This window comes from Meles meles, chromosome 4 (assembly GCF_922984935.1).
Source record: "Meles meles chromosome 4, mMelMel3.1 paternal haplotype, whole genome shotgun sequence".
NCBI classification, from domain to species: Eukaryota; Metazoa; Chordata; class Mammalia; order Carnivora; family Mustelidae; genus Meles; species Meles meles.
In genome coordinates, this window is record NC_060069.1 from 31,117,654 (window position 1) to 31,239,549 (window position 121,896).

General features: G+C 43.1%; 1 protein-coding gene across 1 annotated transcript; it reads left to right on the plus strand.

Moving 5' to 3' along the window:
* The first annotated feature begins 10,236 nt into the window (after nucleotides 1-10,236).
* Nucleotides 10,237-121,577, plus strand: SCN10A (sodium voltage-gated channel alpha subunit 10). Its single transcript, XM_046003843.1, has 29 exons — nucleotides 10,237-10,311; nucleotides 10,457-10,540; nucleotides 27,852-28,133; nucleotides 29,768-29,895; nucleotides 32,918-32,998; nucleotides 52,949-53,077; nucleotides 53,623-53,714; nucleotides 56,016-56,237; nucleotides 56,626-56,689; nucleotides 60,390-60,531; nucleotides 60,671-60,868; nucleotides 61,584-61,754; nucleotides 64,932-65,225; nucleotides 67,522-67,633; nucleotides 77,164-77,402; nucleotides 79,570-79,743; nucleotides 91,358-91,717; nucleotides 93,234-93,680; nucleotides 95,020-95,160; nucleotides 96,844-96,967; nucleotides 98,467-98,621; nucleotides 101,739-101,912; nucleotides 106,095-106,217; nucleotides 107,470-107,754; nucleotides 108,469-108,522; nucleotides 109,355-109,492; nucleotides 111,823-111,927; nucleotides 116,824-117,094; nucleotides 119,866-121,577. Exons 3-29 carry the CDS (start codon nucleotides 27,864-27,866, stop codon nucleotides 121,077-121,079), a joined length of 5,907 nt encoding a protein of 1,968 aa, XP_045859799.1. The 5' UTR covers nucleotides 10,237-10,311; nucleotides 10,457-10,540; nucleotides 27,852-27,863; the 3' UTR covers nucleotides 121,080-121,577.
* The last annotated feature ends 319 nt before the right edge of the window (nucleotides 121,578-121,896 follow it).

The window sequence follows — 121,896 nt, forward strand, 5'->3', positions numbered from 1 at the left end:
CCCACAAATTCATAGTCTGAAACTCTTCCCATGTGACTGTGTTTAGAGATAGAAGGTAATTAAGAAGTTAATTAAAGTTAAATGAGGTCATAAGGATGGGGCCCTCACCTGATAGGACTGGATCTTTATAAGAAGAGCATAGGGCACCAGAGGTTGTGTGTAGAGCGGAAAGGCCGTGTGCAGACACGGTGACAAGGTGGCTGTGGACAAGCTGGGAAGAGAGGTCTCACCAGCAGCTCAACCCTGCCAGACTTAATCTGGGACCTACCGGCCTCCAGAACTACAAGAAAATGCATTCCTGTTGTTTAAGCCACCTGGTCTGTGGTATTTTATGACAGCCCACACTAATACAGTACCCGAGATGTAATGTCCACATCCTGCTCCAGAATCACCCAGAGTACTTGGGGAAAATGCAGATTCTTGGAATCTACTCCAAACCTACAAAAGGAAAGAAAGAAAAAGGGAGAAAGGGAGGAAAGAGTAAAGAGAAAAGAAAAGAAAAGAGAAAGGGAAAAACCTACAAAGAAAAGAAAAGAAAGAGAGAAAGGGAGAAAGGGAGAAAAAAGGAAAAAGAAAGGAAAAGAAAATATCTCTAGAATGGGGCTCTGGACTATGCATTTAGGATCACCCAATGTAATTCCTAAGGTTGACAGGGGCTTCTGGACAGGATACTCCTGCCACTGCCGCTTGGCCACCCTCTGCCCGAACATTGTTGGGTCTCCCTCTGCTCTGCTCCCATTCTATCTCTCCACCCTCTCTGTATGGAGGAGCCCTGCCCCTTCCAGGTAGGCTCCAGCCACCCTGACCCTTCACCACCTCCAGTGAAATGCTCAGATGAAGTTTCTGCTCTGAGTGCCAGGAAGCGTAGCCTTGGGAGATCTAAAATGGTTTACCATGTTGTAGTCTTTTCTGACCAGAGAAAGAAGTCATAGGCCAGGATGCACACTTCTCCTTTGCATTAATAGTAGTTTCTGAGTACACACAGTCTCTACCCACCTGCTAGGCATCCTTCTTCAGCTTCAGATGGCACTGCCATCTTTAGTGGCCCAGGCACAGATTGTCCTAGAATTACATGTGCCCAGTGCATGAACCTCCACAGCCCGAACCGTGGGCTTACTGAGGCACAAGCCATCTGAGTGTCCTCCCCTGAAATGCCAACTCTGCGTATAACTCCTGACACACAGAGATTCGGGCCCAGCTGGTTCACTGCCCCAGTCTTGCTGCCCAGTGTCTGCGTTCGTCTTTCACCCCGTGTTGGTTCATGGGCGAGGAGGGCCTGTGAGGGCAGACATCCCCCCAACTCCCTCAGGAAACTCTTACCTGAGAGAACAGGCTCTTGACCAGCCTCCCATCCCCCATTCTAACCTTATTCTAATGATCAAGCTAATATCTTTTCACCATAGAAAGCTTGGAAAGCACAGGAAATTAACTGCATTATTAAAGATCATTTTCAAGAACCTCCGACGATTTCAACTTCATTCATTCATTTAATCAATCCTTCATTCAGCCCATACTTGAGCTGAGCGTTCTCTCCCAAGATAAGCATTCAAGAGGGAGAAAATAAAGGTCGCAGAGCAATTCCCATTCTGCGTGGAATTGCTAACATCATTTTGATTTAAGATATGTAGTTCATTTCAATTAAATATATATTATATTGAAATGCTCCTTGGACTCCTATTTCATCTTGGATTGAGATCTCCATTAACAGCCATTCCATATTTCCTGTGTCCATTTAGATGAGGTTGTATTCCAAGCTCCCAATTCTCCTGGGCATGGCATAGCTCTTAGAGTGCACCTTGCTCCTTCTAGCCCATCTCTGAATTTTTCCTCCAGTCAAGAGAGCTAAGATAGTTGAGATCCCACATGTTTTCTCTTCTTCTAAATATCTCTTTGGCCAACTTCTCCTGAACCCACACCAGGCAATGCATTTCCCTTTGAATGACGCTCTGTCCGAAGCGATGCTATCGTCTCACCATGGCACCTTCGGGTCTCTCTGCCACTGCTGATTTAGGCAACTTTTCTTCCATCTTTTTTTTTTCTCTCACTTTGAAGTTATGAAAACAGGTATCAATTATGACTCTAAAACAATTGTCATTTAAACAAATGTGAATCTATTTCAAAGATAATGTGAGTAATAGTGCCTCTCTCCTGCACCACCCCCATTCAGTCCTATTGTAACAAGGAGCTTGAGGTAGAAAATAAAAATCACATCTCTTTTAATATTCAAGTTCATATAACTCCGCAAGCCCCATTCTGTTTCCTGTAAGAATGTCTTTCTGCCCTAGTGCTGCCTGTTCATGCACAGTTCCATGATGTTTATTATACTTGGTCCATTCGTGTTCTGGAACTGTAAGGACCTATTTAGAAACTGTCCCTGGTCCCCTTACCCCAGGGGATTTACTTGGAGACAAGTCCCAGAAACCAGCCTCGGGTAACAAAGCTCAAATACAGGGGTGGGTCAGGCCAGGTGGAGAATCCGATCAGTGGGGGGATGCATACTGTCTCCCTGGTTACCAAGGAGTATGGGCCCCGCCCTTTGGGAGCCTTTTGGGTGCCAATCCTAATCAAGGTGTAATAGGCTGATTCAAATGTCTACTAGGGTAAATTGTAATTCAGTTGGTCACCTAGCATCACTGTGGAGTTTCCTCTGTGTGTTACAATCTCATTGGCCACCTGTGCGTGGCCAGGCCCGACTGCATGGCCTTTGCCCTTAAAAGCTAGTCTGTGGGGCAGAGAAGGGTTGCCCTCTCTTGGAAGAGGTGCGGCCCCGAATGTTCGGTTAGATTCTTGATGCTTGGCGCGAAATAAAGCTTTGCTTGACCTTTGCTTTTTATCAGTCTTGCTCTTTTAATCACGGACCCGTTATTGGGGCATAACAGGAACCACAGGAGGAAAAGCCATGGTATCACTCCATCTCCTTCCGGATGACCCCTTGACCACTGTGCAGAGTTCCTTTTTCCCTCTAGTGACCTTCCTGTCTCAGGAGTTTGGGGTGGGAGGTGGTTCAATCAATCTCATGCCTACAGAGCCCCAGGCCTCTCAAACAAATGTCTTTTTATATCCTTCCTGAGTGTAATGGGCTTTCTAGGTCATGGTAGGTCTCGGATGAGTCCCTGTAGTGTCTATGCCTCATGTCCTCAGGTCTCAGCTAAGCTCCAGGATTTAATATTGGCCCCAACCCTTGCAGGCCATGTAAACTCTGGGATCACCTCTCTGAACTCCAGGGTTACTACCTGTAAGTTGGCATCAAAAGCATCTACTCAATAGCAGCCGCTCTCAATCATGACTCCTGAAGCAACAGGGGCCCCTTCTCCCCTACCTGAGGCAGAAGCGGCCATCCTTAGGGAGAGGGAAGCTGCTGGGGAAGCTTATCGCAGAGTTTTAGGAAGCTGGGAGGGCAGAGTTAGCAGCACCCCACAGAGGCCCTCACACACCTGTGTTCCCCACAGTAGAGTCAGGATCTGCAGCATCAGCATCTGCTGCACTTGTTAGGAATGGGGACCCTCACCCAGCGCCCCCCACCCCATGTCTGGAGACAGGATCTCTGTGTGGGTCCAGGAATCTGTTTTAACAAGCTCTCCAGGTGATGCTAATGCACACTGAAGTCTGAGCACCACGGGTCTAAACCATTCTATCTCATCTTTCCCCACCCTCCCTAGCCTTCTGGTATTTTTGCATCAAGGAACCCAGAGACCCAGATGCGAGAGACCAGACAGTCTGCTTTCCTGTGTGGAATGACTCCTCTTTCACCACAGGACACAACCCAAGCTCTGCAGCCTTCCGCAGGGGAGGCCCGCTCACCCCGCCAGCGCCACTCCACCTTCCCCTCGTTCCACAGCACGCAAATGTTGCTATCCCACAGAGCACATTCTTTCTGCGCGCGGAATGCCCACTGCTTCTCCTCTGAAACTTCCCCAGAGTTCATCAGTCCCTCCTGTCTTTTGTTCCTACTTCCACTGTTGCCAGGCCGAGATGCATTGTACTCACCAGCCCCCTGGGCCATTGTCCTTCCTTCCTAAGGGTGGGGACTATGCTACTGCCGTCTTGGTGCCCCCAGGTCCTGGCATGGGGGAAGGTCCCATGCATGGCAGAGAAAACCCCATTGTGCCATCGTCTTAAGTCTACCTACCTATGGTTGGGGGACAAGGGCACCTGTAACTCAGTCTTTCTTCCAAAGGCTCTGAGCAGGAGCTGCTTGAACTGCAGGGCAGTTTTGATCTTGGGATCTGACCACTGGCAGCATGTGCCCACAGCCGTCCCCATGGGAACCATGTCAGGCAAAGCTCCAGCTCAGAATGAACAGCCTGCCTGGGGCCTGAACCCAGTGGGGGCTGATGTGGGCACAGGGCTTGCCTGGGCCACCCACAGCCCCCGCCTCAAGGGCTGGAGAGGGGCTGCAGCTGCAGGGACCGGGTGGGCAGGTTGCCATGGAAACCAAGCCGATCGCCTTTCCTGGTGCCTGGAGTTCTGACAAGAAGGCCAGACTCCACAGAGCACCCTCACCGCAGGCTCCCCCTCGCCCACACAACCTGTGTCCTGGGCACATCACAGGCACAGAGATGATAGGAGCTCAGAGGAGCAGGGAAAGCAGAGGAACCAAGAGCCTGGCAATGATTCTCTCCCTTCCACTCATCTGACCACTGCCATGATTCCAGGGGACAGTTACTGCCTGAAAAGAGTTGGCTTGCCCCAGGAGCAATAATCAAAGGAGGCAAGAGTCACATCTGGGATATCTGTGTTGCCAAGAGCCTTGGAGCAGGAGACTTTGGGTTCTCCTCCTTGTCTTCATACTGCCTGGCTGGGTGCTGCTCCTGAAGCTTCTCAACCACTCTCAGCCCGGTGTCCCCACATAATATAAAATGAGGACCATTTGCCCCACCAGACACTATCAGGTATTGTTATGCAAAAGTGAAGTGTAAGCTTTAAAGCCCTTTTACAGATAAGGGATTATTGCTACAGCAGGCTAAGACCGTAACCTGTATTCAAGAGAATGAGATAAATGCATTCATGGCAAATAGTTGATGGACTAAAAAGAACAATTCCTTTTAAGTGTTGGCTTGGTGCCTCTCTAGACAAGCATGGTGCCAGGTGCTGGTGACCCAGGTAAGTCATGGGTCCTTCCTGGGAGGGAGTCCCAGCAGCACAGGTTTCCTTCTGGTGCACTGTGGACCTAGAACTGTGAGGTGTGCCGGAATAGGCATGGACACGCTTTTCTTAAGAAGCACGAAAAGAACTTCTAAGGGAGATGAACACAAGACATATACTTACAAGACACAGAGGGCGATTGTAACTTACTGGGGAGAAGACTTTCAGGGGTGTCTTTACTAGGGACAGGAAAGTCCCTAGGCTGAAGCACAGGTAGAGAAGTTTGGGTAAAAGGAAGTAAAATGGGTCTGCACCACCAAATAATTCTTTGTTGTCTGGGGCAGAAGAAATCTTCTCAAAATATGTTGCTTTCTGGAAAATTATTCTCTTCCTTTAATATGCTAAGAGTGTCCTGAGCCCCTGATTCCAACAACTGGGTGTGGGTATGTTGGGGGGCTCCCTCACGTCCAAAAGGCAAGCCTCCAACACTAGCTGGGTGTCCCACAGTTCAGCTCAGTTCGACAGTAGCTGGGGTTGGCAGCAGATTCCACGGCTCAGGGGTCAGACTCCCAAGACTGATTTTAAAGGACAAATGTTCAACTGAGTCAATGTAAAGATCTAATTGGCTTTATTCAACAGTTCATGAATAGGGCAGCGGCATCCCATCTCACAAACGGAAAGGATCTCCACTGCCCTATCCTGCCACCACCCCACTCCCTCCACCAGAAAGGTTTTTAAAGGCAACAAGGGGCACAGGAAATGGAACTTATTAGCAAAGAATGCACTGCTTCAGGCAAGGTCAATTTCCTAAGGGGAACAGAAAGGTTCTACTTGGCAAATTCCTCACTAGTGCTGACCAGGTAACTCCATGTTGACTGGCTAAAGGTTGCATTCCCGAGGGGTTGAAGCTGCAGCGAGTTCAGGTGTTAAGGCTCGGCTTGCTGATATGGGGTTTAACAAAAATGATTCCATTGTGGACCTCCCTTCTCCTTGATAACACTGTCCTCTGCTTCCGATGCCAATCGTGAGCCCAGGTTGTCATCTGTCCTTCTAATGGACCAGTTATAAATCAAAGGTTCCCACAAACCCCTTCTTTTTAGAGTGGCTCACAGAACTCCGGAAAACTGTTTACTTTTTAGATTACCAGCTTATTATAAAAGGCTATTACTCAGGAACAGCCAGAAGGAAGAGGTGCACGGGGCAGAGTACATGGAAGCAGAAAAAAGCATGGAGCTCCCATACGCTCTCCTAGCACACCACTCCCCCCACATCTCTACATGTTCGCCAATCCAAAAGCCTTCCAACCTCACCCTTTGGGTTTTATGGAGACTTCATTACACAGGCATGACTGATCAAACCACTGGCCATTAAATCACTGGCAACTGGTTCCACCTCCAGATCCACCACCCCCTCCCCAGAGGTCAGGGACAGAAATTGCCACCCTCCACTCATTGGCAGGTTCTCCAAGCAATGGGCTCCCTCCCTTGGGGAGTTCCAAAAGATACGGTAACAGCTCATCACTGGAAACTCCAAGCCTTTCAGGAGCTCTGTGCCAGAAACAGGGGAAGGCCATGTATGTATTTCTTCTAAACCACATCACGCATGTGTTCATTAATTTTTTTCTGAATACAATTTTTAAATTTTTTGAGCCTCCTGTGAACATAACCTTTTACATTAGGTTGTTTAATGATTGAAATAACTGTGGGAGTTGTCTGACACAAACACGATAGTGTTTCGACTCCGCAGTCATTAATTTTTTAATTGCTTATTTTCTACTTCCCTTTCTAGAATGTAAGCTGCATGAGAGGGGAACTTCATTCTTTCCTTTTGGTATCCTCAGCACTCAGCATAGACATGGAGTAGGTTCTCCTAAGCCCTGGCTAAGTAAGTAAATAGTAGGGAAGATAGACATTAAACAAATGGCTTGAAGAAGTGTTTTATAACCTCAGTCATATAAGCAGCTCATTCCCTCGGCTTTTTCCTATTACAACTGGTTGCACAGTAGAATCCCGCCATAACGACTTAAGTGAGGCCCCAAAAGTCCATTCGGGTCAGATGTGTGATGCATTATCATGAGGCTCATGAGCCAGCTGCTAAGGAGAGCCAACCCCCCATTGCTGTCTGAATTTGCATTATTATGGATATGTCATCACAGGACGCATTGTTGGTCATTATCAGAACAATTTGTTCAATATCTCTCTCCCACACTGGACTGTGGGCTCTTGGCACACATAGATGGCTCTCAAGAAAAATGTGTTGAATGACTGAAAGAATGAATTCATGTGAAGATATGAGTATCTACTTTGGAGGATCAGGCAATGTATCCTCCAGAGACGGATGTCTAGTCCGAGGACCGAAGGATAACCAGATATTGGAAGGTGAAGGAAAGGGGAGGAAATAAAATGCAAGGAAACAAGAGAGAACAACATCAGCAGGGACTCCTGAGTTCAAAGGCAGTGTTGTGTGTTCAAGCATCTGAAGGCAACCAGCATCCCTGGGGCACGGAGATGCGGTGGGTGGGCCGTTGTTGCCACGAAACTAAGAGAATGCAGAGAACTCACAAGCTATGTCTGGGATCTGCGACTTCATTGTAACAGCAGTGGCCTGCCTTCAGGGGTTTCCTGCGGAGGTGATTTCTGATCAGATGTCTATTACAGAGAACATTCTAGCTGCTGTGTGGAGAGTGTACTGGAGGGTGGGAAGAAGTAGTGGAGAAAATGAGGCCTAGAGAAATCAGGTGACTTGTCTAAGGACACAAAACATCTCTGACATCAACCCCAGGGCTGTTCCCCTTAAAGATGCCACCCTTGAGAGCACTGAAGATGGTCTCCCATAGTGATGACAGGGTTTAACAAACACCCTGGGGTGGTCAGGGAACAACCCCTAAGTGCAAGGACCTCCTTCCAGCCAGCGTTCCCAGTTCCCAGCAGCCCCTCCCTCCTACCCGCCAGACCAGGACTTGCAGAACAGAGACCCTGGGAGACGGAACCCTAACCATGTTCTTTAAATATTGTCTTTAATTACCATATTTATTGTGGAAAAATTATACAAAGAGAGGTTTAAAAAAAAAAGGAAAAACTTAAATCACTCCTAATTCCACTATGTGTGTGTGTGTGTGTGTGTGTGTGTATACATATGTCCAAATAAATAAACTCTTGGTGTCTTTCCTTCCAGACAATATTTTCTGTGGATAGCTAGAATATTTGTTCATAAAGTTTAGGATCACTATAGTGTCATAATCCACTTTTCATGTAGGAGCTTAGAATTAATACCTTTGCATGAGCATTGGCTTTAAAAACCTTTTTTTTTTTTTTTTGTAGGGGTGCCTGGGTGGCTCAGTGGGTTAAGCCTCAGCCTTTGGCACAGGTTATGGTCTCAGGGTCCTGGGATCCGGTCCCGCATTGGGCTCTCTGCTGTGGGGGGAGCCTGCGTCCCCCCCTTTCTCTGCCTGCCTCTCTGCCTACTTGTGATCTCTGTCTGTCAAATAAATAAATAAAATCTTTAACAAAACAAAACAAAACTTTTTTTGTAGAAACTCAAACACTTACCAAACTGGTGAGAATAGTGTGGTAAATCCCTATCTACTCCATTTCCCAATTATTTACTCATGGCCAATCTTGTTTCCTTTTCACTCCACCGTACCCACTCCCCTTAGATAATTTTGCAGCAAATCCCAGATAGCATTTCATTCCTTCCATAAATACAGCTGACGCTTGATCAACACAGGTTTGAACTGCGTGTGTCCACTTATACACAGAATTTTTAAAAAAAGAAATACAATAGAGTACTATGAATGTATTTTTCTTTTCCTTATGATTTTCTTAATAAAATTTGCTTTTCTCTAGATTACTTTATTGTAAGAATATAGTATAGGACACGTATAACTACGAAATACATGTTAATGATCTGTTTATGCTATTGGGAAGGCTTCAAGTCAGGCTATTAATAGTTAAGTTTTGGGGGAGTCAAAATTTGTACCTAGCTTTCCGACTTCAAGAGGGGGTCTCAAGCACCTTTAACACTTTGCGTTGTTCAAGGATAACTGTATTTCAGAAGCATCCTCTTTGGGGGCACTGCAGATTCCATTGCTTGGGTGGACCACATGAAGAGGCGTCTTGAGGTTATTGCAGGGAGCAGGTGGCAAGAAAGCACCATCGTCCTTCCTCTCCCTCCCATGATGTTGTCCCAGTGCCCAAACCCTCCAGCCTCCACCCTTTCTACCGAGCTCTGCCTTGGAGCAGGCATGCTGGCCCTCCTTGGCCTGACCCTTTGAAAGTTGTGGTCCCTGCAGAGAGAGGTCAACATTTCATATGATCTGAATCCCGAACTGAAGAAGCTGCTTTTGGTTTGATTTGGGAGATTTTGAATAAATAGAGTTGTAATACAATAAAGCATCCAGCCAGTTAGCATTCTGTGATATAAACTGGTATTGAGGGACATTTCCTGTGCCAGCCCACATTGCCTCACGCAGACACAGAGGGTCAGGACGGGCTGTGACCCTTTGCATATCTCCCCTCCCTCTTGGTCCCACGGCCATGTGCACAGGTCTTTTTCCTCTGCTCTTTTCTTCTATCAGATCTGGGGTTTGAGACCTTTTCTATAATTTCATTTCAAACTATTGTTTCATATGACCTGGTCTATTACTGAGTATGCATGAAGAATATGAAAATTACTCAAATATCTTTTTAAATTAAATTTTTCCAAAATGCAAAAAAAAATGTATTTTTTCAGGTTTCTGTTGGGTAAGGGGAAAAACAGTTTTAACAGACATGAGTGTTTGGAATAAGGACCCAGAGACAAGGAAGGCACTGTATGAATGGGTGCCGCTCTGCGCTCTCTCCGCTCAATGGTGGGAAACAGCCCATCCAGCTCTCTTAGGCAGCTCTGCTCTGGGCTGGGAGTCTATTGTGCATGCTGGAGGCATCCTTATCTAAGTGCAGCCTCTTTGCTTCCTCGGGTTTCAGCGTTTCCCACGAGACCATTTAAAATCACATTTGTTACTTTACCATCTAATCACACATAAGCTTCTCCCCACACCCCCTCCCCCACCCCCGCCCTGCTTCCGTCCAAGGAGTGCACTTTTCTGGAGCACCAGCAGCCAGGGTGGGACTCGTGACGGGAAATGGGAATGGCACCCACGAAAGCATGAGTCTTTGCAGTTCCCTGAACACCAGGGAGGTTCCTATCAGACAGGCCGGAGCGTGTTCACTGAAGGCACAAACAAGTGTAAGTCTTTGCGGAGCTTGGGCGGGAGGGTGTCTCCGATTCACCTCCCCTAGCCAGAGCTACTCACTAGCCTCTCCGGCAGAAGAGGGGACAGACGGAGTTTCTTCTTGCTCTGCCTGAATGTTAAGCTGAATGTGTGTTCCAGGAGCTCATGGATTCCAGTGGAGGAGAGCTGGGATAGAAGAGAGGATCTCCTACCTAGAAGACAATCAAGATTGAGCCAGCAAAGGTTTGGCTGAGGGACTTGGGGGCCAATCTATGGCTAATGGTATAAAGATATATGCTTGGGGTTATGTGGGAAGAATTAGAGGTTTTACCTGTGAGCCAAAACAAAGCACGGTTGTGGGCTGTTTTGAATATATGACCTTCCCAAAACACCCACAGTTCTTAGAAAACTAGTATTGTTAATCTATTTTTATAGAAGACTCCCATTATTTCCCATCCTCTGAAAGATAAGGGGGAAAATTATAGCCAAATCCAAAAACTAGCAATCTCTACAATCAATGTCAAGTTTATGTTCTTCAAAGAGTCATATTGATACAAAGAAATGTTTTATTAGCAGTTGCTATTTCAGGTAGTTTACCAAAGCTGTGGTAACAGAGGCCAAATATCCTAAAAGTATTGACGAAAATGTTACATCTAAGTGAAAATGGACATAGAGACCACAGGTATAGTCTGTGGCTGTCTGCATAGTCTGCAGGTAGGAGCTGATACACTCCCTCAGAGATACGTTTTGCTTCAAACTCAAGGCAAAAGTACTCTTGTTAGAAAAGTGTGGATAAGATTGAGCGCAGTGGTTCCCACTCTGGATTACACATTAGAATATACTGGAGAAGCTTTTAGAGACACAGACTCCTGGACCCTACTCTAGGTCTCGACCTAAATCTAAATGTCCAGAGCTGACAGCCAAGAACTTAGGTTTCTTCAATGGTTTCCCAAAAACTCCAATGGGCAACAAGCTTGAGGGACACCTGTTTAAAGATATTGTGATGAAACAAGAGAAATCCAGGTGACCAAGGGTATCTTCATCCTGCAGGGAGCATTTATACATGTCCAGAAAGGTGACAACAGATAGGGCCAAAGTCATCTATCCTTTGTTTTTAGCCTAACTCTGAAATCCAAAAGAATGATTGGTTGAGAGATGAGATTTCTGTGGTTCTGGCTTTTCCCCCATAGCTCAAGTGCACTTAGTATAAATTGATTCCTGATCGTGATTTTGCTCTTTGAGATTACCTGACTGGATTAGTGCCAGAAAAAGAAAAGTCTGCTATGATTTCTTAAATGTAGATTTAGTCACCTTCCCTGGACTTGCAAAATGAAGCAGGAAGAGTCAACTGCACTTGGGTATTTTTGCGCAGTAGATGCCAAAAGTTGGGCTTTCTAGCCACATGGTGTGGAAAGAAGGTGGAAATGACGCAGAGAAATGAATTGCTTTTAGTCTGATGGAAAAATTTGTTTTGAAATGGCATACTCTTGGTTTGAAATGTTAGGAAGATTTTAGAGTGGTCTTAAAAAGCAATTTCCTAGTTTCCTGTTCACTCACTTAGCAGTCAGCTAATGTTGATAATAATAATAATAAAAATAATGAATGGGCACTGAAAGTAAGCACCGTCACATGAAAGAACATACATGCGAACAGATGGTTTTGAGAAAATCTTCATCAGAAGGAAATGGAAAAAGACCCTGAGGATACTCTGTAATCATACATGGTGGATAAAGAGTCTTTCATAATTAAATATTGCCAAGGTAATGCTGTTCCGGGAGGAGGAAAACCAGTGACCACTGACTCTAGGCAGGTGTCTGGCCATGCATTCCCTTACACAAGAAGCCTATCAGGTCCAAAAGATTCCTGGGACCACAGCTCCTTCAAGGGCAGCAGCCCCATGCTTCCGATTCTCTCCTTCCCTCCCAGAGTCCCTGAGCCCAGGGTCCCATATACAAACAAATACCATGAGCTTAGAGTCCATGCCTCTTGAACCCATGAAAGACACACTTTCCTGTCACCCTCCAGGGTTGCTGTATCCTTTTTCATACATCCTTCATCCATTGGGCTCAACTTTTCTGCATAGTCATTTCCTGCCCAGACCTTACCTGTCCTTCAAAGTCCTGGAGAGACCTCATTCTCCCGCAAGACCTCATGGCCCCTCTCCCTTCTTTGCCCCGGCATCACCTTTTCATCTATGTTTGTGTGTATGTGCACGTCTCCAATTAGAGTGGTGCTTCTGCTGGTGTCTGTCCCCACCAAACTGAATTTATGAGTGACAGAGTCTCAGCCTCCTTGAGTTTTATACCTCCATCAAAACTTCATACATATTAGCAGTTCACTAAGTGCTTCCTAAGTAAAAATCATGGCTTTTGTCCTGGATCATATGGGAAGGAGTTTCAGATATGACACACAACACCTTCTTTCACCTCCCCCTTCAAGAAAATGTGGTCTCTCCCTTCCTCACTGGCAACAATTCTGGGAGGCTCAGAACTCTGTCCTGAGTCAAGATGTCACTCTGGTCCATCTTGTTCATTAGAGCCCATGGTCACTCTTTTTACCTTGCTCCTAGCTGTTGTGCTTTCCCTGGCTCTCCAAAGACAACTAGAGCCATGATTTACGAACTGGTTCACAAGAGCAGGAAGAAGTGGCAGTGACCACCACCAGGTATAAAGCGTGGTGACAACACAAACCTGTAGGCTGGACCGGTTCTTAGTTAACATGCCAGCTTTACTATTTATTGACCTGTTAGGCCACTCTCCCCCAATCCTTTTGTTTCCTCAACTGCAAAATGGCCATAATAATACTTGCTTCACAAGACAATTGTAAAATTTAAACCAGGGGATGTATGAATGGCTTAGCCCAGCCAATTAATTTCTATTCCCATTATTCTTTAGTCTGATGCCCTCATTTTATACATAAAGAAACTTTGAGAGCCTAGAGTTTCAGTTCCAGTGAGTTAGTCAAGGTCAAGCTGGTTCCGGGCACAAGGAGCAGGAACTTGGGTCCATTGCCCGCGGTGGGAGGCATTCTCCCCTGACCCAGGCCCACCCTGCACACTACGTGGCTCTGACTGACTCCCAGGTGACAAGAGGAAGGCCTGCTGGAGATGCCTTGTTCTCCACATTCTGTAGGGAGGGGACCAAGGCACAGAAGCCCTGCATGAATGTGTCAGCTATGAACTTAACCTTGCATTAGACACAGCCCTAGGTGAAAGCGGGTGGAGTGAATTGTGATATTAGGATTATTATTAATTATTATGATTACTTTGAGGTCGTTTCAGAGATGACCAATAGGACAAATCAGAGGATCCTTCAGGGAAGACTTGAGCATGGACTTTAGAGAGCTGGAGAAGAGAGGGGAGGTTGCTGTGCCCTGGGTGTGGTGACATGGGCAAAGGCTCAGAGACACCTAGAAAGTGCTGACTCTGACGGCAGCAGTCACGATACTGATCATCTCAGGCAAGGCCAGAGCAGCTGGAAAGGCATCAAACTCTAAATTTAAGATTAGTGCACCTCATTTCTTTTGTAGACATATATTCTCCCCCTATTTAAAAAAATCAGCAATAATTCTACTCCCCAAGAGTAATCTGTGTTCATATTTTTATTCCTTACCTTCTGGACAAAAGAGATAAGAATAATGACTTAGGATATGACCTTGGCTAAACCAGCCTCAAGGCTTTAGTGCTTAGTCTGTGGAAATGGGTTAATAATAGGGTAGACCACCTATGATCCTGTGAGGATTAAATGACACGATGTATGTGAAATACCCAGCACTGAGCCCCACATATACAAAGTAAACAAGAAAACATGTTTATTAATAAGACCATCATTTTTTTGTTCAATTTTTGAACAAATGAAGTTGTGATTAAATTTTTTTTTAAGTACTGTCTGGCTCAGTGGGTGATCACAGGTCAAGTGTGGGTCAGCGTCATTCAAAGGCTACATTCAGAGTGCCTCAGAGCGTGTTGGCAGGCAGGCATGCACAGATCAGGGCGCTCAGAAAATATTAGCTGATTTTTGGCTCAGTGCCCAGCTGTAACCAAGTGAGGGGAGAGGAGGGACTCACCATGTCCTGCTTGGCCCACTGGTTCAGTGCTCATCCAGACACTGCACTGTCTGTCCTGCTCCAATGGATTCTGATCCCAGCTTTGTGGGAAATCAGGATGAGGACAGGAAAAAGGGAATCCTGAGACAACTGATAACATTGATACCGGAATATGGAAAGCACTAGGAAATCTGGGTTGTTGTCCCAATTCCGCCTTTTTCTAGCTGAAGTCCTTGAATAAGATCCATTATCCACCTGGGTTGTAGACTCTTCATTGGTGGACTGGAGATAGTTGTAGTCCAGGAAGACTGCATGATGTGAAATCAGCCTGATTGTGTGACACCTCTGGGTCAGCTTCTTAAAATTATCACATTCCCATGGGGAAAAATAACATTAGCAGCAAAATTAATATAATGTTTCTAAAGTTGTAGGCATTGTTCAAAGCACTCATTTCTTTCTGATGACCACCTCATAGTACTAATATTATGCCTGTTTTATGGATGAGAAGATCGAGGACAGAGACTTCCCAATGTCCCACAGCTAGTAATGTGCACAGTGGTGATTTAAGCCCAGATCCAGAATCCAAGAACTTAACCATTACACTCGGTTGCCACTATACATTTTGATTTCTTAACCAGTGGAAAGTAGTTTGTTGTATTGGGTTAGAGATATGATAAGTGTAAAAATGTGTAAAGAAATGTAGAGGACGCAAATATTAGATGCAATCACACAATGCATTTTGAAAGGTCTGAAACACAAGCATAGGCTACATGATCTGAAACATTTCACTGAGACCCCAATTTTACCTAAAGACAACATTTCATGCCAAACACTGGGGACACAGATTTATGGGCACAAGAAAGTTGTTTTTGCCCTCACAGGACTGACAGTCTGGTGATGCAACACACATATTAAATAAACACACAAATAAATATAATTATAAACTGTGACAAGGGTCAGGAAAGACCAGGATTCTTTGGGAGATCATCTTAAAGGCTCCTAATTGAGAAAGGCAAGATCAAGGAAGGCCTCTCTGAGGAAGTGACATTTACATGGCGGCCTAAAACGAGCTACACTATTTTTGTCAGAATTTGACATTTGGAAGCAGCAATTGAGGACCAAATCACAATGTGATTTGTGGACAAAAGATGAATTCCTTCAATGTCAGGAGCTGGGCAGCAGCAACGGATTTTCTGAGTACCCTTTGCTTCCCTGGAATAAACTGATGGGCTGCATTATATTGGTTGGCATTTACATAATATTCACAGTGCTCTTGCCTTAGGACCTTGTCCAAAATCCATTTCTACCTGTCAGAATTTGCATATTTTTTCTTTAGAAACTTAGCAAAGAAAAAGGAGGATTATTGTTCATGAGAAACATATTTGGCTCTAAAATAATTAATGTTTAAGAAGATTAACAGCCATAGAATTTCCTCATGAAAAGAAGTCTCATATAGGTGCCTCTGCTTTTAAAAGGTGTTTAGCCAAGGCCAGAAAGTGCCCCAGAGGGAGCATTAAGCATACCCAGTGGGTATGCATTTGCATATTCTTCAGGATTCCAGACCTAGAGTATACTTAATGCCTCTCAAACTAGAACATGGAGATTCATATTGTGAAACATATGAGCAACATAAAGATGCTCTACAAATAACTTCCTCCAGGAAGCCTTCCCTGAGCTTCTCTTACCTATTTTGGCCCCTCCCTTCTTTAAAACTTTGAGGCATTTGTCTATCTTTTTAAAACTCTATGGCCAGAACCACCCATTGGAGCCCTTATTTATTTTTCTAATTATTTCCTTTTCTTTTTTTGGAGGGAGAGAGAGCACACATAGGCATGCATGGGCATGGTGGAGAGGCAACGAGAGCAGGAGAGAGAATCTCAAGCAGGCTTCATGCCCAGCACAGAGCCCAACACGGGGCTCAATCTCATGACCCTGAGATGATGATCTGAGCTGAAATCAAGAGTTGGATGTTTAACCGACTGCCTCTCTCATAAAGGTTTCTTTTCTCCCTGAGAAGACTCAAAGGCCTCCAAAACAAGAGATTCGGTTTCTTGTCAAAATGAAAGGACCTCAATATACTGCTAGACCAATCCCTTCATTGTACAAATGAACAAACTGAAGTCCAGAGACGGAAAATACCCAAAGACTAAACACAGTTTATTACAGGCTGGTGGCTAGGACTCCAGTCTTGTGACTTCTGCCCACTGCTCTTCTTTCTTCACCACACCATCTTCCCCAACATCTAGTAGTGCTCAATTCACAGTAAGCCCTCAACAATTACTGAGAATGAAAGAATCTCTGACTCTTTGACAGAATGAGGGAGACTTAAGTGTTCCTGACTCATCCCGCAACCTCTGGCATCTCCACTGGACACTTCTAGGCTGTGGCGTTTGAAAAGAGAAGCCTCTGAAACTTATAGGCATATATTTGAATGTAGCTAAGAGAACACAGTTCTGTTGCTTCTCCTTCCCTAGGGAGTCAAGAATCAAAATAAAGATGAAGGACAATTCTCTTATCCCTCCAGGAGTTGCAATGAGAAGGCAACTGAAGGGACCAATCCTGTGAGGGAGAAATACCTGTGCCAGGTCATGATCAAACCCAGTCCTGCTGCCAGGAAGTTAATCTGTCTTCTTGAAAACTACCTAGTCCTTCATTAAACAAAATCTTAGTTTCCTCACAAGATCAGAATCAGAACAAGTCAAAGTCACAGCATTACTTCCAGGTTCATAAGGTACCAGATCTCACAAAGGAAGCGTCCGAGCACTTCCTCATCTTCCTGTATGGTAACTGCTTCTCAAATACAAACAAACAAAACATATTCAACATGAGAAAGCAAATCAATAGAAGGACCAAGGGTGAGCCCAGGTCTCCTTGTTCCCCAGTCATAGTTCTTTCCGTTGCATCGCAAGGACTCCCTCTTAGTACATTCACTGAATCCTCCTTCAGTCATCTTCTCCCCCATTTCAGTTTTCTTGCATCCATGGACAGCTCCAGGATTTTTTTCCTATACCAGAGAAGCTCAGTCACTAGAGGACAATGAGAAAAATCTATTTACTCTAAGGTCAAATCAAGTACACTGACCACAGAAACATTAGACTGAACAATCATAGATCATATTCATGATGCTCCTCTAACATAGTTTGTCTCTGAGAGCCACCACCATTCATTTACCTATTCCTTTACTCTACAAATATTTATCAAAGACTTACATGTGTCATAAAGGAAAGTAAAGGCTTCTGTGCAAATGAATAACAAATCAAACTAGTCTAGTCCAGAGGGACAGGAAAGACTGCTCTGAGAAAGTGATATTTAAAATAAACTGAAGGAAAAATAGAAGATAATCAGGAGAAAGGGATAGAAGAGGCATTAATGAGAGAAAAAAAATGCATGTGTGAGGCTACCAAAGCAGAAAGTAATATGGTGAATTTGAGAAACTGAAAGAAAACCAGGGAAACTACTGGGGAAAAAGCCAGGGAAAGGAAGATATAGATGGAGGAGATGGGCATGGACCAGATCCTGCCAAGACTTATGTGCCATGGGAATGAATTTAGACATTGTCTGAAGGACTTGGGAAGCCATTGAAAAGTATAAGCAGAGGAATGATATGATATTTGCATTTTAAAAAGATTGTGTTGGTTGGTATGTGTATAGAGAAAACAGAATGTACAGAGAGACCTGTTAATGAACAAGCACAGAAGCCAGATAAGAGATGGCTGAGGCTTGGTGTTTGAGGCACATGTAAACAGTAAGAGAGAGAGAGAGTCTATGGGTTCTGATGTCAGTAGCCATAATGGTGCTTGATGGTGCCATTTAACAAAAGAGGGAACTGGAAAGAAGCTAGTTTAGATGAAGGAAATTTAAACAAACAAACAAACAAACAGGCTGATAGTCAAGTCTGATGAAGAAGAGAGGTTTGAGTGGAAGTTAAAACCACGGGAGAGGATTAGATTGCCATGAGAGGGAATGTAGAAGAGAGTTAGGACAGAACCCAAAGAAGCTCAGCATTTAGCAGCCATATAGAAAAGAAGACTTCGATGAGGCTTCGATGATGTCTCAGATGTGACTAAGAGAGAGGATTTCAAGAAAAATGGAATGGTCAACTGTGTCAAATCCTGCTAAGAAGTCAGTAAGCAGAAATCTAAAAGTTTGTATGGGTTTGGCACCCCAGAGGTCATTTACAACTTAGTAAAAGCTTTTATGAAAGGGGCTGGAAGAGACATATTAGAGTGTGTTGAGGTATAATGACATGTAGTAAAGAATTCATCTGTCATGCATGTCCTTTGTGATATTATGTCATCTAGCTAAATCTAATGCTAGGAATTTCCAGAATCCCTAAAAATATTAAACAATTATAAAATTGACTGTCCAAATTCTACTGTCCACCAGGATTTTGCAATGGCAAAAAATTGTCTATATGGTAATTTCCATATTCTTGTTAAATCAAGCTTGCACTTTATCCTTACAATATCATTGGATTACTTAAATATGCTTGGGCACAGTTAAGCCACAGTTTTAAAAATTATAAGAAACTCACTTGCCAGACACTCTTCTTAAAAAAAAAAGATTTTATTTATTTACTTGACAGAGAGAGAGATCACAAGTAGGCAGAGAGGCAGGCAAAGAGAGAGGGGGAGGCAGCCTCCCTGCTGAGCAGAGAGCCTGATACAGGGCTCAATCCCAAGACCCTGAGATCATGACCTGAGCTGAAGGCAGAGGTTTTAACCCACTGAGCCACCCAGGTGCCCCGCCAGACACCCTTCTGCAAGAATTCTGAAGGTTTGTTAGTGATATATTCTGATAGGGTCCTTTTGAATAGGACAGGAATTCTGTCAGGGAAGAAAATTAAGAATGGGGAAAAGAAGTAGATTTTATATGTTTTACATAAAAAATTATATCCACATTATAAATCCCCTTCAAATTCTTGAGTCTATTGTAATTTGTATTACCCATTAAATAAACACTTTTATTTAGGGTAGCAGAACTATATTCAAAATATTCACACATTAAAGTTGGGAGATAGAGAAATAAAGTGGCAACATTATGAGTTCTTTATACCACTTAATTGTAAATGACCCAACATGTTTATTTCATTTATATGCTGAGAGCTAGTGGTGTCAAACTGAAAGAGGCTAAGTGGCTATTGGCCATTAAATAGCATGTGTAATGGGAAATATTAAAGTCTATATTGTGCATTTGTACAGCACTTAGCCTACAAAATGCTTTCACATACATTATTTGATTCTCCCAACAACAGTGTCAAATTAGCAGGGCAGATGTCATCATCACCAGTTTACAAATCATAGAAATGAGAGAGATAATTCAGAAGACCTACTCAGTATCAGACAAGTTTTCTGTTTCCAAGCCCAGTGCTGTTGTGAAAAACCACACCACCTCTCTGGGTTTCTTGAATAATTATAGCTCGAAGTCTCTAAAGCTGACTCAACCCATCATCCTGAGTTTCTAAGTCCACAACACTCCCAGGAACTTGTGATGTGATAAGAAACTTGTTTTCTTCCTTAGTGATGAAAATATTTTTCCTCCTTCCAATCTCATCTTCAGTGTGTTGGGGGAAATGGTAGGGAGGCAAAGACCATTCACAAAACAATATTTTCCTCCTCTCAAACTTAATTTGGATATCAATTTTTTTGAGAAGAGATGTTTTTACTTAAATGCCCTTAGGGCACTTTCTTCCTGAAACTCCCAGCTTTCTTTCTTCCTTTAATCATTCCTCTCTTCTATTTTAGCCCCCACAGAAACTCACTTATTCTCAGCACTTCAGCCTGGCACACTGATTCAGTGTTACAAACATACCAGTTATTCACCACACCTCACAGAAAACCATTCCCACTCAGCACTCACCCATCCCCAGAGTTCTTGTTCAGAACCACGGACAGCTCAAGACCACAATAGACAGGCTTGCTCTTTCAGAACCATGGATAGTGCATGTACTTTCTCCGCCGGCCCCCCTCCCCCAATATACTCCATCCCTGGACAACAGATTAGCTAGCTTATATCTCTGAATTATTTGGAGGTAAATTACATTCAGCAAGGATTTCCAGAAGTCCATTCTTTTAGCACTAGGGGCAACTCAGGACTATTCAACTTCAAAGAGGTCTTAGTGATATTTTCCTGGGCCACAGATAGCTGAGGCTCAATATTTGACTACTGGGCAGGATCATGGATAATGTGGTCTCACTTTCTTCACTGAAAACAGCTTATTACATGTTCCCAGTGGCATAGCTACTTCAAATTTTATCTCTTCCCTGGCCAACTTGCTCCCCTGTCCAGTACCCTGTTGCTCCAATCAGGTGCCTAATAAATACAATTTTCAGGGAAATGGGTAGCTTAGATAGGCACATGTCAGCATCACTGATGATCAAAAATTCTGACATCTCAGGGACATTTCTAAGTCTTGGCTACTCTGGCCACATCTCCCCAAAAAGAGATATTTAATTCCATGCTCCCATTAGCTTAGAGAGTCCAGTGATAGCACCAATACCAAAGCTAAGTTGTTTGCTCATTCCATGAGATAGAGAGCCTAATCACACTCTGAGCACTATGTGTGACACCATGTAAAACACAGTTTCACTCAAATGTGTCAGTAAAGTGGTTACTATTTCTCACCACTAATTCATCATTCTCTCAATCTAGTGGTATGAAAGGTCCAACTATATTCTCAGTCTTAGTGACATACTGACAACAAGCTTGCTGTTCCATCAGGCAGCCAAATCATGGCATCAGAACATGGAGCATTTCATTTTCATGTTCCTGTTCTTTGGGTAATGTAATTAGTTTATTCAACTTTGCAGTTACTCCCATATCCCAATCTGTCTCTTTCAACAACTCAAACGATCTAGTAACATCCTCTCCACTCCATGGTACTTACTCACACTCTCCCTGACTAAAAACCATTCCCACTATTAGAACAAAGCTCAGCAGTTTTTAAAACTTGTCTTCCTACTATTTCTGTGACACCAAGATTTCCCTGTTTTTCTTCCTTTTTGGGTACAACATCTCTATAATGTTCAGTGTTTTTCTGTCCCCACAGCCCTCCAGGTTCCCAGCTTAATTTTTCTCCTCTCACCTTAGAGATCAAATTTTATTCAAATAAGGGTGGGTTTTAGGAATCTTAAACCTTAAGTTGTTATTGAACAGAAAACCTTTTATCTTTTTTCCCTGCAACAGTGGAGATGGTTAGTTCTACCCACTCTGGTCTCACAGTTTAAGTACTTGTGTTTGTTTTCCCCAAACCCAATTCTGCTTGCAGTGTTCTGAGTGTTCTGAGTGTTAAGGACTCAACAGTTAAACAAACAGAAAAATCCAAACTTTCATGAAAGGAAAAGTGCCAGTTTAAGGAGATAGTAAATAAATACATGTTAATTAGTTAAAAGTGCTTTGAGGAAAAGTGAAGGGAGGTAAAAGGGTAGAGATTGGCCAAAGGCTTTCATTTGGAATGGTCAGGGGAGGCTTCCTTAACAGGTGATATTCAAATGAGCACTGTGGTTATAAATGGGAAGAGAATAGTATGCAGAAAGAATAACAAGTTCAAACACCTTGAGGCAAGAGTGTGCTTGTTGTATCCAATAAACATCTAGGTGGTCTATGGACCTGGCTTTCAGTGAGTAAGGAAGAGAATGACGTGAGTTGAGCTCAGAGATGAAGTTTACAGCAATGCACTTTAAGAATCATTCCTATTTCTTCCAGAAGTGTAGGCTGCAAAGACTTGAAACAATCCTAGCAGTGAGACATTTTGAAAAGACAGATTAGTGACCCAAGCAGGACGTGACAATGGTTTGGTCTATGGAGGCAGCAGCAGTTCAGTGACAGTAGTTTAGACCATGACAGGAGCAGTAAAGGAGGATGGCAGTGATTTGGGTCATAGATGTAGCAGTGGATAAGGGTGCCAGTGGTTGGACCAGGGGAGTAGCAGTGGAGGTAGGTGGTAGTGGTTTGAACTATGGAGGTGGTGGCAGATGATAGTGATTTGGGCTATAGAAGTAGCATTGAAAGTGGATCACAGTGGTTGGACCATGGCAGTAGCCAGGGAGGTAAATGATAGTGGTTTGAGCTAGCAGGTAGCAGTGGCTGTGATAAGAAGTAGACAGTGATAGGAAGTAGACAACTTCCAAAGCAAGGTAATTAGAGTTTTCTGGTCATCTAAATGTGAGATTTGGGAGCGAGAAAGTGAAGTAATGGATAATTCCAAAGTTTCAAGACTCAGGGTTTGAGCCCTTGGAAGGATGAAGTCTCAATTTATTGAAATGATCATGACAAAGGGAAGAGCATATTTAGGGTAAGGATATCAGTAGTTAGGCTTTATACATCTATCAGGTATCTTTGTGAAGGATAATCAATGGTTAGCTAAATATAACAATTTGGAATGTAGGTGAAAGATCTTGGCTAGAGATATAAATTTAGATTTATGTTTCAAATGTGACTCCAGACTTCCCATGATGTCATCATAATTTCAATCTTTTCTGGAAAGTCTCTCTCTAGGAAGCTGGCCTAAGTTGGCTGAGACCCAGAGCTACATTTAAGCTCCAAAAGTCTATAGTTTTTTTCATTGCTGTATCTGAGGAGCTGAAAACATAAGGGAGGAAGACTTGTGGGAGAAAGAGGCACAAAGAGGAGCCCCTAAGCCTACATTTTCAAAAATGGTTATGTAATTTACTGAGATAGGGAACAAGGAGGCAGAAAAGTTGGGGTGGAGAGAGGATGGAGAGATCATGGAAGACAATGACTTTGAGGTGTCTATGGAGCATTCAAAGAGCTATGTGTCAAAGACATTGGATTAGTGGGTCCAAAGAACAGAAGAAAGGTCCAGATTTAGGACTCACATGCAAGAAAATGATCATTTTTGTTGTATGTAAATGGATGAGAACAACCATAAGATGCATGAGAAGACGCAATCCTACATGGGATGGGAGCTGATATATTCACCTACTAATCAGGTCCTGGAAAAATTATAATTACCTGTTTGCTTACATCATAACTGCCTTACAGAGGAAAAAAGCTACATTAGTGGGAAAAATCATCCATTGATTTCTTAACAGCATCAATGAACAATATAACACAAAGAGGCTGTTCTTTGAGACCCCTTGAAACTTCATCAAATCTGAATGCATTCAGATCAATCCATACCTTTCAAGTCCCAGAGCCCTTCGATGATACCCCAGTCAGTAGGATTTCAGAACTGCTCCAGCAAGTGGGACCCATCCTAGAAATAAGAGAGCACTGGGTATGGAGTCAAAAAACTCAAAGATGATCTTGTTTTCTTCAATAATATCTTTATAACCTATAGTAATTACTGATTATTAATTCTCTTATATGTAAGAAAATGCCTTCTACCTACTCTATAGGATTTCTGTGGGGATTAAAAGAGATAATTGTGGGTGTGACTGGGTGGCTCAGTCAGTTAAGCATCTGACTCCTGATTTCAGCTCAGGTCATGATCTTGGGGTCATGAGATGCAGCCCCATGTTGCTTAAGATTCTTTCTCTCCCTCTCCTTCTGCCTCTCCCCTCACCATGCATGTGCTCACACTCTCTCTTTCTCTCCCTAAAAAGGGAGAGAGATAATTGTGCCTATCCTTGTTGTCACTGTGGATTGATAATTTAAGTAAGTCTTCTCATGATGCTCAGCCATTTTTGTGAGCAACTCAGACTTGCTGCAAGACCATAGAAACATGTTCCACTAATAACAACAGAGGCTGGAAGAAAGAACCCTTTGTCCTGCTAAAATGTTCTAATTACCAATTCTAATGTGTGGGGGTGGGGGTTTTCCACTCCACTAAGGTGCAATTTTCCAGACACAAGCTGGGTGTTCAATAGTTCAATTAGCATCAGGTCCCACAGGTTAAGGGCTCAGTTTTACAAGACTGACCCTTGCCCACATATACAAAACTTCAGACGCCAATTGAAGCCCAGATTTTTCCCTGTGCTTCTGAACAACTGGCTATAAACTAGAGGTTTCCGTGACCTCCTCCTTGGGTTTGATTAATTTGCTAGGATGGCTCACAAAACTCAGAGAAACATTTTACTTACTAGATTACAGGTCTTTTATACAAAGATATAACTCAGGGACAGTGAGATGGAAGAGATGCATAGGGCAGAATATGGGGAAAGGAGTGCAGAATTTTCATATCCTCTCTGATGTGATCTCCCTCCCCAATTTCTATGTATTCAACAACCCAGAAGCTCTCCAAATTCTGTCCTTTTGGATTCTTATGAAGGCTTTATAACATAGACATGATTGATTAAACCATTGACCATTGGTTATTGAATTCAACTTCCAGCCTCTTTCCTCTCCCTGGAGGTCAGAGGTGAGATGGGGAACCTAAAGTTTCAATCTTCTAGTGGTTGGTTCTGCTGGCAATCAGTCCCCATCCTTAGGTGACTTTCAAAATGTACCTCAATAACATACAAAACACATCACTCAGGAAATTCCAAGGGTTTTAAGAGCTCTGTGCCAGAAATGGAGACAAAGACCAAACATGTATTTCTTATTATAAATCACAATATCACACCTGCCCTGTCCACTGTCATCTCAAGGAAACCTTCATTTGTACCCTTATTTAAATCCACCTCCATTTAGCAGCCCTGAGTCAGCTGGCCTGCCGAGATTATAAATCTTGATTAAAGACCAACCAGTTATGTTTATAAAAAAATTAAAAAAAAAAGACCAGCCAGTTATTTCCATCACAAGTGAAATGACAAATGTGAAACTCCTGTTATCTATTCAATCATGTTTGATCCTTCTTAGAAACTGCCTACTACCAGAGCTCAGAAATCTAAGTTAAGACGCCTTTATGGTCCATCCAGAGGAGATCCAGTAGGTCCTTTTGTAGCCCAGAAATCCCAGATACAGGGCAAATACCTACAGAAACTTAATCCTCAGAAACAACCAAATTTCACTCTTTGTTCCAATCCCCTGAGTATAAACTCCCTGAGGTTTCTGGCCAGAAGTTGCCCTAATTCTGATTGCAGAAGGGAAGAGGTCCCAAAGTATACCCCACCAAAACCTCTGAGGAGTAGGTTTCTTAGGATGGTCGCTCAATAAGAGTGACCATTTGATGCCAGGTCTCTTCTCTAATCCAACCAACACTGGCTTCTGACTTCCCTTTAGAATCCAGGAAGACTTTCCTCCAGATTCGAGAGCTGTGGGAGCAGGCCGCCAGATCCTACTTTGATCTTGTAACCCTAATCTTCATTCCATTTCACATCCACAGTTGCAGTAGCTTCTGCTGCCTCTCAAAGATAGAACACTTCAACAGTTCAGCTATGAGCCTATAAAATGCAGCTTCCTAGATCTCACCTAGACCTATTGAGTGAGAATCTTTGTGGGTAGAGGCCCAGCAATCTGTATCTTAACTCACGCCCCCCAGTGAAAATGATGCAGTTGGTGTAGCACCACACTGTGCACTGGCATTTGAGGATCTCTGCACTAGAGTGTGTGGGAAAATGACATTATCCACAGATCCAGTGTCGGCTGGAGAACTAAGAGGATGGATGCCTATTGCAGGACTTCAAATGTAGCTTCTCTGGAGTCAGGAGAATGCCACATAGATACTGCTCTATCTATCTGTGATAGCAAGCCATCCTATTTGCTTCTAGGCTAAGGCTAGGGGTGATAAACTTCCTGAGAATATTGTAGCTCATAGAAAACCTAGTCATAAACCATAAGAGACTCTTAATCTCAGGAAACATACTGAGGGTTGCTGGGGGTAGGGGATAAGGATAGGGTGGCTGGGTGATGGACATTGGGGAGGGTATGTGCTATGAGGAGTGCTGTGGATTGTGTGAGACTGATGATTCACAGACCTGTACCTCTGGGGTAAATAATACATTATATGTTAATTAAAAAAAAAAAAAGAAAGAAAATCTAGTCATTGGAGTGCATTCCAGGCTTTTTATGGACCATGATGGATCAGAGTCCCAAAGACCCAGTCTGGCAGTATTAGAGACCATGAATTAGATCAAGATTTTATAAGCTTGTGAACAATTTTTAAATCATCATGGCATGTTAAGTCATTGACACACTGTCAGGAAATGTAGATGCACTTAGATTAAAATAAACAGCAAAAATGGGCTCATGAATCAATCATTTAAAGAAAGAATCAAAATCTTATTCAGGGGCGCCTGGGTGGCTCAGTGCGTTAAGCCTCTGCCTTTGGCTCAGGTCATGATCCCAGGGTCCTGGGATAGAGCCCCACATCAGGCTCTCTGCTCAGCAGGGAGTCTGCTTCCTCTCCTCTCTCTCTTTGCCTACTTGTGATATATGTCTGTCAAATAAATAAAATAAAATATATATTTTTAAAGATTTTATTTATTTATTTGACAGACAAAGATCACAAGTAGGCAGAGAGGCAGGCAGAGAGAGAGAGGAAGAAGCAGGCTCCCTGGCAAGCAGAGAGCCCAATGCTGGGCTCGATCCCAGGATGCTGAGATCATGACCTGAGCCGAAGGCAGAGGCTTTAACCCACTGAGCCACCCAGGTGCTCCTAAAATAAAATATTTTTTAAAAAATCTTATTCATATGATTTTTTAAAGAAAAACTTTACATTAGAAGAAAAAACAACTAAATAGGAAAATTAAATAATGCACTTTATTAAGAATAAAAAAATACAAATATGCTGCCAAGCTTAGAGCATTAGGCACACAGCACACTCTCAGCTGGCAAGTGCAGCCATGTGCTCAAGGTACTGGGCCTCCTCCTCTCTCTTGTCATGTCCAGGAATGGCTGTCACTTCTTAAAAGCATATCATTGCATAATAAAAGAACAACAAAAAATGTTAATGCCTTCCTAATGTTTTTTTTTTGTTTTTTTTTTAAAGATTTTATTTATTTATTTGACAGACAGAAATCACAAGTAGGCAGAGAGGCAGACGGAGAGAGAGGAAGGGAAGCAGGCTCCCTGCTGAGCAGAGAGCCCGATGTGGGGCTCGATCCCAGGACCCTGAGATCATGACCCGAGCCGAAAGCAGAGGCTTTAACCCACTGAGCCACCCAGGCGCCCCTTCCTAATGTTTTTTAACAAATGCTTTTCAATGGGGAAAATTTTACTAGCATTGTTTTTTGTCACAGACCACACGAAACAGTATTTGATGAATGCAGGTGAGAACCTGTTGCTCAGTGGTCATGGAATTGAGAAGAGAGGGCAGTGTGGCAAAATCTGGTGGTGGTGGTGGTGGTGGGGGTGGTGGGGGTGGTGAAGGAGCAATGGATAATGGATAAAGGAGCCATGTCTTAGAAGCTCATGGAGAACATAGCTCAACCCTGAGGTGCCTGGAGGAGGTTTGAATAAACAGCCTCCTCAGAGAGTGCCACAGGGACAGTGAGACTCTGGGGAGAGCTCAGTGTGAGTTCAGGAAGGAACTGAGTTGGGGCGGAGGGTTGCTGTTCCAGCAAGGAAGTGTGAGTTAAGGAAAGAAATGGAGGGAGAGGGCCAATGGGCAAGCTGTTACCTCTCTGTTGTGATGTCCACTCTCACAAGAGTATAATTCTTCCTGAAGAAGAATGAGAAGATGGCATTCCCCTTTGGGTCCCTGGAAACTACCAACTTCCGTCGATTCACTCCGGAGTCCCTGGTGGAGATTGAAAAGCGAATTGCTGCCACACGGGCAGCAAAGAAAGCCAAAGATAAGCACAGGGAGCAGAAGGACCAAGAAGAGAAGCCTCGGCCCCAGCTAGACTTGAAAGCTTGCAACCAGCTGCCCAAGTTCTATGGTGAGCTCCCAGCAGAGCTGATTGGGGAGCCCCTGGAGGATCTGGACCCTTTCTACAGCACACACCGGGTAAGGGTGATTTGCTGGGAAGGCTGTTCTCAGCCTCTGAGAGGAAGCCTCTGCTCCACTCAGCCTAGGGAGTTCTCCTGACCTGGGTGATGTGGCTGTGAGCTAGATTCAGTTAATGACAAATGTATCCAACTCCCTCTTTGGTACTGTCTTCACATTTTTATATTTATGGTGGAGACTAATTAAACTCAAATCCTCAAAAGCAACAGCAGCTGCTATGAAATTTTAAGAGGAAGTTGGCTGTTCTCTTGGATGACCACTGCCCTAGGATCTCCAATGATGTTGGCTGTCTTTGTAAATGGGGGCAGAGATCCTGAGTCTTGGGGTGGGGGTAGAGTAGAGAAGGGGATCAGAAATCAGGATGATTTAATGAGTGGTCCTCAGAGTTTGATCTCAGAATCAATGGGGTTCCTTAAACCCTTTTAGTGGGTTCAGAAGGTCTTATATACTCTCTCTGTCTCACACACACAGTATAAGCAAAAGGGCATAAATAGTAACAAAAACTCTTTGGGGTCCTCAATAATTTTTTTTAACTTTATTTTTTCAGTGTTCCAAGATTCATTGTTTATGCACCACACCCAGTGCTCCATGCAATATGTGCCCTCCTTAATACCCACCACCAGGCTCACCCCTCCCCCCACCCCTACCCCACTAAAACCCTCAGTTTGTTTCTCAGAGTCCACGGTCTCTTATGGTTTGTCTCCCCCTCCAATTTCCCCCAATGGCCTTCTTTCTCCTTTCCTTCACCCAGTGTCCTCCGTGTTATTCCTTGTGCTCCACAAGTAAGTGAAACCATATGATAATTGACTTTCTCTGCTGGACTTATTTCACTCACATAATCTCCTCCAGTCCCAGTCCACATTGATACAAAAGTTGGGTATTCATCCTTTCTGATGGAGGCATAATATTCCATACAGTATAAAAGTCTCCTGAAATCAAAACATTTGAGAACCACTGGTTTAAGTGAGAGCTGCTTCATGACAATTCCCCTATTTGTATTGTGTCTTAGATGTTCCACACAGCAACCCCCCGCCCCCAAAATGATGTGTGCATGTTTGGGAGTTGGGAAGGACAGGAATCAGCCATCTCAAATACGGTTTATAGAGAAAATAAAAAGACACTAAAATGTCTTCCTCCCTCCTCTCACAGGCCAAGAACCCTCATCTTCCTAGATGCTCAGAGGCAAGCAGTAGAGAGAGGGCTTTAAAGGGGAGACCTAGGAGACAGGGAGCAGAGGGAGCATCCCCGCACCAGGGATGATCCTTAATCAGAAGAGGAATTTAATGCAGCCAGAACCATATCCTCCAGTTGCCAGAATACTGGCCCTGGGGCGGAAGCATCCCTCCAGCCCCAGGTCAGACTCCTGGTCACTGGGCACTCTCAGTGGGCTCATCTTGATGCACAGTCAGTCACTGACAGGGCCTGAGGTCTTGCTAGGAGGGTGAGAATGTGGCCCTCAGTCCTTGATCCCCACTATCTCTGCCCCTCCCCTGGCTCTCCACTAATGGATGTATGGTTCCCAGACCTCGTCTTGCTCATAAGCCTGAAATGACACCATTCGTGCTCAAAATCATGATTGTGTGAGGATGCATACTTCTCACTTCAGGTCCACCTTCTGCTTTGTTTTGTTGTAGACGTTTATGGTGCTGAACAAAGGGAGGACCATTTCACGGTTTAGTGCCACTCGGGCCCTGTGGTTATTCAGTCCTTTCAACCTGATCAGAAGAACAGCCATCAAAGTGTCTGTCCACTCATATCCTTTGCACTGTTGCTTCTTCCACATGATTCCTTTAAAATCAGGTTTTGCCCACTGTATCCAGTACCTTCATTAGAGTTTAGCAATATGGGTGTCCTCTAATTGAATCCTGAAACAACAAAATCATTGCATTGAGAGAAAAATGTCTGTGGCTTTAATATGTCCAACACCTGAAAGCTGTCCCAAGACAGAGGAGGTGCTCATGCAAACCACAGGTGGGTTTAGACTAGTCTGGACACGCCTGGGCATGTCCCACCTAAGAAAATGTCCTACTTATGAATGAGCTTTGCTAATATACAGGGCATATTCTTACCATGTGAGATGAGCCCATCTCATCTCATCTTACCATGTGAGATGGGCTCATCTCACAATATAATAACCAATAAGAGGGCCCCGAAGCTTCTTTGGCCAGATGAAATAGGCATGGATTGTTACTCTGTGCCCTAGCCATGAGGAGGACCGACTGTTCATTGGGCAAAAGAGCAGCACCTGACAGAGGACAAAGAGGACAGACCACAATGGGCAGAGCATAGATTGCATCAGTGGGACCACACCGGTCACAGACACTGTCAATATCCCAAGTTACCCCCAAACTACTAGCAGTCTACTAAGTTCAGTAGTCCAAAAAAATTGTGAATAGTTTAAGGTTCATGCCATTGGGGAATATAGTAATGATTAGAGAAAAATCGGTCAAATGTCTGTATTATATTCACGGCTTTAGGTACCTTCAGAATCTGCCTCCAGTTTTTGTTTTGTTTTGTTTTGTTTTTCAAGGCAAGCCAAACTAGGACAAAAAAAAGAGACTTTGGCTTCGTTTCCAAGGATCTTCCCTGGTGACTGTCCAAATTGGAAGTTCCTAATGACAAATTCAGCCCTGGCTTCCAGGAGGTTGATTTGCAAGAACAGCCTTTCCTCAGCTGCCTGACAGATGGTAGCCAGCCTCTTCTTGGGAGGCTCCAGTAACAGGAGCTCTCTCCCCCCCGCTCTGGGGCTGCTTGCTGGATTGCTGGACAGCATTCAGTGAGCTGATAGCTCTGGCAAAGAGTCATCTCAAAATGAAACTGCACTGCTCCATGTAGTTGCACTACATTTTCCTTTTACATGTTTTATCTTTATGGCCAAGCAGTGGGAGTTATATTTTCTTAATTCAGTCTTGGATTTTCTGATCCTATAGAAGGGTATTTAGTGGTAATAGTAGGCTACGGTTTGCTAAATACCTCCTAAGTGTCCTCACTGTCACAGGTACAGAAACCTTTGAAGCAGAGATGTGCATCCCCATCTTACAGATGACGAAACTGTTACTCAAAGGAATTAAATAAATTGTCCAAGGTCACAGAGTCAGTTAAAAGGCCCAGCCTGTACCCTGCTTAGAACAGTATCAGCAATAAGGAAGTAGGCAGTTAATGGAAATGAACTGAGGTAATTTATTCTCTCAGTATGTCATCTCTACTTGGGTTTTTTAAAAATATATCTAATTACATAAAAATTACCAATAAAGAAAAACAGCAAATACACAAACTCCTCTCCACACATCCTGGTTCAGTTACATCTTAATTAGCTGTAAGAAACAGCTAATTAGAAATGAAATCCCTTTAAAGAATCAAGTGACCAGTGAATATTCGTTTCATCTTGAGATTTGATGAATCATAATTGCTGGATGGAGTCATAGCCGGACAGAAAACTCTTAGGTGTCTCCTTCTCACAAAGCCTGTATTTATATATTTAAATCTTATGAACTTGGTAGCTCCACTCCAAAAGATATTCTTCAAGGTATGGAATTCTCAGTGTCCTATTATTAATATTTCACCAAAATTATAATTCTAATCAAATTTGCTATGAATGTTTCCACAAGTAATAGTGTATGTAATATATTACCTTTAAAGGTTTGTGAAGTTGGAGATATGATTTTAATTTAATCCTTGGGTTAACATTTTCCCCCCATGTGAACACATTTCTTAATTTAATTGCAAGTCAACAGGAAAATGTGGTTTAATTAGCAGAATTTCCCTTTTCAAAATAGATGTGTTCCTAAGTAACTGTAAAACGGGCACATTAAAGACATTTACAGAAAACTAAAATAGATTTAAATACTTCTGCTCAAACTGAAATTATGAAAGATGAGTGGTTCACTCTCTCTGTAGGTCAAGCTTATCTTCAGGCTTTGTTTTTCTTTAGGACATAATTGTTAGGAACCCAAGCTGGTCCTGAGAAAAATGTCCTGGGGGGGGGGATTTTTCTTTGGGTTTTCTCCACCAACATTTCTTCCCATCAGGTTACCCCTTCCCACTCACCTTCTTCAGTGTCATCTTCCCCTTGTGGTAACCCCATGGTTCAACCTTGAATATTCTCATCTCTGGTTAGACAGAGTTCTCCATCCCAGCCTAATTCTATCTGGAATTTTCTTCTTGAGGCAGCATTTTACATCCCTGTGCCTGCCCCCACCATTTCTAGCCAGGAGCCCATTTCCTCAGTGCGACTGATCTCAACTAAGTGGGAAAAACAATCCGACTCAACTAATTCCCATGACAGCTAGTAACCCTCCCTTTACCTCTAACTTCCTAGAAGTAGTCTCTTTGTCTTTTAGGAAAAAAGAGACACTTCCTGGACAAAATTTCAGACTACATTGTATCATAAAATGAAGGTGTCAGGGCAGAAGGACATTTTGGAGAAAGGATTCTTGTTTTCTTCCATCTTCCTGAGGGTTCTGTTATCAGTCTGGGGTCACATCTCAGCATCATACAGCTAACTAACTTGTATGGCCTTGGAAAAATTATTTAAGTTTTCCAGACTGTTTTAGAAAGTATAGATATAATATTTACATACAAGTTCGGTTGTATTAGAAATAATGTGAATGAAGTAACCAGCCCAGCACAGGCACTCAGTAAATGTTAGCAGCTGTTATGTGGCAAGATCGAAAAGCTGATCCTAGCTAAAAGCTCTGAATTTAATCATTCAGCATCAAGGTGATTATAGGTGACATCAGAGAAACATGGCAACTCTCAGCTTTTCCTTAACACAGTCCGCTCAGGTGGTTCAGTCTATTTATTACTGTCACCATTTTGGTCAATTGTGTGGGCATGACCCAAACTGAGCTTCCAGAAAGAATCGAGTAAGTAGACTTGCTGTCGCTGTCATACCTGGGCCTCCTCTTTCTGTCCTCCTTCTCATCCTTGGCAGCTTTTTTTTTTTTTTAAATTTTTCCTGCCAGTCTCATCTGAGTATTGCATGCTTTGGGGTGGTTAGATATTTCCTTTTCTGTGGGCTTTGGTGCATAAACACACATGTGATCTTCAACTGTGGAGAATTATCCGTTGTTGGTTCTCAACCTTGGAATCCCCTGGGGAGATTTTAAAAATATTAATGCCTGGGTCCCAGTCCCAGAGAGTCTGATTTCATTGGTCTGGGGTGGTCTGGGCAAATGAGCTTTCCTCATTTGCCTGCAGCACTCGCCTGCTAGGCGCACACATGAACCAAGTTTAGGGACGGCCTACTCTGAGAGGCAGGCGCAAAACCGAGACAGAAAGAAGAACAAATGGTTCTGGAACATATTCAGAAAATTACCTGTGAATAAAGCTGTTTATGTTATCATGGCTCATATACTTCAAAGTGACCTTAATATTCCTGAGAGCATTCGCTTTCCCTGGGTTAGCAGATAGAACCTCTGCAGTTTGGGAACATAGGAACTTTCCATAAACACCTGCACCAACACATCCGGGAGGGGTGCCCCCAGCTCAGCGTAAGACTGACATACATTTGCCTCAATAATAGGAACTCCGTAGAAATTTCTTTCTCTAACTTCTAAATTTAAAAAAAAAAATTTGCTGGTCATAACATTAATACATGCCACAGTAGAAAATACACTTGACCCTTGAGCAACATAGTTCAAACATAGGTTTGAACTGTGTGGATCCACTTTTACATGAATTTTATAAAAATAAGTACACTCCAATACTATCAATGTATTTTCTCTTCCTTCGGATTTTCTTAGTAACATTTTCTTATTCTAGCTTATTTTACTGTAAGAAGACAGTATATAATACATATAACATACAAAATATGGGCTAATTGACTGTTGATGTTATTGAAAGGCTTCCTGTCAACAGTATGCTGTTAATAGTTAAGTTTTGGGGGAGGCAAAACTTATATGTGGGTTTTTACTGTATGGGAGGTGTCAGTACCTTTAACCTCTAAGTTGTTCAAGGGTCCACCATATGTTGTATTTCTATGAATAGATTAAAGAAGACTAATCAGGTGGTCACCTTAACTGATGCTAACAAATCATTTGATAAAGTTTAATATCTGCTTATAATTAGAAATACCAAGAAAAGAAGGAATAGATAGGAATTGCTGCACTCTGATAAAGGGTAATTACTTTGAAGGAAATAACAAACAACATGCTTAATTGTGAAACATGGCCAGCTTTCCCTTTGAGATAAAAAACAAAAAGAAAGAAAGGGATGATGTCTGTTTCATCAGTCCTATTTAACTTTGTAAATGAGAGCCCAGCCAGCATAGTAAGGCAAGGAAAAGAAAAACATATATATAAGAATAAGAAAAGTAGCAAAGATGTCATGATCTACAGACAATACAACTGCATGATACAACAGCCAATATAATCCAGAGATAAACTATTAAAGTTAAGGGGCTGTCTGGATGGCTCAGTGGGTAAGCCTCTGCCTTTGGCTTAGGTTATGATCTCAGGGTCCTGGGATCAAGCCCCACATCAGGCTCTCTGCTCGGCAGGCAGCCTGCTTCCCCCTCTCTATGCCTACTTGTGATCTCTGTTTGTCAAATAAATAAATGAAATGTTTTTAAAAAAACTATTAAAGTTAACAAGACAGTATAGAAAGGTAGCTGGGTACAAGTTAATATACTTAAATGAATTGCATATTTATATACTAGCAACAAACAGAAAATAGCCAGGTTTTTTAAAATATCAGTTACACTACTGTTTTAAAATATCAAGTATCTATAAAGAGGATTATCAAAGTATGACTAGATCTCTATAAAGAAAATTATGAAAAATATTGAGTAATATTACAGAAAACCCAATAAATGGAAAGATGTATTATTTTCCTGGATTTGAAATCATAATATTGTAAGACTCCCCAAAATAGCTAATAAATTTAAGATGAGCCCAATCAAAATCCCAATAGGCTTTCTTTTTTTTTTTTGGTATTACTCAACACCTGACTCAAAGATTTATATAAAATTGCAAAGAGCAAATTATAGCCAAGACACTTCTGAGGAAGAAAAACAAGGTGGGAGAAGATAACTGGCCCTCAGGATGTTAGAATGTATTGTAAAGCTCTAATCATTGAAAATGTGTGTGACTAGGGTAGGATTAGTCAGACTAGCAGGACAGAACTGTTGGCTCATCAGCAGGCCAGTGCACATACGGACATTGAATTTGTGCTGAAGGTGGCACTGTGGAACAGTGGGGAAAAGGCAGTTCTCAATAAATGATGCTGAAGAATTAGGAATCTTAATAGAAAAATTACTTTGCTCATCACAGCAAGTGTCCTCCTTAGTGCCCATAACCCATTAAGCCCTTCTCCCCACGCACCTCCCCTCCAGCAATCCTCAGTTTGTTTCCTAGAGTTCAGCATCTCTTATGGTTTGCCTCCCTCTCACTTTTTATCTTATTTTATTTTGCCTTCCCTTCCCCTTTGTTCATCTGTTTTGTTTCTTAAATTCCACATATGAATGAAACCATATGGCATTTGTCTTTCTGTGACTGACTTATCGCTTAGCATAATACCCTCTAGTTCTATCCACATCGTTTCAAATGGCAAGATTTCTTTCTTTTTGATGGCTGAGTAATATTCCATTATATATATATATACACACACATATATATCTTGTCTTCTTTATCCATTCATCTGTCACTGGACATCTGGGCTCTTTCCATATTTTGGCTATTGTGGACATTGCTGTTATAAATATTGGGGTGCCTGTGCCTGTTTGAATCACTATTTTTGTATCCTTTGGATAAATACCTAGTAGTGCAATTGTTGGGTCATAAGGTAGCTTTATTTGTAACTTTTTTGAGGAAACTCTATGCTGTTTTCCACAGTGGCTATACCAGTTTGCATTCCCACCAACAGTGTAAGAAGGTTCGTCCTTTCTCCGCATCCTCACCAGCATCTGTTGTTTCCTGAGTTGTTAATTTTAGCCCTTCTGACCAGCGTGAGGCAGTACCTTATTGTGATTTTGATTTGTATTTCTCTGATGCAAGTGATGTTGAACATTGTTTTGTGTATCTATTAGCCATTTTTATGTCTTCTTTGGAGAAACATCTGATGAATCACTAAATTCTATCCCCCAAACTAATAATATACCATATGTTAATTAAATTTAATTTAAATTTTTTAAAAAAGAAAAATTACTTTGAACATCCAACTTTATGCCACATACAAGAATCAATTCTAGGTAGATTAAAATCTAAGTTTCTTTGTGAAAGACAAAAACATAAAGATTTTAGGGGAAAAAAGAGAATTTCTGATGACCTCAGTTTAGAGAGAGATTTACTACATGTGGCACAAGAATCAGTAACCATAAAGGGGAAAAATGATACATTTTAGCGCACTAAAATTCAGTACTTATGTTCATGAGAAGACAACTTTGTAAGAGCGAGAAAGCAAGCCTACTGTGGAGGAGATATTTGCAACACGTGTACCTAAAAAGTGTTTATATCCAGAAGAGTGAGCCCCTACAAATCAATTAGAAACACATCAGAGCAACCAATTTTGAAACGAGCAAAAAATTTGTATAGATATTTCACAAAAGCAGAAACCCAAATGGTCAATTAACATAAAAATTTTCTTAATCTTTTTCTTAATCAAGGAAACGTGAATTCAAATTACACAGAGAGATTATTATATATGCATCAGATGAGGGAAATTTTAAATTTTGACAATACCAAGTATTAAGAAAGATATGAAATAACCGAAATTCATATACTGCTGGGGGAATGTAAATTTGTCCAACATCTTTGGAGATCAATGGATATCGTCAAATACAGGTGCAGACACACATAGACTATGATTAATTATACTCTTAGATACATAAAACACTCAACAGAAATATGTGTGGGCACCAAGATATAGCTATGAGAAAGTTTATGAACACTGCCCATAAAAAGCCCCAATTGCAAACAACCTAAATGTCCAAAAATTTTGGAATATGTTAAACATCTCTCCTACATTCTTCAAATGGATAATGTAAAGCAATGAAAATGAATAAACTATAGTTCCACAAAACAAAGATGAAAAAGGCCAGACACAAAAGAGTGCATAAGTATGACTCCATTTATGCAAAATTCAAAAACAAGCAGAAATTAACTATTCTGTTTAGACATGCTTACTTAGGAGCTAAAAAATATAAATAAAACCTCTAAGACAGAGGAAGGAGGACATAATTGGGAAGGGGTTTGTGGGGTGTTTACAATGTTCCATTTAGTGACATGAGTAGTTATCTCACGGCCACTATGGACTGGATTATGTCTCCCTAAATCCACACGGGGAAGGCTTAACCCACGTGATATACTGGAGAAAGGGCCTTTAAGGACAGTGCTATGGTTCAATGAGGTCAGGAGGGCAGAGCCATGACCCAGTAGAACTGGTGTCCTTGTATGAAGGGGAACGGAGCCCAGAACTCTCTCTGCCAAGTGAGGACACAGTAAGAAATCAATCCTTAGCAAGCCAAGAAGAGGGATCTCACGAGGAGGCACCCTCATCTCCAATTTCCAGCCTCTAGAACCGTGAGAAGTTAATTTCCGTACTTTAACCACTCTGTCTATGGTACATTGTTATGATAGACCAAGCTAATACACAAGTGTTCATTTTATAATGAATTTATAATTCATGTGTATTTCTACTATGCATATTACATATCACACTAAATAGTTTAAAAACAAAATGATTTTTTAAAAATGGCCATTGCATAAAATGCAGACTACTGAAAAATATAAATCAGAAGAGAGGAAGTAGAGAAATCACTCTTGGTATTTCAGGTTATTATCTTCTCTCCCTCTCTTAGTCTTTCTCTCTCTCTCTCTCTTTCTATTGTGTGGTGTACATATATATACATATATATATATAATATATGTATATATATATATATATTTGAAGATCTAATTGTCTTTATCAAATGATTCATGCACCAGGCAGCAGCCCATTTAGCAAGCAGAGAGACACTGAGAGGAGTTGTACAAAATGGAACTTTTCATAGGTAGGATGGTGGGGGCAAGAAAGTTATTAGCAAAGGAAAAAGATTCTTCCAGAGGGGGCAGTTTGCTAGGGGAAAAAAACAAGGTGTCTTCTCATGCAGAATACCTCATCTTTCTTTGGGGGATGAAGAGGACCCAAGTGACAGACTCTTTGATGCTAATGGAAAGAACAATTTCCTGATTGACCAGTCAAGGCCCATTTCCAGGGGAGGCTGAAACTGCCAATAGATTGGGTTTTAAGCCCCCATTTGGGAACTCAGTCTAAGTGGCACCCTTTTGGGGCTGCAGTTTTCTTAACTATATATAGGCTGAGATTGTATAGCATGTAAAATCTCTATCCTTATTTTGAACTTTTAATGCAAAGCATTTTCTCTCAAAAGTAAGAGTTATTTGGGGATTCTGGTTAAATATGGAAGATAGCATGCATATGTTTTACCCCAACCTCTCAGAACGCCAATAAAATGACAGCATGGGGAAAGAACGGTATAAATATACAAGAACAAAGAGAAGGAGAAAGAAAAGCGCAGAGGACAAAGATGTCATAACAATCTCGGAGGGCCAAAAGTGGGCAGAGGCCTGGTAAATGACTCAGCACAATGGGGCTTGTTAACCGAGGTGACTGCAAAGAGGGATAAAAATGACGATCAAGGCATTTTACCCCTAAAACCTCAGAGGCCCTGAAAATGTGAACATGATACAAATAGCAATAAGAGGAAAGAGGAAAGAACGTGGGAGCAGAGTATGTTCACTTACTGCTGCTTCTGTAATAGCAAGGAGTTAAAGAGTATTCTTTAAAGTAGATACATCAAGGAATGAAAAATAATTGTATTTGACAGTACAAGGTTAGCACGAAAAAAATACAACTAAGTACAATCAGATGATGCATAAAACAGAAGGGAAAAGAAAATTACCAAATGGAATGTAAAGAGATAGCATACTAAGGGTGATACATTACACCGTTTCAGTTATAATTATGAATTTACAAAGGCAACTGCTAGATTTAAAATAAAAACTGTTCTAAGTTTAGAATCACACACACACAAAGCAAATAAAATATACCACACCATGAAATATTTTTTAAAACCATTAAATACATAACTTAAAGTTACAAAAAACAGAGATCAAACGACTCTGTCATGTTAATAAGTTTAAATGGATTGGACTTATCTGTTGTCTTCACACATATTCATATATAACAAAGCAATAACCAAATTTATGTTGAACAAAATATACTGCTCCAGGTGTTGCAGAAAGGTCAAAATTAATGAATGGACAAAGATATAAGCCAAGTTACACAAAAAGAGCAGGAAGTCAGATGTGAATATCAAAGAAGGTGGTATTTAGGCCCAAAGTCCTTAAACAGAATAAAAATGACACTTTGTAACGCTAAATAATGCAAAACAGAAAACTATATCTTTGCAATAAATAATATGGCAACAATGTTCATAAATTGAAAATCATAAGACTATAAGGGAAATAAACAAAAACACATTACAAGGATTAGAAAGTGTAAGTAATTCTTTCAGCCCATGACAGATCAAGTGTATAAAAAAGTATGTAAAGATATAGATGACCTGAATAATTAATAAGACACATCTGATTCATATATATCAAACTGCATTCCCTAAAAAATAGAGAATATACCTCCATACAAATTGGCCAAATATTAAATCACAACAAAACCTCAATAAGCTCCAAAAAGCAAAAATAATATAAGAAACATTCTCTGATCACACAGCAATAAAGTAAAAACAAAATTAGGAAAAAAAAAAAGACCTTTCCATTTAGAAATGTTAAAAACCTTTCTACTCTTAGATTTAAAAAAATAGTACAAGCTAAAGTTATAAAATTTCTAGGGAAGGAAAAATTTAAAAAGCACTTTATTTAGAACCTATAGAGTACAGTTCAAGATATTCAGGGGATAATCCATAGAATTAAAGCAGAGAATATTTATTTCAGTAAAAAATGAAAAGAATTATTTAAGTGTCTAATATAAAACCAGAAAAAGAACAATAAATGAAAGGAAAATGGGAAGAAAAATTAATAATTTCAAAGAAAAACTTAACGAGTTAAGAAATAGTAAAACAGGGACACCTGGGTGGCTCCATCAGTTAAGCATCTGATTTTTTATTTCTGCTCAGGTCATGATCTCAGGATCCTGGGATCAAACCCCACCTTGGCCTCCACGCTCATTGTGGAGTCTGCTTAGGATTCTCTCTCAGCCTCTCCCTCTACCCCTGCCCCCCCTCATGCTCTCTATTTCTCTCTAAAATAAATAAATAAAATCTTTGGGGGGGGAAAAAGAAATAGAAAAACAGTAGAAACAATGAATCCAGAAGTTGTTAAAAAATATGTGTGTGAGATTTTTATACTGAAGGATACCAAAACACAACTGAGAGAAATTTTAAAGTATCAAATAAATTTAGCAATATCCTATGCTCAGGGATTAGACAATTCATCAGCTGTTAAAATGCCAGTGTTGCCCAAATTAACCTATAGATCTATGATCCATGATCTATAGATTCGATAAAGTCCCAATGAAAGTCCTAGCAGTTCTGTAGGAACCGAATAGATTTTGCTTACATGGATGAAGCAAAATTTACTTAGCTATTATCCTTTTGATAGGCACTTATGTTGACCCTAATCAACATAATCCCCATATTCTGCAATCCTGATTCTTCAGTGAGTATCCTTCCTTACACACATCTTTGAACACATAACCCTGGTACCGGTGAGAGATGAATTCTCAGAAGTGGAGTTGCTGGGTTAATTTTTGAAATATTACCAAATTGTTTTTCAAAGCTGTGCCAATTTCCATTCCCACTATTACTAAATTCACTCTTTTTCCTATTTCGTATGAACTGCATTGTTGACAAAACTTCCTTTATAAACACACTTCGAAAAAAAGTCTCATTTCTAGAAATGTCTGCGGCAGGGATGGGATGATGTTCAGCATCTTTGGCCCCATTAAGATGATCAGATTCCAGATTTTATTTTTGAGAGGCAAACTGATAACAGCCACTGGTTGTTTACTATGTTGCTGGGAGCCCAAGGAAAAGGGTCAATGTCCCTGGCATAGCCTGGGACTACAAAGATCGTGCTGTGTATTCTTGAGTAGGAATGAGAACACAGCCAGTGAGGAACCAGAAGCCTATCACCATGTTCTTGATACAGTGTTTTGGACACAAGCAGTTCCCATCCCTTATCTCCCGTCCCAGCCATGATAGCTCCCTGAAACATTAGCTTTGCACTGCTACCTGCTGGTAAAGATAGGCCCCTGCCTCTCTGCCTGCCTGCCTGCCTGCCTGTCTGCCTGTGGGAAGATTTCATATACATATTTCATTTTAAAATCCCTTCTTGGGCTCTGAAAGAAACTAGAGATTCACTGCAGCCAAAAAGGGGGAGGATATATCAGATTGAGCCCCAGATTGCTGGAGATGAAAAATGCAGAAGGATGTCCCACCATCCTCACCCTCTGAGCTCACTCAGAATCACTGAAGGGGTCCTTTGATAGCTCTGGGACACCCATCACTAACCATATTGAGAATCTGGAGAAACAGTTGACAAAATACAGCAATTTGGTCGCAGAGAAAAGCACAGTGGAAAGATAAATGTTTTCTCGCCTGGAAAAAACACATGAAATGAAATGGAACCTCTGGTGAACAGGGGAAGAGGCACCTGGTGTTACATTCATGAAGTACAGTTTTGTGATTTTCAGATGTACACGAATAACATCACATTGTATGCATGCTCTAGCTGATGCTTTTAAAAATCAACCTTGTGTTTTTGAGATGGGTTTAAGTGGATACATGTAGACCTAGTTCATTCATGTTTACTGCTATATAATATTCCATAAAGGTTTTCTGTATTTTCTTCTTTTTTTAAAGTAATTCTTACATTTTTTTAAAGATTTTATTTATTTATTTGACAGAGAGAGATCACAAGTAGGCAGAGAGGCAGGCAGAGAGAGAGGAGGAAGCAGGCTCCCTGCCAAGCAGAGAGCCCTAAGTGGGACTCCATCCCAGGACCCTGGGATCACGACCCGAGATGAAGGCAGAGGCCTAACCCACTGAGCCACCCAGGCGCCCCACCCCAACACCATTTTTAATGGATCATCATTCCCTGAGTGATTCCTTTTACTCCCTCTGTCATGCACCAGATTCACAAGAATCTGCTCAGGTCTGCATGTTCAGGTATGTTTCTCCTGGGCATTGATTTGTTACTCTATCAGGAGTAACCTGATTGATTTGTTACTCCATCAGGAGATCACATGGGTCTAAATGTTTGATAATAAAATTTGATCTGTTGATGAGAACACCCCTCCTTATTTACCTTCTTGAAAATTATTAGTCCTTCTCTTTACTTTTCTATAATTTAAGGGTCATATTTTCAAGCTTTTTCCTTACAAGTCTGTTGTAACTTTGATTGTAAATCCACTGAATTTATTGATTACCACCAGAAGAACTGCCACATTTATGATATCAAGACTTCCCTCATATCAGCGTGGGGAATCTCCCAATTTACACAGGCCTTATTTTATATTCTTCTGTAACATTGTCTTATGTAAGGTTCTTACATTTCTTTTTTTTTTTTAAAGATTTTATTTATTTATTTGACAGACAGATATCACAAGTAGGCAGAGAGGCAGGCAGAGAGAGAAAGCAGGTCCCTGCTGAGCAGAAACGCGATGTGGGGCTCGATCCCAGGACCCTGGGATCATGACCTGAGCTGAAGGCAGAGGCTTTAACCCACTGAACCACCCAGGAACCCCTCTTACATTTCTTATCCTTAGGTATATTATTATCACTTTGGTCATCCTTTTGAATATTTTTTATTTTAGCAATAAAATAGTGTCTGCATACTGGTTTAATGTTCACATACTGGTTTTGCACCCAGCAACCTGAACTGAACTGAAGTTCAACATTTTTCTATAGATTCACATACTGGTTTTGCACCCAGCAACCTGAACTGAACAAGTTCAACATTTTTCTATAGATTCACTTGAGTTTTCTATTTAAACAATTATATTATCTGCAATAATGATGACCTTTTTTCTTTATGAGTCTTATATGATGTTTGTTTTTCCTATCTTTTCAAACTGGCTGGACATTCAGCACATTGCTGAATTGAAGCTACAACAGTGAGCATATTTCTTTTGCCATTGATTTTAAAATTAGAGCTTCTAATTTTCACTACTATCAGGGTGACTATAGGATTCTCATAATTAGCCTTTATTAAGTTAGGGGAATTTCTTTCTACTCTTGTTTTGTTAAAAGTTTCATTATGAATGGTTTCTATCAATATTTCTATTTCATTAAGATTATCTTTCATCTGTTAATATAGTAGGTTACATTAATAAATTTTCCAATCTAGTTTTAATAGTTCCAGCTTGATCATTGCTGGATTCAACTTGCCAGTACTTCATTTGATCTGTCTTGGTAAATGAGGCTGATTTATAATCTTCTCTAGTAAGTTGTCCCTTTGGGCTGCTTTTCCATGTCTGCACCTCACTATCTTCCTTCTGTATTGTCCCTGGGAACTCCTAAGTCTTCTCACTGTTTTGCATAGTAATTCAGGTATCTTCCTCCCCTACAATGCTCCTTAGCAAGTTATCCAAGGATCTCTGTTCGTCACTAGTCTCTCAGTAGCCTCTAAATCATTTAACAGATAAGAAGGAAAAGCAATGCAGTTCTTTCATGCATAATTAAAAAATCTGAAATGTATGTTTGATCATAATTTTCATAATTTCTGACTTTTTTATGTTCTTAAAAGCAGTGTATGTGTTCCATAGACTGACAGTTCATACTGGTTAACATGAAGTTAATCATGCGTCCTTGATCCCAACTAATGTGCTTTATTGTCACCCAACGGTTCCTGTTTGCATTTGTTAAACTTGCATTTGTCACTGTTACCCTTGCATTGCATAATATCACAGTTCAAAAACAAATGAATCATTTCAAAAGTGGTTTGTAGAAATACAATGGTGATGAAAATAAAAAAGTACACCTCACAATACGAAATAAGTTCACAGATATAAATAATGAATGGACTCTGTCATAAATACAAAGCTGGAATCTGAGGCAAGTCATGAGACACGTGGACAGTTTTATTTTATTATCTACTAATAACATTTTCATCAAATAATAATACACTACTGAAAGTTCCATATTATTTTCCAAAATACTGAAAGTTCCATATTATTTTCGAACAATCTTATCAATCTCACTTTTAAACCAGTTGACTATTCATAGTACAAAAACAAAATTAGATGTGCTGTGGTAACCGCTGTGAATTGTATAAGACTGATGAGTCACCGACCTGTACCTCTGGGACAAATAATACTTTATATGTTAATAAAAATAATAAATAAAATAATCACTAAGAAGAAAAAAACCCAAGAAACGAAATTAGGCTTTCCACTAAAAATGATCAACACTTAATGTTAAAGGTTGAAAAAACATGAAAACTATAGTGTCCTCCTTCCTCCTTGCAGCAAAAACAAATACAACTATACCCTTGCTGGTAAGACATGAAACCAGCTTCCAAATCAATGACAATTATTGTAGTTGGAAATAAAGCAGCAAGCAATTGGTGAAATAGATTTATCAGAACTACTGGGTTTCTTATAATGCAACTGGCATTTAAAATCAATGACTGTTACATATATAAACAAGCAGACATTCCACTTTATAGTTTAATGAAACTATGGATATACCAGTTTTCCGTATACATTCACCATATATGTGAGAAAGTGATCAATGACTTTTGTCTTATTTATCATGTAGCTAATTTTAAAAGAAGAGATTTCTGGTTTAATTCATTAAAGATTAGCTTGTAAACTTAAAAACGCATATTAGGGTGTGCACCAAAGTTCATAGCAGCATTATTCACAAGAACCAAAAGGTGGAAACAGCCCGAATGTCTGTCAACAGCTGAAAAGATAACAAAATGTGATAGATGTATTGATGGACAATGGAATATTATTCAACATTAAAAATGAATGAGATTCACAGACCTGTACCCCTGAAACAAACACTACATTGTATGTTAATTTTTTAAAAAAGAATGAGATTCTGACACATGCTTCGACATGGATGGACCTTAAAAAACATTATGCTGAATAAAATTAGCCAGATACAAAAGGACAAATTGTATGACTTGTCTGACTCCACTTATACGAGTTACCTAGAATAGGAATTTATGGAGACAGAAGGTAGAATCGAAGTTGCCAGGGACTAACCCGGGAAGGACTGAGGAGTTGTTTGATGAGTACTGAGTTTCTTTTTGGGATACTGAAAAAGTTTTGGAGATGGATAGTGGCCGTGGTTGCTCAATATTGTGAAGACACTTAATGCCACTGAATTGCACACTTAAAATGGTGACGGCAGTAAATTTTATGTTATGTATGTTTCACCACAGTTGCTTGTGGGGGTGGGGGGAAAGACCCACGGAACTTATATTGAAGAAGCTCCAGCCACATGGTTAACAAGGAAAGGCATCACTATACAAATGAAAAGATGCTGCTTCCAAATGCACTACATCCCTCATTACTGGAAAACAGTGGGGGTCCACAGCATGCCTTCAGACCCTGAGTTGTCTTTGAGGGACACAGTGGAAATTGTGAGTACAAACTGACTGTGGCCACTTAGCCGGAGTCTCCTCAACCAACAGGGTTGGGATGAAAGTGAGTATAAGATGCTGCTTTCCCACACTGGATTTCTATGACGGGCAAACAGAAAAGACTTATAGTGTTTTAAAATAAGGAATAAAACCTTTTAAAATGGCCATTTCTGCTAATACACACGGTCTGTCTCAGTGATACATTTAGGATTTTGTACAGTATGGATCTTTGACTTCAGGGCCTAAACACCAGGATTTTTTGATGATCAGACACCAGGATTTCTTAAGACTGAAGAGTGAGGCAAATGGTTTGATGGCTGAGAATTTGACCTTCTCTATACCCAGTGCTTTTCTTCCTCCATCAGGAGTGTCTTTTGCATATTAGAAATCACATCCAAACATGACAACAGAACATAAAGAAATACCTTGTGAGCCAAATGCCACCAGAAAGAGAGTGTGACTCTGTGAGCTACTGTCCCCCGAGCTGAGACCTTTAACCCTCCAGCTTCTGGTGGTGTTAAAGCCTTGGCTTGCGTCCTCTGGTGAAACACTGAAATTAGTCTTCAGAACTCTCTCCATAATTTCTGGATCTGCATTTGATCTGAAAAGCCAGAAATATCCGTCAAAGCTTCCCAACAACCTATAATTCTGAGTTAAGATTTTCTAATTTAGAAAACATAAAGAGTTGGGGCGGGGGACCAACAAGATATGAAAGCTGACAGCTCAAGCAACCAACCAGCCAGATATAGATTTCTTCGTGAATAATTTCAAACACTATTTCCCTCTCACAGATATGAAGACATTACTGCTATTCTCTTTTTCGTGTGATTTTTACTTTTACATAAGATACAGAGATTTATGGTTTAAAAGGTCGCAGAGTTCTACAAAAATTCTAACAAAACAACAGTTTCATGCTTCTCATCTCCTTGTCCCTAATCCTGTATTTCCAGAGGCGAGTGCTGTCAGTTTTTTTACCTTTTTATCCTGATACTTCCCTCTCTCCGATAAGATACTCGTACTGTATTTTTTATTTTTCGACTTTAGATGTTATCTATTGGCTTTCTGTTACAGAAAAAAAATTAGGTGTACGTACCCACACATAATTCCTCTTGCAGTTATTTTCATATTGTGGTTATATTATCATCTGGGGTTAGGTAATCAGATGATACATACGTCCCCTGGCTACAGACGCGATTATGTGATAGTATTGCCAAGCAAATGGCATGACAGCTGTGTCGTGCAGTGTCCTTTGATTACATGCTCCTTTTCGCTTTCTCTAGAGTTAATACAGATTTCTTTACTTCATTTGCTCTGCTTTCTATGTTTTTACCCTAATTTTTTCCCAAACTCTTCTCTAGAGGTTTACTCATTGCTTCGATTTAGTCAAACGTAACAGGCTATCCATCAGTTTCCTGGAGTCCTCCTTCTCCTAACTCAGTGTGGCCTAGGTGTTCTAAAGGCATGATGCACAGACCTTTTCTGGAGATCTTCCCTTCTCCATTTTCTCTTAGAATTCATATTTCTCTCCCCTGCATCCCCAGATCTTCCTCTTGGTTGGTTACTTTCTTATTTGGGTTATCTTATCTTACGGTAACTAAGTTATCTTACGGTAACTTTCTTAGAAGGGTAGATGAAATTACGTTTTCTGAGACTTGGTATGTTTGTAATTATCTTTATTTTGCCCTCATAATAACAGTTCAGTTGGGGAAGAAATTCTATATTAGAAATTGTTTTCCTAAAAATTTTGAAGGTATTTGTTTCATTGTCTGATACCCTCCAAGGTTGCCTTGATATATCTGATGATATTTTGATTCTTAATCTTCCGGATGTAACCTGCAATTTTTCACTCCCTCAATAAAAGTTAGGGTCTTCCGTCTGTGTACAATGTTCTGAAATTTGGTGATGTTATGCCTTGACATTCATTCATTTTCCTGAGCACTTCTAGATGTTTCCAACGGAATACTTAGATCCTTCAGTTTTCAGAAATTTTCTTGAATTATTTCTTTGATAACTTTCTGTAGTCTCTTTGTCTATTTCTAGACCTCCTATTGGTCAATATTGTACCTACTGGTCTGACTCTCTAATTTTCATGTTTATAAACCACCTCTCATCATTTCTTTTGGTCCCACTTCCTGTGAGATCTCTTTACTTTTATTTCCATCTCTTCTATTAATGTTTTACTTTTGCGATCATGTTTTTATTTTCAAGTTCTGTTCTATTCTTTAAATCATCTTTACAGCCTTCTGTTCTTGTTCTAAGTATCCCATATCTTTTCATCTCTTAACTCTCTAAAAATATTCATGATAACTTCATCCTAACTTTTCTTCTGCTCCTGTATTGCCTCTTTTCTTTTATTTATTTATTTATTTGTTATTTATTAGTAACATATAATGTATTATTTCCCCCAGGAGTACAGGTCTGTGAATCATCAGGCTTACACATTTCACAACACTCACCATAGCACATACCCTCCCCAATGTCTATAACCCAGTCACCTTCTCCCTACCTTCCTATCCCCAGCAACCCTCCATTTGTTCCATGAGATTAAGAGTCCCTTATGGTTTGTCCCCCTCCTGATCCCATCTTGTTTCATTTTTCCCCTCCCTACCCCCCATAACCCCCTGCCCTACCTCTCAATTACCTCATATCAGAGAGATCATATGATAGCTATTTTTCTCTGATTGACTTATTTTGCTCAGCATAATACCCTCTAGTTCCATCCATGTTGGTGCAATTGGCAAGATTTCATTTCTCTTGATGGTTGCATAGTATTTCATTGTATATATACCATATCTTCTTTATCCATTCATCTGTTGATGGACATCTAGATTCTACCCATAGTTTGCCTATTGTGGACATTGCTGCTATAAACATTGGGTGCACATGCCTCTTCTGATCACTACATTTGTATCTTTGGGGTAAATACCCAGTAGTGCAATTGCTGGGTCATAGGGTAACTCTGTTTTCAACTTTTTGAGGAAACTTGATACCGTTTTCCAGAGTTGCTGCACCAGCTTGCATTCCCACCAACAGTGTAGGAGGGTTCCCCTTTCTCTGCATCCTTGCCAACATCTGTCATTTCCTGACTTGTTAAATTTAGCCATTCTGACTGGTGTGAGGTGGTATCTCATTGAGGTTTTGATTTGTATTTCCCTGGTGCTGAGTGTTGTTGAGCACTTTTTCATGTGTCTGTTGGCCATCTGGATGTCTTCTTTGCAGAAATGTCTGTTCATGTCTTCTGCCCATTTCTTAATTGGATTACTTGTTCTTTGGGTGTTGAGTTTGATAAGTTCTTTATAGATTTTGGATACTAGCCCTTTATCTGATACGTCATTTGCAAATAATCTCCTCCCATTCTGACAGTTAGTTGTCTCTTGGTTTTGTTGACTGTTTCCTTTGCTGTGCAAAGGCTTTTGATCTTGAAGTCCCAATAGTTCATTTTTGCCCTTGCTTCCCTTGCCTTTGGTGATGTTTCTAGGAAGAACGTGCTGCAGCTGTGGTAGAAGAGGTTGCTGCCTCTGTTCTCCTCAAGGATTTTGATGGATTCCTGTCTCACATTGAGGTCTTTCATCCATTTTGAGTCTATTTTTCTGTGTGGTGTAAGGAAATGGTCCAGTTTCATTCTTCTGCATGTGGGGCTGTCCAATTTTCCCAACACCATTTGTTGAAGAGACTTTTTTTCATTGGACATTCTTTCCTGCTTTGTCAAAGATTATTTGACCATAGAGTTGAGGGTCCATTTCTGGGCTCTCTATTCTTTTCCATTGGTCTATGTGTCTGTTTTTGTGCCAGTACCATACCATCTTGATGATTACAGTTTTATAATAGAGCTTGAAGTCTAGAATTGTGATGCCACCAACTTTGGATTTCTTTTTCAACATTTCTCTGGCTATTCAGGGTCTTTTCTGGTTCCATATAAATTTTAGGATTATTTGTTCCATTTCTTTGAATAAAATTGATGGTATTTTGATAGGGATTTCATTAAATGTGTAGATTGCTTTAGATAGCATAGACATTTTCAAAATATTTGTTTTTCCAATCCATAAGCATGGAACATTTTTCCATTTTTTTGTGTCTTCCTCAGTTTCTTTCATGAGTACTTTATAATTTTCTGTGTATAGATTCTTAGTCTCTTTGGTTAGGTTTATTCCTAGGTATCTTATAAATAAATAAATCTTTTTAAAAAATATTTTATTTATTTGACAGAGAGAAATCACAACTAGGCAGAGAGGCAGGCAGAGAGAGAGGAAGAAGCAGGCCTCCTGCTGAGCAGAGAGCCCGACGTGGGGCTCGATCCCAGGACCCTGGGATCATGACCTGAGCCGAAGGCAGAGGCTTTAACCCACTGAGCCACCCAGGCACCCCAATAAATCTTTTTTAAAAAAAGGTATTGATAAGATAAAATAGTTAAAAAAACGTTAAAATAGGAAAGAGGAAAAATTTTTTAAAAATAGAATAAGAAAAAAATTTTTTTTTAATTTAACTTTGAAAGACTAAAGGATCGTGGGGAAAAAAGCCATGAATTCTAGTGTAGCTTTCCCATAGCTCTGTAGTTCTGCAGTTCTCATTGATCAATGAACTTGGTCTTAGCCAGATGTTCTTACTTATCTTCTGGGGGAGGGGTCTGTTGCAGTGATTCTCAAATGTCTTTGCCTGAGGCAGAATTCCACCACCCTTGCTAGGGGCCCAGCTAAGTAATCCATTTGGGTTCACTCTCTGGAGCTTTTGTTCCCTGAATGCTTTCCACACCTCTTTGGAGGACAGGAGTGAAGATGGTGGCCTCCTAATCTCTAGCCCTGTAGGAGCTGAGAGCTCGGGCCCCACTCCTCAGTGTGCCCTCAAAGAAAATCAGTCAATCACTCCCATCTCCCTGGTCTCTGGCCACACTCTGAGCCAGAGCTGTGGCTCTGGCTGTGACTGAGCATTTCTATCTCTGGTGCACAGCCCCATTTGGAGTCTCCAAACCCAGATGATTCCTGCAGTGCACTCCCATGCTGCTCCTCCCAGAGGAGGGGTCCTTGTGGGGTCCTTGCTCAAAGAACAGTGGTCTGAGTGTGCCTTGGATCATGGTTAAAGGTAACCCTGAGCTGAGAGCCCATTGCTTGACTCCGTCTCTGTAGTCGGCTTTCCCACTCTGATACCTGGGAGCTCTGCCACCCTCAGACAGCCCTGGTGTTTTTGTGTCCCTGCAGGCCCTGAGACCACACTGTCCCTACAAGGGCTCTACACCCTCCCCCCACACACACACTTAGTTCCTCAGTGGAACAGACTTCTAAAAGTTCTCATTTGTGCTCTGCTGCTTTCTCACTTGCTGGGAGCAGACCCCTCCCCTGGCAGTCTATCTTTCTGTTACTGTGGATTCACTTCTCCACACATCCTACCTTCTGGAAGGTGGTCGATTTTCTCTTCCTAGAATTGCTGCTCTTTTTCTTTTCTATCTCCTGTTGAGTTTGTAGGTGTTCAGAATGGTTTAATAACTATCTAGTTGAACTCCTGGGATCTGATGATATTTCAGTCTCCTACTCCTCTGCCATCTTGCTCCTCCTCCTCTTGCTTTTCTTTCTTTCCTCTTTTGTTGCTTTAGTCTTTGGTGTTAGAAGCATCCTTCGAGTTCCTGATGCTTGTTCCCTAGTGGTTCACATTAAAAATATCATCTTCTTGGGCCATTAACCTGACTGCCAGGCTTCTAGAAACTAACTGAAAGGCAGAAGAGAGTAGGTGGGTGGGAGGGTTGCCTGCTTTTTGGTGTATGAAGTGTCCTTTATCCTGTTTCAGCATGCAACTCTCTCTCCCTCTTGTTCAACTCTTGAAGAAATGAACATCCAATCTCTTTCTGGAACAGAGGAAGCAATTCTTCACTGAAGGGGTTCCTCACTGAATAGCTGTTTCTTATAAAGACATTCAAGCTATATCCAGCTCCATCTGACCACCTCTCCCCAAACCCACTTTCAGAGGTATTTAGTGTCTCTAAGCCCTAAGCACTCCTGCAGTGTGGGTTGGCTTGCTTCTGGGAACTCCCCACTTCCCAGCTCAGGTTTTAGCTTTCTTGAGTTTGCTCTATCAGTTACTACCCATCCATCTGCTCCCTAGTTTCCAAAATGCTGTTGTTGTGTTCTCCATTATCTTCCAATTACTGGGTTTATGCTTTAAAAAAAAAAAGGAAAGAAAAAAGAAAAATCCTTCTACTAACATTTAAGAAGAATTTCAGAAAGCATAGAGGTAAATACATATGTTCAATCTGTCATATGTAATCATGTCTTTCCATTTTTAATAGCAATGTTTATGTTTATGATTTAACGATTTAAAAAATTGACTATACCCAAAATTTTGTGTGCATCTGAATCTCTTTGGTTCTGGAAGGGTAATTCTCTCTGGCTAGCAGCATTAGCATCAGCTGAGAATGTGTTAGAAATGCACATTCTTAGGCCCTATGCTTGATTTACTAAATAAGAGACCCTGGAGGTAGAACCCAGAAATCTATGTTTGACCAAGCCCTCCAGGTGTTCAGATGCTTGCTAGAGTTTGAAAACGCCTGCCGTCAGTGACTGAGCGATTCTGAACATTTGAGAAACACTACCTTACTCTCAACCTCGGCTCTAGATCCATCCCTTCACCTACAAACCCACAAAGCGCCCAGCAAACTCAAAAAACTATTTGAGATGACTTCCCCTGACAAGACCCAACCTCCAGAGAAAATGTTTATGTTAGATGTTTTTCTTCCATGACACCTAGTTGTTTCCTGCCTTAAATGACTCTTTCACTGTGATTCCTGGGCCCAAAAACACTTGCAGACCAAAGATTGCGGGAGAAGAAAAGATAGTTGGAAGTAGAGCAAATTTGGAGAGGAGGGACGTAGAAGGGCCTCCACCTCTTCTACATGTCAGCCTACAACAGGTTGGGAGAGGAGCCTTGAGCTTCCCTCTGGACACCTCAACAAAGAGGAGCATCCTTGTTATGAACCTTCTGGTGGTTCTGCACCTCCCATTGCCCTCTGCTCACCTTTCAAACCAAAGATGCTGCCAACCTTCTCAGCTGCACACATCAGTCCCCATTTGTGTGACTTCTCTGAGTTCCCCAGTCTTGCCTCCTTACCTTACTTCTTCCTTTCCCCCACCTTGCTAATGATTTTTGCACATTTCCGTATGGAGCCATCCTAGTAGCTCCCCTCTGAGCTCTCTCTATGGCACTCCTTTCCACCTTCTCTCCCAGATATGTCTTCACTGTAATTTACACCTTTGAAGCCTTGATAAAGATACTGGCAAGAGGATTTTTTCTAAATGAGTTTGCTTACCTGCGAGATCCTTGGAACTGGCTGGATTTTAGCGTCATTACCCTGGCGTGAGTATTTCTCCGTGCTGATGTGTTTGTCTGCATGGGCTTCTGGGTAGCTCACACTCTAAGGATGTTTCCTCATCTCTATCCAGCTTCCTCATATGAAACTGCATGTCCTGGGGTTTCCCTGTTTCTAAGTATTATGCCAACTTTAGGATTAGTCCCATACCTTCAGGTAGAAGTCAGAGACCTCAACTATGAGCTAATAACTGGCCTGTCAAAGTGAGCAGATAAGGCTCAGCCTTATACCTACCTGACTTGAAGGATTTTTCCTGAGGAACCAGTATATTAGGTTGGCCAAGCCCACATGCTTGAATACCCATCCATACAGAGCCCTCAAGATCATAATACATCTTCTCAAAGGGGCCATTTTAAAAGCCATTGCAATAATTAAATTAGTGTGTCGGTCTATAGGTGGAAATGCCATTAGATTTTGTGTCCACTCTGGGTCCTTCTTAGGCTCTTGTTACCCAAAATTGTCCTTATTTATGCTGCATACATTCCCAGGACCCTCTCTTTGCAGAGATACTGACCAACTTCTGGTCCTACAGATACATTGGTGAAGCAATAGATCTCCGAGGAATCTCAGGCCTGCGGACATTCAGAGTTCTTAGAGCTTTAAAGACAGTTTCTGTGATCCCAGGTGAGTTGCTTTAACCACTACCTGTATTCATAGAGCATATGCTGGTTTACACAGTCTAATGTCCTACTTAGATTTTTGCAAGAGTCCTATAAAGCTCCAGGGCATGGACTGTTGTCCCCATTTAAAAGACAAAGAAACTGAGGACCAGAGAGTAGAAAACACAATACCAAGTCCCTACCACTAATGAGGCAAAGTGACCTGGAGACCTAGTGTCCCAATTCCTAGGTCAATGCTTTGAGCATAATACCTCATAACATCACCATCAATAAATGACAAAAAGGTCATGTCCTCATTTTATGTTCTTGTTGTGGGGTTCAGGCAAGCTTCCAATTGGAACTTCTCCTTTATACATAAACTAAATGTATAAACTTGGAAATAGGGAGGAAGGGAGTACACAGTCCTAGACTCTAGTAAGTGTCTTTGCCATTTCCATGTATCAGAAAGCTTGAGCCTGGTTCTGTCTTTGGACCCACAGAGGAGAAAAGATTTGGGCATTCTTGATAACAGAGAATTCAGAAACAAAGTTGTTTCACCAGAGCTTATCTTATTGGGCCTTCAAGACTTCTGTTGTCACCAGTATCTCAGGGATACACCTTACCCCCCAATGGGATGATGGAAAGAATGGTGAGGCCAGAGACCAGGCAAACCATTGTGACTTCCACCTTATGGCTTGATGGATTATCTCCCTTCCCTCACCCCTGAGAATCCATTCTCTCATCTGGAAAACAGAAACACTCAAGCCATGGAGAAAGTCCTTTCAACCATTCTATGTCTGGCTCTGCAGGGAAAGATTAGAAAGTCTTTGCCAACTTCCACTGTAAAGCTTCCTCATGAAGACAGCCATGCAAGAAGGTAGTCAATGCTGCCATTTGATATCTTTTACCTCGTCTTAGCCAGGAAGACCCTGTCTTGTTTATAAGACCTGTTCAGTTTAGACTCCCTCTCCAATCTCATCTCTCTCCTCTACCTGTCTTGCATCATGTTCTAGAATCTACCTGTGATTCTACAAATAGTTCCTGCCTTTTCTCATCTGCCAGCATTTGACCAGGCTGCTTCTCTATCAAGGGAGTCCTTCCTCGGAGCTCCTGGGTGGCTCAGTGGGTTAAAGCCTCTGCCTTCTGCTCAGGTCATGATCCCAGGGTCCTGGGATCGAGCCCTACATCAGGCTCTCTGCTCAGCAGGGAGCCTGCTTCCTCCTCTCTCTCTGCCTGCTTCTCTGCCTACTTTGATCTCCGTCTCTCAAATAAATAAAATAAAATCTTTTTTTAAAAAAAGAGAGTCCTTCCTCTCTTCATTCAACTCATACTCATTCTTCAGGGTTCTGCTAAGGTTTGATCTTCTCAAGGAGACTCCCTGTTCTCTCCCAACTTCTGCACATTCCACCCCATCCCATCCCCGCCCTAGGCTTCATTTAGGAATTGCTCCTATATACACCTACCTGCTCGATAATGCAATAACATTTCCTCTCAGTTGTTAAACAACCCCACCACATGCCCTTGCCTCCTGCTCAGTTCCCAGCCTAGGGACCAACACAGCTAGTGCTCAATAGGTTATTTGTCAACCAAAATGACAAGACAAGGATGGGTTCCAGACTGATTCCCTGTTTGGAGCTCTTTCTGCTTACCTGTGAATCTGCTCTCTGAAAGAAGCTAATATCATTCTCCACAGCCACAAATTCTCTCTCCTTAAACAAGCAGAGACCCCAAATTTACTGCCAGTTGTGCTGGTCCCAGTGTCTCTCATGGTCTCATTCTATTGCTGTGTTTGTCTCTCCATGGCTTTGTGTTTCTGTCTCTCTTTCTCTGTCTCATTCTATCTCCTTTGCATCTCTCTCTTTCTCTCTGTCTCTCAACACACACACTGAGGTCCACTGTTTCCATCCTCAGGCTGCCTCCCAGGACTGAAGTGAGTATAGAAAAACAGATGTCAAATTACTAGAATCAAGTTAGTAGCCTTATATCTAGCAAAGTGCCTGAAACATAGCAGGTACTCAAGAATTATATTTTAAATTAAATTGCTGCTATCAGAAGTTTATTAGCTTTACAATGATAAAAAAATACATCACCTGTGTCTCAGGTGTCTCATCCTTACAATGGAACAATAATTTCTGCCTCCATCTCAGGGTTTTTACAAGGTTCAAATGGGGAACTGCACTTGGAACTGCCCTAAAGTTTGTAAAGTATCTCACACCTATATGTAGTGAAAGGATAGGACGGTTAAAATGCAGGACGTCAGGCATATGTGTGTGCTCTGTGGCTGATACCTCATATACGTGGGAGTGTTGCTGTCATCTTCCCACAGGACTGAAGGTCATTGTGGGAGCTCTGATCCACTCAGTGAGGAAACTGGCAGATGTGACCATCCTCACTGTCTTCTGCTTGAGTGTCTTTGCCTTGGTGGGTCTACAGCTCTTCAAGGGCAACCTCAAGAACAAATGTGTCAAGAATTGTGCAGCTCTCAACGAAACGGGCAACTATTCCTCTTACAGAAAGCAAGAGTGGAATTACTGCCAAAGCGACACAGGTCTGGTTGGCCAGGGATGTAAAGCCCCTGCATACCTACATGGAAATATATTTTCATTCCCCTTTCCTGCTAAAATGCTTCTCCTGAGCTATGTTTTATTTGGGGTCTCCATTTTCTGTTGTCCAATGTCCCTTTTACAAGGAAATGAGCTATAACTCTAGGGGCAAGTCATCCTGCTGGGGGAGGTAAAGTCACCGCTTGGCTTTTCTCTTCCCAGATGGGACTTCTCCCTTCCAAATGTCCCAGCATGCCTACTAAGAGCACATAGCCAAGGGAACACACCTTGCTCAGGCAGAAGACTTAGGAGGCGATGCCTCCACTGCATAAGGCTTGAGCTAGAGGGTTCAGAACTATATTCATGGCTTTCATTTCTTCCTTTCTCCTGCAGATTTCTACTATTACAAGCCAGGTACTTCAGATCCCTTACTGTGTGGCAATGGATCTGATGCAGGGTGAGTGCCAACCCATGACGATGCACCAATGCCCAGCGGTCTTTCTCTTTGTCATTATCATTTTCTGGGTAACAACTGGTTTGCAGACCGCAAGGACGATGTAGAAATGAATTAGTCATAGCTTTAGCCAGTCCCAGGCTCATGGGGAAGGAGTGTAGGAGTTAGTTTTTGTTATGTAACCAACAGCCCCAGGATTTTGCCACTTAAAACACTAGAAGTTTATTTAGCTCAGGATTCTGCACATTAGCATATTGAACTGAGATCAGCCTGGTGTTCTGGTATTGCCTGAGCTTATTCATACATCTGCAAACAATGGACAGATTAGCAAGGGGTCAGCTGATCTAGGACAGTCTGAGCTGGGGCAGCTTTTCTGTTCTATGTGGTATCATCTCCCAGCAGGCTAGCCTGGTCTTGTTCTCAAGGCCAGAGAGAGGGTTCCAAGAGAAAGAGGGAAAGTGTGTAAAATCTCTTGAGACCTAGGTTCAGAACTGGCACAATGTCACTTCTACTGCATTCTATTGACAAAAGCCAAGTCACAGACCAGTGCAAATCTAAAGAACTTGGAGATAAACTCTACCTCTTGACTGGAGGAGCTATGGCAATTTTATGGCAAAGGGGTATTATGGATACAGGTAGAACAGCTGTGGCCATTTTGGCAATCTACCCCAGGAAGGAACTAATATATATTAAATATGTTCCATGTCAAATGTTCTACATTTAATCATCACAACTCCGTCACATGGGTTTTGTTATCCACACATGACAAGGGAAGAAACACGTGCATCCGTGCATCCCTCTTTGCCATTTCAAATCTTAGAGGCTTGATACATAACAAATGAGAGGATTAGGCTGGGGGGCAACCAGGTGATGGCAGTTTGTACCCCATTTAAAAGGGCCAGTCCACTGCTCAGCCCAGCTTTTGGTTGCCACGTGGAAGTGTGAGTCCACTGTTTCCAGCTCTTCTACTTTTAAAAAAAGGAAGATAAGAATTCAGATTTTTATGTGAAATCTCCCAACTACAAACATTGGCTACCAATTCTAAAAAATGTCTACATATTGTGGGCCAAACAAAATATTTCTGCAAGCCAAATTCAGCCTGCAAGCTGCCAGTTTGTGAGCTCGGATGCATATACATAAAGATGCTTCCCTCTGAAGAAGCAGTGCTCTGCTAGAGAATCCATGGGCTGAGAAGACACAGTGAGGTGATGGTGGGAGAGAGGGCAGGAGGTCAGGGAAGGTTTCCTGGAGGTGGTGGTTGATGTCAGCATTGAAGGACAGGCAGGATGTCACCAGTTTTGTTGATTAAGAGATGGTTTGGATGGAGGCCATCCCAGGAGGCAGAACAGAATGTAAGACAAAGCAAAGGGGTAGCTGTCCCCTCAAGTTTGCCTGCTGCTTTGACCACTGGAGCAGGCATGAACAGAAAGTTCAGGCAACAGATCAGCAAGGCTCATCTTTCCAATCTCCATATTTGGGGATCTGGAACCCCAAGCCCATATGACCCCATTCCCTGAACGGCTAACAACCCCAGATTACCCAAGTGGAGCTGGGTGGGACCTGTATGGAGCTTTGCCTTAATCAGCTCATTAGCCAAACAACCTCAGATAGAGCTGAGAATTTGATCAACATGGGCTCCTTTTCCTCTTTCTTCACAAAGGCACTTGGCATTTGGTTCCTTGGTTTAGAGATAAGACTGTTCTGATGTCAGTTTGTCTTTGACTTAAATCTAAACCAAAGGCCCCCTCAGTGTCTTTTTTCCTATCTGGATAATGGTATTTCTCATGGCAATGGCTCCAGAGTAGCTTAAGGACTATCTGTGGTAAAGTTATGGTGTCCACCCATGGCCCCACAACCCACAACCCAGCTGTAAAAGAGGTCAGACATCCTGCTGGGCAGGTCCTGGCCAGGAAATAAAGAAGTGGGTAGGGCTGGGATGGCAAGGGAGGCCAACTCAGGATGATGGGCAGAGTAAGTCCTGAAGGGCATACTGTGAAGATGAAAACTGGGTCCCGTGCTGGGCCACAGAGAATCCAGAGACCTGAGCTAATGCCCTCACTGACCAGTGGCACTATAGTAGGAAAGTCCGGGGTCTCAAGGTGAGAACAAGTACTAGGAAACATGTAATGATTTTCAGCATTCTTTCACATGTACTCTTCCAGTCCAGTCTTCCAGTACTCTTTTGATCACTTCAGGTTAAAAACAGCAGAAATTTTAATTTACAATTTATGTATAATATTTACTATGCTGAAGGCACCATGCAAGAAGTGTTGTAGTGTGATCTCATTTAATTCTTAGAGCAGTTCATTATTGATATGTAGCAACTGTAGTGGGATTTAAAGGAAGACATGGAAATTAGGCTACCCTTGGAGTTAACTAGCAAACCTATAGGTAATGGGTTAACTAGCTCCTTTGGCAAGCAAGTCAAAAGATTGTCTGTCTCTAAATGTGGGCCTAGAGAGGCTAGGAACTCACAAATCTCCAATCGTGATTGAAGATAGAATTAGGATTAATTATAGTCAAGTTGCTGGCACCCTAATCAATTGTATGGGTCCCAGAATTGTGTGTTTCCATGGATGTCTGGAATAAGGACAGCCCCAGAGATTGGTGTTAGTGGAGGTGTGCTGGAGTAGTAGAATCCCAGACTACAAATAAGATATTACTGTTTTCTCAGCAAAGCCATCCCACTGAGATAGGTGAGAACACCTCACTTGCTTTTAGCTTAGAGATACTTTTTGACATCAACTTATTCCCTTATCATGAGAGAGTGAAGAGTCAGTCCTGCACTGCCCACCCCAATGCTCACCATGTGGTCATCTTCAATTTGGCCTTCCATCATAAGTCAGTCTTCACAGGCTATTTGACAGTTATATTTCTCCTTTTGAATAAATACATTGACATCTATGGTTTTAGCAACTGACTTCTTTTCTCTGAACCTCAGCTTCCACATCTGTAAGAAAGGATGGGTCAAATGATTAATTTATAGCATTTGTAAAGCCCTTAGGAAGAGAGAGGCACACATAAGTGCCCAGTAAGTGGAAAGTGTTGTTTTTATTGTTATATATAATTGGTGAGTGAAATTGACTAATGTGAGTCCTCCTTTGATGGACAGGTTGGCAGATGTCGCCAAAAGCCTCGGGTTTGCAGTCTGCATTATTGATACTGACTCTCCTTCCCCTGGTGTGAACCTACAAAGTGTTTGCCACCTTATGGAATCCTGTCTGGGCAGTCAGCTGGCAGGCCACCCCTTCTGCATGAAACTCTGAAGTGAAAGTATTACCATCCCCATTTAAATGGGCAAGAGAGGGGTGCCTGGGTGGCCTAGTCAGTTAAGTGTCTGCCTTCTGCTTGGGTCATGATCCCAGAACCCTGTATTGAGCCCCTTGTAGAGCTCCCCACTCAATGGGGAGTCTGTTTCTCCCTCTAACCCTCCTCCCTCTCATGCTCTTTCTCTCTCTCTCTCAAATAAATAAATAAAATATTTAGAAAAATAAAATATTTAGAAAATTAAAATAAGAAATAAATGGGCAAGAAGAACTGAACCTTAAAGGAATGAAGGTCATCCAGCTAACAAGAGGGAGGCCAGGTCTTAAACTCTAATCTTTGACTTCAAACCCTATGGTCTTCCTATAGTCCTGGGCTGCCTTGCCCCGAAGGAGCAGAGAGACTATGCAATTGATCACCTTCTCTATTCTTGCTGCAGCCACTGCCCTCAAGGTTATCTCTGTCTTAAGACATCTGACAACCCAGATTTTAACTACACCAGCTTTGATTCCTTTGCTTGGGCTTTCCTGTCACTGTTCCGCCTGATGACACAAGATTCCTGGGAACGCCTCTACCAGCAGGTATTGATCTGCATGTGCCCCTACAGACTGGTTTGGAAGCTAGGGAGTCAGATGCATGCCTACCTTTTCCCTAGAGGAACCTGGCAACATCAGAGGCCTCAAACTCTGGATACAGATGTCCTTTCTCTTGAATCTGCAGACCCTGAGGGCTTCTGGGAAAATGTATATGGTCTTTTTCGTGCTTGTCATCTTCTTGGGGTCTTTCTACCTGGTCAACTTGATCTTGGCTGTGGTCACCATGGCATATGAGGAGCAGAACCAGGCAACCATTGATGAAATTGAAGCCAAGGAGAAGAAGTTCCAAGAGGCCCTTGAGATGGTCCGGAAGGAGCAGGAGGTCTGTGAGGGGTGGATGCTTTGTGAAGTCCATTACAAGCTGCACATTCTTGGGCAGAGTTCTGGATGAGCCACTTAGATTAAGTCTATCATTCCAGGTGACCGTAAGAAGATTCACTGTGCCTTAAGGACAATTTTAGGTCATGTGTTCTTAAAAAAGAACCTGATAAAGATCTTGTGCCAGTGATTTATTGAGGGGTGCTCTCAGGAAAATGAAAGAGAAGGAAGTAGGATGGGACAGGAGAAGAATTAAACAAGAAGGTGGCCTCAGCTAGAGATGACCTTCACCCTGCTCCCATGGGGAACTCTGTGGTATGCTTGTATCACAAAGTTAACTGCGCCTCGAGGCAAGAGGGCTGGCCTTCTATACCCCCATACCTGCCCCAGCCAAATGTACAGTCAAAGGAAGTACTCTACAGAATAGTGTAGCTGTGATCCATTAGCAGCTAACACTCAAGCAGCTGAAGATGAGTATACTGACTTGGAAAATGGATTTGGGCAGGGCATCAGCAGGGCATACTAAAGGGTGTGAATGAAAGGGATGACCCAGAGGTGGCTCTTCCTGCCATGCCTCAATCCCACAACCACCCAGGTTCTAATCCTGACCTCCTTTGTTTTAGATACCATCACCTCTGTGACACCACATGGGTAAGGGACACATTCATGCTAAGCTCAATCACATGTTGTTGGCTGCAGCTGCTGTTCTCTCTCTTCAGGTGCTGGCAGCACTGGGGATTGACACAGCCTCTCTCCAGTCCCACAATGGATCACCTTTAGCTTCCAAAACTGCCAATGAGAGAAAGCACAGAATGAAACCAAAGGTGTCAGATGGCTCTACAGATGACAATAAATCACCCCAATCTGATCCTTACAACCAACGCAGAATGGTAAAGTGCTCAAGTTCTAGAAGGATTGCCCACCTTTGCAGCTGCCATGGACAATGATTGGAGTAGGAAGACATTTGTAGCAGGGAGACAGCTAGAGGCACAAAGATTAGGAGGATGTTATAGTAATCCAGACAACACACCAACCGCCCACCCCCCAAAATGGTGGCCTAAACTAGGACAGGGGCATTGTGGATGTGAAAAGGGAGTGGATTGTGACTTTTCTTGAGGGTAGGGGACCGGAACTGCAGAATGTAGAAAAAGGAGATAGGAGTCCAAAATGACTCCCAGTTTCCAGAATTGGGTAGTTAGATGGGTGGTGATTCTAAGGCAGGAACACCGGGGGAAGAACCTAAGTTTGTAGGGGAAAGTGGTGAGCCCATATTGGACATGCTGACCTTGAGTTGTCCAAAGACCTGTGGACATCGAAGGTTAGCTTCCTTATAACTTTCTGATCTGTAATTCTGTCCGAGGTGCTGAAATCATTTATAAGCTTCTTTCTGACCTTGGAAAGAAGGATTCCAGACCCATCTCTGTGATGCAGTCCAGCCTAAGAATAACTTCAGTACCTCACTTCAGACCCTGTAACAATTCTGTTCACCACCCAAACCTTCTACATCCCACTCAAGATTCCCTCTACTCACCAAGTTTCCTCCTACCACCTCACTCTCCCTTGAAAGTCCTGTGTACCCCAAATATATCCTTTCCAGAGACCTAAGAGATGATAGCCCCTTTGTGGAAGAGCAGCTCCCACATTAACAGTATGAGAAAGGGGATAAACATGGCTATTTTTCAGGCCTCTTGACCTTCACTTCCCTCTCAGTCTCTCTTCCTGTGCTCATCTGAAGGATGTTCTACTTCTTATAACACAGTCTCTACATGCCCCAGACTTATGGTGTGCCTATATGTACATACACATGCTCACATGCATACTGGTCTCAGGGACATATACACCTCAGCATTGATCAGATTCTAGCCCTTCCCTTCCTTGCTCTGCCTCTTTTGAGCAGCACCTGGCATGCACAAAGTACAGCTCAGAAGATGTTTGAAAGGGGATTTGACCAGGATGAATCACAGCTTCCCTGGAAATGTCAGTGATACTGTGCATGGGGCTTTAATTCCCCTCCTTCAGTCAGCCCCACATAGATTAGCACCTGGATGTCCAGTAATTGTTTGGTGTGTATGTGCTCATCTCTCCAAATAGATTTACCTTCAGATGGACAAAAGAGGAGCTCATCTTAGTAATACAACAATACTAAGTGCAGTGGTGTAAAGAGATGACTAAAACGTGGTCCATTTCCCAAGGACGTCTACTTGGTGGAGGAGACAAATAGAAAAACAGCTTATGTGCTACATACTATATTAGGGAAACCCACATGGTGTTTTGGGGATAGAAGAGGCACCCTCTCTTATGGGGGTGGAAGTGTATCAGGAAAGTCTTCATGGAGGAGGAGATATTTGAAATGAATAGCAAATAGTAAGTATGGGTTCCTCCAGTAATTGAAGACTGCAGAGGAGGAGAAGATAAGTATTTTTCAGGCCTAAAAGAGAACATGTACGTGCAAAGGCAGGGAAGCACTATTTGGATACTTCTTTACTGTTCACTAATGGATTGGAATTCGCTCAAGAAGGCTTCCCCTTCCTCTTTTCCCAGGTGTGCTCTTGTAGTAAAGAGACTATAAGCAGTTTTTACATAAAGCCATTTTCTAACCAGCAGCTCTGACTGAGAGGTTGAGGGTAGCAACCAGGAGAGACACAGCAAGGGTTTTAGGGAAACCACAGGACTCCAGCTGGTCTGCTTGGATGATGCATTTTAAGGCAACTCTAGCGCTTAGATTCAGACGTCATTGCCCACCATTTGTCAAATAGGTCAATTGTGAAATATTAACTGGTGGCCAGGGAAGCACTACTTGTCCAATATGGGACCAAAATCTTCTTCTTGGTTTCTTCATTGGTTTGCTTAGTGCCCAACCGCAAGTAACTCAGTCATTCCATTTTTAATAAAGATTTGTCAGATCTGCTCCTTTACTTCAAAAGTGGGAAGGATTTGTGGATTTTTTTTATGAGTTCCATAATCCTTGGACATATATTCTAGGTAAAGAGTGCCCTGTTTAAAATACTGGGATTGCAATGATCGTGACTGAACAGGACTGCACTCCAAATAATCCAGAAAGGAAACTTCAGTTCTGTGGGATAGGGGAATAAGTAAGGAGGATTAATGGACAAGATGTCCCAACTTTAGTAGTTTTGTTACTGGAATTAAGGATAGGGGAAACATTCAGCAGTATGATCAGAGTTTACTGGGAAGTCAGTGTGTAGATCTTCAGAAATACTTCAGATGGTCTAGGACAGAACTGATAACTTGTTATGGTCAAGTTCCCACAGTGGTCAGGGGTACTATCCAACCCAGGCTCCAGGGGCTCTGGGCCTGTGAATTAGCTCTTTTCCTCCCGCAACTCTAAGCCTCACAGTTCCCTCAGTGGTAGATTTTGATGGAAAATGTTTATTGATTTGGAGGAATGGCATTATTCTTCCAGGAAATTAGGCTGTAACTCTCCCTTCAATCTCCCCATGGTTGACTATTCAAAGTTTGCCTCAAGGGATCCTTGAAACTCATTACATTACAAAGCTCTTGTCTCCTTTGCAACACAAACTCTCAGGTTTATATATGCTGGATCTAATGAATTGCAGAACCTAATTTTCAGACAATAAAGTGCACTTGTTCATTCAACAACCATTTACCAGGCTTGTCCCAGTAGTGGTGTGCATAATAGTCTCCTCAAGCCCCAGCTTTACATGTGGAACAAGGAATTTAAGACAGCTTTGTCCAGCCCCATGGCAAATGCTGGTAAAGACTAATCCCTTTGGGTGGCAAGGTTGTCTTCTGACATTCTTGGCTGTCACAACCTAATGACCTATTTGCTGGTCTTACGCACCCTATAATCTCTCATCTCTCCTGGCCTTTTCCAAGGCTATGTCAAAAGTATTCTTCTCCCTCATTCTCTTCCTATGTTTACCTTGACTATGCCTTAGATCTGTGTCTTTAGTTTTCTTCTGGAATTTCATGAGAATAAGGGCAGGGGAAAGGGAGTGGGTGGAGGAAGTGTTGGGCTCCAGATTTGCCAGCAAGCTGAGCTTCCAGCCTGCCTTTATTTCTTGCTCCTTTGGGGCAATACCCAGTCTTTCCTAGGCCTCACCTCTGGGAGACGCCGGGCTAGCCATGGGAGTGTGTTCCATTTCCGTGCCCCTTGCCCGGAAACCTCATACCCTGATGGGGTCACAGAAGATGGAGTTTTTCCTGGAGACCGTGAGAGTCATCGGGGCTCCCTGCTGCTGGGTGGGGGTGTTGGCCAGCAAGGCCCCCTCCTTAGGAGTCCACTGCCTCAACCCTCTAACCCTGGGCCAGGACATGGAGAAGACGGACACTCCACACTGTCCACTGGTGAGCTTGCCCCTGGGGGCATCGAAGTCTCGGTAAGTTTGTCAATGCTCCAGACTCTTGGGCTGCCCTCCAGGTAGAGGCCAAGAAACCCTGTGTGTCACCCATGGAAGGGTCCTTTAGGCAACACTCTGTCCAACATTTCCCAGCTACCCTCATTTTATAGGCAGGGCAGGTGAGAGGTAAGAGGGTTGGGTTTACCTGAGGTCAAACAGGTTGTCCTTACTCTGCTGTACATAAATACAAATTATTTCCCAGTTGATCCCCCCTTTTTTTTTCAGTGTTCCTCTGCCCCCACTCAGTATCACTGCTTTAGAGATATGAATATGAGAAAAATGAAAAGTTCTCTTTCTGCCTGTAGCTCTGTGCAAACTATGCTGGGCTTAGCACATGGGATCCAGTGAAATTCTGGGAGGTGCCCTGCACAGATATTAGCAAAAGCAAAGTATCCCTTGCTTTACTCAGAGAAGCAATAACTTGCCAAAATGTACAAATTAGGCAACAGCGACTAACTGGCAAGCACTGTTAATATAATAATGGCAGAGTACAATAGCAAACCAGGGACTCCTTATTAAATTGAGAGCTGTGATTTAATTTGAACTCTCCCTTTAGCTTCAGTAATGATGCTTCTAGTGTTTTTCATTTGCCCTCTCTGTCTAGCCAGGGACACAGAGAAGTCTGCAAACAGACTTGTAAACTGACTGTGTATGGCTCTGCGACTTGGATAAGTCCTACCGGGTTACCTTAGCTCCATCTCTGACTGGATGCCATGTGATCCCAGCTAGAAACAGATGAACCATTCCAATGGGCAAGTGGGGAGTTTATTAAAGTATTTACAGAGGTGTGCACTGGGCTCAGAGCTAAGGAGGGACAGGGAAACATCTAGAGATGAGCAATAGTGGGGAGCTGTTACATGCTCAGGCTGAAGAGGTGAGAGGAAGGACCAGCGAGAGCTGGGTGGCCCAGCAGAACTTGTGAACCAGGTGGAAGGTCACAGCCACTACCCAGCTACAGCTCAGCAAGGAAGAAGCCAGAGGACAGCCTACTCCTCTCTCCTTTCAGACTCTGATCTTCAGTATGTGCCTCCCATTGGACAAGCCTGACCAGAACGGGAGGGCCAGGGTGATGCTATTTGTACAGAAAGAACCTCATTAAAGAATTTCTCCCTAGATTACTAACTCTCCGAGATATTCTGGCTTTTGATTCATTTTAATTAAATTACTTGGCTAGTGCAAGATTAACTCTTTAGGCTCTTCTGTGTCACATGGATGTGGGTTTCAATGACAGGTGTGTCACTTACCAGCTGAGACACCTGTAACAAGTCCCTTAAATTCTTCAAGCCCTCATGTCTCCCAGTTAAAAAGTTTCTAAGTAGCTGAAGGGTTAAATAGATTCATAAAGTGCCTGCATTGGTACACAGGTATCTGACAAATAACAATAGCTTTAGCATCTCTTGTTGAGCTCTCATGGTTGAAAACTTTCTGAACGTTCTTTATATGTATTAAGGCACTTTCTACTGTATACCTATGAGCTTCATCTATGGGAGGTGCTTAATAAATGCTTGTCAGATTTGGATTCGGAATGGGTGTGCAGCGCTGAATCAGCTGCTGTGGGTCCAGGATGCCCCACATCCAGGGTAGTGTGTGACCAAACTTAGGGGCACAGAACCAGATGGAACTTCCAGTGAAGACCCGAAGAGGAAAGGCTCAAAGGATTGTGTCAGACAATGAACACTGGAGAATCAAGACACACAAATGTTCCCTTAGAAAGAAAAGGACTGTGTGGAGTTTGGAACTGGGTTGTATGCTGGGAGGGTAATGAGCCTATTAGAAAGGAGGTCAAGAAAGCCTGTCCTGGAGAAGAATTCTTTGTGAACTCCATACACACAGCAGAGACAAAGTCTTGGAATGACTGCCTGGTCCACCACTCTGGCAGCTCTCACATACCTTGGGTAGATACCTCAGAGACGCTTGAGACAACCCTATCTCCCACTCTGGTGCCCAAGGACCTGTCCTGAGGCAGGAATTTGCAGAGCCTCAAGTGAGCCCATGTTATAGTGTTAGTTAAAAAATCTAGACTCTGCTTGCACCTAGCCTCAGGTGAGCCCATATTATAGTGTTAGCTACAAACCCAGACTCTGATCTTCATGCCTAAGCTCTTATCCCAAGTTTGAGAAGCAGCCCCATTTCCCAAAGCATAACTGTAGAGGATCATAGCTTCACAAGGCAACTTGTGACCACACAAGACTGGCCAATAAGAGGCTGAGTGACCTGTCTTTGCCACTGATGACTTCAGGTTGGGGGAGTATCCTGACTGTTTGTGTCCCAGCAGGCATTTGATGCAGGACAGAAGAAGACTTTCTTATCAGCAGAATACTTGGATGAACCTTTCAGAGCCAAAAGGGCAATGAGTGTTGTCAGCATCATGACCTCTGTCCTTGAGGGTAAGTATCACTCATTGGAACATCCATCCATGGTGCTACAGTGAGTCTGCATTTGAGCAGCAGAGGAGATGTTCCAAACCTGTGTCAAAGATGTAACCCGTCTGTGTCCTGGGATCCTAAATACTACTCCTTTTATGTCCTTCATCCCATCATCCTTTATCAATGTGTGTTTTTTGAAGAATATGGGAAATTGTTTCAAAAACAATAGAACCCAATGAGTTTTTAATGCCCTAGTTTCACCTCTTGTTCCCATTTACATCTGCTTCATATGCATTCACAAAACTAAATTTGAGAAAGTGATCTGGCGGGCACCAGAGAATTTCAAGCTACCTCAGTTATGCAAGAAATTTTATAGAAATTAATGTCTTTAATTTTTAAATACAGCAAAATTATCTTGTCATTTTTCATGGTTGTAACTTTTATGGTTATAACTTAATTTTTATCTCAAACCCCCATTATGCTAAGCATTGGAAGATGACTTAGGTAAATTAATCAGTCAATTTAACTAAATTCTTGTTAATTCAGGGCTCCATCAATCAGATGGGAATCCACTTAGCCTCCTCAGGGTTGTGTTCCAATTGCTTACACCAAAACAGAAGCTGGAGGAAAAGTGGCACTTGTTCACGACCACCTGACGCTCAAGTTCCCAAAAAACATGACTGCATCCTCCTGACCCTGAGTATAAGGCCTGTCTTCTTATCCACCCTTTATTTTGCCTCAGGGTTTGGAAAATATGGCCTCTGTCCTGTCCAGTTACTTGCCTCTCCTAGACAAATTTAACATGTACTGGGCTGAAGGAGGGAGAGGAAGCTTGGATGCTGGTATGTTTCTGAGAAAGGGCTCTCTGTGCGCTCCCCTTCTAGTCCTGGGCTGAATCCTAACTGTGAGGAAGGGCATGATGAAACAAAAAAAGAAACAAAACAAAACAAAAGTTTGAGGGATTTGAAAACAGAACCAATCTATACCTTACTTTCTAGGTGAAGCGAGGGGTGGCAAGTCTTAGGAAAAGACCCACATACACATCATGGCATAGAAACTGTACAGTAGAACAGGAAGATAACCCACTTGGGTAAAGAGGGCCTGAGGCAGCCCCAGAGAGTGCCCTGTGGCCTGCATGGCAGGAGAGTAGCTAGAGGGCTGGAGAAGGAAGTGAGTGAGAGGCAGGGAGGGAATGGCCATCTTGGTGACTCTCCCATCAGAGACCACATGGGAACTACAATGACTTGTAAAATACACCTGGCAATGACCAAGGACCAGCTCAGTAGTCCACTGTTGGGCCCTCCAGAACTCAGACACAACTTCAGATAGTGAAGTAGTAGGAGATATTGAATTAACTAACACAAGATTCCCAGGTTGGGGACTTGCAGTATATATTGAATTCAATTATGGGGGGGGAAACATTTAAGTTACATTTCTTGCATACACGAGGTTGTGTTTTGGGAAATGTGTACGTACACATTTCAGTAAAAACCATGTGTACATATTGTACCTATTCTTTCTTATTATTTTCCCTCATTGATCATTATTTTAAAATCACTTTTCTTTTTTTTAAATTTTTATTTATTTTTTAAATTTGTTTTCAGTGGTCCAGAATTCATTGTTTATGCACCACACCTAGTGCTCCATGCAATACATGCCCTCCATAATACCCACCACCAGGCTCACCCAACCTCCTACCCCCCACCCCTCCAAAATCACTTTTCATTGTAATAGTGTCTGTATGCCTAGCATTTTTCATGGCTGCGTAGAATGTTAACATGCTGCTATGCCTGTGATTTTTTGTTGGCCTGGTGAGTTGCTTGGATTCTTTTTTCTTTTTGCTATTAGCCATCAAACAGTTAATGTTAAATACAAACAGCTTGCTTCTTCTTTTATGGCCCAGAACTTTCAAGCTTCATCTTCCTCTTTTTTTTTCATTTATTTATTCTTCAACAAGCATTTGTGCAGCACCTGCTTTATGTCTGGCATTATTCTGGTGCTGGGAATTCAGTGGTGAACAAGATAGACGCCAGCACACACGGAATTTACATGTGTGCCAGAGCATACAGAAAATTTAAAAAAAAGATTTTCAGGTAATGATAAGAAGGAGGGGAAAAAATAAAGTAGGGAAGGAGATGGGAAAGACAGGACTACAAAGGGGCTATTTCAGATAAGGTGGATGCAAAAAGCTGTTCTCCCTAAGGAGACCAGAAATCTGAATGAAGTAAGGGATTCAGACTTAAGAGAAAGTAGGGGAGAGAGTTCCAGACAGATGAATGGCACATGCAATGTATTTTCCAGGAAAGAGACAAGAATTAACAAAAAGAGTGTTCCAAACACATTCCAACCCAGGTAAGAACAAAAAAGGTCTCAGAATTGATGAGAAGCAATAGAGCATGATAGTTAAGAACACACACCGGGGAGCTAGACTGCCCGGGTTTGCTTCCTGGCTCTGCCACGCAGGATAAGCTGTGCAACTTTGGATCTCCATTAACTGTTCTATGCTTCAATTGCCTCACCTGTAAAATAGTGAAAATGTATTTATCTTGTAACATTTTTTGAGGATTAAGTGAGTTAGCATAAGTAAAGGGTCTAGATCCACAACTGGCACTTAGTAAATGTTCAGCAGATGTTGGCTATTCTTATTTACTCAGTAGTAAACGAGGGCAGAGATGTACCTGTTTCATTCATGGTTAGATTCCAGAACCTGAAAGAGCAGTGCTTGGCATAAGGTAGACATTCAACAAACAGTTGTTGAATGAATGGTGAGTGAGAGTGACACACAAAGGTGACATTTGGGAGTGATGCTTATTAGAATGGCCTGAACTGATAGATAGGAAGAGAATAAGGAATGGTCAGATATGCTGAGGTAGGACAGACTTCCTCTCGAGGAAGAATAGACTAGGAAAAGCAGGAGACACACTGACATTTTTAAGACAATCTGGATAAAGACAACTTCAGACTAGGGCAAAGAGGTCAAAGTTGTTTGAGCATAGGGCAGATGACTTCTGATCTTCTCTGGTCGGACAACACTCACAATATATGAAGGGTACTTGGCATTGTCCGAGTTGTGTTGGAATTTACAGAGGCCACCTCTTTGGGAGTGATTGTGCCTGAGAAAGTTTGGCCCAACCCAGTAAGAACTTGGCGATTCACTGAGCTCAGGGCACATGAACCATCTATGCTTGGCACACAAGTGAAGATTTGACAGTTGTCCAGACTAGAAGACCAGAAGCAGAGACATAGCAGTCAACACAACCCAGTCTCTACCCTCATGCTGAGTAGGAGACAGGGACTTGGAATAAGTTATTACCAGTGTGCTGAGTGTCTTGAAGGAGAAGTACAGGATGCTAAAGGAAATATGGTAAGTTTAGCCCGGAGTTAGGGAAATATTCCAAGCAGAAAGGACAGCAAAATCTCTGAAACAGAAGAAAGCTTAGTATTTAAAGAAATGAAAATGCCTGATGTGGCTGGTGGGAGCATAGAGAGCAAGGAGGAGAGGAGCTCAAAATAAGGCTGGAGAGATGGACTGGGGCCAAACCCACAGAATTTCCTATACCAAATTAAGGATTTCGGGCTTCATCCTAAGAGCAGTAAGGTGCCATTAAAGGATTGGCGGCAAGGGAGCTACATTTGCATTTTGTAAAGGTTACTCTGAATTCATGTAGGGAATGGAATTAAAAGGGGAGGAGTGTTGGCAAGGAAACCAGTTGGGAGGAAACCAGCTGAGAGATGGCAGTGCCTGGACTTGTGGTGGTAACAGTAAGAGTGGTGGGAATTGGGAGAATTAAGAGCTATCTCAGGGACATAAGATTCAGGACTTGGTGGTTCACATGGTTCTGGCATAAGCAACTGAAGGGATACTGGTGCAACAGCTTGTGAAAGGAATACTTTAGTGGGATTCACTGGGGAATGATGAGAGGGAAGATCATGGGTTGAGTCTGGGACATAGCAGGTTTCAGGTGTCCTTGGGACATTCAGGTAAGAATTTCCAGGAGGAAGTCAGATTCGTAATAAATGGGTCTAGAACTTAGAAGATGAGGATGACCTAGAAATACATATTTGAAAGCTGTTTGAATGTAGATGATAATTTTGGAAAGGTGCAGGTGGATAAGATGACAGGGGAATTGAGTAAGAAGAGAAGACCTGGGACAGAGTTCTAAGGAAACTATAATGTGTAGTGATTGAGCAGAAGAGACAAAGTCAGCAGAAGAAGCTAAGAAGGAATGTCCAGAAATAGGAGAAGACCCAGAAGAATACAACACAGACCTGGGGTCTGAATTCCTTCAGGAAGAATAGAAAAGTCAAAAGCATCAAAAGATGATGTAGGAAAATCGAGTAAGATTAAGTCTGAGAAGAGTCCAGGGGCTTTAGTTATAGGGATGTCTTTGGTGATCTAAGAAGTGAGGATTTGCAGAGTACGGGAGGAGGTTGAAGAAGGGAGGTGTGGTGGGAGGAGAAGGAGATATTGTATACAGACAACTTTTTCAAAAAAGTTTGCCTGTGAAAGGGAGGAGATAGTAAAACATCACCAGGGTGTAAGTAGCATTGTTTATTTATTTTCTTGTATGGAGTTTTTAAAAAGTATATTTACATGCTAATGGGGAGGATCTGTGAGAATGGGAAAGACTGAAGGAAAGAGAGAATATCCAATAGATTCCTGAAGCGACAGGAAAGGGTGCACAAGTGAAGAATGTTAATAGGAGAAATGGCATCTCTAATTGTAGCTGAAGGAAAAGAAGGAAGTTCTTTCTGGCTTAAATTTCTGCAGGAGTCTTTCAAGGAAAGAGCTGTGATCACGTTCCAAGCTAGCAAGCCCATGATTCGCTTAGACTCTGGGTCTCCCCAGACATTCAAGATCAGCAACAGTTAAGGCTGTTTACAAGGCAGAGTTTTTTCCTGTCTTGCCTCACAGACATGCGCTTCCTGACACAATGGCGCATCTGCAAGATTTTTAATGCAACACGCTTCCTGTGCTTTTTAGTGCCGGAATAGGTCCAGGGAAGTGCTTGCTTTTGTTTCAGCTAGAGATCGTTGATTTTGCCTCCAGGGTGTGCAAACTGCTTTAGAAAACATTCTTTGCCAGTTTATATTGCTGTCATTCCAAGTGTCCTTTCAGAGCATTCTCCTGTACTCTGATTGACCTGGGTTGTATTTGCTAGCCTTTGCACATAACTTATGATTTGATTTTTACAGATGTTTCCTAGTTTCGTTAAAAATAGAGTTTGCATTTCTGTCTCTCAGGTTTGATGCCTTTAGTGGCTTCTGGAAGTAGAGGGGCAGCACATCCTTTTTTTATATTATTATTATTTTGGGAGTTTTTTTTCAGTTTTTGAGGTATAATTGACAGAACTGTAAAATATTGAAAGTGTACATTGTGATGATTTGATACATGTATACATTGTGAAAGGCTTTCCCTATATAGGTTATGAATACATCCCTCACACCTCACACGTTCATCTCTTTTTTTTTTTTTAATATTCCACATAGAAGTGATACTGTGTAGCATCAATATTTACCTTGCTCTATCTGACTTATTTCACTTGGCATAATGTCCTCAAGTTTAAGGGTAAACACCAATATTTCCTTCTTTCTTGTGGCTGAATAATATTCCCGTGTTGGGAGGAGGGTGTATGGGCAGGTGGGTGTTTCTCACATCTTCTATATCCATCCATCTATTGATGGACACTTAGATTGTTCCATATCTTGGCTATTGTGAATAGTGCATCAATAAACATGGGGAGAACAGATGTCTCTTTGAGATACTGATTTCATTTTCTTTGGAACTAACATAGTAGTTCTATTTTTAATGTTTTGAGGACTCTCCATACTGTTTTCCACAGTGGCTGCACTAATTTACATCCCCACCAGCAGTACACCAGGGTTCCCTTTTCTCCACATCCTTGCCAACACTTATTATCTCTTGTCTTCTTGATGATAGCCATTCTATCACGTGTGAGGTGGTATCTCATTGCGTTTTTAATTGCATTTCCCTGCTGATTTGTGATATAAACACCTTTTCATGTACCTGTTGACCATTTGTACATCTTCTTTGGGAAAAAAAATGTCTACTCAGTTCTTCTGCCCACTTAAAATCAAATTATTTGAGGGTTTTTTTTGCTGCTGATATGTAAGAGTTATTTATATATTTTGGATATTAACTCCTTATCAGATGAATGGCTTGCAATTTTCTCTGATTCCATAAGTTGCCTTTTCCTTTTGTTGATGGTTTCCTTTGCAGAAGCTTTTTAGTTGATGTCATCCTGTGTCTTTCCTTTTGCTTTAGTGGACTTTGCTTTTGGTACCAAATCCACAAAATCATTGCCAAGAATTTGCATTTCTATTTCTCAGTCTCCTGGATGCTTTTGTTGATTTCTGGAAGTGGAAAGAGCAGCACATTCTTTGCTCCATTATTTTAAATAAAATCTGTTTATCAAATTTTTATTTAGAACATTTTTGTTTGAATGGGCAATATGTTATACACGATTTAAAACACACTAATGGGCATATTTTAAAAAAGAGAAATATTTCTGTCTACCCATCTCTCCTTTCCAGAAAAAATGTCCAAACCAGTTGTTTTGTGTTTCCTCCCAAAAATATTTTGTTATGCTCAATTAAAAATATATAGTCTTCCTTCTCCCTTGAAAACGGTAGCATATCACATATGCTATTCTGTGCCATAATTTTTTCAATGAATATATTCTGAAAATCATTCCACGTAAGTACTCTTACGTTTTCCAATAACTGTTAGTACTATGTTGTATAGAAGTGCCATAATTTAGTTAGCCATTCCCTTCTTGATGGGAAGTAAATTCTGCGGTCACTACATCACTTTCTACATGCACTATAGGTTAAATGCTTCAAAGTAAATTGCTTTGTCATGGGGGTAAGCATTTTTAGTTTTGAACGACAAAGGATTCTCTGCATAAATATATCAACTTGCACCCACCCAAACAATGGATGATACTGGCTTTCAAACCACACCCTCCAAAATACAATTATCAAACTGTCTTATCTTTGCAAATCTGATCCATGAAATATTTTAGTATAGCTTTATTTTGCATTTCTTTCATTTTGAGTATTATTGGACATCTTTTCAAATATTTATAAACCATTTGAATTTTCCTTTTAGAAATTGTCAAATCATTTTTCTATTGGTTTGGTCTTTTTCTCATTGATTTTTAAGAGTTTGTACATATTAATGAAATGAGCATTTTGTCTATGATATGAAGCACAATTATTTTTCTCAGCTTTTTTTTTTACTTTATTTGACAAAATGTTTGGAAGATTCTAAAGGCTTACAAAGATTATAAGTCATTACAACAGTGTGGTAGTGAAAATAGTTTGATCTATGGAACAGAAATGGACACTTGCATATGAAAGTACATGGGCATAGATGGAAATAACTTAAGACCAAAATGAAATTTCAAATCCTTTGGAAAATTAGATATTATGCAATAAACAGTGTTTTTATAAATAACCAGAGGTTGGAAAAAAATAAACTGGATTAATATCTTAATCCTTACTCAAAATAAACTCCAAATGCACTAAAATTTTAAGGGAACAGTAAAGCTACAAAAGAACCAGGAGAAAATGTGAATAGCTGTTTTTTAAATCTTGCGATGAGAATGGCTTATAATGCAAGGCATGAAAACAAGTAAACATAAGGAACAACACAGATAATTTTGACTACACATAATTTTTTTATTTACATATAGGAAAATGAAACTTAGCAAAATTTGGGAGCATATATTATTTCTATAAGTTCCTTTCTTCTGAAAAAATATATATAGCAAAAAAATTCAAATACTACAGATGCATATACAAAGAAAACTATGTGTTTCTCATACTAAAGAGACTTAATGCTCCCCAGTGTCCCAGGGCACTCTCTCAGTTTCTCATGTATCTTTCATGCTACATTCCATGCATTCACACATACACACACACACACACACACAGGTCACATATATACGAAGTTTTGTTTTGTTTTGTTTTGTTTTGTTTTACATCTCCATAAGTAAATCTAATTCATCATTTTTCATAATGGATTTTATCAGTTGTTTCTAGTAGTAGTAGTAGTAGTAGTAGTAGTAGTAGTATAATCAATGGGCAGCATCGTTCCTTGCCACGTGGGCTGGCATATCTGCAGAGTGTGTATCTTACAGGAGAATTTATAGATAGACCTCTACAGTTGCCTTCTGTTGAAGTGGCCCAGTTACACATCCACATGGAGAGTCAATGGAAGCAGCTAGAGGTGAGCCTGTTGCTTGAGGAAAAGATCAGAAACTCAACATATAATCTGGGGCAGATAACATAGCGATGGTTTTTTTAAGACCATGGGGCTCAGGGAGATTACCTAGAGAGGGGAAAAAAGAAATATCAAGGAGAGAATGCTTGAGATCTCCAACATTCAGAGGCAGGAAAGGGAAAGACAGGAACTGAAGTTGAGAAGTCACTGATAAGGGAGAAAAACCAAGAGGTTATGATGTCCTGGAAGGGATTTCAAGGAGAACATTACAAAATCTGTCAAATGCTGTGAGAGGCAGAGTAAGGGGATAACTAGAAATTGATTATTTGAATGTGGAAGAGGTAAAAGCCTGATTCCTGGGGTTGGGGGGGGGGGGAACAGAAGTGAGATATTAGAGAAAGTTGAATGTAAAAAACTCTTACAAGGAATTTTGTTGCTAAGGGGACAGTAGATGAAGAATTACAAGGGTCCCAGGGATATCTTTTGAAAAGTAGAAATACACTTAAAGCATGTTCACATGCTAATAGGTATAGTCTGGAGGGCAGAGAAAGGGGATGACACAGGCCTTGAGCAGGTACACAAATAGGAGTAGAGTGAGCTCGTATGCTGGATAGGGTACAGAACATGGTGATAAACTTGTAGATTCCTTGGAAACTCACTGAAAAGAAGAAGGGGAAGTTCTTTTGTGAGTGATTCTATATTCTGAGGGAAATCAAAAGATGCTGGTCAGCAACGAGTAAGTAGATAGGGGAAGATTGGAGGAGAGTGGGGAAGTGAGAAATAGTAGTCTAGAAGACTGAGGGAGTAGATTGAAATGGAGAAACATGGCAGAATTTCTGGACTGTGACAAGCTGGGACTCATGACTCGCTAGTGGGACCAGTCTGCATGGTTGTATAGTTTTTCTGACCAGGTTTACGTGGTTGGTGCAGACACAGAAGAATCTGCATGTTCAGGGAAAGAGAGGAGTGGAGAAGGGCAAGAGAACTAAGGGTGTCTGCAAGGGAGTTTATAGAGGGCTGGACATGAAATCCAAGCCAGGTACATGGAGAACTAAGAACATGACTGGGGGTTGGGCAATTAAAAAGTGTAGGGTCCATGCTTTGGGGGACTGAATGGGGACAGAGATTGGACTGCACTTCCTGGACTGAAGGAGCTCAGAAAATAGGAAAAGGTCATCAGTAGGGTGCTGGGGCAGAAACTGCCAGTGGTATTAGTATTGACAAGGTCTAGGGGATGACCAGGGGATGGGAGCATGAGAGGATACATGGCTGACAGCTGTCATTGACCACACCTGTGATACAGAATTGGAGGAATCCGAACGGAGGTGCCCACCCTGCTTGACCAGTTTGGCTCAGAAGTATTTGATCTGGGAGTGCTGCCCCATGTGGGTGAAGCTCAAGACACTTCTCTTTGGGATTGTGACAGACCCCTTTGCAGAGCTCACCATCACCTTGTGCATTGTGGTGAACACAGTCTTCATGGCCATGGAGCACCACGGAATGAGTGCCGCCTTCGAAGCCATGCTCCAGATAGGCAACATTGTGAGTACGCTGGCAGCCTTCGACCAGCTGTCGTGGTGGGGGGCTTTGGGTGTGGTGGCAGCATGCTTTCATTCAATGGAGTGGTGATAGAGAGAGGGGAGGTGTTGGAGATGTGGTGGCACTGAGAGGGAAAGTCAAGCCTGGAGAGCCAGGCTGAGCTGGTGCAAATTTCTTTCAGATAAACCAGCACACGGAAACGGACCTGGAGAGTCCTGACCAAAAGGCAGCTAGCTCCCTGTTTATAGAACGTAGGTCAGGCACTGGAATTCTCTGTATCACAGCTGCATCTACATTGAAATTAGGATAAATGTCACTTTCACATCTAAAGACAGCCTATGGACTTGCAAAGTTTCCTCCGAGTTCTATTGCTTTTATGACTGCAAAACACAGTGGTGGTGGATTTTCAGTGACATCATTTAAGGGCAGACAGAGTGGGGGAGGAGCGGGGAAGGCAATGGGAGGGAGGGAACATGGAAATGTGGTTGCTGTTGTAACCAAAGCACTAGGGAGTCAGAACTTTTCTTTTGTAGACAACTTTGAGCTGTCCTCCATTAATTCTTTTTAGTATTATTTGCTTTTAAAAAGAGAAAATCCATACTGGACTTCACTACACGGTAAGCCGAAGGTAAAAAGCTCAGGATCCTGCCTCCATGTTCACTGCAATATCTACCCCACTAGAGGTAGCCTATTTGATCTGCTAGGATTGTCCAGCTCCTCTAACTCCTCATAGGCTGCAGACTTAAGTAGAGAGGAAGAGTCTCTGGGAAATGTGACTATTCTTCCTTAGAAACCTCCCCTTCTCCCAGAATCCAGTGATGTGAAAAGGATTCCAGCAGGTTCTGGGACACTATGGAACCAGCATAGCTTGCCATTATATTTTGGCAGCACCTGGGTTGAGAGGCCACATTCTATTTAAAGTTGATATGAAGAGGGGAAGTGGAAAGAGAAGGAAAATCCTATTTCCGAGAAGTCAGCACAAACCACAGAAGGTCTTTCAGAAGAGACCTCAGAGCCCACACTCTCATTTTACAGCTGGAGAAGTTGTAACAGGAAATGAAAAAGGTCTTCACCATTGGCACAAAGCATAGTGCCATGTTTTAAAAAGAAAGCAAGAAAGGCAGGCAGAGTTTGTCACTTTGTCACTGTTATCTCTACAACACAACAATGCTGTGAGGCTATCACCACCCTCACGGCCCGAAAGAAGGCACTGAGACTAAGAGAGATTGAGTATCCTGCCCAAGATGGCACAGCCGTGAGGATGGAGCCCATTGACCCAGTCTCCGTAGGACACAGGACCTCAGCCCACCCCACCACGCCTCACTTGTCTGCAAAATGCACTCAGTACATGCACTTTGAATTACAGAATTGCAGTCTGTGGTATTGGGCGGATCACTTAAACTCCCAGCCTTTCCTCCTGTGTAAAGGCGATGTAACCACGTCTTTCCCAGGCCGGTGAGAGGCTTTGCTAAGAGCAAACGAGAAAATAGCACCCGATCCTTCTTCCCTACTTATTTCCCTTTCTGCTGCTTTTCCCAAGACCTGATCCTGGACTTGACCTTTCTCAGTGTCAGAATCCTGCCCTTTTTAAGACAACTAAAGACACCCAGAGCTGAAAGACTTTTAGAACTTATTATTATTGCTCTAGTTTAACAGCTTATTATTTATTAATGAGGTACTATTGGCCGGGACCTTTGCTGAGGATTGTGTATGCATTTTCTCATTTTATGCCCATTATACAGATGAGGAAATTGACTCTGTCTGCTTTCACAAGCTGGGACATGGCTAAGTTGGATTTTTCTCTGGGTCTGTGTTGCCCCACAATCCCAGCTTTTAACTAACTGAACCAGATTGACTTCTCATTTAGATAATTATATAATAATTATTATCCTAATGATCATCCTCCTCTACCATCATTTATATGAAAACACTAAAGCCTGGGTTCTAATGCATATCTCCTGAGCACTGGTCCAGAGTCTCTCTGGGTGTCACATTGAGTGTTTCCATCCCCAGTCCTTCAAGAGTTCACAGAGTATTTAGAACCTAAATGAAAACAAAGTAAAGTAACTTGTTATTTTATTTTAAACTAGACATTTCCCTGTTGCCCTACTTGTCATTGCCCCCTAACTCCACAGACCCTGCTGAGACGGATTCTTCTTTCCAACCACAGGTCTTTACTGTGTTTTTTACTGCTGAAATGGTCTTCAAAATCATTGCCTTTGATCCCTACTACTACTTCCAGAAGAGGTGGAACATCTTTGACTGCATCATTGTTACTGTGAGCCTGATAGAGCTGGGTGCGGCCAAGAAGGGGAGCCTGTCAGTGCTGCGGACCTTCCGCTTGGTAATGTTCTCTCTTGGCGACTTGGGGAGACTCCCTCCACATTCAGGGAGCTACACTTCTGGGAACAGATGCTGTCATTCAGGGACCTCAGCAGCTGGCAATCTCTTTCTCTCCTGTCCCTGTGTGGAGGAGGCAGGGCATGGTTCCAGGGAGCTAAAGACTTGGTCCTTTCTATTTACTCAAAAGTGGGGCATGATTTCTCATCTCTGGGCCTGGGCCCCCTCAACTGTACCCTCTTGCTCTCTATCCAATAACAGTAACAGTGATGATCATCGCAGCTACTGTCTCTTGAGCACTGATAATGCGTCAGGCACAGAGCTAACCCCTTTGACATAGCATGGCATTTTAGCACGGGCTAATTACCATCCTCAGTATTCTCTTAGTGCCAACTAGGGTCCAGTGTCCAGCTTTGGAGAGAGAGAGGACAGAGTGAAAGAGAGAATGTCCAGCAATCTCACAACACCCACTTCTAGGCCAGACGGTCTGCTGGGGGCCTTAGTGTGGGAGCCGGCGAAGCAGCACTGAGCTCCCCGACTTGGTTCACCTGCGGTGGGACGGCAAACTCAAAGGGCTACAGGAATCAAGCAGAAGATGACATAAAGGTGGCCAAGCAAGAGATCTTGGCACTGAATAGTTGTCCCACATACACAGGTAGGCAGACCCAACACAGTGTTTGACCCCAGGGAGGGGCATTTACATAGGAGTCAGGGAGATTTATGCCAAGGAAGTGTTCCTATCCGTTACTGTCCTAGTCTGCAGCTTTTCATAAGAAACAAGAAATCCATACTTTAATGTGGGCTACTAATCCAGTTTTTAAAAAGACACTCTAAAAGTCAAATGAAGCATATCCTGGGACACATTTGTGTCATATACCACCAGTTAGTGACATCTGTCTGAGATGACGTCTTTCATTGTCCTATGGAAAGAACGGCATAGTGGGCCTACAGGGCCCTGTACTCATAATGTGGAAACTTGAGAAGTTAGGAATGAAAACAATTTTTTTAGTGATTTAGAAGGAGAGATTTTTTAGAAGGACAGATTTTTTAGAAAGACAGATTTTTAGAAGGACAGATTTCTCTAAGTACCTAGAAAATGATGTCAAGAGGCAGGCACCCGTTAATGGTCCATGTAAGATCCCCCATGCACAAACATTGAGGGAGAAGAGTCCATACTCCCTATGCCCTGGGAGGGCCTGAAGTTAGTTTTCTACTGAAATATGAACATTTTTGGCACACTTGGGGAAATACAAGCTTGGTGTTTTCAAATCTACGTGCTTCTTTTGCTGACTCCATGAAGCCTATATTCTCAAACAACCACAAATAGGCAGGTTTATTCCATAGCCTTGGCCTACAGAATCCTCCAGGGACCTGTCTCTCTGATCTGACCTGTCCCACCTTCCTGATCCTGACATGCTGCTCATCTCACCATTCCCTAACCACAGCCACCACCCCCATGCTTTTCTGGGGGCCCTTAGTCCTCCTCCTCCACCACCTTCCCATTCCTCATTAAGTGACTTAGATACCATGGTCCCTCAGTATTATGATACCCTTGAAAGAAACTCAACCATCTTTTGGCTCTAGCCCTTCACCTTTTTGTATTTGGGCAAAACCCTATCAAATATTGAAGCTGAAACAAATATTCCCTCTGCTGTGCCTAACCCTGAGCTATGGACATTACCGTAGAAAATTCACACAGCCCATATTGTCAGTTTCATCATTTTTATTAATAGACTTTATTTCTTTGAACAGTTTTAGATTGTTCATAAAAATTGAGCAGACAGCACACAGAGTTCCCATATACCTCCCCTGGCCAACCACAGGCACACAGTTTATCCTAGTATTATCATCTTTTGTTGCTTACAAGTAAGTCTTCAGTGGTCTCCCATTGCTCTGAGGACAAAATCCAGAGTCCTTTCGATGGTCTCCAAAGTTGACAAAATCAAGACTTGCTTACTTCTGCCAACAATCTCCTTTTGCCCACTTTGCTCCAGCCAGAGAGACCTCCTCTCCCTTTGTCACACTTAACAGAACTATTCCTGCCTCCGGTCCTTTGCACGTTCACTCCCTCGGCCCAGGATGTTTTTCCCCTGTCTTTACTTAGATCATTCATTCTCATTTCTCCTGGCTCAACCCACACATTGCATCCTCAGAGAGGTTCTTCCTGACCACATTATCTTAGGTTGGATTCTCCCAGCAAATTAATCTGTTTTACACAGTTTGCAATCATCTGTGAGACAAAAACCAGGATTTCCTTGTCTGCTATTCTATCACAATGTCCATCAATAAACACTTGTTGATTGAAAGAAAGGAGGAAAATAAGGACAAAAGGAAGAAATGAAAATGCTGTGTCTTCCTTTTTGCTTTTTGCTCTCTCTCAAAGTAGCATTGCCTCCCTTCCCACCACTGATATCCTGGCTCCATGCAACCACTGGTCTGTCCTTGTAGCAATAACCACATGTCTTAAGTCCTGCAGTTGCCTTGAGCATGTCTGTGTCTATAAGGCAAGTCAGCCACCTCGTCTTATTCCTTCAAGAATATCTCAGCCCCTGCACCTCTGTATTCATTTTAGAATCAACTTGCCAAATTACATCCCCACATACACACAAAACTGTTGTTCTTTTCTATTGGGACTGTAATAATTTATACATCAATTTGGGAAGAAATGCAACCTTTACATTATGTAGTCTTCTGACCTATGAAAACAGCACACTCTCCATTTTTTTCAATCTTTCAATAGTTGTATAATCTCTCCCTAGAGTTTTATAATTTCTTTCCATTAGGAATTTTCTCCATCTTTTGTTAGATTTATTCCTAGATATTCCCTAGTTCATTATGCTATTATAAATGAAATCTCTTTTTAAATGTCTTTTTCTGAGTGTTTTTTATTAACATTTTGCTACGTAGTACTTTTGTATCCAGAAATTTCTTATTAATTCTGATTTATCTATACAGTCTTTCAAGTTTTTTAACACAATCATATCATATGCAAATAATGAGTTTTGTTTCTTTTTTTTCTAATGCTTATACCATTTGGTTCTTTTACCTACACTATTGTGATGATTAAGATGCCCAGTATACTGGTGAAAGGAAATGTTAATAGCAGACATCCTTGCTGTTTTCCTGATCTCAAAGAGATTGCTTTCAATATTTCACCAAGTGTGATGTTTATTTTTTTAAAAGATAAAAAAGAAACTTTTATCGGTTTCGGAAGTTCTCTTTTGTTAAGTATACTTACATTGAATGGAGGTTTAATTTTATCAGACAACTGTCTTCCATGTATTAAGATAATCAAATGATTTTTGTCCTTTAATGCATTGAAGTGGTGAATTACATTAATTGATTTTCTGCTGTAAAATCAACATTGCCTTCCTTGGATGAACACAACTTGATTATGATACATTTTTCTATACAATGGAAGTTTCAGTTTGCTTATAATTTGCTTAAAATTTTTGCATCTTTATTGATGAGTAATATTTGGCCTGTAATTTTCCTTCCTACGTTGCACTTGCCAGGTGTTAGCAGCTAGCTATCAAGGTTGCACTAATTTCCATAAAAAGACGTGAGAAATAGTCCTCTTCCCCTATAGCCAGTCTCTGGATAAGATTGAAATTACTTACTCCTTATAGGGTTGGTAGAATTCACCAATGAGGCCATTTGAGGTCAAAATTTTTCATGACTGACTTAATTTTCTTACTGGCTGTGCGACTACTCAGGTTTTCTGTTTCTCAAATTGGTTTTGGTAAGTTATAGTTTTCTAAAAATTCCCTTATCTGAATTTTCAAGTTTTTTGGCATAAAGTCATGTGTGCTATGCCATTATATTTTAAGGGTCTATATCACCTGCACTTACTTATGTTACCTTTTTCTTTCTTTAAAAATGGTGATTTGTGCTTTCTCTCATCTGTTACTATATTAGCCCTGCCAAAGGTCCTCAATTTAATTAGTCTCTTCAAAGAACCAACTTTTAGCTCATTGGTCTCTTCTCCTTCATTGATGTTTTCTATTTCAAGTAATGCTGCATCTTATCTTAATTACATCCTCCATCCTACATGTTTTACACTTTTCTAACTTCTTAAGATGGAATTTTCAACCTATTTTCCTTTCCAATATATTCATTGAAGACTTCATTTCCTTCTAAGAACTACTTTAATATGTAGAATTTTCTTTATTATTTGGTTTAAAATATTTTCGAATTTCAAATTTGATTTCTTCTTTGACTCAAAGGTTAATTAGAAGCACAGTTCTTAATTTCTAGTTATCTTTATGCCATCAAGTTTTAGCTCAATTGTATTACACTTAGAGAACATGCACGGCTTGTTCAATGCTTTGAAATTTATTGTAATTTTCTTTAGGCCCAGCATGTCGAAAATGTTCCTTATTCACTTGAAAAGGTGTCTTCTGCGGTTGTAGGGTACAATACTCTGCATATATCCATCGGGTAGAGAAAGTTCATTGTGCGGTCCAAATATTCTACATCCCTGCTTATTTTTGTCTGCCTGTTCTAGCAATTACTGAGATGGTAGTGTATAAAAATATCTCCCACTATGATTATGGCATGGTCTGTTTCTCCTTATGGTTCTATCTTGAGGTTGTGTTATTAAATGCATACATATTTTAAGTTGTTATATCTTCCCTGTAAAGAGAAACTTTTATCAGTAAGAACTGACCTTCTTTCTCCCTAAAAAATGCTTTCTGCCTTAAAAAAAAAAAAAAACCTGGGGCGCCTGGGTGGCTCAGTGGATTAAGCCGCTGCCTTCGGCTCAGGTCATGATCTCAGGGTCCTGGGATCAAGCCCCGCATCAGGCTCTCTGCTCCACAGGAAGCCTGCTTCCTCCTCTCTCTCTGCCTGCCTCTCTGCCTACTTGTGATCTCTCTCTCTGTTAAATAAATAAAATAAAAAAAATCTTTAAAAAAAAAAAAACCTTATCTGCCTCTTATTAAAATTAAAAGACAAAAAAAAAAATTAAAAGACCCTGTTTTCCTTTGATATAGAATTTGCATGATGTATCTTTACCCATCCTTTTTTCTACGACTTTTGTATACATTTAGGGGTTTTGTATGAGTCTCATAAATAGAATACAGTCAGATTTTGGATTCTTATTTACCTCTGACAATCCAATCTTTGTCTTTTAACCAAAACATTTAGCCCACTTACTTTATTATGCTTACTGATATGTTTGGATTTGTGCTTATCGTATTTTGGGTTTTCTGTTTGCTTCATCTGTCTTAGTATTTTTGTTCCCTGTCTTCCTCAATTCTTTCTTTAAGATTTTATTTATTTATTTGAGAGAAAGCACATGAGCCATGGGGGAGTGGGGGGCAGAGAGATGGGGAGAAGCAGGCTCCCTGCTGGGCTTGGTCCCTGGAACACAGAATCATGAAATGAACCAAAGGCAGACACTTAACCAACTGAGTCACCCAGGCACCCCCTCTCTTCCTCAATTTTTGATTTATTTTGGACTGTTTATTTTTTCCTGTTTCATTTTCCTCCTTTATTAGTTTGCAAACATCTCTGTTTTTATTCTTTGAGTGGTTACCTTGGGAATTATTTAATTAAAGTCAAAAGTTAGCTAAAACCTCTACTTTCCAAGACCACTTTTCACTCCATATATCCCATCCCAACTTACTACTGTGCTAATAAGCATTTTAATTTTTTCTTGTTTTTAAAAAGCTATATGATTCAATCAATCATAAATAATTCCCAACTTACTATTATTATGTATTTTAGTTTTATCTTGTTTAAAAAGAAGCTATATGACTTAATCAATGACAAATAATTCTATCTATTGTACAAACAATCCCCAAAACTCCATAGCTTAACCCAGTCAAGGTTCCTTTCTCACTCATGTCATTTTCTGATGCAAGTCAGTCAGCTCCAGGCGGGACTCCTTCAAGAAGTGATGTTGCCACATCCAAGGAAGGTCTGTACAGTCTTCAAAGCTTGCCTTCTATTTGTGGAAACATGGCCAAGCCTTTTTTTTTTTTTTTTTTTCAGCTTTAAACAGGCAAAGGCTTTTTCAATCAGGGTTCATGGCTTCTTTTACAATGCAATTCCTTCAAAAGTTAGGTGGCTTCAAACCTCTCTGTGGTCTGTGGCGAAGTTCTCAATTCCCCTTTTTTTCTTTGCTTTCTCACCCCCATGCCTTTCTCTCTCAAGTGGTGGCTCTCAAACGGTGGCCACAGCATTTAGAGAATCTTTGCAGAGATTTGCTTCATTTCATTGAAAAATTTAACTGGTCTTCAATACTTAAAGACTTGATCCTATTGCTTAACTGATTAGGATCTAAAACAGTGTACTTTCCTGAAACTTCAAGGTTCTAAATTTCTGGATTCTATTTCCTTTTACTTCTTTTTAATCAGCCCAGTATTCTCCAAGCTCATCCCTTTCCTGTAATAGCTTGAGAGATGTAACCTTCTACATCTGACCCACGATACTAAGGTTTTGTTTTATAAACCTTTCCCCTAGGGCTACTGGCCCATGAGGCTCATGATCTGCCCCATATTATCACAGGCAATGGTTCTGCCATTGCCACACAGATCAGGACATTTGGAGCCTTCTCATATCAGTTTTCTTGTTGTCCTCAACATGACCACTAAGCTAGTGCCACACATTTGCTATCTTGAAATGGCAAGAGCTCTTTTCAGTGTACCAGTTTCTACATTACTCAAGATAAGTACATCTAAGTTACTGTGACAATCTCTACATCTGTGAGTTAACATAACAGAAGTTTCTGTATCACAACATATTCATTGCTGTTTGGGAAGTTCTCCTGGTGTGTCTGCTCTGAGGAGTGACTTGGGTATCCAGTATGATATGATGTCACCATCTTCAATGGGTGACCTCTACAGTGGCCATGGGAGGGGATGAGAAAGTGCATTGGTGTTTTATGGTTATGCCTGAAAGTAGCATATACTACTTCTGTCTCCATCTGCATTCCATTAAGCCAGAATCCAATAACATGATCTCAACTATTTGCAGTTGAAATAGGAAAGCAGTCTTCCTTTGTGTCTGAGAGGAGCAGAAGTGCATGGTCACTATATAGCCAGTCTCTGTCATGCCCCATAAGACTTTATTATTGTATCCACTCAATGCTCATTTAGATTCACCCTCAGGCTTAGCACATCCTTGCTCTTTTTACATTCTTTTTTTTTTTAATTTTTTTATTTTATTTATTTGACAGAGAGAGAGATCACAAGTATGGAGAGAGGCAGGCAGAGAGAGAGGAGGAAGCAGGCTCCCTGTGGAGCAGAGAGCCCAATGCGGGGCTCGATCCCAGGACCCTGAGATCATGACCTGAGCCGAAGGCAGCGGCTTAATCCACTGAGCCACCCAGGTGCCCCTCTTTTTACATTCTTGCATATGATACTTTCCTTCTGCCTGAAGATTTTTTAGAATTTCTTTAAGTGGATGTCTTCTGGAAAGAACCTCTCTCAGTTTTATTTATCTGAAATTTGCCATTCAGTTTGCCCTTGTCTTTAAGCGCAATTTCTAATGAATGTAAAGAAAGTTGATAATTAATTGTTACTTTTTCTCAGTTAATCAAAGATTTATTTATTCCATAGTGTGAGTCGTTCCTCAGTGATGAGTAGTAAGCTTTCAATTTAACTGTTGTTCCTTTCTCTCTGGATACTTTTAAAATCTTCTCTTTGTCTTTGCTGTTCTGTAATCTCATTAGTATGTGTTTAGCTATGCATTTATTTATTTTTTCATTTATAATGCTCAAGATTCTTTGATTTCTTGAATCTACAGATTTGAGATTTTCTTCAGTTTCAGAAAGTTCCAAGACAATATATGGGCAAATCTAACCTCCACACCACTCTTTTTCTTCTCTTGGACTTTTATTATCTGTATTAAACTCTCCCACTCTATTCTCTGTGTTCTTATGGCTTTTTGAAATTTTCCATCTATGTCTTTCTGGCTACCTTCTGGATAATTTCTTCTGTATACCTGCAATTCATTAATTCTTTTCTAAACTTTATCACATCTTATGTGAAACTCCTCCATAGATTTTTTTGAAGATTTTTATTTATTTATTTGACAGAAAGAGATCACAAGTAGGCAGAGAGGCAAGCAGAGAGAGAGAGAGGGAGAAGCAGGTTCCCCGCTGAGCAGAGAGCCCAATGCAGGACTCGAGCCCAGGACCCTGGGATCATGACCTGAGCCGAAGGCAGAGGCTTAACCCACTAAACCACCCTGGCCCCCATCCTCCTAGAGTTTTTTAATGTTGTGTAATATTTTTCATTTCTAGAAGTTCCATGTGGTTATTTTTCAAAACTTATTGTTTATAATTTCTTGTTCTAGTCCCGTATCTTCCAGTTTGTGTTTTATTTCTTTAAGCATATTATATCTACTTATACTGTCATCTCTAGCTAATAATTTTATTACCTAAGGAAATTGAGTGGCAGTTTCCACATACACATCCTGGATCTCTCTCCCTCATGATGCCTCATTATTATGTATTTGTTTTACTGCAACTCTTAGACACTTTTGGAGGGGGTGCTTTGAGACCTGGGATGCAGGCTGGTTTCTTCAGAAAGTATTTGCATTCACTTCTGCAAGTCACTTTGTATGTTTTCTCTAAATTAAATTCTCACGTTGAAACAACTTAGTAGTGTGAATTCTAGCCAAAATCCTGTGTGAGCACCACTTTGGGGATCTAAATTCTCAGTGTCAGTTTCCCACTCTCTACCTGGACTAGACATTTAATTTTCCTGGCATTCTCCTGGGTTTATTTCTGGTGTGTCCTTACAAGGAAGTTAGAGCTCTTTGGGATCTAGTCTTAAAAGGGGGAAGAAATTCCTGTTAGACCTCCTATGTTAGACAGGTTCTGAGATAAGTTTCCTGCTCTCCATGCTTCATTAGACCATTAAAACCTATGCTAGATTCACTTGGTTTTGTCTTCAGAGAAAAAGCTAACTTCAACAATCTGTTTCTATATCTGAATTCCCATATTTATTTAATTTTTGGCTAAAGAATTTACTTACATTACTGATAGACCATCAACGCACTTTAGATTTTATTATCCAGCATTTTTAAAGATTTTATTTATTTATTTGAGAGAGAGAAAACCAGAGATAGAGCAGGAGCAGAGGGGGAGGGGCAAAAAGAGAGAAGAGCATACTCCCTGATGAGCAGGGAGCCTGACGCAGGACTCCATTCCAGGACCCTGGAATCATCACCCAAACCAAAAGTAGACACTTAACTGACTGAGCCACCCAGGTATCCCTATCCAGCATACTAAAGAACTTTTTGATGGAAAGGAAAACCCAAGGGGGATCCAGTGTAGTCTACCATATTACCCTATCTACTGATATTTGTTATAAGGTCCACTTCATCACCAAGTGGTGACCTCCCCAGTAGAGGACAGACTTACCTTTAGACTTACTTTTCATTCTATTCTAAAAGTAAAGCATCCTAATTAAAGTAAATTGAAAATATAAAGAAAAGTTTAACTCTAAAATCCAAGATATTTGGATATATTTCCATACAAATATGCCTATGTTACCAACTTGGTTTATTTCCTTCTAGTCTTTTCCCCTCTAAATAGAAGTTTTTATATTATGAGATTAACTAGAGAAATGGTTAATTGAATGTGAAGCAATATTCAGCAGCACTTAAAAGCAACAATTTATAAATCTTATGTGATATTATAAAGAAATTCTTTTTGAGGGGCACCAGGGTGGCTCAGTCGATTAAGTGTCTGCCTTCGTCTCAGGTCATGATCCCCGGGTCCTGGGATGGAGCTCTGCCTCAGGGTCCCTGCTCAGCAGGGAGTCTGCTTCTCCCTCTCTCCCAAATAAAGAAAATCTTAAAAAAAAAAAAAAAGAAAGAAAGAAAAATTCTTTTTGATGTAATGCTAAGCTGGGCAAAGTGTAGAGAAAGCATTTGTGTGGAGGTGGGGGTGAGATTCTCTGGAGTCATCGACCCATGTGGGGCTGCTTTCCTGGACCCCTCACTCTAGACACCAGCAAGAGCCAGCCAGCTCATTCAGGTGCTCTACAGCAGGCACTCTGTAAATGTGTGTTGACTGATAGCTAACACTAGGGGCCACCAAGCTCAGATATCTCTAGAACAGAAATAAAGGGCTCTTTCTCTTGCCTTCCATAAAGACAATAAAAGAATTCATAGAGGACCACTTATTCATGCCCCCTAATGACAATTACACACGATTTGCTTGCAGTTTAACATAAGGTTAATTATGGACAACAAATTGCTACCTAACAGGATTCTAATATTAATTTCTAAACTCCCTACCCCCACCCCAACTAACTAAGGAACCAGTGGAAACTTGGATTAGATTAAGGCAAGAGTCATGTCTGGTCCTTAGCTTATGGCCAGTGAGCATGCCCGTGTGTCCCTCACTGTCCCCAGTCATGCCCCACAAGGGCCCTACTCCAGTCTCTGCCTTTGCACTTGTCCAGAGTTTACTGTGAGAGTGGAGATCTGCGGCAGTGATGTTACTAAGGAAACTTGGCATTCTCCCAATACCCTCCACAAAACGGCTCCATCTAGTTTCCAGTGCTCAGTGTTTGTTTGAGCTTATATGCTGCCTGTGTTTAGTCTACGGTGTTTTAGGCTCTGCTTCCAGTATGTGGAGCATAACTTTCAGGTTGGGTCTAAGGTGAACATAGGCCATTGCACGCCCCCTCCCCCACAGGAATGGAACTTCCTGCATAAGAGGATTAAACCTCCCTTGGGCCTTACTGCTGTGTGGCTGCTGAAACTATTGTTGCACTGTCCCGATTGGCATTGCATCTTAACCCCTACTCCAGAGTCCGACTTTTACTAGGTGCTCCATAAATACCCATGACAGTAGAACCCAGATATTTTTTTCTAATAAATTAAAAAACCACACAAATATATTTTTTAAAAGTCTACACATCTATATGCATAGTGTTTATGCTCCCTTGTGGGACTTAGCATGTTCGGGTTTACAGTAAAATCTTTTTGGGTCTTTGCCTATTCTTCATAACTAAGCCACTAGTTCCATGAGGGCAAGAGCCCATACCTCTCTCTGTATACCCCACAAGTTCACACAGCGCCATGCATGGCTAGCATTCAATGACATGAAACAAACAAGCATGTAAATGCTGGGTCCATGAAATCATATACTTGCCATTTCAGAGCTGGTGGTGGTAGCAGATGCTGTCCGTGGCCCCCAAGTTGGGAACTGCCCTAAGATATGATTCACCAGTACTTCTCAAATACAGTGGGTCCTGATCTCCCTGCAAAAGGCTAAGCTTACATCAGGTCGAAAATGGGTCATTCTCACTTATTTGTGAGCTCCATTGTGCCACATAGAATAGGTCAACATTCAGGAAGCCTGTGGCTACAGAATAGAATACATATGGTAAGACCATCGCCTCAGTATAAAACTACTAACTGCCACAGTTGCTGAAGCATGTTGATACATAAGGACCCATGGAAGGCTGGTCATGTTTTTAAGTAAGTGATGACAGAAAGAAAGGTCTCTAAAAGCAGCATCCTGGAGCACCCCCATCTTAATGAAATGAGTTGCCTTGTGCTTTTCCCTGACCTTTGGTTTTGGGTCAAGGCTTGAGATGAAAAGGGATGAGAACAGTAACCAGGACCTGACAATCTCTGTTTCTCTGCAGCTACGGGTCTTCAAGCTGGCCAAGTCCTGGCCAACCTTAAATACACTCATCAAGATCATCGGGAACTCGGTGGGGGCACTGGGGAATCTCACCATCATCCTGGCCATCATTGTCTTTGTCTTTGCGTTGGTTGGCAAGCAGCTACTCGGGGATAATTACCGTGACAATCGGCATAATATTTCCGCGCCCAATGAAGAATGGCCACGCTGGCACATGTATGACTTCTTCCACTCCTTCCTCATCGTCTTCCGGATCCTGTGTGGAGAGTGGATCGAGAACATGTGGGCCTGCATGGAAGTTGGCCAGAAATCCATATGCCTCATCCTTTTCTTGACAGTGATGGTGCTGGGGAACCTGGTGGTAAGTGCTGAGCCTCCCTGGGGGCACTGTCTTGGGGGCAATGGAGAAGACTTCTGGGTTATCCTAAAAAGCTTTGAAGTTGCACATTTTTATGCCCCCATCATACCTCCCTGGCTGTAAGTCTTCAAACTTTGCAAAGTCATGTGGGGCATGTTCTAAGAACTGTGCATAGGAAGGTAACCTGACTTACTGGCATACACACATAGGAGAGGGATGGAAAGACCTGTTTAGAATCCCAGCTCTGTGACTAGTATAGCTGGATGACCCAGCACAAGAGACAATCTCCTCAAGCTTTAATTTCCTTCAAATCAAGAAGATAGTGCTCATTCATAGGCTTACCCAGGGAATTAAATGACATATGCAAATTGCCTAGTGCAGTGTCTAGGCCACAACAAGAACTCAGTAATTGTTAGCTGTTTGTTGAAGAAAATTTTCCTTTCCCCACTCTAGTGGGTCTCAGAAGATATTTTTCTCTAGGGCCATGAGAGCTGACTGATTTCTCGGAGCTACACAGATCCTAGCTATGAGCAGGAGGGCGGACAAGATGAGACAAGGTGATAGGGAGAAGCTGGGTCATGGACAACAACCAATGCCATAATGTCAATAACAAAATCCACTCCCACATTTGGGAGTGCCTCACTGAAGACCTTTCTTCCAATTGCCCCCGCCCCATCCTTCTTTATCTGAGTTGGCCCCCTGACCTCAGCTTATCCCCACCCACTGTGGTTCTGGGCACCCTTGCTGTACCAGTGCTGGCTGTTGTAGGGGGACATGTGGACCTCAGAAGCCCCTTTCTTACTGCCCTGAAAGTCAACCAATTTGGATTCTTTTCTATGAAAGCTAAACCAGAAGAGATGAAACAACAAACCCAAACTTTTCAGTCTTTCCCACCTGGGTCCTGGAGCCAAAGATGCCTTCCCCCCGCCCAATTCCCAAGTTAAGGGGTTGGCTGAAGATCCTTTCTTCTAGGCTGAGCTCAGCATGGCTGCAGAGCTATAGGGGCCCCTAACCCTCAGGCAGGAATTTTCTCTTTCTGAGCACTCTTAGAGCTCTCAAGTAGTTTCGTCTTCACGACCATTCCAGAAGGATGGGAGTCCCCACTCTCTGCTCATGGGAGAAGTACATGAAGTTAGAAACAGCAAGGAGATTACCCAGGACCCCAAGGCAAGGAAAAGAACCCAGGGCTTTGGCAGATGACAGCAGTCCCGGGGCAGACCCATACATGTTCCTTTCTGCTATGCCTGAATGTCCCTTGGTTCAGCAGGGCTGATCCTTCTCCATGGCAGACAATGTGTTTCCAAGCTTTGTCCACATGAGGCAAGTTGCTGGGGACATCCCCAGGACTCCCCTCAATGGCTCTCAAACTGTCTATCCCCTCAGAAGGAAAGCACATTGGATGGGCAGAGAGAGGCCCAGGTGTGGCTGTCTTGCCCTCTAGCTGGTTGCCAACCTGGCAGACTATGGAGGAACTCAGCTTGTTGGTCAAGCCATCATTGCTTCCACTCCTACTCTCCAGGTGCTCAACCTGTTCATCGCCCTGCTGCTGAACTCCTTCAGTGCTGACAACCTTGCAGCTCCAGATGAAGATGGGGAGGTGAACAACCTACAGGTCGCCCTGGCACGGATCCAGGCATTTGGCCATCGTGCCAAGAAGGCCATCTGCAGCTTCTGCACCAGGCCCTGCCTTCTGCCCTGGCCCAAGACAGAGCCCCAGCTGGTGGTGAAACTCCCACTCTCCAGCTCCAAAGCTGAGAACCACATCACTGCTGATGCAGCTGTGGAGAGCCCCAGAGGGCTCCCAGTGTCCAGAGGCCCCAAAGATGACTACAACGACTTCATCACCAACCCCAACATATGGGTCTCTGTGCCCATTGCTGAAGGAGAATCTGACCTTGATGACCTGGAGGAGGATGGTGAGGAGGATGCTCGGAGCTCCCAACAGGAAGTGATCCCTCAAGGGCAGGTGAGAGTCCTCCCACGGGACAAGCTGAGGGCCAGAGTGACAGAGGCAGAAGGGAAATTTGAATAAGGAGGTTGTCCAACATCAGGACTGGCACAGACTTGATGAGCCCTGGGCAAATCAAGTCTATGGGCACCCAATGTCAGGAAGCTAATACCATGCCAAGTTTCTGGAGGAGGTGGCCTTTGAGCAGAGCCTGGAAAAAGGGGTCAGAATTTCCCAGGCAGTGAGAACAGGGGCAGGACCTTAGTCTCAGACCACTTTGAGGTTCTTGGGATTATCTTTTGCACAACTGCCCCTCTTACTTCACCCAACCCAGGATCTGTGCCCAAGATGCTAACGAGACTCCTCTAAAAACTAACAAGACTCCCCAAAGAACAGATGATGTCCAAGAGCAGGATTCATCTGATCTTCATCAGATAGAGAGTCCTGATCATCATGGGACTCCTTTATCCAGATTTTCCAAACAAAGGATGTCCTAGGAAAATGACACTTGTTCTTTTTGGCCCCAAAGAATTCAAAGCACATTTAAGCCTTTTGGCAATATATATAATTTTAAATACTTTGCACAGTTCCGTACTACTACCTTAAGCTGAGGTATCAACCCTCATTGACCTCTTCTCAGTGACTTTGGCACGATATGGAAGGCAGGGGTCCCTGTGGGGTCTGGAGGCAGGCAGGGCGGCTGGCCAGGCCACTAAGTGGCCTCAAACAGCTGTGCTTTGAGTCTGTAGCTCTACCACAGCCTTCTTCCCCTGCAGCTGTCACTTCTCTTGTGTTCCAGCAGCTGCTATTATCAGCTGCCATATTTTACATGCCTTTGTGTGGGTGACAGCTGAGGGCAGGGCATCATCATCCCCGGAATAAAGGACATGAACTCCATGATGACTGTCTCCACTCAGGCATTTTCAGATACTTTGGGGTCCTTGGGGGACTTCAGATGGCCAAGGTCTCTATCTCTCTGACTTCTGGACAAGTAGTAATGGTCTTGGTTAACATCTATGGAGCCAAACGCTTCATGCAAAGTGTTTTCCAAGCATTCACGGATTTAGTCAGCAAAATCACCGAGTAAAGTAGATCTTGCCTTCTCAATTTTGCAGGTGGGAGAAATGGAGATCAGGTTGGTACGTGGCTTGTAAGTAATGGAGCCAAAAGTTAAAATGATCTGGTTATAGAGACTCCAGGCTGCCTTCACACAAGCATGTGTGTAAGAATGCCGGTATTTTTGCTGCAGAGATTAGGTCCTTATCTCTGGCAGACTATGAGGGAGAGATCTCTTCAAACTGAGAAGCAATCAGCTGAGGGTGGGCACAGGTGCCCAGATGGGACCCTCTCTCACTAGCAGGAGCAGTTGCAGCAAGTCGGGAGATGCGAGGGTCACATGGCACCCAGGAGCCCAGGCTCTGGAATGTCCTCAGAGGACCTGGCTTCCCATGCGGGTGAGAAGTGGAAAGATGAGGCTGCTGCCCAGGCCCCTGCCGAGGTAGGTATGTGAACTTCCGGGAGGTTGAACAGCCCGCCCAACACTGACCAGTGGGATGGTAGGGGCCAGAGGATGGGGCTGCTCGGAAAGTGGTGTTTCAGACTGCAGTCAGCACAGAACCTGCCGTCTCCGCGTGAGAATTATTAAGGTCTGTCCTTGCCTCCAGGCTGGTCGGCATGGTTTCAGTGGAAAGAAGGGGGGTTCCACAGTTAGGAGGTAGGCGGTGATGAGGATGAGGTCCTCAACCTCTCTGAGTCTTCTTGTCTTCCTCTCTGAAACGGAATGGTAATGCCTACCTGAGAGGATTCTTTTGAAGCTTAAATGAGATGCTGCTTGTCAAGTGTTTAGTTCCTGCCTGAGATGGAATAAGTGCCCAGAAAATGACAGCCAAGAGAAAAGGGAACAAAAGACAATGCACAGAGAAAGTGTCTTTCTGAGCCAGCAGATGAAAGTCAGAGTCACTCGTGGGTGAGGAAGTCTTCCCTGTGACTCCCCCCACCCCCAGTCTCTTTTGTCCACATCATTTTTTCCAGCCAAAAACATTCTTTTGCTCTGCAGAGGCTGTCCGTAGTGAGTAGTGTACTGACAGCCTTACACAGCCTGAGCAAGAAGCAAAATTGGGGTTTGGGAATGTCACATAAGAGGTAAAAGGAAACTTGGTGGTTTCATTCCAAATCTTTGATGAAAATAAGCTACAGGGAAGAGGCATCTAGAAAGATTTAGCGTCGTTCATACCACGGCATTAAATTCAGGAATTTAACTTGACACCTAGCCTCTGAGAGCTGATGCCGTGACAGGCACCGGGCTGGGCAAAGATAAGGAAGACATCATTTGTGCCCAAAGTTATCGTGCCCTTCAGTGTGAGGAATGTCAGCCACTGGCTGTGTGCCCCTGGGCAGGGATGACCACAGCAGGGTGAGAGGAGAAGGTGGGCTGAGCTGGGGCTGGGGGACCAGGGCCTGAAGCCACTTGGTTCCTTCTGGGTGAAGTTGCCACCTTCTACATGCGGATATCATTGTTTCCTTCAGAACATTCTCAGGATTTCCCTGGCTAGTCATCTCTACTCAGTGTTTTCAGCACACAGCTGCTGGGTATCGGATTTGGCTTAATTGGTTTGGTTTGGTTTGGTTTGGTTTGGTTTGGTTTGGTTTGGTTTGGTTTTCTCTGTCCATGACCCCGGCCAAGCAGAGAAGGGCCTGACAGTGACAGATGGGGATCCACCCCACCATTTGGGTCCATTAGCCAAGCTATCAGGTTTACTAATATGAGAGCAGCTTCAACTCCTAATTGAATTCATCTGGAGACATTATAGGGCTGGAGCTGCCAGGAGGGCAGCAGGGCCCCTGCAGCATTGCTCCCTGATTAAATATTCAAGCCCAGTGAATGCCACGAGTCTTTATGGGTGTAATTACGGTGTCTCGGGCCCTCGCCAGCACTCCATCAGGGGCCTGGAGATTTAAAACCTCGCATAGCTAAACCTCTGGGGCTCCGTAGAGAGCATCACTGTTCTGGGCCTCAGCTGGCGAGGCCCCAAACACACAAAGATCGCTGCGGTGGGTCCAGCCCCAAGGGGCTCTCGCTGCCTCTCGGAGCCCTTGGCTGGGCAGACCTGCAGTAACCATGTGCAGACTCACTGGGGCCCTCAGAGAGCTGAGTTTGCTGCCCTGGGCTTCTGCCCTGCAGGGAGAGGATGACACGAGCTCCTCAGAAGGCAGCACAGTGGACTGCCTGGATCCTGAAGAGATCCTGAGGAAGATCCCTGAGCTGGCAGATGACCTTGAGGAACCAGATGACTGCTTCACAGAAGGTAAAACGGCGGCCACAGGACTCCTGTGCTGACATTCATTCGGGCCAGAATCCCATTCAACAAGCTCTCATCTGGGCACCTGTGTGTCCCGGGCCCTGCCCTGGGGTCCGTGGAAGACAGACACACAGGGCCGCTTGCTGCCTCCTCCCCAAGTCAGGGTGGGGGGCGGGAATCTGACACTGTTGGGTCCGTTTTCAAAGGAACGAGACTGAGACAAAGTGAAAGTTATGCAAGGCCTTATTCTATGCCGAGCATTAGAAGTTAGACTGACTGGCCAGGGGAACGAGACTGAGACAAAGTGAAAGTTATGCAAAGCTTTATTCTATGCCAAGCATTAGAAGTCAGACTGATCGGCCAGGGCCTCCTCCAAAGAGAACGACCACCCCTTGGTCTTATAGGCTATTTTTATTGGACACAACCACAGACCTCTATGTATGTGACTTTGGATGATTGGATGTCTCCTACCTGTGTGGTTTAGCAATGGTTACCCGGAACCGGTATCCGGGTATTATTAAACAACAAAATGGCTACCTGGGCAACATGGAGTCACTATGGCTAAGTAGGCCCAGGCAGGCCCTAGGGGTTTAACAGGTTTAATGTTAAATTGGCCCTAACAGACACAAGCACCACGCTCACAGCAGCCTAGTGGGCCCACGTCAGACCCGGCCACCTCAGCACAGGCCTTCCTCCTCACCCTCAAAAAACACCTCAGAGTAAGAAACCAGGCCTCTTGAGGTTGAACAGGGAAAAGGTAAACACTCTTGTTTGGGGACATAAAGAACCAGAGGAGGGTCAGGCCACGTCTATGTCCCTCAATCTTTGGTGTAGCTCTGAAAGGCAGAACAAATGTCCACGGCCATAGCACTCTGAATGCACCACATCTTGTCCTAAAGGGAGAAAACACATCTTACTCTTTGTTTCCCTCCATGTCTAGAATAGAGAGGCACATTGTGTTCTCACTAAATATGCTGGCAATAAGGGGATAGACATATAGTTCACACTATGAAAGTCATTGTGACTTCAATAATACAAAAAAAAAATCTATAAACTAAAAAACAACAACACTTCCTTGAGTTTCCAGTTCCACACAGCCCTGCACTGGACTGGACCCAGGCCCCATATTGGCCATACGGTGGCCTCTCAGGTGAGCAAGGGCTCAGGGCATAGCCTCTCAGACAGCACTAGACCCAGGCCCCACGACTTGTCAGGCTTCCAGGAATGGATGGGCATAGGACAGGGGCCACAGTATCCTCTCCAAGAAGGACGATACTTGGGGAGGACTTGAGAGTGGGTGACATCAGGGTAGGGGGGAGCACCCAAAGGGCAGGATTGAGAGGCTGCCTAAGAGGGGTGCAGCTTCTCTCATATTCCGGAGAATTCCTTTCCTACAGGGTGGCAAGTGGGTTTCCCAACAGAGTGCTTTCCCAGCGGGGCCAGAGCAAAAATGCTCCTCCCTCCCCAGGGGTAAACCCCTCTCCATCAGTCACCTCTCCCCACAGGCTGCCTTCGCCACTGTCCCTGCTGTAAAGTGGACACCAGCAAGTTTCCGTGGGCCGTGGGCTGGCAGGTGCGCAAGGCCTGCTACCGCATCGTGGAGCACAGCTGGTTTGAGAGCTTCATCATCTTCATGATCCTGCTCAGCAGTGGGTCTCTGGTAAGGGGAGGCGGGGTCCCTGCCCCAAAGCCCTCCAGATTGGGTCTCCTGCAATCCCAAATGCCTGGAGCTGGAGCAGGCAGCTACCCTGATTCCTAGCCTGAAAGCCCCCAACCAATGGCAGAAGAAGCTGCAGCCCACCACACGGGCTCCTCTTAGGAGCAGGGGAGGGTAGATGCTTGTGGTCTGCGTGTCCTGGCCTGCGAAGCCTGGCTGCAAGTATTTCAAGCAGTGAGGCCATGCATCCACTTTATAGACGAGGAAACGGACACTCAAAGGGCCCGAGGCACTTGTTCATGTTTACCGAGCTTGTCGGTAGCAAAACCTACCTCTACCCTCATCTGATCCCAAAGCCCTGGCTTTCTAGCCCTTGGCCTCCCAAACACCGGCCTTCTCCAAAGGCCCAGTGCAAAGATTGCCATCCTCCTGTCTTATCAAGCCACTTGCAAATACTATTATTCATTCAAGGCTCACAGCACATCATTATATCTGCACTTCTCGTAATGTAATTACCTGGGGAGCTTGCTAAAAGGCAGATTCTGAATCAGAGCTGGGGTGGGGCCTGAGAATTGGCATTTCCGACAAGCTCCAGGGGATGCTGAGGCCGCGGGCCAAAGACCACACCTTAAATAACACGGCCTTACAGGCATAGAGATGCTGACTTAGGAGCCACTTCCGTAGACCCTTGCTGAATGGCCAAGGAGGACAAGGAAGGAGGCTCTGATTGCTCCCTGCACAGTCTCAACTCATCTTCCCAGTGGACCAAAGTAGCTGTAGACGCAGGAGGGGACTCGCCATCCCCAGGTGTCTGCCTCTCATGGATGAGGAAGGCACAGCCCAAAGACATGAAGGGGCCTGCCTGGGGTCCCAGCTAATTAGTTAAAGGAGGATGAGAAGCCCGCTCTCCTGACTCATGGCTCCAAGTGTCTTCACTTGGTTTGTTCTCCCTCTGTCATTTACTCCCTAAAAACAATCTACTGGATATCTGGGCACCTACTTAAACACCAGATATCCCAAGAAGGGTGCCAAAGCCACTCTGTGTCCTGGTTCAGCCTCGGGGAGGAGCAAATGCAGGTGAGAAGACATGATCTGGGGTAGGGGGTGGTCAGGTGGACAATGGCACCACACCGAGGGCGAAGAGAGTCTCTGGAACTAGGGCTGCTCTGGCATGGGAGAAGGGGAGGGTATGGCAACATCTGAAAGGGTCCACTGCTGGGCACAGGGTGGTGACTGTCCATGACCCCGGCTGGCTCTGCATAGCTCTGGTACACTGGCCACATAGCCGGGCAAGAGGGGGCTGAGTGATTTCTCCACACCCTCCCCTCTTTCCTGTCCTCCTTGACGAGGACAACAGTCACATTTGCTCTTGACAAGGTGCTTTCCTCATTACCTCTCCACTCCTGTGTTTCCCCCATGGGCCTCCCCTCCTCATTTCTCTTCTCCATGCTCCCCTGCTCCTTCCTTTCTTTCTGTTCCCCTACTCCACTCACCCCAGCTGCTCCCCTCCCTCCCAGCAGGGAGTGCAGATCCTGCACCAGCTGCTGGGCCCTCACCTCCCCATCTCCTTCCCCAAAGGACTGAACAGGCTGGCACCAAATTTAGTCTTCCTTATGCTTTTACTTTGAGTACTTAAAAAAATAAATAAATAAATAACATGAGTTTTCATCTGACAAAGTAAAGTGCAAAAAAAAAAAAAAACCTTGGAAATCATGGGAAGATGCAAAGAAAAAATATCACCCATTTTCCTATCACTCAAAGAGAATCTCACTTTGAAAACATTTGGTATACTTCCTTCCCATCTCTCTTATGCATATAATACATAAATATTACAAAGCTGAAACCACATTTATGCATTCTGTAATTTCTCAGTAAATTCTCACAGTAAATATACTCCTACTATCTGACTTGGTGGCTGCAGTGCTTTCCGTTACGGGAATGCACCACTATTTATGTAAATAATCCCCCTGTTTACTTCTAATAAGCACTGAATAGCCTATGTCGACTCCTCTGAGGACATTGGCTTCTTCCCGGTCTTGGGTCCAGTTAGAAGCAGAATCTGCAGCAAGGATTCCTGCGCAAGCAGCTTATGGAGGGCGGGCTCTGAGGGGAAGCCCGTGAGGGAGGCAGGACCAGGAGAGGAGCTAGAAGACACGGCTCCCACACAGTCCACCTCAGCTTGATCCCACGGGAGCTGTGAAGCAAAAAAGATGTCACAGAGCTGTGCCACCTTGAAGCAAAGGGGGCGGTCACTGGCTGTGGCTGCCCCCAGACCAGGCATTTGGCCTCCCAGGCATTTCTGCAGGAGAAGGCAGTGTCCCTCAATCCAGGGAGGTCCTTAGGAAAAGGGGGCATCCACCAGCTGTTAGCAGCCAACCTCACAGCTGCTGGGGGACAGCTGCCCTGGCCCCTCCACGGGCGTCTGGGTGGGGCACCAAGAACATCGAGTGTCCTTAGGCTGAATCTGTGAAGGCAGAATTGCTGGGCTCCTGAAACCTTTGAGCCCTCATGCCAGGTTGGTCTCCCAGAAGACTGAACTGGTTTGCAGCCCCCACTCAAGCAGGAGAGGAGAGACCTCCCCACGGCCATAGCAACCCTGGCCTTACCCTCGTTCTTTTCTCTCTCCACCAATCTCTTAAGAGAAAAATGACATCTTCTTTCCATTTGAATTTCCTTAATTACCAGTGAGCTAGAACATTCTTTTTCAGAGGTTCATGGACAATTCTTACTTTCATTTTTGTGAACTGCCTGTGAACATCCTTTGATGCTTTTATTTTTAAACCAAGTCGCTGTTAGGATCCCTTTGGTTCACTTCCAAGCCCCAATTTGAGGTTTCTTTTCTCCCTTGCTTTCAGCTCCCCTGCAAAGAGTAAGCCAGGCTGCAGGCCCCATTGGCTCCAGGGGGTTCTGGTTTGTATCACACTGTGCCTCTTCCACTGGCCCTGGGAACCCCACCCTGCACACATGCACCCTAAGCAGAAAAACAAAATGATACAGGCAAGCTGGTTCCCAAAGTCCTCCCAGGGGCTGAGGGCAGGGCTGGTGGGGTCCTTCCTTATCACTGGGCCCCAGCGCTTGGGTCCAGGCAGCCTACCATTCTGCTCCCTTTCTTCCCTCCAGGCCTTTGAAGACTATCACCTGGACCAGAAGCCCACCGTGAAGGCCTTGCTGGAATATACTGACAGGGTGTTTACATTTATCTTTGTATTCGAGATGCTGCTCAAGTGGGTGGCCTATGGCTTCAAAAATTACTTCACCAATGCCTGGTGCTGGCTAGACTTTCTCATCGTGAATGTGAGTGGCTCACTGGCACGCATGGGGCTTGGGGTCCTCACCTCTGAGGGATAGCTGTTGCTCGCACAAAGGCAGTGGTGGCCTCGCCTCGTGGGCCACTCCATAGTCTTGAGCTCTTAGCAAGGCCTCTGAGAATAGCCTGCGCACTGGGGAATGGTAAGATCAGACAGTGCACGACTCTGGCACAGTGGGGATGCACAGCTGAGTCCTCAGTTCCTAGGTCTCCACCCACAAGACTACTGACTGCCCTTCATATTTGACATCCAAGGCAAGATGACATGGGAGGCTCTCAAGGCTCTTAGGACCTTGCATCCCTTGACAGGGCTTCTGGGCAAATGGGAGCCAAGGACTGCACCACCCAGAGAATCTTCCCACCTTCTGCTTCAGTGGTCCTCAGCCCTGGCTATACTTTAGAATCACCTGGGAACTCTTACAAATACAGTGAACCAGTACTGCTACTCCCAGAGATTCACCTCTCTCCAGTCCTAGGTGAAGCTCAGGCATCAACATCTTATAGGAGCTCCTAGGCATCATCCAATATGTGTGCAGCCAGATGGAGAATCACTGAGCTTGCCCCACCAGCTTCTCCCCAGTGGCACTAAAAGGGCCAGCGGGTCCTTTGGAGAGATGCTGAGTTGAAGCACATGTGTTCAGACTCACACTAACCTGGGGCCACTTACCACTTACCACTTACCACAACCTGGGGATTGACCAAGTGCCTCCCACATGCTAGACCTGGGATTCCTCACTTCTGTGAGGAGACCATTCTCAGTGAAATCTCCAAAGAGCCTTCCTTGCCCCCAAAAGCCAGGAGTGGTCACTCTCTCTCATCCTACCCACAACGATCCGCTATCTCTGTCCAGGTCTTTGCCCTCTTGGCTCTGCAGGATGGCTGCCTGAGTTATTTGCTCACTGAGGTACAGCTGAGGGTCCCCACAGGCAGGGGGAGGCTCATGCTGTGTTTGTCTCTGCCTCCCACACTCCAGCAGCCACCAGGACCAAGGGCTGCACATCAGAGGTGTCAGGAAATGTGTCTGTATTCAGCGCTCGCCTCCTGAAGCTGGATGGGGTCCAGTACAGAACATTCTGTCCAGCCTCCTGTGCTGGCAGGTCCCCCACAGCAGGTCTGTGTACTCAATTCTCTTCTTGCCTGATACCAACGTGCTGGCAACATCAGGACACTGTACCACAGGGATTAGCTGTGAGGCCTGAAATCTGAGTCACAGGTGATAACTTTGTGCATATAAAATAATTATTCATAGATGAAGGAAAAGTGTTTTCTTCTGGCTTCACACCCCGGCTAGGGGCACAGTGACTCTTACCTACATACGTCTCATTCATTTAAGTCCTGATCACCTTCAATGCTCACCCTCACATTCCATCCATCCTCCTCCTAATTCTTCCTTCTGATCATCCATCCTTCTGTCCACATATCCCTCCTTCCATCTACCAGCCATTCACCCTTCCTTTTTCTCTTCTTCTAAACATCCGTTCATCATTACTTCTTCCATTTATCCTGTCAGTCCTCTCCTTCTTTCCATCCATTCTCATTCTTTTTTCTCTCTTCTCTTCCACTTATCCATTCATCCTAACCTTCCTTTCATCTATCTATCAACTGCTTACTAATCCTTCTGTCTTTCTATCTTTTGGTTCATCTCTCTGACTATTCAATCATCTAACCTTCTACTCATTCATTCATGCATCTTTAATCCAAGCATCATCCTAGCCATTCATTCTTCCATCTTCCCATGTTTCCTTTAACCATCTTATCCTTCCTTCTTTTTTAAAAGATTTTATTTATTTATTTATTTATTTATTTATTTATTTATTTATTTGAGAGAGAGAACCCATGCACAAAAGGGGGAAGGACAGAGGGAGAGGGAAGAGCAGACTCCCTGCTGAGCAGGGAGCCCAACATGGGGCTCAATCCTAGGACCCCAGGATAACCTGAGCTAAAGGCAGACCCGTAACTGACTGAGACACCCAGATGCCCCCATCCTTCCTTCTTTCCACCCATCTATCCTTTCATCCATTTTCCTTTCACTCCTCCTCTCAACCAACCTTCCATCCTTTCTCGAATCTCTTCTATTCATTTATTCTATCTAACTCTCTTTCCATTCATCCATCAGTCATTTCACTCAGCCATTCATTCTTCTCCCTTTCATCCATTCCATCCAGTGTGCTATACTTCCATATTTTGTCCTTCTTCTTTCTTTCATCGTTCCTTTCAACTGCCTGTCCTATCCATCTTTGTTTCTTTTAATCCATTATTCTATCCAAATACTCTTCCGTCCCATCTTCCTTCTTTCTCTTCCTCCTCTCATCCATCCTAACATGCCTCTGTATTTTCTTCAATTTATCAGATGTTTATTTATGACTACTGAACATAGGAATGTCTTAAGCAGTACTGTGGGAGGGGCAGAAGCCAAGAAGTAAAAACTCCCTATCTCTAAGAGTTTGTGCTGTAATCTTTCAGCAGATAAGACACACAGAGAAAAATAAACCTATTATAAGGGGGGTATGTGGTGAGCACTGCTGGAAATAATTATTGTCTTAGGGACACAGAGACAAGAGCCTGTGGGGGTGGGGTAGTCGGGAAGGCTTCGTATAGGAACTGACATTAAATGTGGGGTTTAAAATGAGCAGGAGCATTGAAATGCAAAGAGGACTGCGGGGGTGGGGGCAATTTTATTTAAAAGATGACCCTGAGCAAAAGTACAGACACAGGTAAATGTAGGAAAACAATTTTACTTAAGTAGAATATATGAGTGAAATGCGGCTGAAAAAGTAGTCTGCAGCTAAATAATACAGGCTAAGAAATCTAGGACTTAACCTGAGGATGATAAAACACCAGTGAATTCTGGGAGTAAGAGACACACATGATTATAATCAAATTTGCAGTGGAGAGTGGATGCAATACTAGAGACCAGTTGGGGGGGCTAGCAGCCTGAGCTGTGGGAGTGGAGCTGGGCTTGGGTGGAGGACTTTGACCCCAGACCCTGATTCCTCCAGCTATAGATTTTACACATGAGGGAGCCTTCCCAGGAGGCTGAGCAAAAGACTGAGTAGGGTCCAGCATGAAACTGGCCCCAAACCTCCCCTCCGTCAGCCAGACAGCTGGGTGCCATCTCCTGGTGTCTGGAGCCCTGCATGGATGAAGAAAGGGTATTTTTTCCATTCCCCGTCTTTGTCCTGATGGAATAAGCCATCCATTTGGAGAACAGGCATTGTTTGAGGCTCTAGCAACCAAATGGAGACCTCTTTCTTCCTGAAGTTCTGGTGTATCTCCCCACCTAGCTGCCAGGAGAAGCTAAGCCTGAATTCAGCCCACCAGTTATGGTGCTAAGCCTGAATTCAGCCCACCAGTTATGGGTCTTCCTGGATTGGGTCACAGTATCCAGCAAGCTGACGCCTATGCATATGGTACCACGCTGGGACCTTCAAAGCTCCTGGAAGGTGTGACCATTTGTCCATGTCAGTTTGTGTCCTTTACAGTCTTTGGTCCAACACTTTAAAAAAAAAAACCCAACAGGGAATCACACAACCTAGTCTTTATATCTCAGCCACCTGTCAAAGTTGGATTTCATAGACCCATGCCACTCACTCTAACTTTGACTCCCTCATTTTATACAGGGGGAAAATGTGACCTGGACTAGCAAAGCACTGACCCAAAGCCACCAAAAAAAAAAAAAAAAAAAAAAAAAATCAGGGACTGAGAAGGGAAGGAGACCAGGACTCTTTGCCCTCTACTTTTCTTGGCAAATACAGTTGAGACTCACTTTGCATTCTTCAAAATAGATTTTCAGCATGACCTCTACAAAGGAAATCATCTCTCCAAGTCCCTGAAAGTCAGAGTTTCAAGGCTGTTGAAGTCTGGCTGGTGCCTCTGGAGGGGAAAAGGAAGGTTGATATCATACACTGGGAGCTTGACCACCCACACACCACAGCGTGGTGCTGTGGAGGACTGAGGTTTTCTTTCCCAGAGTTTCAAGAAGTGATGAATGAAATCTTTAATAAGGGAAAGAAATGGAACTGTCTCTAGACCTTTCACTGGGGTTCAAAATAAGATGGGAGCCAGGATGATGGCTTGGACAGAGTGTGGTATGGGAGGGATTTCCTGTCTCCTTCTACCAGGACCTTCTGGAACCCAGAGTAATGCTTTTGCTCTCTGCCTGCATTCAGATCTCCCTGACAAGCCTTATAGCAAAAATCCTGCAGTATTCTGACGTGGCATCCATCAAAGCCCTTCGGACCCTCCGTGCCCTGAGGCCCCTGCGGGCTCTGTCTCGATTTGAAGGCATGCGGGTAAGACCTATCTCCAAACTGCTCTGGTCTGCAGCATTTGGTATGGTACCCCTTCCCCGCTTCCCATGCCCCCCATGCCCCTGAACCTGAGCTCTAGGCCTACCCCAACAGGTGGGCTCTTGGTACTCGTTTCCTACTGGGATTTTGGTAGCGCTGCCATGTCCTAATGCTCTGGTTTTCCTTCATGTCCCTTTGTGAGCACTCTCCCCTTCTCAACTCAAGTATCATGTCTATCAGCACTCAGACTCACACTTTCCTGCTTATAGTGAAGTGTGCTTTAACATCTCTTACCTCGATCTCCCTAACCTGCCTCATGTCCTTTTTGCCAAGATCTCCAGAACACCCCAAACCCTTCATTTTTCCAAGACAAATGAACCTTTCCTCTGACACTCCATTGGAATGTGGTGGCACCATCAACTCAGGACCATGACTGCCATCCACTGGAATGCATGCTCCCCAACATAACATAGTCACAGGGTCCTATGGATTCTTCCCTTTCATCCAGACCTTTACCTTGCCCATCACTGTCACCTCCACTTGCCCTCACTGTCTTCCTCATGATGGAGTGCTCACAAGCCAGGCCCTTGAATTACTGGGGGAACAAGAGATGGCTAATTTGTCCCCTCCCCTTCCTCATAATTATAAAAGGCTCCAGGTACTGAAAGTAAGATTTTGCTTTCTTCCCCCATTGACTCAAAGAAGACACCGTATCTTCAAAAACAAAAGTGGACTTTAAAAATTCATTGTACCTTCACAAACACTAGGAACTTACCATTGTAATAGTTTGAAATTTGTTTTATTTTATTTCTATGTTGCTGCTTTACAAATAAGCATGTTTGTGAATACGGATTTTGATTTTCACTGATTCTTGACCAAGGCATACCTTGAACTATATTTTTTAAAGCCCTTTTAAAATAGCATTTAAGAAGAATAAAGCTAGGTCCTAGAAGTCTGTATGTACAAGCACAACACACCCACTCACACCCCTAAAAGAGCATGTGTGTACTGTAAGTTCATCCATCTCCTCAGTCCTGGGGAAAGACCCTAAAACCTGCCCAGAAGGTTTAGGGAGAAGATCTAAACCCATATTCAGCTACCCAGTACCTCTCAGTCTTCTGAGTCTGAATTATTGCTCTAATTAACCCACTTCCCATAGTGCTTCCAAAGACTACTGGCTCATGAAGCAGAGTGAGTGTAGACAGAAGTAGGATTCAGAAAGAAGGGTTCCAGATCCTTTTGCATTTCCCCCTAGGTGGTGGTAGATGCCCTGGTGGGTGCCATCCCGTCCATCATGAATGTTCTCCTCGTCTGCCTCATCTTCTGGCTCATCTTCAGCATCATGGGTGTGAACTTCTTTGCGGGGAAGTTTGGGCGATGCATCAACAAAACCAATGAATACCTTTCTCTTGTACCTTTGTCTATTGTGAATAACATATCTGACTGCAAAGATCAGAACCACACTGGCAGCTTCTTCTGGGTCAATGTGAAAGTCAACTTTGATAATGTTGCAATGGGTTACCTAGCACTTCTGCAGGTGGTAAGTTCTGAGATCAACCATGTCTCTTCCTTTGGCTATTTTATAATGTGGAGGGTCTGGGGTCTTCCAGAAGTTGCTATGTAGAGACTTTGCAAGAGGTAGCAATCAGTGTGAGCTGAAGTCACTACCTATTCCTACAGACTAGCATGAGGCTGAAGGGCCTTACCCATGAAAGCGATGTCACAGTGGTGCAATTAGACAAGTGAGGACTGGCAGCCTAGAATAAAGGGATGAGCCTGCAATGCAACTGTATCAGCTGATGACTTAGAATTTACTCTTTGTACAAAATAGACATGATGTAGCCACCTGTTCAGTCTTCTACTCAAGATCCTCTCCTAGACAGTAATAAATTGTATTCCAGTTCTGTTATAATGATAGAAAGTGCTGGTGGCGATGACAGGCAAAAACATCCACACTGCCATTCATTCATTCATACCTTGCCTTCATCCATCAGGTGTTGATGCGATTGCTTATACACTTGTTATGCAGTTACCCACACCTTCCTACATCCCACTGTTTGTTCATGCATTGGTTCAACAAATAATCCCTGAATGGCTGGGGTGGACCAGGTGCTGTGCTTAGCCCCAACAGATATACAGAACTGCCTCCAGGGGCCCCGTGCTTTATGAGAAAAACAGACAAATAAGTGAGTCAAAACAAAGTTCAGCATAGACTATGGTCAGACACTGAGTGGCCTCTGCTCCTTGTTTCCAGGCAACCTTTAAAGGCTGGATGGACATCATGTATGCAGCTGTTGATGCCCGAGATGTGAGTCTCAGCCTGCTGTGCCTACTGCCTTCCCTTTGGTCCATCCCACTCACATGTTTGAAATGGAATGAAAGTGGCTTTGGTACCAAAAATGGCAGTCCCCCAATAGCCTGGCCTTATCCTTCCCTGGAGCAGTGTCCAGCTGGCCCTCTCTTGAATGTTTAAGACAACCTCACCTGTTCCCCTACCGTGCACACTCCCTAGGCTTTTCAAGTTCTCCTGCTCACCACTGAGGAAAATATCAGATAACCTCTCCAGGACTGTGTGTGAGAGCACCCCCTGGGCAGAGGCAGGAGCGGGGTGCTGGCCACAACAAGGGTATTGTCATGGCAGCGGGGGAAGGAGATGGGTGCTGCTGAGGAAAGACACTTTGCTGCTGGGGCAGAGGTGATGCCCTGCCCCAATCCCCTCATTACACCTCTTGAGTTCACTCCCAAGCCGTGCTTCTGATTCTCTGAGACTTGACTTTCTTCAATGCCTCAGAGTCCCTCCCCCAAGGGTAAGGGATTGAATGTCCACAGGGGCAACCGTCACAGGTAATTTTGGGAATCTGAAGGTAAATGCTCCAGCTTCCCAGTCCCTTAGAGGTACAATTCTGAGGTTCATTCTACACAGTTCACTGGAGAACCCCAACGGGATGGAGCACAAGTTGCCCCCAGTGATGGCCTGCTTAACAATACCTCATTTGGCTTTTCTCCTGTTTACCCTCCCCGTCCCTCGGTCCTGCTTCCTGACTCTCAAATAAAGCACCCACCCACACCCAGGTCCTTGTCTCAGGGATGAACACAAGCATACCCACCTGCTCCCCATGCCTCCCCTTGTCTGTTCACAGGTGAACTTGCAACCTAAGTGGGAGGACAATGTGTACATGTACTTGTACTTCGTCATCTTCATCATTTTTGGTGGCTTTTTCACACTCAATCTCTTTGTTGGGGTCATAATTGACAACTTCAATCAACAGAAAAAAAAGATAAGTGGGGCTCGGGTGTTTCCATGAATCTGTCACTCCCTGTCACCTGACTTCATGACTAAAGCCAGCACTCCCTAGCCATCATGTCTGACCAGAAGCCCAGTTTAGGCCTTTTACACCAACACCCACATTTGCACCCCGATTGTAGCACTCACCCCTGCCTGGTGTCCTGGGGTTGTTGCTGGAAGAGCTGCATTTCTCTGTGTCAACAACATCCCCACTTCTGTCTGGGTCCCCTTCCTCTTTCCCAGAGTGCCCGGGTCTTCCCAGTTGGAACCAGGTATGCTGAGTGTGCCCCAGGTAACCCTTGGGAAGCATCAACAGGTAAAGAAAGGGCTCCAAAACTTGTGCCTCTGTCTGGAGCTCTGACTCCCAGAAGCACTGAGTCAGTAGACCTCCACAAGGGTCAGAGCTTCAGTGTTGGCGGGATCCCAGTCCTCCTTGGGATGGGGAGGAAGACCCTTGCCTCCACGGATGCTGACTTTGATGAATAGGAACAGAATCCCAGATAACCTCTCATATTTACATTAAAATATTAGGGCATTAAAAGTGTAAGATGCTTTCTTGTTACCCTCTATTTACCCTTTCATTTAACAGCCTCCATTCCCTTGAGGTAGATAAAGCACCACTTTAGACTAAAGTAAGCTGAGATCAAGAGGGAAAAACGGGGTCCTATGGATAAGTCACATAGTATAGCACCAAGAGTCCAGCTTTAGTTTTGGCATCATACAAACCTGGGCTTGCATACCCAGTTCAACCACTCGCTAGATGGTTGATCCTAGCAATTACTGAAAACCCTCTGAGCCTCAGCTTTCTCATCTATTCAGTGGAGTTAATAAGACCTCCTCATAAGATTCTGGTGAGGGGAAAGTAAAAGCCTATACAAGAAGGTAGGTTAAGTGTCTGCCTTTCTTCTCAGGTCATGATCCTAAGGTCCTGGGATCAGGCCACTGGTTTGGGCTCCCCATTCAGTGGAAAGTCTTCTCCTTCTCCCTCTGCCCCTCCCCCTCTCCCCCCCACTCATCCTCTCTTGCTCGCTTGTTTTCTCTCTCTCTCTCAGATAAATGAATCAAATATAAAAAAAAAAAGAAGAAGAAGAAGAAGAAGTACCTAGTTTAGGACTGAGCTACTGTACTATTATATTTTAGAATAAAAGTCTAATTGCATAGGCTTCCCACCTATAGGAAGTCCTTGCCAGAGTTCTGGGCATAAGAAGTGGGCAGCCCTTCTCCACCCCAGAGGGGCTCAGCAAGACAGCTATGAAGTGCTGATCAATGTCATCAGCACCCTTGAGGGCTTTGAGACCATTCAAACAATCCATTCTCCCATTTTATAGATGGGGAAGATAAGTGAGACCTTGACAGGGTCACATTAGGTAATAGAATGAGATAAGCCAGTGATAAAGTTGGGGGGGGGTGCTATATATGCTGACTCCGCTGACTCCTTGCCCAGAATTTTCAGTGCTCCACCCAGTGCTCCCAATCCTCTGCCCCTGCCCCACTGAGAGGTCTCTCCCTGAAGGCTCTTTGTATCCACAGATTTTCTAAAATCTCCTCTCAAATCCCAGAGATCTCAACCCATTTCCCAAGCATTTGCAGTGAACTACTTTGCACAAACATGGTATGGAAGTGGGAAGAATTCAAATTACGCCAGGAAGTGAAAGGTGAGGGATTGAATGAAGGAGGTCTAAAGGGTCCTCAAAGAAAACCCAAAACTAAGAGAAGAAGGCATTTTTGATGGTGAAAATTTTGGCACTATAAAGCAGAAGTCAATAAAAATGGCGGGACCTCAAGAGAACCAATAAAGAGTTCTCCAAGGATCCTTGGATAAGGCAGTAACTGTCCTTAGCTCCTCCTCTGCAGGAAGGGATTAAGGGGCTGGATCTCAAGGTCTTTGCTGCAGAAGGCTCTGAGAGAAGATCTTGTCCTAGGCAGGGACTAAGATTCCAGAAGTCCAGTGAATTTGACTAAAATGGTCGGGCTGGATGCAAGGCTTAGATTTAAACAATATTTACTTTCTCCTTAAGTTCTGCTCCCATATTCTTCCTACCATCTTTTCAAGCATCCCCTCTGGGTTCCTATGGAAGAGAAACAAACAGGTTTTGTTCCAGAGACTTAGGCAGGGAGACAGAGCTGGGGCTCTGTCCCACCCACTCTGTCACTGATTGTGGCACCTAGGCAGGTCACTGTTTGATTCTGGCCTTGACATTGTCTTTCTGAAGAGAAGGAAGAAGGTGGAGATGTTGTTCTTCTCCAGCATGCTCTGATTTTGGTATCCCTGGGAGTTCTTGTAACTTTAATAACAGTGGTGTTTGGTATCCTCTCCTGTACTTAGGGGGCCAGGACATCTTCATGACAGAGGAGCAAAAGAAATACTACAACGCCATGAAGAAGCTGGGCTCCAAGAAGCCCCAGAAGCCCATCCCACGGCCCCTGGTAAGCCCCAGAGCAGAATGTGTCTGGAAGTCCAGCCAATAGCTTATGCCTGTGGTGGGTGGGTAGGGGTTGACCAGTGCTCTCTGTGAAGGGGGAAAACTGGGTTGAATTTGGGGATGATGTAATGAGAGTTCCCTTGCCCAAGGAATGAGAAGTGTTAAAGAAGGAACTCTGGTCTTCTGGAGAGAGTATATCTCCCACAGGTACTCCAAATAGATTTATTTAAGGAAGTACTGAGTTCCCCAACCAGTTTAGGGTTCAATCACAAGATTGGGAGCAGGTTAGGCTAAATGATACTAAAGATGGTAAGAGCCCTGAGATGAAGTATTTTTGTGGTTGTGCTTCATGATCTAGGCAGCAATGAATCTCCAGCCTCACCCTACATCCCATGCTATGCCTAGAGTACACAGATAGGAAATGGCCAAAACCCAAGCCCATAGGATCCTGGCCCCAGTCATGGTCATGGTCATGGTCAATAGGAGCCAAAAGTTATCCCATCCTTGTGTTTAAAGATTGAACAAAACTTACAGCTATACTCCACTTTGATTTCTTTATTCACACAAACCGTAAGACATGCCCTCTATTACCCCCATGAAACACAACACCCAAATCATACACCTAAGTTCTTCTCAGTCCTCCACGAGAAGATGGAAAATGTCAACCCTCTAGTTAGCCTCTGCTGAGAGTAGATGAACAGGTTTGTCAGTGGGAGAATTATTATGTAGGAAATGTACAATGAAACTTCTTCCAAGGGCGCCTGGGTGGCTCAGTGGGTTAAGCCTCTGCCTTCAGCTCAGGTCATGATCCCAGGGCCCTGGGATTGAGTCTCACATCTGGCTCTCTGCTCAGCAGGGAGCCTGGCTGCCCCTTTCTCTCTGCCTGCCTCTTTGCCTAATTGTGCTCTCTCTCTCACTCTGTCAAAAAAATAAATATCAATATTTAAAAAAGAAAAAGAAAAAGAAACCTCTTCCAAGAGTTTCTGAGCCATCAGAATGGAATTGACATCTTGTTCATTTACATAACCTTTCTGTGGATAAGATGCAGTATCTGTAAAGAGAACTACAGGTGTGTCTAGGACACTATGCCATTGGCACACCCCCCCAACCACCACCACCAGGGCAAAGCTTAAAGACCTACAACAAAGGAGAGGACCTTCGCTAGAATTAGGGAGACATATATTCTGTTGGCCAAGGTATTAAGATTTCTAAGTACAGGTATGGGGTTTATATAAATTACTAAAAACTTCATGAGCACATAGTCTAGAAAACATTTGCAGGGGGAAAAAAATTCTATGACCTTTGGATATACTTTACTTGGAAACAGTGGTCATAAATGTATTGGTATGCTCAGTTCTGATAAGAAGTGTTATAATGAAGGGTGATAGGATGTTCAGAGCTCTGTATGGGCAGAAGTTTCCTTCCAAATCCCTGCCAAATCAAGATAACTGGGGCTCAGTGAGCCTTAAGTCTCAGGGAGTACCCCTCAGTCAGCCAGTCCCATGGGCAGGAATAGGCTCAGAATGAAAAGATGTAGGTAAGTGGTTGAGCCCAGCCAATCAGCATCAATTCAGGGGAGAAAGATCCTGCAACTTACAGAGAAACAAGCAGATGAGTCCCTGCTGGCCTTCACTGGTGGCTGGACTGATACTGAGTCTACACTTGAACCAGACACTAAGGAGTCTGTGCTATGGACATCCCTTAGCAAAATCATGACAGTTGCCCTACAACTTGCCCTACACACTGCTCAGTCTCTCTATAACATCTCAGATTCTCCCCTTTTATCAACTAATCCCATAGGCCACCATAACTTACTCCTCTCGAGGAGGACAATTTCACTGGGATAGGATGAGCTGCATTTTAAAAAGGGACCCTGGAGAGGACACTATCTTAATACAAAGGTAGGAACCTAATGTTGAAATTCCAGGCACTACAGTAGGAGTAGAAGTCAATGGTTGGACAGAAAGACCTACGACAAAATCACCATTTCTCCTAATCAAACCATAACCAAGACCCTCCAAGGTTGACAATAGGAGAGGCCCACCACATGGATAAGGGAAGTGAGACCTCACAGCCTAAGTGTGTTTCTGAGAGTCATCATCCCTTTGGATGGGAAGGAGGTATATTACTAATTAACTATCAGTACTGTCCTGGCTTTAGTGGAGGAATGTGGCTCTCTCCTTAATACTCTGTTCCAAGCATAGCCAACACTTTTTTCCCTTTGTTCCCCTATCATAGCCAAGGCAAGGCTGGAACATTTAAACAAGACTTTGAAGTCTTAGGGGTCCCAAAAAAAAAAAAACCTAGCAGATCAGCAACTGCATATGGCTGCTCTCCAGGGCCCACAAGTCTCAGCCCATCCTTGCTCCTGGACAGCAGCCATATGGCAGGCCACATCTTGGCACCCACCACCCTGTCAGATAAGCCTGATCATCTGCCTTCCTCAAAGTCCAGAAACACCAGCAAAAAGAGAAATTCCCACTCCTACCTAAGATTCACCCTCCCAGATCCAGCTCTCTTTTCACTAGATTACTGGAACTGGAATACTCGCCTTCTTCCCTTAGCAGCCCCAACAGGTTGAGCTGGTCAGATAAATGGAGCACTGACATAGGAGTTCTGCCCCACAGGAGCATGGGTGCCATTTCACAGCAGGGGCAACCTGGGACACACACACACACACACACACACACACACACACACACACACTCACTCCACCTCACCACAGGCAAAGCTCAAGTTCTAAATTGTATGCTTCATCCATAGCAAAGACTATAGCTTCCACAAGACTGGGAAGTTTTATTCTATAACATTCCCTGCTATAGAAATTACTAAAAGCAGGTTTCACATACTTCACTATATAGGAAAATAATAGACTCACATCATCAGTCACCCACTTCAACATCTCTGAGAGCACTGAGAGTTACAAAGGAGTGAACCCTGCTCACAGGTTAAGCCAAGAGCAGCCAGCAAGCTGCTCCATTCCCCAGCATCCAAATATCCAGGATAAGCTCAATGCCCACAACTTAGAAATGTTGTCACCTGCTCTGTTTAATTAGAAGTTGTGTGGTCATGAAAGGGCTTTATTTTTTCACCATTTTCAATGATAAAATGGAAGTTCTTAGTAGCTCTTCAATCCCCCTCCTACTCCAGAAAAGACATGGGCCATCAGTTATCCTCAGATCCAGGCCTACCTCTGTCTGATTCTTTGCTCCAACCCCACACTGTAACAACCTCTCCTCACCAGGAAGAATAAAGTGAGACCCAGCCTCTGTCTCAGCCCTTCTGCCCATGTCTGCTTTGCAGGTTCTGTGTGCTCCCTGATGAGACACATGACAGGGTCCTCTCTGCCTCCACTCATGCAGAGCCCAGCACATAGTATACATTCAGTAAGCGCCTGTTGTATACAATAGAGTGGTCTTCTAATTTTATATGAGGTGTGGGTAATTCAGAGCTGTCCATTCTGTCATCCATTCATTCATCTATTTATTGAACATCCATTGCATGCCAGGTACTCTGCAGACACTGAGGATAGAGCAGTGAGTAACATATACAAAGTTCCTTCCTCAAAGAGACTATAGTCCTGTGACATAGAAATAAAATTAGTAAAAATCACACAGATACCAATTCACAGGTTAGAGAGACTCCTAAGAGAGAAAGAATGGAGTGAAGAGCAAAGGGTGCCTAGGACTGAGCCTTGAGGTGCTCCAACATCTAAGGGTTGCATAAAGAAGTCTCAAAAAAAGATAGAAAGACAAGGACCAAGGAAGTAAGGCATGTTGGAGGCTAAGAAAGGAGAGTTTCAAGGTGACAGGTGTGGCAAGCAATGCCAAACAGGTGTCCTTGTACTTACATTCTGGAGGTCATTGGTGATCTTAACGAGAACCATCTCAGTAACAGAATGCGGACAAAAGCCATGTGGGGGTGAATTGAGGAATGAGTGGGAACAGTGATTACACAAAATGCCTTCAAGAATTTGGCTTGAAAGTGGGGGGGAGAAGTAGGGTGGTTGCTGGAGGGACATGTAAGGTTCAGGAAGATTTTTTCTTCTTTAAACTAGGAAGAGCTAGGTCATTAGAGATTTACCTAAGGAACCAAGAATAAGTAACCAAGAGTGGGCAAGTCTGGCTAAAAGCCTCATTCCTCAGTAACGAAGCCGGAGGATCAGGAGGTTGGTAAGTGGCAGCAATGAAGAAGAGGTGAAGGTAAACTACCTAAATGACACAAGCTTCAAAGGAGGAAGGGTTTTGCAAGATGCAGGAGGAGCGAAGGTCTGAAAGTTATAGTGGGAAACAAGAAGGACTCCAGGCCTACCCTCCTGCCCTAGAATACCCAGCAGCCACTGGGTTTGCAGTTCTTGAACTCATGCTATGTAGGAACTATGGGAACACAATGTTAAATAAGACATGGCCCCATCCTCAAAGAGCTCACCATCTAGTAGAGAAGTAGAGAAACACACATGAAATGCTAGAACTCAAGTCTGACCAAAGGCTGTGGGAGAGAGGAAATGGGCAATGTAGTGCGATGTGATTAGGAAATTAGGGAGATTTCCCTGGAAGGAGTGGGGCTTAAGAAAAATGGATCACTCAAGACTATTGGAATTTAGATTGCCAAGTGATGGGATGGGAAGAGCTTGCAAATGGTCCACCAATGAGGAAAAAGTGCCTGGTGACTTCAAGGGGGTGGGAAAGGCAACGAGGACTTGAATTGAAGCATTGAAGTAGAATCAACTAAGAATAAGATTTTGGAAGGTGTAAGGACAGGACTTGGCTTCTGTTTGGATGTGTTGTGAGGAAGATAAGAGACAGGTTTCAGAAAGCCTTCTATGGAGAATGCAGCCTCTCCAGATGCCCCTTGTATATTGGCCAGAAAGGCCCTGATGGACCATCTCTTGTTTTCCCAGAACAAGTACCAGGGCTTTGTCTTTGACATTGTGACCAGACAAGCTTTCGACATTGTCATCATGGTCCTCATCTGCCTCAACATGATCACCATGATGGTGGAGACTGATGAGCAGAGTGAAGAAAAGACAAAAATCCTTAACAAAATCAATCAGTTCTTTGTGGCTGTCTTCACGGGCGAGTGTGTCATGAAGATGTTTGCCTTGCGGCATTACTACTTCACCAATGGCTGGAATGTGTTTGACTTCATTGTCGTGGTCCTCTCCATTGGGAGTAAGTGGGCTTACAGGTGGTGGGGAAACCCAAACTCTGCTTGGGGTTGTTTGGGCTGTTTTGTTTTTTTTTCAAAACCAAGAGGACAACCAACAAACTTTTTCAATATACATTATATGTTAGAGCCCAGTATTTGCTGCTTTCCAAGAGTGGCAGATTTAAAATGTCCCTATCCTCTCTGTGAAGTGGAGAGTTTCCATTGGCCTTCTCCATGCTGTCACAAAGTGTTTTTAGGCACCTACTGTGTGCATAGCCCATTGCCTGAACTTTGGGGCTGATAGGGACAATCACTCCTCCAGATGATATATGATGGAATTTCCAGTGGGCCTTATCTTGATGGTCTTCAAAGAGGAGAACTGGTGGTATAATTTGAGGTGAGTCGTTAAATACTTTCTAGAAAAGGAGGTGGTTGCCAGAAGAGTGAGCAAAAACTACTCTTGAAACTACGAGTATTCAAAGGAGATTCTTAAGTCAAGAATCTGCAATTAAATCTTTATATAACTATCTACTTAGGGAATGTGAGTGTTAGACAAGTCAAAGAATCAATGCCAAGAGATCAGTGCTCTTAGAGCCTAGTCTGGGTATTGAATAGACCCAGTATTCGGGGGCCAATGAGTGTTCAGAGAAAACTCATAAAGTCAGATGCTAAAGTGGGGAATGGAGCCACCACAATTGAAAGCTTGCTGACTTCTGAGGACCAGACTGGGTCCTGGGATCTTCAGGACAGCTCTCTGAAGGAATGTCATTATCCTCATTTTATACATTTAAAATTGAGCCTTACAAATTAAGAAAGTTATGTAAGGTCATATAGTTTGTAAAGAATAGAGCTGAATTTAGACCTAGCTAATATTCTTCTAATGAATTAGCTACCTTCTACCAACAACCAAAAGAATGTCCTTAGCCCTCTTGTGGTTTAGGCAAAGTCTGGCCCTACAAAGGCCAAATCCCAGTGCACCGGATTTACTTGGTGTTACAAATATATCCTGACCTGCTTACTTTTCATGTCAAAACATAGCTGTAGATTTAATTTTCCATTGATTTACCATCAAGAGCTAATAGCAGCTAAATACAACATGGCAGCACTTAATCAATCTCCCCACCCTGGTGCTGAAATACAGCCTTGGACTGTTTGTTTGGGAAGTTTACATTTATTTTTGTTTTCTGTTTTGTTTTGTTTTCCTGTTGCTGCCGGTTTTTGTGGAAGCTTTGTTTTGGTTGTTTGCTTTCCACATTGAGAAACTCTAAAGATCAATTTGACTTTATAATAGAGAAAAGAGCCTGCTTATGTGACTTCCATAACAACACTATAGAAATAAAATACACTCAGAGTACTCCATTCTATGATGGGGACATCTTAACTACCAGTTCCAATGACCTACACAGCAACACAATCCACTGGTTAGAAATCAGTCGTAAAGACCGCTGGAAAACAAGAGAAAGAACCCACCTCTTAATCCTTCTACCCTCCCTCTCTCCCTTTCTTCCTTTCCACTAGCAAGACACGTATTGAGTATCAAATTATTGCAAGTATGAAGACTCATACTCCCTTAAGGTAGTATGAGTCATGTAGACTCATTGGCTGGCAGAATCTTAGTAGATTATATAGACATATAGAGATTATCGACATATACATTATATAGATTATAGATTATATAGACATATACATCCCAATAAAATTTGCTTTAAAAGGGGGGTTTTCATAAAGTTTTTATAATACAATATTATAATTACTTCCCAAATCTCTTCCCATTTCCTTCCTCTTTCTAACACAATACTATGATCATCCATATTCATATGATGAAAGGCAAGTAGGGGAAGAGGGTCAAGGGAACTCTGGCAAGGAGAGTTTGCCACCACGCTCCTCACCATTTGTCCTGAGAGGTTTTGAACAAAATCCTGTCTGACCTAACTTCACCTAATCTTTCGTGGTCCTTATAGGGATCCACAGCCCCAAGATCAAGCTTAACAAATCTTCAAGTTAAATATCATATAGGGAGACATATACGTTCTTCATCTTTCCAACTTTGTTCATAGTTGGGGGTTGGGAGGACCATAACTGACCCTAAACAAGCCCATCTCCAGGCCCTAACATAGAGTTCAAACACAGCTGGAGAGGAAAGAAACAAAGAAAAGCCATTATGCAGTCAGCTGGCCATTCAAAGCCAGTCTACTTTAGCTGTCAGCAAGTTGCCCGACTCTTCAGACCCCCTTATAATTAACACCAGGCTCTGTACAATTATTTACAGGACCATGTGCCAGGAACTGAGTCAATCTTCACAGTAGGAGATGAGGAGATGAATCACAGGGGATCCTGGCCTTTGTAGAGCACAGCACCAGGAAAAGGTGGAGGAAAAGTCATGTCCCAATGCTGAATTCTCAGGGAAGAGTAGGGCCTGTGTCATAGACAGAAGCAGACACGGGCTGTGTACATGCAGAATATGGTGTAGTCACTTCCAATTAAATTAGGCTGCAGAAGGCAGGGCTTTGACCATAGACTGAGAAGAAAACACTCTGGGTGGAGGGAAAGAAAGATAAGAACATGGTGGGGAAGTGGGACTTATTTGAGAGAGAAAAGACTTATGCAATGAGCACATACTGAGCCCCCGCTTTATGCCAGCCACCATGCAAGGCTCAGAAGGCCCAAAGTCCTTAAATACAGATGCTCACATGGGGATCCATACAGAGCAGAGATTGGAGAGTATGATTGCAGCCAGCTTTGTCAGGGTTCAAGCTTGCAAGTACTAATTAGATCATTTCCCTCTCTTCTAAAGGCCTGGTATTTTCTGCAATTCTTACGTCACTTGAAAATTACTTCTCCCCAACACTCTTCCGAGTCATCCGCTTGGCCCGAATTGGTCGCATTCTCAGGCTGATACGAGCAGCCAAGGGAATCCGCACACTGCTCTTTGCCCTTATGATGTCCCTGCCTGCCCTCTTTAACATCGGGCTGCTGCTCTTCCTTGTCATGTTCATCTACTCCATTTTTGGCATGGCCAGCTTCCCACATGTAAGTTGGGAGGCTGGCATCGACGACATGTTCAACTTCCAGACCTTCGCCAACAGCATGCTGTGCCTCTTCCAGATCACTACATCAGCTGGCTGGGATGGCCTCCTCAGCCCTATCCTCAACACAGGACCCCCTTACTGTGACCCCAATCTGCCCAACAGCAATGGCTCCCGGGGCAACTGTGGGAACCCAGCCGTGGGCATTCTCTTCTTTACCACATACATCATCATCTCCTTCCTCATTGTGGTCAACATGTACATTGCAGTGATTCTGGAGAACTTCAATGTGGCCACGCAGGAGAGCAGTGAACCTTTGAGTGAGGATGACTTTGACATGTTCTATGAGACCTGGGAGAAGTTCGACCCAGAGGCCACTCAATTTATTACCTTTTCTGCCCTCTCAGACTTTGCAGACACCCTTTCAGGCCCCCTGCGAATCCCAAAACCCAATCAGAATATATTAATCCAGATGGACCTACCCTTGGTCCCTGGAGATAAGATTCACTGTTTGGACATTCTTTTTGCCTTCACTAAGAATGTTCTGGGAGAATCTGGGGAGTTGGATTCTCTGAAGGCAAATATTGAAGAGAAGTTTATGGCAACTAATGTTTCAAAAACATCCTATGAACCAATAGCAACCACCCTCCGATGGAAGCAGGAAGACATTTCAGCTACTATCATTCAAAAGGCCTATCGGAGCTATGTGTTACACCGCTCCATGACAATCTCCAATCCCCCAGGTGGGCCAAGGGCTGAGGAGGAGGCTATGTCTCCCCCAGATGAAGCCTTTGTTGTATTCATGGCAAATGAAAATTGCACACTCCCAGACAAATCTGAAACTGCATCTACCACATCTTTCCCACCATCCTATGACAGTGTCACTAGAGGCCTTAGTGATCAAGTCAACATGAGCACATCTAGCTCAATGCAGAATGAAGATGAAGCTACCAGTAAGAAAGTAATTGCCCCTGGGCCCTAGTGAGGACACTGCAGCATGGACTTAACCAGTTCTGGTGTGAACTTCTGCTCTGTGATAACTCTTTCCCACTAAATGTGGCACTCAGTTACCACCTCACCAATGCATGCCACCAGTCACAGTGTCAGAACTGGGCAGAGAATGCATTTGGTGCCCACCTTTGGAGAAGCCCTCACAACCAACAGGAGTCAGAAGTCAAGAACATCTCCACTGTGACAACCCTTTTGAATTTCAATATCAGATGATGTATTCTCTTACTTTCCAGAAAATGTCCCCAGTCCTTTTATTTTAATTGTGCCCAGAGCTTACATTCACTGTGATAAACTTCTCAGGACCAGAACTACCAAAGATATATGGCAAGGATGTTACTGAAGGTCCAGGTTAGTCCTCTGTGAAACACCACACTGAGAATGACAATGTTATTTAGGATTTTGCATGATTGCATGTTGACAGCTGCCAGACAATTGCTCCTGCTCCAGGTAATACCTGTGGTCTATGTCATGAAAGGCCTTTGAGATATCCATTAAAATTAATATTTTTAAAGGTATATCAAGACCAATGTTACATCTTAAAGCATCATTTTTAAATCTTATGTAATACTGACATGTGTCATAAATCACTTCATTTTCAGTGTTCCTATTATTATTTTGCAGTTTGAGCAGGAAGGAGCACTGTCCTGAAAGTTTGTTCTAATCCTAAGTATTCCACCAACAGCATGCTACCTGCACCACATTCTTTCCTCTCTGAACCTGTTTCCCCACTTGTAAAAGTGGTGGGAGATGGGAGAAAAAGTGGACACTCTCTATGACCCTTACATTTC

Coding starts and splice junctions, on each gene's coding strand:
- SCN10A (XM_046003843.1), top strand. CDS start 27,864: ATGGCATTCCCCTTTGGGTCCCTGGAAACTACCAACTTCCGTCGATTC. Junction 65,226..67,521: donor CTGGGGGCATCGAAGTCTCG/GTAAGTTTGTCA, acceptor GTGTCCCAGCAG/GCATTTGATGCAGGACAGAA. Junction 109,493..111,822: donor TCAATCAACAGAAAAAAAAG/ATAAGTGGGGCT, acceptor CCTCTCCTGTAC/TTAGGGGGCCAGGACATCTT.